At 46.0% G+C, this 143055-nt stretch overlaps 5 protein-coding genes across 5 annotated transcripts in view; 4 read left to right on the top strand and 1 right to left on the bottom strand.

Annotated features, from left to right (window-relative positions):
- Positions 1-5677, bottom strand: part of LOC133359462 (AT-rich interactive domain-containing protein 1B-like) — a 26698-nt gene extending 21021 nt beyond the window's left edge. The window contains exons 1-3 of the mRNA XM_061577878.1: positions 5610-5677; positions 4962-5025; positions 2749-2805 (exon numbers count right to left, since the gene is read on the bottom strand). Coding sequence (XP_061433862.1) covers positions 2749-2805; positions 4962-5025; positions 5610-5677 — 189 coding nt within the window. The remainder of the gene's footprint in view (positions 1-2748; positions 2806-4961; positions 5026-5609) is intronic.
- On the top strand, positions 5676-37727 carry LOC133359461 (butyrophilin subfamily 2 member A2-like). Its single transcript, XM_061577877.1, has 6 exons — positions 5676-5819; positions 13461-13589; positions 15030-15052; positions 15437-15540; positions 20994-21208; positions 37716-37727. Exons 1-6 carry the CDS (start codon positions 5676-5678, stop codon positions 37725-37727), a joined length of 627 nt encoding a protein of 208 aa, XP_061433861.1.
- On the top strand, positions 37528-53944 carry LOC133359572 (E3 ubiquitin/ISG15 ligase TRIM25-like). Its single transcript, XM_061578017.1, has 6 exons — positions 37528-38335; positions 41940-42035; positions 47044-47277; positions 49714-49736; positions 49994-50076; positions 53340-53944. The coding sequence occupies exons 1-6, from the start codon at positions 37778-37780 to the stop codon at positions 53885-53887; spliced, it is 1542 nt and encodes a 513-aa protein (XP_061434001.1). The 5' UTR covers positions 37528-37777; the 3' UTR covers positions 53888-53944.
- A 14249-nt stretch (positions 53945-68193) lies between these two features.
- Positions 68194-89625, top strand: LOC133359575 (E3 ubiquitin/ISG15 ligase TRIM25-like). The gene is made up of 7 exons (XM_061578020.1): positions 68194-68738; positions 71557-71629; positions 71926-72021; positions 78035-78268; positions 80354-80376; positions 80736-80839; positions 88820-89625. The coding sequence occupies exons 1-7, from the start codon at positions 68251-68253 to the stop codon at positions 89368-89370; spliced, it is 1569 nt and encodes a 522-aa protein (XP_061434004.1). The 5' UTR covers positions 68194-68250; the 3' UTR covers positions 89371-89625.
- A 9260-nt stretch (positions 89626-98885) lies between these two features.
- LOC133359542 (tripartite motif-containing protein 14-like) lies at positions 98886-127820 on the top strand. The gene is made up of 6 exons (XM_061577982.1): positions 98886-99572; positions 100762-100857; positions 112744-112977; positions 119512-119534; positions 122368-122471; positions 126889-127820. Exons 1-6 carry the CDS (start codon positions 98943-98945, stop codon positions 127440-127442), a joined length of 1641 nt encoding a protein of 546 aa, XP_061433966.1. The 5' UTR covers positions 98886-98942; the 3' UTR covers positions 127443-127820.
- The last annotated feature ends 15235 nt before the right edge of the window (positions 127821-143055 follow it).

Here is a 143055-nt window from a genome sequence, read left to right as displayed (position 1 = left end):
GGAGTCTGTGACTCTCCCTTAGGTTAACTCCTGAGATTCAAGTGAACTCTGTTAGGCTTGAGTCATGTGTAATAACTGTGCAGGACATTGCTTATTATAGTTACGGGTGATTGAAACGTAATTTTGTTAATGCAACGTTTTACACAAAAGTTTTATCTCCCGTGAGACTTCAAAACACGTCGCAAGATAACTCGAATGATTTGCAATGGATTAGATCAAATAAAGCAGAATGGAGCAACGATTGTATTGATTATAAGTTAGACATTAAACGAGTGAAGATGACGATAAATACGACAGGAAATCGGCTGTTGAATGCTAGATTAACACAAGAGATGCGGCTATAAAGAGAGTGCAATGGACACGCACCTACCTCTAAAGCAGCACAACGTAGAGCCAATTATTTTTTAAAACATTTTAACTTAAATATACACGAATCATGATGTATTAGTGATTAACTCTTTGATGTAGTACATTTTAATGATTCAGATAATTACGTAATTGAATCTACTTTTGATATATCTTAAACGATATTGCTAGGAGCCTGTTTGCATGAGTTTGCTCATCATTCGTTTCTCAATCCACTTGTCTTGGTGAAGGTCGCAGCGGCAGAATGTTGAGTAGGGCGGTCCAGACCTCCCTTTCCCTAGTGACAGACTCTAGCATTTTCTGGGGAATTTCCAGGTGTTCCCAGGCCAGCCGAGTGACATAGTCCCACAAACATGTCCTGGGGTCAGCCCAAGTATTTAACCAGTGAAACATTCCCAGGAGAGTTCCAGGGGGAGTCTACTGAGGGGCATCCTTACCACGTGCCCAAACTACCTCAACTGGCTCCTCTCGATCCGGAGGAGCAGCAGCCCCATTCTGAGGCTTTCCAAGATTATCGAGCTCCTCACCCACGGAGAGGGCCCGGCAACCCTGCGGAGAAACCTCATTTTGGTCCCTTGTACCCGCGATCTCATCCTTTCGGTCATCACCCAAAGCTCATGACAATAGGTGAGGGTGGGAACGTAGATTGACCTGTAAAGCAACAGCTTTGTTCTAGAACTCACCTCCCGCTTCACTACCATGGAACGATACAGTGCCTGCAACACTGCGGATGCCGCACCGATCCACCTTCCAATCTCCTGCTCCCAATGGCCATCACTTGGGATAGAAACCCCGAGTTATTTTAACTTAGTTTAACACGTAGGCTTTCGCAACCAATATTATTCATAATAAAGGTTTTTGGGTTAGATCGCGTTATTTATAAATGTGTCGTAATCCTCCACCACCCGACATGGCCAAACAGTAAAAAAAAGTCACATTTACAAAGGACAAATATTCATTACTTTAGCCCACTGGTGTGTTGAAGAGTGAATCAACATAATAAAAAATTTGAGTACGACGCTGGTAATTCCATCCAGCTTCATCCGGCAATTTGCCAGAATGGTGAGGCTCTCTTGCTCCCGGTCTTAAATAGAGCAGCAGCAGGGTGACGTCATCATTTAATTCATTCAGGTGCAGTGATTTGAGGTGGGGAGGGGGAGGGTATTGTAATAATATAATATATGGTAATCATTCAATTGTTATTCATTGATATTTGTTTCCCTTATAAGGAATTTTAATTGTATTATATATTTTATTCATTTAATAATACGCTTCCAGGCCGCACTAAGCCTGTAGCTGTCTGAGCGATTAAAGTTATTTGTATTTCTCTCAATTTCAATGGATTCTCGAATTAGTCTTGGCCAGTAATAATTAGTTTTACACAACACTTCAACGTTATCAAAATCAATTGAGTGTCCTTGTTGACAAGCATGCTCTGCCACTGCCGACAGTTGTGTTTGAGATCATTTCATATTTTATTGGTGTTCTTTTAGTCTTACGTTGATGTTACGTCCCGTCTGTCCAATATAGCATCTGCCACACAAACAATTAATCCGATATACACCTTCTGTTGATAATTTAGGCAATTCGTCTGTAGTGCCAGATACCAGTTTTTGAATTGTGTACTGTACAAAATCTTACTTTAATGTTTTGCGTTTGCTAAACACGGGCTAATTTGTCAGTTACTCCTGAGATATATGCTATTATAATTGTTTGAACAATCTTATCGCTTTCAGCAGTGTTGCTTTGCGTTTGTGATTTGGCATTCAGTGTTCTGTTAATTTGAGCATTATTGTAGCCATTCTGTCTTAGTACGTCTTTAACATGTTTAATTTCTCCCACTAGACTTTCACCATCTAACACTGTTTTAGCCCAATGTATGCGTGCCTTGATAAGAGATGATTTCTGAGCTGGGTGATGATGTGAATCTGCATTCAGATAGGCATCAGTGTGCGTTTGCTTTTGGTAAATGCTGTGTGTTATTTTGCCATTTAGACCATGTCCCAGTAAAATATCTAGGAACGGGAGTCTGTCCTTTGTAAACGTGACACATTTTTACTGTTTGGTCGTGTCGGGTGGTGGAGGGTTATGACACATTTATAACTAACGTGATCTAACCCAAAAACCTTTATTATGAATAACTTTAACTTCTTCACAAAGGGCAGCTTTTCCTCCCTCACAGGGAGAGATAACCCAACGTCTCCCGAGAGTGAACCATGACTTCAGATTTGGAAGTGCTGATCCTCATCCCAGCCACTTCACACTCAGCATCAAACTGTTCCAGTGCACGCTGGAGATCACAGACTGACGAGGCAAAGAGGACGTCATCTGCAAAAAACAGCGATGCCACTTCCATGCCCCCGTACTAAATACTCTCCATACCTGGACTGTGCCTTGATATCCTGTCCACTCTCCATACCTGAACTGTGCCTTGATATCCTGTCCATGAAAATCACAAAAAGGAGCAGAGACAAGTCGCACCCTTGGCAGAGTCCAACACCCACAGTGAATGACATTGATTTAACACCAATAATACAGACACAGCTCTCACTCTGGGAATAGAGGGACTGGATACCACACAAAAGCGGCACCGGTACATCAATCTCTCGCATCACCTCCCACAAGATATTACAGGGAACACGGTCATATGCTTTCTCCAAGTCTACAAAGCAAGATAGACTGGAGCAGTATGCCCCCATGACCCCTCAAATATCTGTAAGAAGGAAAAAAGCTGGTCCATTGTTCCACAACCCTGACGGAATCCGCATTGTTCCTCCTGAATCTAAGGATCAACCAACCGGCAAGAAACTCCCCTCCAGCACTCTAGCACTGGCTTTACCTGGGACACTGAGAGTGTGATCCCTCTGTAGTTGGAGCAGATCCTCTAGTCCCCTTCCTTAAAAATGGGCAACATGACTCCAGTTTTCCAATCCAGAGGTATTGTACCGACCTTCCATGCAACATTGAAAAGGCACTCCTACACTGTCAAGTGCTTAAAACAACTCTGGATGAACCTCATACACTCTAGTAGCTTTGCTGCTATGAAGGCCCTCGACCGCCAGAGTGACTTCAGCAACTGTGATGGATCCGATCCCCCCAGCTGTTCCAGGCCTGCCATTTGAGATTAGGGCATGTCCACTGGGTTGAGGAGCTCCTCAAATTGTTCCTTCCACCTCTCGACTATTTCCTTCGTTGTGTTCAATGTTACTGAGAACAGATGGGACCACATCCCATATACCCTTCCTAATGCGTCGGATGGTTTGACAAAGATATTTGAGGCTGCACTGTAGTCTCTCTCCATGGCCTCTCCAAGTGCCTCCCTGCTCGGGCTTTTGCTTCAGCAATTGGTACCGCTCTCTCGGCAAGCTGGTACCTCTCAATCGAGTCGAGAGACCTTTTTTTCCAAGCATAGCTAGGAAAAATTCTCCTTATTCAACTTGTCAGCATCCCTCAGCACTGGTGTCCACCAGCGGGACCTAGGTTTGCCACTTTCACAGGCACTAACTGCCTCCCGACAATAGCTTTTGCAGTCGCATCCACAATAGAGGTCCTGAACATCGTCCACTCGGACTCAATGTCCATGACCTTCTCTGGAGTGCAGGATAAGTTTTCCCAGAGGTGGAAGTTGAAATATTTCTGCACTGGGTCTTCCGCCAGACGTTTCCAGAAAAGCTGCACTATTCGTTTGGGCCTTCCACATCTATCTGGTCGGTGCCCCAACATCAGATGTAACTTACTACCAGGCGGTGATTAGTTGACAGCTCTGCCCATTTCTTCACCCGAGTGTCCTTAGGTCTGATAATACAACTGTAGGGTGTTAGAGAGAGAGCCCGTTATGCATGGCAGCCTATGGCAAACAACAACAGTGGGCGGGGCTACGTAAGTGCACGGGGAGGTGCCCTCTACGACGTCCGAGCCAGGCACCCTGGGGGGGGCTGATTCAGGCGTTACGATCCCCGGAGCCCCACCCTCAGCGAGGGGTTGGGTATAAAAGGGGATGTATCAATGGGCTCGGCAGTTATGTTAAAGCTAACCAGAGAAGACTGAAGACGTCTTAGATAGAGCCCTGGACTCCCCTGGTTCGCTGTCCTATCAGGGCCGAACAGGACCGAGCCAGCGGCGTGGTCCCGAGAGCCAAAGCCGGTGCTCTTGTAAGAGCTGGTCTGGGACTCCGGGTACCGGGCCCGACTTACCAGTGTCGGGCCAGATAGCCTCCCCTAGCCCATTAGTGGAGGACTAGGAGGCAGGCTAGGAGTAGCTAGGACGTGTATCCTCAGCTAGTCGGGTGAGGGGGCCGATAGCCCCTCCAGTGCTGTATGCCACGAACGTGCTGTGTTAAATAAACCCGTGTGCCTCCAACTCCGGTGTCCAAGAGTCGTGAACGCTACTACATCTGGTGTCGGCAAGTGAAACAACTACGAACATGGACACACGCCGGACGACTCGAGTCAGGGTACCAGAGGCGGAGGACACCACTGCAGTCGGGGAGCCCGAGACGGCTGAAGATGTCATCGAGCAGCCGGGGCCGGAGGCATCCAACACCACAGCAGCAGGAGGAAGGGGAACCGTCGACAGAGGGGCTGAGGCAGGCGCACGCGAAGCTGGCCGAGCTTGCTGTATGCCGCTGCCACCATGCTCGACCACATCACACAGCTGGGGCTGCGGACCGCCACGGGGCGACGGCAGCCGACGACCACAGCGCCTTCCCGCCATTTCGACGGAGCACCGTTTTGAAAATCCCGCCATCGCCGCAGCTGCTGTTGAGGGCGTGGCTGGCCTGAGCATCGCGTCCAACGGCGGGAGTACAGTACCTGCCGCGTCATCACCAACGGGCGGAAAGTCACCACGGGTGCGACCGGCGATCCCATCGCTTGTTCGCGCCGACGCAGAGCCGAGTGAGGGGGACGGGGGAATGCGATCTTCCGCGGCAGCCGCTGCCTTACATCAGCGACTACCTCCACTCAAAGAATTTGTGGGCGAGGAAGGCGACTGGGGCGGCTTCCAGCGGCGCTTCCTCGCTCACCAGGAGATGGCACAGTGGACGGACGCCGAGGCTCTCCGCGCGCTGCCGGCACTCCTCGACAGCGACGCCCTCGCCACTCTAACATCGGCACCGAAGGAGAGGCGGCTCCACGCTGCAGAAGGCAATGCAGGTGCTGTCTGCAGTATACGGTCCACCGTCGGACTGTCGCCAACTCTTTTACGATTGCCAGCGGGGGGCAAAGGAGTCGCCCCTGGCATACCGCACAAGCTTCCTGGCACTGGCAAAGGCGGCCTTTCCACGGATGGACAACGAAGGTGTCGACGCCATGGTTACGGAGAAGATACTCCTGCTGGCGGACGACTTAGATATCGTCATCGTCGCACAGGACGATGCAGAGATGTGCTCCCTCCAAGCGGCCCGACTCCTCCACGCAAACCTGTGCTCACAACGACGGAAGGCCAGCAAGGCGGCGAGCGGGCGTGCCGTCGCTGCAGCCACCCTCCCGGCGGAAGAGGTTTGCGCCATCGAACATCAACGGCAGCATGGTGCGGGAGTACGGGCGGACCGGGGCGGTTCAAGCCATCTCCAACATCCATCGACGTCGCCAGCGCTCCCGCGCTGTTACAACCTGCGGCATCCGGGGCCATGTCGCCTCGGGGTGCCGCTCTCCTCGGCAGCGCGGGACGACACCTCAACGGGACGACGGCCCTCGTCACAAGCTCCACCATCATAATCCGGCAAGTCGCGGCACCCCTCATGTTGGCCCACGCACACGCCCATCACGCACTCAAACAACGCAACGAATGGGGGGCCGATATCGCGCACCATCGCACCAACACGCACCACTCTGGGTACTCATATCGAACCCGGCCAGTGGTCCGTGTTGGCCGATCGTGTTGTAGCCGCATCGTCAGGGTCGTCTGCCATTGTGGGGCACATCGACGGGGTTGAGGTGCGCATCCTGGTCGATACGGGAGCATCGGCGACCATTATTTCGGAGTTAATTTACAATATTCTCCCTGCCCAGAGCCGTCCTTTGATGCCTGTTAACGTGCCATTCTATGCTGCTAACGGGGGCTCACTTGGCATCATCGGACAGATTCGTGCCCAAATTTGTATTGGGGAAATTAAATTGTCTGGGCCGATTTTTGTTTCCTCCTCGCTGGCGGTTCCGTGCCTGCTGGGGACGGACTTCCTGGCCAAAATGCCGATTAGGATATTAATCGACCAGGGATGCATTGAGCTCCCGTCGGGCCGACGCATGGCGTTTCTGCCATCCCCCGTTACGAGTCGGACGGCGTTCGCGACGGTGCCGGCGTTCGTAGATAGAACGGTGCGCGTCCCTCCGGGGGCACAAATGTTGATTCCTTTGAAACTTCGGCGGCCCTTCGCTAAGGGCATTGGGGCCCGAAGGGTTCTGCTGGGGCCGTCTAGGGCCGGGGTTAGTGGACCTCATTTACTTCCGGCCCAGACCATAGTAAGAGGGGACGGAGACCCCTTCATCGCGGTCCTCAATGTGGGCTCGCAGACGGTGGTGGTCCCACAGGGAACCGTGCTTGCTCACGCAACGCCGGTGCCCTGTGAGGAACCCGTCGCGAATCATGTCAGCGTTGTCCCTGCGCCGCGACCACATTCGGACAGCGATGAGGGTGGCTCGAGGCGCTTTGTGCGGGATCGACGGACCTGTCAAATTCAGAGCGTCAACAACTTAAAACACTACTGCGGGAATTTTCCGACGTTTTCAGTCGAGATAAATACGATTTGGGTTGCACTCATCTGCTGCGTCACCATATTGATACGGGTGACAGCGCGCCAATACGCCAGAATCCCTTTCGGTTGAGTCCCGCCGAAAAGGACCATGTCAAATCGGCTATTGATGACATGTTGGCCGCCGACATCATTTCTCCTTCCACCAGCCCTTGGGGAGCGCCGATCGTCCTGGTTAAAAAGCAGGACGGCTCGTTGCGGTTTTGCGTTGATTTTCGGCGCCTTAACAAAATTTCGGTTGCCGACGCATACCCGCTCCCACGGATGGATGAATCGCTGGACGCCTTGGCGGGAGCGCGATTCTTCTCCACACTGGATTTACTTTCGGGATTCTGGCAGCTTCCTCTGGACGATGATTCAAAGCCTAAAACTGCTTTCCGTACACCGCACGGCCTGTTCCAATTCAACCGGTTGCCGATGGGCTTACACTCAGCGCCGGCAACTTTCCAGCGTTTGATGGAATTGGTTTTGGCTGGATTGCAATGGGAGTCGTGCCTCATTTATTTGGATGACGTTATCGTCTTTGGTAAAACTTTTGACGAACATCTCCAGAGGTTGCGGGCGGTTTTCCTAAAGATGCGGGCTGCTAATTTGAAATTCAAGCCCCAAAATGCCATTTGTTACGCGATTCGGTGCGTTATTTGGGGCACATCGTGGGGCGCTCAGGTATTGCTACCGATCCCGCCAAAACGCAGTGTGTCAGCTCCTGGCCGACTCCCACCTCGGTGGGAGGGGTCAGGAGTTTCATTGGCTTCGCGTCGTATTACCGACGGTTCGTCGCTGATTTTGCGACGATTGCCAAACCCTTGCACGCTTTAACATCAAAAGGGGTTCGGTTCCACTGGGGTCAAGAGGAGGAGGCTGCTTTCTGCTCCCTTCGGGAACGCCCTGGTAAAAGCTCCTCCCTTGGTTACCCCGATTTTCTAAGCCCTTTTTGCTCGACACCGATGCGAGCAACACGGGTATTGGGGGTGTGCTTTCCCAGGTGGTTGACGGCGTGGAACGGGTGGTAGCGTACGGTAGTCGGGTGTTGTCTCCTGCGGAGCAAAGATATTGTGTCACCCGTCGGGAACTGTTGGCAATTGTCTATTTCATCCAACAGTATCGTCCATATCTGTACGGTCGGCATTTCACCGTCCGCACAGATCATGCGGCACTACAGTATGCCCTGCGAGTTCAACAACCATCGGGACAATTGTCTCGATGGTTGGAGATTCTCCAGGACTTTGATTTTGAAACCACCTACCGTAAGGGCGTTCGCCACACCAATGCGGACGCTCTGTCGCGCATGCCAACCACCTCCGAATGTGCATGTCTCCTGGGGTCTGGACGTTGCAGGCCTTCAGGAGACGTATCGGTTCCAATCTTGGCGGCCGCCGACGACGACGAAACATTGATTACTAATTCGATCGAACAACAGGGAAGAGATTCCCTGTTGGGGTTGCCCGTCACTGAATGGGGGCGCCTCCAGATGGAGGATACCTCCCTCCTCGGGTGGCATCGTCGCGTCGGCGGTGCTGGGCGGGCGAGGGGTGATTCTGATGCATGGGAAATGGTGCAAGGTCTGCTGATGCATTGGGACGGGAAATCCCATCGACATCGGCTGGTGGTCCCTTCTGGGTTGCAGGGCAAGGTGGTGTGGGCCGCTCATGAGCGCCTTCTACACCTGGGGACCCAAAAGACTCTCGCCTTGCTACAACTTGATTTTTTTTGGCCTGGCATGACGAGGGATGTTGGGGATTTATTGGGATCATGCCCTCGGTGTGCGCAACGAAAACCGCCGGCACGGGAGTCTAACCCACCCTTGCAATCGATCAAAGTGTCCAGAAGAAACGAGCTTGTCGCGCTGGATATTTTGGGTCCATTCCCCGCCACCCCCAGGGGCAATAGATATTTGTTGACTGGTGTGGAGTATTTTACACGCTGGCCTATGGCCTGGCCCCTTGCCAACCAGTCGGCAGCAGCCATCGTGGAGGCCTTTGTTCAGGGATACGTCCTGGACAAAGGTGCCCCGGAGCGGCTGCTAACCGACCAGGTCAGAATTTTTTCCGGTAAACTACTCAAACAAGTCTGTGAGCTCCTGGGCACGAAGAAAATTCGTACCTCCCCGTATCACCCGCAAACTGACGGGATGGTCGAGCGTCTGCATCGCACCATCACGTCAATGTTGTCACAGCAGGTTTTGGACTCACAGACCGATTGGGACCTGCAAATTCAAGGGGTCTTGGCGGCGTACCGGATGGCACCCCACGCAGCTACGGGATTTTCCCCCTTTGACCTCATGTACGGCCGCGAACCCGACCCGCCTGTCCGTGCCCAACTGCAGATCCCCGAGCCGCAGGGAAAAAACTAAATTGGCTGACCATGTAAAATTTAATCTGGCCAAATTGACAGAGGCGCGGGATAATTATAACCAGCCTCGTCAAAAAGCGAATGAGCGCCTCAGACTGGGTCGGGCGCACATGATGCAGTGGAAGCCGGGGGACAAGGCATGGCTGCACTGTCCCCAGGTGCCACTGGCAACCTCCTCTAAGCTGGTGCGGCCGTGGCGGGGCCCTGTGGAGGTGGTCGAGGTTTTGCGACCGCAGTGCGTGCGCATCAAATGGGGGAAGCGGCGGTGGTTCGTGCACCCCTCTAGGTTAAAACCCTTCGTTGCGGTACACAACCCCACTTCACACACGCGTGGCCAAACATGTGGGGGGTCGACCGACTCACTGGGTCCGTCTCCGTCGCCCTCACCTAATGCCTTGCCGGCCGTGCCACCTCCAGGTGCATCAGGAGTGACGGGCTCACGCCCGACCACCCCTCCTGGGGATGCCAAAGGTCGCGCGGCGTCGGATGAGGACTCACTCCGAGACGGACAGTTGCCACCTGACGGTCCGCCACCCGGGGTTACCCCATGTGAGGGGCCCGCTGCAAGGACACGCGCTAAAATGCGCAGACTGTTGTGAGGCCGGAAGATGTGTACATAGGTTGTGTTCATTGTGTGTTGTGTGGGTGGTGTGTTCCCTGCTCATTGAATGTACATATGTTGGGTTCACCATGTGTTGTGTGTGTGGTGGGTTCCCTGCAAATTGTATATAGGCTGTGTTTTTTTTACGGAATTCGTATTTATTCAGGGGGGGTGCGTCGGGTTGTTTTCTCTTCTTGCTGTGGCGTTTTGTTGTGTTCTTGTTGTTGTTCCTGTTATTGTTGAAAAATAGTGAGGCACACGCGCGGTCAGGGGGTAAATGCACCTTTATTGTCATTTTTTTTGTATGTTGGCAGCCGGGACGGCTGCAAGCTATGCAAGGGGGGGGGGGGTGATGTAGGGGTGTTAGAGAGAGAGCCCGTTATGCATGGCAGCCTATGGCAAACAAACACAGTGGGCGGGGCTACGTAAGTGCACGGGGAGGTGCCCTCTACGACGTCCGAGCCAGGCACCCTGGGGGGGGCTGATTCAGGCGTTACGATCCCCCGGGGCCCCACCCCTCAGCGAGGGGTTGGGTATAAAAGGGGATGTATCAATGGGCTCGGCAGTAATGTTAAAGCTAACCAGAGAAGACTGAAGATGTCTTAGATAGAGCCCTGGACTCCCCTGGTTCGCTGTCCTTATCAGGGCCGAACAGGACCGAGCCAGTGGCGTGGTCCCGAGAGCCAGAGCCGGTGCTCTTGTAAGAGCTGGTCTGGGACTCCGGGTACCGGGCCCGACTTACCAGTGTCGGGCCAGATAGCCTCCCCTAGCCCATTAGTGGAGGACTAGGAGGCAGGCTAGGAGTAGCTAGGACGTGTATCCTCAGCTAGTCGGGTGAGGGGGCCGATACCCCCTCCAGTGCTGTATACCACGAACGTGCTGTGTTATATAAATCCGTGTGCCTCCAACTCCGGTGTCCAAGAGTCGTGAACGCTACTACACAACTATGAAGTAAATTATTGTCTTTCGGCCCAAGGTGCGCTGGTACCACATACACATATCAGCATCCTCGTGTTCGAACATGGTGTTTGTTTTTGACATTCCGTTACTATCGCAGAATTCCAGTTAAATCCAGTTAATCCTCACCGTTCGGTTTCAGATCAGGGGGGACATTCCCCCTAATCATGCCTCTCCAGGTTTCTCCATATTTTCCCACGTGAGCATTGACATCGCCCAATAAGACTATGGAGTCGGTAGGCGGCACGATTGAGCATTGCACCCACCATCTCCAAGAGGGCCGAAAATTCTGAACTGCTGTTGGTACATATGCACAGACAACAGTCAGAGTTGTCCTTTCTGAGACCCGATGTCTCATTGAGGCGACCCTCTCATCCACTGGGACAAACTACAACTGAACAGCACCCAGCCAGGCTTGTGAATATCCCCACACTCGCCCGGGGCCACTCACCAGGGGTTTCTCCAGAATAGAAGAGACCACCCCCAATCAAGAAGTTAGCGTTCATTGCCAATGCTGTGAGTGGAGGTGAGACCGACTATATTTAGTCGGTACCTTTTCACCTTCTCCACTAGTGCCGACTCCCCCCCCCCCCCCCCAGTGAAGTGACATTCCATGTCCTAATAGCTAGTACCCATTTTCAATGTTCAGTCCTTCTGACACCATCCCACTCCCTGCAATACTGGCATCGCACCCGCCCCTCACCCTTCATCCTGCAGATGGTGGGCCCAGAGGACGGCGTCACTTAGCCATTTCGGGCAGGGCTCAACCGAATTACGTGGGTCTCCCACCCACCAGGTGCTTCTTGGCAAATACCACCCTCAGGCCTGGCTCCAGGGGGGCTCCCGGTATATCTTGTCTGGGTCAGGTTCTCTGATTTTAGTACTTTTCAACCATTCATAAAGTGATGCTTTTTTGGACCATTATTTGTCTGGAAGCTCTGCCCAGACCTGTTAACCAAAGCAGATCCTACCAGGAGTACAAGACTCCAAGCGACATAGCTCTGAGGGTCATTGGAACACAGAAACCCCACCACCACGAAAAATGTTACGAGTATCCAATGTCATGCAAATCCTGATGTAAAAGTGGGCATCAAGTCAGCTGGTGATAATAATTCACACAACATCTCCATGTTGTGGAGAATATTAGTAATACAACCAGAAAAGCAGATCATTGATCTCCATCAAATATCTGAGCTCAGAGTGATTTGAAACGGTGGAGGGAGGGGAGAGAGCCCAGCATATGTGTAGTGGGTTCCGAACTGACAGAGACGGTGAAGTGGAGGCAGCACTATTTATTGTAACTCAACACTTAGACAGGCAAGGTATACAACACTGGAAGGGGTAACGACCCCTTCACCCGTACGACACTGGGATACACCCCTAGGCTCCCAGGTCCTCCCCTAAGGGCTCTAGGGGAGGCTAACTGGCCTGGCCCAGCCAAGGCTCAGGACCTGACCACCAGCCACACAGATCCGGCCTTTAGAAGGACATCGGCTCTGAGGCTCTGGGGTCACACCGCTGGCTTGCTCTGCCCGGCCCTGAGAAGGACAGCGGGTCAGAGGAGTTCCAGTGTCTATCTAGCCGGTCTTCAGTCTTCAACTGGGTCTTCTGACTATAGCTTGCGAACACTGCCCCTATCTCTCTGGCTCCCCGTCTGTTATACAAATTCCTCACCGAGGGGCGGGGTTCTGAGGGATCACAGCACACCCCGCAGCCCCCACCCGTTGGTAGGGGCACGGGGGATCCAAAGCCCACAGCCCTCTTCGAGTAAGCCCAGGGTGCTAGCTGTAACTGATGTGTGTTTGTCCCATAACACTGTAACAGCTGTAACTGGTGTTTGTCCCATAACACCACTACATATGTTTAGAGAAATGGACATTCCAATAACGTAAGGGAGTTTTAATAACAGATACTTTTAGTAAGTTATTAGTCGTTATTTTTCTCCATATATGTGAATAAAATATCTCAGTTGTATTGAAAGATATTTTTTAGTATGTATTGGGTAGGTACATTTGTTTTAGGAATGCATTGTAGGTCATATAATGGCACCGTATGGATAATTATATTTTGATTGACAATTTAATGTTTCTCTTTATGATGTGTTTATTTCCACTGAGGAATACAATTTTGCTTTTTATCTTACTAACCATATTATAGATGTGAACGTCCTAGATTCTTCAACAGTTATTGACCTGTTCACTGAGATGTGAGTGCAGAGACATAATGTAAGAGGCAGGGCAAACTAGGTTTAGAGTAGCCAGAAAAAATGTGACTTTGGTATTTATAGCATTAAATATTAAATGATATCAGTCATCGCACACCCTTGCAGGATTGCATGGTCCAGACCAAGGCTCGCATCTCAGGCAAGTTCACCCGCATGAGGGTGATGCTGGATGAGGACGAGAGGGCAATTTGGATCGCGTGGACGTGAAGGGGCTCGAGCTGCTGTCCCAGATCGAGGAGAACATCGCTCATTACGAGCACGAGATCAACGAGCTCCATGCAGCAGCCACGCGCCTGCACGCTCTGCAGGAGGAGAGGGACTCGCTCACGTTCCTGCAGGTAGAGTGAGAAGGCATCACCCCACCTGGCCACCATTGACCACTGTTGCCTCTGCAGTGGCGATGTTTACGCACACAACCAGGTACTCCTTTGAGGCTGAGTCGACCTTGGGGAGGCCCAGGACCCATTCAGATAATCGTCACTGGTGTTGGTCGTGAGCAGGAATCGAACTCGTGTCGTGGGTTGGTAACGCAGTGCGCTTACCATTGCACTACCACTCCCCCCACACTAACTTGTACACGCACGCACATACGAGCACGGGCGCACACATGCACAAACACTCACTGCCAGCACGAGGCTGACTCATTACATCTCACGAAGGATCGCTCCACTGAAAAAACATTGTTCCGTGATTAAGTTCGCGTTTCACGTCGAAAACTGACTGTACATTTAGAAAGGCGGCACATGCAAGGTATCACAAAGAACATAATAACGCAACTTGCATTGTCAATACAATCTATGGGCCGTAGATTGTTTTGAAAGAAGTCCACCAACGTGAATTTGTATGTTCTAGTAAAAATATAACTTACCACTGAATTTCCAAATAATAAATAAACGATTAACATTTTGCCTTTAAACTTTCGTGACTGCAGGAATTCATATTCTTTGAGTTCTGTCGGTAAAGTCACGTAGATAGAAAAATAATAATAAAAAGAAAGTAAATACAAATAATACAAAATAAAATACATTAGTGTTTTTTGTTTTATATTATTATTGATTTAAATTTTATTATTTGTATTTTAATTCACTTTATTTTTATCATAATATTTCTATCTACGAAACGAGTACAACGTTTTGCCAGTAATTATAACCAGCCTCATCAGGTGACCGTCAAAATTGTGGAGAAATTCTCCTGTTTTGGTCTTAGAGGAATAAATGTGATGTCATCACTGTGAGCCAATCAGGTGCGAAGCCCAGAGTGGGAAAGGTGAGTTAATGTTTGCATATAAATGACAATGTATCTCTCTTATTAGTTGGGTTATTCACAGTTAATCAAGACACAATGCACGTACGTTATGTATGTACATTAACGACTTTTGGGCACAAAATCGTATCAAAGGTGAGCTTCTCTTGAGGTTTTTGAGCCTGAAAATTGTCCCAAAAATTCTAAACTTCTGACAAAGGTAACGCGATGCTCTGGGTGTAAGTCACCCTCGCAGTGGATAATTATTTCCAATGTTGGTTCACAATCACTGCCACTCGATGTCGAGTGCCACGTACGTCTATTGCCCGTGGCAAGGGTTTGAGAGGCCACACCTTGCTGATGAGAACCATCGAGTCCAAACGAGTTCACGGCTTTGTCTTGATTGCAACCAACAACACTGGGATACGCAAATGGCTGAGTGCAGCTCAGCTCATCGCATCTACCAATCACCGTGTGGTTAATATGGCTGAAGGTGAACTGATTCGCGTCCCCTGTCCTGTGTCTGACTCCTGCAGGTTCACCTGAAGGAGACAAACCGGTAGGGATACATGAACTCCCACAGATTAATACACGGGGTGACGCCTTGTGTGGGACATGGGCTGCGTGATGATGAGTGTAATATCGCTGTGTGTAATGATGCTGTGTAAGGCACTGGCTGTGATGATGTTGTGTGTGATGCTTCGTAAGACACTCGCTGTGTGTGATGCTGCACGTGATGATGCGATGTGTGATGATTGTGAGCGATGAAGCTGTGTGTGATGATGATGCTGTGAGTGGTGATGCTGTGTGTGATGATGCAGTGTAAGACACGGGCTATGTGTGATGGTGCTGTGTGTGATGGTGATGTGTGTGTTGGTGCTGTGTGTGTTGGTGCTGTATAAGACACGGGCTGTGTGAGTCACTGCTGGTTCTGGTGTCATAGGAGAGACGCTCAGAAGGAAGCTCCACACTCATCTTTCAGCAAAAAAGACATCGCCGTGATCAGCGCCCTGCAGGGAGCTGGGGTCAACCTGCTGGCATTCATGTGTGAGTTCCACGGACTCTTACCACCTGTGCGTGTGTGTTATTGTGCGTGTAATTGTGCTTGTACAAGTATGTTGTGGAGCGGTAGTGTAGTGGTTAGCGCACTGCGCTATGAACCTGGCGTCCCGAGTGTGATTCCTGCTCAAGGCCAACACCAGTGATGGATTATCTGAACCGGTCCTGGATCTCCCCTAGGTCGACTCAGCCTCAATTGAGTACCTGGTGCGGTGTGTAAACATCACCACTGGGGAGACAAAGGCGGCCTGACATGGTGCTGGTCACTCACCCCCTGGTGTGCCGTGCAGGCCTTCATAGGTGCTTGCTAACAGCACTTGCCCCAAAAGTTTGTTGAGGATATACGGGGGCATCTTTGTCTTTGTAAAAGTGTATAGATCTATATTGAACCAACCGTGCAAATCGGAGGTGTATGGGTGTATGGATGAGCGAGAGTGAGTGCGGATGTCCAGTGAAGATGGGATGTATTGTGCACTGAGCTACAAACATCGTCACCAACAGGCTATTCATGGCTAACATCAGTGGTGAGTGGATTCAGAACCAATTTTGGAGCTCTCCTAGGTCAAATCGTCCTAGGTACTCATTAAGGCTGTATTGTAAACATCACCACTGCAGATACAAAGGCTGCCTGGAGGATTTGTATGGTTGAATGATAAAGACTATAGATTTTAAAACAAGATCAAGGTACGCTTAGGAATCTTATGGTTGATTGTTAATACCCAAGGATCATACATCCAAACTAAGACATAGGAGTCTTAGGCTTCATGTTAACAGTTTGATGCACATAGAGTCAAACTAAGGCACCTTTACAATGTTAGCTTCCCCAGTTAATGGCTGAGGCTCACAGAGCCAGACTAAGGCATTGCCTTGATTAATCTTGCCTATCACCGCACTGCACGTGCAAAGATAAACATTACGACTGTAATATATTCATTGGACACTAATATTTAGCACAAACACGAGCATATTTCACTACTACTTGAGCTTCATTGATATTACACGTGTGTATTATCCAGTGAGGATGCTGTTGGCCAAAGTAACCATTGTAGCAGATGAATCTATGACTATAAGTCTTTTCTGTAATGGATGTCATCATCAGACTCGAGAGACTCCATCACCGTTGTGATGCACAGGGTTCTTTGATAATGCCGGAGGCTCATAACCAGACCAAGGCAGCCTTAGGATTCTCAAGATTCATTCATATTTCTTGAGGCTGCTATATCCCTACTTAGGCACAGTAAAGATTATTGGGGTTCAAGGTTAATACCTGAGGCTCACAGAGCCTTCTGGGTTATCACTGTGGCTCACCATGTGTATCACTGTGCAAACAGATACATTACTTTTGCCCATGTGTAGAGAAGTTCCGACGGACGTACTCGGAGACGGAGGTAAGTTAGGGGCTTCCGCCAGGGTTTATTAACACTTATCAATATTACACAGGGTACACAACTCCCAGGGGCTAGGGGTCCTACTCTGAGTCCGGGTCCCTGCCGGCTAGCTCCGGTCTCTCTCTCTTGTGTCGGATCGTGGACTCTGCCGACTCCACCGACCGGAGAGAGAAGCACCTCTACGGCTACCACTGGCTTCTCCCCAGACTCCCTATTCGATCCCTCTCACTATCCCTGGTTCCCTCTTCACCCTGTTTACTATCCCCGTTCCTATAGTGACCCCGCTTACGTCACGGGGTATCCCTTAAAAACCCTAGGAAACGTGACGTCATCGCACTGAACGGCACACCTGACGTCACGTCCCCATTTTACTCCTCTACATTACCCCCCCCTGTGAAAAAAATTCAGCCGACTCGGCTGTAAACAATATAAAAGTAGAGGAGTCCCAGAACCACAAACCAACATATTGCAATACCTCTACATTAATATACAGCACACACACGAGTGTAAAGGAGTATTACATGAACTATATTAACCCTACACGTGTGTATTATTGAATGAGGATGCTCTTGCTATGCTGTGTTTGTGTGATTGTTTTACACAGAGACGCTATGGCTGAGATTCTGAGGATTCATTATTAGTAATTGAGGCAGCGTGATACAGACTCAGACACAGTTAGAATTCATAGGGCTCTGTGTTAATGCCTAAAGCTCTAAGAATCAAAGGCACCTTTAGGATTCTGTGTTAATATTCAGAGGTTAATCAGACAGCCAGCCATGGGCTTGACCTTGGTTGACCGTGTAAATCACTACCTAGACAAAAAGGTTAATTACTATAAAACATATATACGTACACATTAAAATATAGCACATACACACAGATGACTGCAAATCACTATTACATGAGCTCCATTAACACTGCACGTGTGTATAATTGAGTGAGGATGCTATTGCTATCCTGCGTGTGAGTCTGACACACACACTCACACACGCTAGGGCTAAGATGTTTAGGATTCATTATTAGTGCTTGAGGCAGCGAGATCCAGACACTTTGAGGATTATTAAGGTTCAGTGTTACAGCCTGATGCTCTCAGAATCAAAGGCAACTTTAGGTTTTAGTAGACAGCCAGACCAAGGCATAAGCTGAGTTGTCCGTGCAAATCACTACACAGGCAACAACAAGTTAATTACAAAAGAACACGTATCAACATATACCAATACGTTGATATAGACAGAGATCCCTCGTATGGCCTTAACAGACTGTTGGGGCAAGTGCTGTTAGCGAGCTCCTATGAGGGGGTGGGTGGCCAGCACCACGCCCGACCGCCTTTGTCTCCCCAGTGGCGATGTTTACACACCGCAGTCATCACTACACTCTCACACACACACACACGAGTGTACATCACTACACTATCACACAGACATGAGTGTACATCACTACACTATCACACATACACACACGAGTGTACATCACTACACTATCACACAAACAAGTGTACATCACTACACTATCACACACACACACACGAGTGTACATCACTACACTATCACACACACGAGTGTACACCACTACACTATCACACACACGAGTGTACACCACTACACTATCACACACACATAGTGTACATCACTACACTATCACACACACACAGAGTGTGCATCACTACACTATCACACACACACAGTGTACATCACTACACAATCACACACACACACGAGTGTACATCACAAAACTATCACACACTAACACGAGTGTACATCACTACACTATCACACACACAGAGTGTACATCATTATACTACCACACACACACACACACACGAGTGTACATCACTACACTATCACACACACAGAGTGTACATCACTACACTATCACACACACGAGTGTACATCACTACACTATCACACACACACACGAGTGTACATCACTACACTATCACACACACACACGAGTGTACATCACTACACTATCACACACACACAGTGTACATCACTACACTATCACACACACACACGAGTGTACATCACTACACTATCACACACACACACACGAGTGTACATCACTATACTATAACACACACACACACACACGAGTGTATATCACTACACTATCACACACACACACGAGTGTACATCACTACACTATCACACACACACACACGAGTGTACATCACTACACTATCACACACACGAGTGTACATCACTACACTAGCACACACACACACACACACAGTGTACATCACTACACTATCACACACACACACGAGTGTACATCACTACACTATCACACACACACACAGTGTACATTACTACACTATCACACACACACGAGTGTACATCACTACACTATCACACACACACACACGAGTGTACATCAATATACTATCATACACACACACACACGCGTGTACATCACTACACTATCACACACACGGGTGTACATCACTACACTATCACACACACACGAGTGTACATCACTACACTATCACACACACGGGTGTACATCACTACACTATCACACACACGAGTGTACATCACTACACTATCACACACACACCAGTGTACATCACTACACTATCACACACACGAGTGTACATCACTACACTATCACACACACACACACACGAGTGTACATCACTACACTATCACACACACACGAGTGTACATCACTACACTATCACACACACACACGAGTGTGCATCACTACACTACCACACACACACACACGAGTGTACATCACGACACGATCACACCCACCTCGTGTGCCGTGTCGGCCTTCACAGGTGCTCACCAACACCACTTGCCCCTACAGTCTGTGAAAGGTGACACACGGGAGACGTTTGTGTTTGTTGTACACACAGAGACGCTACGGCAGTGTTGATATCCACGCCGCCGCTGCTGCTGCGATCCACTGCCTCCCACGGTCGCTACCGCCACAGGAGGGCTGAACGATTAATCGATTTCAAATCGAAATCGCAATTTGAAACAATGCGATTAGGAAATCGCAAAGGCTGCGATTTTTCTGCGATTTGAAAAGTCCTATTACTTTCTTAATGGAATTGTTTGTCTATTATTATTTTTATAACTTTATTTATTTAACCTGAAATATTTGTTCTATATTTAATTGTTCTTTTTCAAAAATTATTTTTTATTAAATACATGTTGGAAGGAATTCATATATTTTAAGTTCTCATCCTTGCATTATAATATATAGAGCAGTTAATATTTGGATTGTATCATGTTTTCATGCTCCATTACATGTTTTAAATATATTACACAGTGACTATTGAACTGAAGCTTGACTTTTAAAAAATGTAATCGCAAATCAAATCGCAATCTCTGTCAGAAAAATCGCTATTAGAGATTATCCCCAAATCGTGCACAGAGTGCCCGACCTCCTGGCACCTCGCAAAGCCCCGCAGGGGCTGGGCCTGGGCAGGGCTCGCACGGGCGGCCACCACCACCCTGCCTAGCAGGTGCTACAGGGTCCGGGGCCACGTGGCGGGGCAGTCACCACCCTGCCTAGCAGGTGCTACAGGCTGCGGGGCCACGTGGCGGGGCAGTCACCACCCTGCCTAGCAGGTGCTACAGGCTGCGGGGCCACGTGGCGGGGCAGTCACCACCCTGCCTAGCAGGTGCTACAGGCTGCGTGGCCACATGGCGGGGCAGCCACCACCCTGCCTAGCAGGTGCTACAGGCTGCGGGGCTACGTGGCGTGGCAGCAGGTGGCGGGACGGACAAACGCACGCTGTACTGTACTTCTGTGCTCTCGCCAGCCGCGCCGCCTGCCTTCGCCAACGCGCGGTGACCGGCGTGGTGAAGGATGGTCAAATGTCCCCCGAGACCCGCACGGTGTAGGGAGGCCTTCATCCAATTGCGGATTGACAAAGTACCCGTTACATGTCATCACACCGATAGCTACGCATTACAACGTTGTGTAACAATGATCATTATGAATTGCTCTATTGTAGTGTACGTGCGTGTTAGTGGACGAGTGCTATTGTTATATAGTGGTGCTGTTGTTACACGGCTACTGTGATTATCGTTACTGCAGATGGACGCTCACCGACTGTGGACCTCAACTCGGCCTGCAACAAACTCCAGATTTCCTCGGACCTCAGGACAGTGACGTGGACCGCTGTCTCCCAGGGTCGCCCCGATCACCCATACCGCTTTGATTACTGGGACCAAGCCCTGTGCTCCGAGAGCTTCTCGTCGGGTCAGCACTACTGGGAGGTGGACGTGGAGAATGTGGCGGATTTCTGTCAGGTTGGAGTCGCGTATGGGACGATCGCACGGAAACGGAAAGGGAGTGGTGACGAGTGTAGCCTGGGAAAGAACGACTCATCCTGGGTTTTATATAAAGATTACAACAGCTGCTCAGTGCTTCATGGTGGTGTAGAGACCTCAGTGCCGGTGACGGATCCTCCCCAGAGAGTCGGGTGTCACCTGCACTGGGAGGCGGGGCTACTGTCGTTTTACCACGCCGACTCCATGGAGCTGCTGCACTCCATCCACCACTCGTTTAGTCAACCGCTCTACCCCGCACTGAGTGTGGGTGGTGGTGACTCAGTGAGGATTCTGGATCTGAGTCGTGCGTCTTGAGAGCACCGAGAGTGAGCAGCGCAGAGAAACGGGCACAACGCACAGACTCACGCACACAAAGACACATTTACCCCGTGTAGCCTTAACAAACTGTTGGGGCAAGCGCTGTTAGCAAACGCCTAAGAAGGCTGGCACGTCATTCGAGGGAGTGGGTGACCAACACGACGACTGACCCGACTTTGTCTCCCCAGTGGTAACGTTGACACACCGCACCAGGAACACATTTGAGGCTGAGTCGACCTAGGGGAGGCCCATGACCCGTTCACCAACACTATTGACGATTATCCGATTCGGTCCTGTGTCTCCCCTAGGGTCGACTCAGCCTCAAATGAGTTTCTGGTGCGGTGTGTCAACGTTACCACTGGGGAGACAAAGGCGGGTCAGTCGTGGTGTTGGCCATCCACCCCCTTGTGTGCTGTGCCAGCCTTCATAGGTGGTCGCTAACAGCACTTTCTCCTAAAGTCTGTGAAGGATATACGGGGGATATTTGTGTGGGTGAGTGGGTTGGTGTGTTTATGCCTTTCTGTGTCTTTGTTATTGTGCCTTTGTCGTCTTGTCTGTGTGTGTCTTTGTTATTGTCTCTGTGTCTTCGTGTCTGTGTTATTGTGGCTGTGTTATTGTATCTGTGTCATTGTGTCTGTGTCTTTGTGTGTCTGTCTGTCTTTGTGTGTGTCTAGACATGGTGCTTGCCACCCACCCCCTCGTGTGTAACAGTGCCGGCCTTCATAGTTGTTACTCGCTATTTACAGAACTTTCCCTAACAGTCTGTTAAGGCTACGCGGGGGATTTTTGTCTTTTTATAGAGGTGCATGTGCGTAGTGTGGGGTGGAGTGGTGGTGCAGTGGTTAGCGCACTGGTGGGGGAGGGCGGGGGGAGCCAAGCTTCTCTCTGACGTCATCGTCCCTCGCACCTCGCGCCGCGTGGCGCTCAACGCCGAGAGGGCGGAGCTCCACCGCGGGCGTGCTGGGAACACGCGTCACGTGACGCTGCGGGGTGACGCGCGCCGTCCCCCTCGCGGTCACTCACTCGTTGGGCGATAAACCCGGGGTGGGAATGGGATGGCATCACTAGGGGGGGGGAACTACTCGTGGTGTGTGCTGAGCGTCGCTGGGATAAAACATTTTTGTTATAACCAGGGGTCGAATGACCCCCCCCCCCCCACTCAAACTAGTTTTATTTTACAGGGCATAGAGAGAGAAGCCATTTAACACATAGTAGTAGTAGGACGTCTTTCGTCACTAATATTATTCGTAAAGGTTTGTTTTGATTAATATTTTCATTATCTGCTGTCAGACTTTTGGACCTGAAGCCACAACCTTCGATTTATGGGATAACGCTTCTGCTGACAACAATGGGAACTGTGTTTTGACTTTGAAGTGGGTTAAAGTTATTAAGCGCCTGATATATATCTAGAGTGAGGATCTACCTTACAATACGACACGACTAACATTGTCTCAACACGCATTAATAACACAAAGACACTTTGTGTTATTACAGAGATAGAGACAACACAAACTCCAAATTTCCAGCAACTGTCAGGGTCGGAATCCAACCAATGACCTCTTGCATACCAGGCGAGGGAGTTTACATCTCCGAGCCACCGCAGCGCCCCTCTTGAACATGAGACACAAATCCGGTGTGAACCCAACCTCGAGTCTCAGGCTGTTTAGCAACGCGTAGAAGATTTGAGACGCGTTGATTATATCGTACCAGTTGTGTAATTATGTGAACGCGAATCGCATTGTGCTCTGGGATGTGGGTGAGATTTCTACTTGCTTCATTGCTGGCATGGGTTTGACTTTTTTTTTGTTTTTGTGACCCAGGTCACTCTTGTCAATGAGACTCATCCTGATCTCCTGAGTTCTCACCTCGTTAAATTTAACTCGACTCAATCATCAGCAGAAGTATCATCAGCAGCAGAATTAATAACAGGAGCAACAGCATCAACAGCAGTAGCTCCATCATAATCATCATCAGCATCAGGAGTAGAACCAGTAACATCAATAATAATGGAATCATTATCAGCAGTAACAGAATCATCATCAGCAGCAGAACCAGCATCATTATCATCACTTTTGCAACCGAGACTCATCCTGGTTTCTTGAGTTCTCACCTGGTTAAACAAATCGACTTTAACACGTAGGCTTTCGCGACCAATATTATCAATGATAAAGGTTTATTGGGTTAGATCGTGTAAATATACATAGACTTGATTGTGTTCTGGGTTACCTGTGAATTGTAATCACATTGTATTGTGGGTCAAGGGTCAATGTGTTCTAGGTGAATAAAAAATAAAATCTGAAATTCTATTGTCAAGATTGTCATCCAGGCTGTGAATGTGACTCTCTCATAGGTGAGACTGACTTGTGTAAACATGTATTTTTGGGATGGTTACTGTTGTTTTGTTTTATGGATGTTATATTATCCGAGATTAAACCCGGGCACGGTTAGTAAATCTTCAGCTTACGCCTTCACAGGTAAGTGCTGTCTGTAGCCTTGGGCCACATTCCATGGCGCATCTCGTGTTATTTTTTGCTGCACTGTCAGTTTGCTTGTTCCTCGTCATCATGAGCTATGATGATGAATGGATCCTGACTGATGGATGATGATGAAGAGCAAGATGATGATAATGACTACACTTGGTAATGATGACCACCACCCACTCACCTGCACCCAACACACTCCGACCTGACACCTGCCACTCCCTAGCCTACAACCCCTCAGCCGTCTACAGAGACCCTCCCTCCCACCTGCCCACACTCACACCTGCTCGGCCATATACCTGCCAATCCTGCCACCCTCCCACCTGCCCACCTCATGCATTTTCAAGCGCCCATTCCCGTCTGATCTCTCTCCCACCTGACCACCTGCAACCCCGTTCACTCACCCACCCGCACAAAGACAAAGATCCCCCATATAGCCTGAACAGACTGTTGGGCAAGTGCTGTTAGCGAGCATCTATGAATGCCAGCATGGCACACGAGTGGGTGGGTGGCCAGCACCAAGCCTGGCCGCCTTTGTCTCCCGAGTGGTGATATTTATACTCCACACCAGGTACTCATTTGAGGCTGAATCGACCTCAGGGAGGCTCATGACCAGTTCAGACAATGGTCATTGGTGTTGGTGGCCATGAGTGGGAATTGAACTTGGATCGGCAGGTTCATAGCACAGCGCACTAACCACTGCAACACCAATCTCCACCTACATACACACACCTGCTCAACCACCCACACGATCACCCTCCTATCCTCCCACCTGATCCCCCACTCATTTACACTTGAAGTTGGGAGAAAATTTGTCAAACAATTAACAATATGAAGTTTAATATTTTAAAAGACAATTTTAACTATCATACTTAAATAAATCATGAACAAATAAATGGCAATCTTGATTTGAAATAAATGGCAATGATAGAGACGACATACTTTTAAAAAATAACCTTTAATAGGAATGTTACAAGATACAGTTTGGTGCAGAAACCCACAGCCTCACCATAGCCGACGAAATCAGTCCAAGGGACAAACCACCGTTTGCCTGGCCACTCTGGGTTTTGTAAAAATCGCGACCCGTTAACTCCAACACCGCGGTGTGAATGCAACGCTCCTGTCTACGCAGGTGAGAGTCGATTCGTGTCTTGGTTCGTCGCCGCCGTGTGCGCTCCTGGGACAGCGTCTCTCAGCCACAGCGAGCTGCTATTGGTGAGAAGCCACTGAGAGTCGTGGCGAGCGCAGCTCCCACTGAGAGCGTAGCGAGTGGACCTGGCTCCCGTCTGGAAGTGGTCAAAGCCGACCGTGTAACGTGTCTCACGTTGCGTCTAGACAGCTGCGTGATACGAAGCTCGTGTCTGTGACCTTGACCACTTCACGGAGTGTCTCGTGAGGTTTGTAACCTCGTGCTAAGTAATGTTGGCTTCCTTGTTCATCTCCGATATTGTGAACCCCCAGGATGTTGATGGTTAAAATATTTTACCTGGAAAGTCGCTCGATTGAACTTCTCATTCGCAAGGGTGTCCAAGGTGTCAAGTGACACATGCGTAAAAACATCAATAAGTTTACTGTGGACTATATTTTGTTATATTTCACCAGGTAAGGCACACTGAACAATGTAGCTCTTTTTCAGAAACGATCTGGCCATCACAGATGATAGCTCAACGAAGTGGCTTATCATCATGTGGAAATGTATAGCAGTAGCTTAATACTCTAAACGCGTGATGTTGATTGTAAATGTGGAGGGAATAAACGACCCCAGTGAGAAAGAGAGACACGCAAACTCCTAATATGCAGCAGGCGTCGAGGTCGGGATCGAATCCACGACCTCCTGCAGACCAGGCGAGGGAGTTAACATCTAATCACTCCAAATAAAAACGTTACAATCTACATCTTACACGGTTTACGTTTAAATACAATGTGAAACACATTGATACAGAGCCAAGAACAGAGGCAAGGCAAAACACCCACGAGCATCAAAGGGCAATCAAACGCACGAATGCGCGGTGCGCACTGACGGTTCATGTGGGACGTTCTCTCGCTGTCACAAAGTAACTCAACGCGTTCGTCAAACACTGCGTGGAGCTTAAAAGTAACATTAAACGACGTTTCAGGCAACGGACCTATTCATAGGACATCATTGAAAGTTAAAGGAGAAGGGCGATTCTGAATGAGTGCGTGCGTGTTTGGGTTTATACTCTGATGATCATTGCTTGAGTAAATGTAAGGGGTTGGAATTGGTTCCCACGCGTTTCTCTCTGTGTGCACGTGGCAGAGTTTAGCGGATCAACAACGAATTCATTAATAAATAACAACGCCAGCTTCTGCAGCGTGGCGAGCCGTTCTCAAATCACCGATTTTTTTTTAGCGACGCTGCGTTTGGCAGTGGCGCACAAATAACCACGAAGAAACAATATCAGCACATTCGTAGAGTCGCTCTACACTTTTCCGGGCTCGGAATGTGGTGTGAAGAGGGGCCGTTGCTCGAAACGTCACCTGTTGTATACAGTACTACCGTCTAAGGCCATACATTGTCATGAATAAACGTGAGTTTTCTCCAATGTTAAAAATACGTGTGAATTTGCACAGATATATATTTGTGTGCATTTACGTTTCTCCATGTGTCTATAACAGTGTAACTCACACCACTGAGTAGCTATGCGAGTGTGTGTTTATATTTATGAATGAGTTGTAAATGCGTCTGTATTTGTATCTAAATGAGAGTGTAACACACCACTGAGTAGCTATGTGAGTGTATGTTTATATTTACTATCAGGGGGGCCGTTACCCAGACCCAAGCAATGATGTTTTCCATAACATGACACATCACACTATCTGCTGTGTACAGTTCAGATATAGTACACGTGTGTGTGTAATGCTGTTACATACCTTCACCATGTCCTATAGCTGAGTTATAGACAGTGCATAGTGTGCTGTATAGTGTGATGTGTGATGTTGTTACATACCCTCACCATGTACTATAGCTGAGTTATAGACAGTGCATAGTGTGCTGTATAGTGTGATGTGTGATGCTGTTACATACCCTCACCATGTACTATAGCTGAGTTATAAACAGTGCATAGTGCACTGTATAGTGTGATGTGTGATGCTGTTACATAACCTCACCATGTACTACAGCTGAGTTATAGACAGTGCATAGTGTGCTGTATAGTGTGTTGTGTAATGTTGTTAATACCCTCACCATGTACTATAGCTGAGTTATAGACAGTGCATAGTGCGCTGTATAGTGTGATGTGTTATGCTGTTACATACCCTCACCATGTACTATAGCTGAGTTATAGACAGTGCATAGTGTGCTGTATAGTGTGTTGTGTAATGCTGTTACATACCCTCACCATGTACTATAACTGAGTTATAGACATTGCATAGTGTGCTGTATAGTGTGATGTGTAATGCTGTTACATACCCTCACCATGTACTATAGCTGAGTTATAGACAGTGCATAGTGTGCTGTATAGTGTAATGTGTAATGTTGTTACATACCCATACCTGTCAACCCATACGGGTTTACCCGTATTCTTGTACAGGGAAATTGAGTAAAAACATTTTGTTTGTCTATTGGTTTGTGTTTCTCCCTTGTGATGGGACTTTGTAGGATGAACGCTGAGATTTATAAGGGACACGGGGTGACCGATCACGTCTGGATTGGTCCGTAACAAAGAAGGGCACTGATAAGGGGTTGACAGCTCTGCATACCCACACCATGTGCTAGATCTGAGCTGTTAACAGTCAACGGCGAGGTTATTCTTCTTGGTTCTTTCGGTTAAAGTCACGTAGAATGGAAATAATAAAATAATAAAACATAATAAAATAATTATCACGACGTTTCGGCCACAACGCAAGCAGCCGTCCTCAGGTGGAGAACAGGTCTGTCGAGGAAACAGACCTGACCAAGAAGATGAATCCCTGCAGTCACGAAAGCTTTAAGGCGAGGTTATTGTGAGAAAATTATGAGAAGTAAACTCTTTGGTTATTTCGGTAAAGTCACGTAGAATGGAAATAATAAAACATAATAAAATAATTCTCACGACGTTTCGGCCACAACGCAAGCAGCCGTCCTCAGGTGGAGAACAGGTCTGTCGAGGAGACAGACCTGACCAAGAAGTCACGAAAGCTTTAAGGCGAGGTTATTGTGAGAAAATTATGATAAGTAAACTCCTTGCTTCTTTCGGTAAAGTCACGTAGATATTTTTTTTACCGAAACAACCAAAGAGTATGGATGCTTGCAGTCACGAAAGCTTCAAATCATGAGTGATATCGTCAAAGTAAAAAGTCACATCGGTGATTAAATCGCGCGTAGTGAATTGAAAGAGACATTGATGAGGCGTCAACCATTAATGTTGTACAACAACAACAGCAGCAGCAGCAGCTGCTGTGCGTCAACGAGTTGCACCACCCACACGCCGTTCGCCACAACGCGCTACAGACGCAGTCCATGGCGACACGGAGCCAAGGCGAATTCGTCGCTGCACTCCGACAACAAAGAAAGCGGTGGATAAAGCAAAGCACTTTCTGGCAATCACCCGAATGTCAACAAGACGCAGGGAACTACTAACTTTTATATTTATATATATACTGTAGATGTCCATAATGCAGGTTGATTGGGTTAGATGGTTAACCCCCGATAAAACCGTGTAATGCATATTGGTCGCGAAGGCTTTACGTGTTAAACTACTGTGGATGTGTTATGGTGATGTGTTAACTTTTCTTGTACTTGTGCTACTATCATGTTTGTGTACTGTTTGTTGTAACGTTCTTACCCCGTGCCCCGACTGGACGTCTGTTAAAAAGAGCTTTACAGGTCATCGGATTCCTCCTGCAGTATAAATATTCCGATTCTGATGTACGTCAGTCCAAAGATGCTAAATTAACATCTGTGATAATAACAAATCGCATTATCGGTATCTGCTTTGATCCACATTGCTCACCGTAGCTGTTGGGCTGTTCGGAATGTACCAGTCACTCAGCGGGAGCGGGGGGATAGCAAAAATTTCGCATCAACTTTTACTTTAAAACATAAATACACGAAGCAAGTCAAAGCATTATAAAATCACTGTAACCGTTATTATACAATGATTAACAAATTACAATTTGAATCGACGGAATATGGTAAAGTTTTAGTCGTAACACTGTGAAATAATGGTATAGAATCACCCCTGTGGTTGGTAATGGTTTCTCTCTCCGTGGTTCATCGCAAGACAAATTATTTTTTTCAATTGTAATCAAACTTTCAAGTATGTTTTAAACATGTTATTGTATTTAAACTTTTAAATACAGAAACACTTTTTTTCGTGTAAACATCCCCGATTGTAAATGTTGTTTTGGCCAATCAATAGGCGGGAATAAAGAGCGTTAGCGTGACACACGCTGGTGCTTGTTAAAGCCAACGGCGTGAATCTACAGGTACAACTAGACATGTTTGTGTGATGCGGGGCTTGTTTTTAAATCCTTTATATTAAGTTCACTCGCTTGCTTGCGCGCTTACGACCGTGCAAATCTTTCGGTCGTTTTTTAACCCACTTCCCGTGATCCAATCGAGCTGACATTTTTCACACAGACTCGTTGTGCGTGACAATTTATTTTCGTGAAAATTTTTTTCCAAAATTTTACACTTTTTAGGAAAAAATAAATTATATTTAATTACCAATTGCTTAATGGTGGCAGGCAATCATCTTACGCATAGGTGGCAGCCATCTCAAGCCAGAGGACGAGAGAACTCTAGCCGCCACGCATATAAAGGATTTAGAGTGAAAAACTTTGTTTTTACGGGTAAATTTTTTACATCCTTGTTTCTTGTCTGTCTGCAAGCCCTGATACAAATACTCATCACTCACCATCTACACACGACAAACCAGCCGATACCCACAAACATTACTCACCATCTCGTATGCACGCACACACTACTCACCACTCACCATACACACACATTACTCACCAATCACCATCCACACACACTACTCACCACTCACCATCCACACACACTACTCACCACTCAACATCCACACACTACTCACCATCCACACACTACTCACCACTCACCATCCACACACATGACTCACCACTCACCATACACACACTACTCACCATCCACACACATGACTCACCACTCACCATACACACACATTACTCACCACTCAACATTCACACACTACTCACCATCCACACAAACTACTCGCCACACACACACTACTCACCACTCACCACCCACACACATTACTCACCACTCACCATCCACACACACTAGTCACCACTCACCATACAGACACTACTCACCACTCACCATGCACACCCACTCACCACTCAACATCCACACACCACTCACCATCCACACACTACTCACCATCCACACACTACTCACCATCCACACACACTACTCGCCACTCAACATCCACACACTACTCACCATCCACACACTAACCATCCACACATTACTCACCACTCACCATCCACACACACTACTCACCACTCAACATCCACACACATTACTCACCACTCACCATCCACACACACTAGTCACCAGTCACCATAAACACACATTACTCACCACTCACCATACACACACACTACTCACCACTCAACATCCACACACACTACTCACCACTCACCATACAGACACTACTCACCACTCACCATGCACACCCACTACTCACCACTCAACATCCACACACCACTCGCCATCCACACACTACTCACCATCCACACACTACTCACCATCCACACACTACTCACCATCCACACACATTACTCACCATCCACACACACTACTCACCACTCAACATCCACACACTACTCACCATCCACACATTACTCACCACTCACCATCCACACACACTACTCACCACTCAACATCCACACAAACTACTCACCACTCACCATCCACACACACTACTCACCATCCACACAAACTACTCGCCACACACACACACACTACTCACCAGCCGCCATTAACCAGAGAGAACATCTCCCCCAGGAATAAACCCGTTTCGCAGATATTCTGATGGAGATAATGAGACCAAGTAAGAACTGCAAAGTGTAAAAACAAATCCTTGCAGAAGGAAGAGGCAATGACAGAAACGAGAAAAAGGCAGCTCCAACCAACCTTCGCCTTCGCCTTAAATGGACTTTTTCGATTTAAAGCTTTCGTGACTGCAGGGATTCATCTTCTTGGTTCTTTCGGTAAAGTCACGTAGAAGGGAAGTAATAAAATAATAAAAATAAAACATAATTATTTTATTATGTTTTATTATTTTTTGGTTATTTCGGTAAAGTCACGTAGAAGGGAAGTAATAAAATAATAAAAATAAAACAATAAAATAATTATGTTTTTTTTATTATTTTATTACTTCCCTTCTGTCAAGAAATTAAATGGACTTGCTCCTCGCTACATTCATGACCTCCTTCAGCCACGAATATTCCATCAAGATCGTCAAGATCCTCAGCTTGTGCATTGCTCACCGTTCCACCGTCTCCAGGCTACACACGTGGAGGTGCGTTGCAATTATGGCACCTACACTCTGCAACTCGTTGCCCTTCGAGGTCAAGGGGACTTCCGAGACACTGCTCATCTTCACATCTCCACTGCTCATCTTCACATCTCCACTAAAGCCTTATCTGTTTAAAATGGCTTTCTCCCTTTAGTGATGTTCAAATGTCCTTCTCACTTCTTTCATTGGGTGATGTTCACTATTTTCTGACTTACCACGCATAGCACCCCGAGAGCGATTGTTTACGGGCGCTTAGTAAATGTTAATTATGATATTACCATTCCTGAATGATTATGTAATCAGTAGAAACGTATTATTTTATTATAAAAATACTATTGTTGCATTATTAGCGACAAAGTATTATAGCACAAACATTCATTCAGTTGTTATTTAATTATTATTTAGGTGTCAGTATTAAACAGTTATTTAATTATAATTAAGTTATTAATACATAAATAATCGCTCGATCATTGTTTTATTATTATTATTATTATTATCCATTTCCAATTACATATTAATTAAATTAATATAATACCATTATAATAAAATTATACTAAATTTCGATTTAAAGCTTTCGTGACTGCAGGGATTCATCTTCTTGGTTCTTTCGGTAAAGTCACGTAGAAGGGAAATAATAAAATAATACAAATAAAACATAATAAAATAATTCTCACGACGTTTCGGCCACAACGCAAGCAGCCGTCCTCAGGTGAAGAACAGGTCTGTCATTCAGTAATGTCTTTCCAACAGCTACGCCAGTTGTTTCAGGGCACAGGGTCGGCAACCTGTGGCTCCAGAGCGGCGTGTGGCTCTTTGAGGGACCGCTGCTTCGTGAGACATTTTATTTATCAAGGACCACCACCACCACCGTCTCTCGTACTCACATCACGTTCTTATTTATCAAGGACCACCACCACCGTGTCTCGTACTCACACCACGTTTTTATTTATCAAGAACCACCACCACCGTCTCTCGTACTCACACCACGTTGCATTGCGCCTCTTGAAATATTGAGTTGTTTGGTTTCTGTTTTACTTCCGGTTTAGGGGAATAGTTTTTTTTGTAAACCTTGAATACTAACTAATAGCTGTGTGGTTTGCTGGGCAAAACGCACAGCCTCACTCTACCGGAATTTTTTTTGTTTACGTGACAAACCTTACTCATTGGTTGTCGGGTGGTGACGAGTTTAACGACACTTTTATATTTATGCGATCTCACCCAAAAACATGTTTAATGAATAATATTGGTCGCGAAAGCCTACTTATAATTTTAAAGCTTAAATAAAAATTTACACGGTACGGTTTACAGTGGGAAACAGCCTCAGCCAAGCGGGTGTAACCAGTCTATAGGACAAACCATTACAGTTTTCATGGTTACCGTGGGGTTTTTGTAAAAATATTTAAATTGCGACTCTTTAACCTTGACACTGTGTGTGTGAATGTGACGCCACGTCTACACAGGTGAGTACGGGCTGCCGCGTGCAACATTCCAGGGCGCGTCTCGTGGTGTCTATATATTTTTACTGCAGGTTAATAAGTCAGCTCGTTTCCTTGTTCGTTGTCGCTGCTCTGTGATTTTTTTACATCTCGCTGCGGTGGCTGGAATATGTTAACTACCTCGCCTGGTATACAGGAGGTCGTGGGGTCGATCCGAACCCTGACGCCTGTATATGTACTTGGAGTTTGCTTGTCTCTCTCCCCGTAGTCGCGTGAATTTGTCTCCGGGTTCTCCAATGTTTCCCTCCACACTTAGAAACATGCACTAAGAGTGTTTGACTGCGAAAAATATCCACGTAATGAGCCACGTTGTTGAGCTATCAATTGTGGCCAGGTCGCTTCTGAAAAGAGCTATATACCTCAGTCGGCCTTACCTGGTACAATAAAAATAGGTTTTATAAAATCGTCCAAACTCAGCGATTCCAGGATGTAAAATCTTAACATTAACAATAGGTGATGAATATATATTGTTTAGGTTATGAAGATTTAAATCCTTTAATTTGTGTTACGCATAATAGGAAAATGGACGGTTAAAGTCATATAGTTAATAAGCTTAAATGAACCACGATGTTTGTTTAGCCAGGGGCTGTTCGCTGTGGTAATGCGTGAGGCCACCCAACCAGTGACCCAACCACTAAACCGCACGCCCTCCCAGCCACCCTTCCTCAAGCCCTCTCTCACGATTGTGATCATGTTCTTACAAAGTCCATTGTTGGCACTGGTTAAAGCCAACGGCGCGAATCTCCAGGTACATCTAGACAGGTTTGTGTGATGCGGGGCTTGTTTTTATATTCTTTAAACATCTGAGCACATTCCATGGGGGTACCTCGTGAGGTTGGTAACCCCGTGTAATGTAATTTTACATCCTTGTTTCTCGTCTGTCTGCGAGCACTGATACAAATACTCACCACTCACCATCTACACACGACAAACCAGCAGATATCCACAAACATTACTCACCATCTCATATGCGCACACACTACTCAGTACTCACCACTCACCATACACACATTACTAACCACTCACCATACACACACATTACTCACCACTCACCATCCACACACACTACTCACCACTCACCATCCACACACACTACTCACCATCTCATAAGCACACACACTACTCACCACTCAACATCCACACACTACTCACCACTCAACATCCACACACTACTCACCATCCACACACCATACTCACCAGCCGCCATTAACCAGGAAGAATATCTCCCCCAGGAATAAACCCGTTTCGCAGATATTCTAATGGAGATAATGAGACCAAGAAAAACTGCAAAGCGTTAACAGATCCTCGCAGAAGGAAGAGGCAATGACACAAACGAGAAAAAGGCAGTTCCAACCAACTCGCCTTCGCCTTAAATGGACTTGCTCCTTCCTACATTGATGATCTCCTTCAGCCACAAATATTCCATCAAGATCGTCAAGATGTTCAGCTTGTGCTTTGCTCACCGTCCTACTGTCTCCAGGCTACACACGTGGAGGTGAGTTGGCAATCGCGGCACCTAAACTCTGGAACTCGTTGCCCTTCGAGGTCAAGGGGACATCCGAGACACTGCTATCTTCACATCTCCACTAAAGCCGTCTTTGTTTATAATGGCTTTCTCCCTTTAGTGATGTTCAAATATCCTTCTCACTTCTTTCCTTAAGTGATGTTCACTATTTTCTGACTTACCATGCATAGCACCCCGAGAGCGATTGTTTAATGGCGCTTTGTACATGTTAATTATAATATTATCATTACTGAATGATTATGTACTCAGTAGAAATGTATTATTTAATTATAAAATAATATTGCATTAGCGTCAGAGTGTTATAGCACGAGTATTTATTGTTATTTAATTATTGTTTAGGTGTCAGTATTTCACAGTTATTTAATTATAATTTCGTTAATAATACATACAAATAGCTAAATCATTATAATGTTATCCGTTTCCAATTAAGTAAAAATTTAATTATTATAATAACATTATACTAATGAAATTATTATTACTTGACGCTGACGCCAGTTGGTTCAGGGCACGGGGTCGGCAACCTGCAGCTATGTAGCGGCGTGCGTCTCTTTGAGGGACGGCTGCTTAGTGAGACGTTTTTATTTATCACGGACCAACACCACCACGGTCTCACGTACTCACACCACGTTCTTATTTACCAAGGACCACCACCAGCACCGTGTCTCGTACTCACACCACGTTCTTATTTATCAAGGACCACCACCGTCTCTCGTACCCACACCACGTTTTTATTTATCAAGGACCACCACCACCGTCTCTCGTACTCACACCACGTTGCATTGCGGCTCTTGAAATAATAACTTACCGAATTGTAAAAAATAAGAATAAATGTCTCTCCTTGTTGTTTTGGTTTCTGAACCCCTTGGTTTAGGGGAATCTTTTTTTGTTAAACCTTGAATACGAACTGACAGCTGTGTGGTTTGCTGGGAAAAACGCACAGTCTCACCCTAGCGGGAATGTTTTTATTATTATTACACGCTTTTATTGAACCGACTGTATGTTGTTGTCATATCCTCAAATCTTTTAACTCAATTTTAACCCACTTCCCAATGTGATATCGACTGCAAACTTGGTATACTTACGTCATACTGATGACAATACTATACTCTATAAAAAAAGTATTTTTAAACATAATTTTTTACATGTTATGTTTCGGCTTGGGTCTTATTGTCCACGCTCAACTGACGTTGGCTGTAAATCACCACAGGTCCCTTACGTTATGGCAAGCTTCGGGGCCACTTCCTGGAGTCGTCGAGTTCCGCCATTCAGAGTACGGTGGTTGTTTGGTTGCTGCAGCTACATACTATTAACATTCCTTCCCTTTATTGGTGCTGCCCCTACCCCCTCCCTTTGATGCTGCTAATCCTGCATAATGCATGGCTTTACCGAAAGAACCAAGACTTTCATATTTACGCGATCTAATCCAAAAACACGTTTTATGGATAATATTTGTCGCAATAGCCTACTTATAATTTTTAATCTTTAATACAAATTTACACGGTGAGGTTTAGTGGAAAAACACAGCCTCACCCAAGCGAGTGTAACCAGTCTATAGGACAAACCATCACTGTTTTCATGGTTACCGTGGGGTTTATGTTCAATATATAAATTGCGACTCTTTAACCCTGACACTGTGTGTGTGAATGTAACGCCACGTCTACACAGGTGAGTACAGGCTGCCGCGTGCAACATTCCAGGGCGCGTCTCGTGGTGTTTATATTTTTACTGCAGGTTAAGTCAGCTCGTTTCCTTGTTCGTTGTTCTGCTGTGATTTTTTTTTTTACATCTCGCCGCAGTGGCTACGAGATGTTAACTACCTCGCCCGGTATACAGGAGGTCGTCGGTTCGATCCCGACCCTGACGCCTGTACATGCACTTGGAGTTTGCGTGTCTCTCTCCCCATAGTCGCGTAAATTTGTCTTCGGGTTCTCCAATTTTTCCCTCCACACTTAGAAACATGCGTTTAGAGTGTTTGACTGCGAAAAATGTCCACGTAATAAGCCACGTCTGTGAGTTATCAATTGTGGCCAGATCGCTTCTGAAAAGAGCTATAAACCTCAGTGGGCCTTACCTGGTCAAATAAAATAGTTTTTTATAGAATCGTCTAAACTCAGCGATTCCAGGATGTAAAATATTCACATTAACAATAGGTGATGAATATATATTTTTTTAGGTTATTAAGATTTAAATCCTCGATTTTTTACGCATAATAGGAAAATTGACGGTGAAAGTCATGTAGATAATGAGCTTAAATGAACCACGTTGTTTGTTTAACCAGGGGCTGTTCGCTGTGGTAATGCATGAGGCCACTCACCGAGGGACCCAACCACTCAACCGCACGCCCTCCCAGCCACCCTCCCTCCCAGCCCTCTCTCACCACCTGCTCGCCCACCCTCACGCCATCCTCCTGCCCATCTGTCTCCCCTCTCACCAAATAACCCCCCCACTTACTCACTCAAACACCGCCACCCACCCACTCGCATACCTCCAATTAGCAAGGTTGACTACGTATGGTGTGAAAGAAGTTCAACATACATACAACCACCATCCACCCAGAATAAAATGGTGTCGTAGGAATAAAAAACAAAAACATATTTGACACATGAACAGGGGACGCACAAAGCCAGTTGTTAAAATATTAGCTGATAAAGATGTTAGACGATTACAGACTGCAAAGCTTAAACAAACAGGCCTTGCAAGAAAAAAATGGATAAAGACACAGATGGAAAAAAACAAGTTAACCTTTACATCAGAATGTTTCCACAAGGTGCGGTTCCATTGTGCAATACACACAGCCTGACCCTACCCGGTCAATCATCTTGTGGGATAAATCATTATCGCTGTGTCTCGGGTTGCTGCTGCTGGGTTTTGTTTGTACAAATAGTATATCACTTGAGACCGGTCAAAGCTATGTATGTATGTTGAACTTCTTGCACACCGTACGTAGAAAACCGTGCTAATCGGAAGTCCAGGGGAAGGACAACAAACTAAACACAAAAATCAGTTTTAGCTATTACACAGTGCGTGACTGTACCGCCACGTCTATACAGGTGAGCCCAGCCGCCGTGTGGAACATTCCAGGGCGTGTCTCGAGGTATTTATAACTTAACTGCAGATGAAGTCCGTTCATTTCCTTGTTCGTCTCCGCTGTGTGAGCAGCTGCTGCGATAGCTCCTCCGTAAGCCGCGGCGAGCGACTGAGTCCGAGTGAAGCCATGGGCCATGGCGAGCGCGTCTCCCAGTGATTGTGTCGACAGTGAGCTGAGCTGCCCCATCTGTCTGGGCACGTTTGACTGCCCCTCCACGCTGAGCTGCGGACACTCGTTCTGCCTCCGGTGTCTGGATGGTACCTGGGAGACAGCGAGCAGCTTCAGCTGCCCGCAGTGCCGAGCGGCCTTCCCTGAGCGGCCCCAGCTGAAGAGGAACGTGGCACTCGCCAACCTGGTGGAGCAGCTCAGAGTTGCAGAGAAGATGGCTGCAGTTGTCTTCTGTGACACCTGTGGTGATGGGGAGACTCCTGCAGTGAAGACCTGCCTGAGGTGTGAAATGTCCCTGTGTGAGTCCCACCTGAAGCCTCACATCAATAACCCCAAGTTGAAGGACCACGTCCTGGTAGCTCCCATTGTCAGCCTGGAGGAAAGAAGATGCAAGAAGCACAAAGAGGAGCTCAAATTCTACTGCAAGCAGGACGCGAGCCTGGTGTGCATGGCCTGTACCATTACCGGAGAACATAGAGGGCATGATGTCGACACACTGGAGGATGAGCATGATACGCGGAAGGTGAGCACCTCAGTGTGTGAGAATGGGATCGCTTCAGTTCAAGGTAGCCATTCGGTTTTGGCAGGGAAAGGAAGGGACGAGAGTTTGAGTGTAAGGAGGAGGAGGGTGAATTTAAATTTCGATTTAAAGCTTTCGTGACTGCAGAGATTCATCTTCTTGGTTCTTTCGGTAAAGTCACGTAGAAGGGAAGTAATAAAATAATAAAATAAAACATGATAAAATAATTCTCACGACGTTTCGGCCACAACACAAGCAGCCGTCCTCAGGTGAAGACCAGGTCTGTCGAGGCGACAGCGTCTAAATGAAACACCACTACGCTTGGAGCGTCTATTTAAGCTGGGCCGGAAGGGGGGGAAAAATGCGCCTTGACAAAATAATTTGCATATCAAGAGGAATTTAGCATATTTATGGGAAATGCAGGAATGCGACCAGTTCTACTTGTGAAATGCGCAGGAGGTGGGCGGGGGGTTTTCAAAGTCATATTATGACCATGCATTACGCAGGACCAGCAGCATCAAAGGGAGGGGTAGCATTAACAAAGGGAAGGAATGTTAATAGTATGTAGCTGCAGTAACTAAACAACCACGTAAAAAGCTAAAGTATAAACTACATAGTATCATCAGTATGCTAAATATACTCTTAATAAGCTGAGCTACTAACCGTAAGTAATACATTACAATTCTAGGTCGCAAAAATTATATGCTTCAAGCTAAACTTTTTCCTTACATCACACGTGTCTATCCCGTACTATATGCTGCCATAGACAAACACAACATTAAATTGTATACTGTATTACTATACACTACCCTATGTCTTAGAATAATACATAGTGCAATATTACACTATTCTACCCACCCAACTTGATACCACACTGCTGTATATTCACTATACAATTACGATACTATATATTACCTTATACACTGCATTAAACATTACACTTTAATACTATTATTATTTAATATGCCATACACTACACCATTGACCGTCGCGTGAAAGATACTAAGAGGAAGCAACGAAATATGTCAATGGGAGAGTGGTGAATGGAAGCCTGCAGCGGAGCAAAGAATCCATTCCCCGCGGAGAATGCAAGATATATAGTCAATGTCAGTGAGTGGAACGCGGTCTGAAAGTCACCGTAAACGTGGACACAATCAGTTAAGATCCGAAATGGTTTATTACGTCCTTCCAATGATTGCTAAGCTGGAATCCATCTTCTCGGTTGAAATTGTCTCTGTGTTTGTATTTGTGGATCGCCTCATGAACGAATCTCTCATGGTAGCCAGATGGCTTGCAGAGAACCTCTGTCTTGGAGAAGTCAATATCATGTGAACCCACTAGACCAATTTCTCGACCACATCAATTCCATACACCCAGCCATCAGATTCACCATGGAAGTCGAAAAAGATGGCAAGCTACCCTTTTTGGATGTCCTAATTAAAAGGAGACCTGATGGTTCAATGAGCCACTCTGTCTACAGGAAAGCCACCCATACGGATGCTTACCTAAAACCGGATTCCCACCACCATCCATCCCAGAAGAATTCCCTCATCAAGACTCTATACCATAGAGCCCAATGCATTTCCGACCAGGAACACATTGCCAGTGAACTCAAACACGTACGCCAAGCTCTTAAGGCTATTGGTTACTCCGACTACACAATCCGCAAAGCCATCACTCCAACCATCAAGAAGGATCCTGTTGAGGAGCCTCTCAAGACCATCACCTTACCCTACATTGCTGGGGTCAGAACAAAGATCTCCAAAATCCTGATTAAACACAAGATCCAGGTCCGATTCAACACAGTACATAAAATCCATGATCTGGTCCCGTCTGTAAAAGATGTGGTTCCAGACATACAGTACCCTGGCATCTACAAACTAAGTTTCCTCTGTGGTAGCAGTTACATTGGAGAAACCAAACGACATGTCTCGGACCGCATCCGTGAACTCAAAGCGGACTTGAAACACGGTAGGACAAACACCTCAGCCATGGCAGATCACTGTTACAATTCAGTGGGTTCACATGACATTGACTTCTCCAAGACAGAGGTTCTCTGCAAGCCATCTGGCTACCATGAGAGATTTGTTCATGAGGCGATCCACATATACAAACACAGAGACAATTTCAACCGAGAAGATGGATTCCGGCTTAGCAATCATTGGAAGGACGTAATAAACCATTTCGGATCTTAACTGATTGTGTCCACGTTTACGGTGACTTTCAGACCGCGTTCCACTCACTGACATTGACTATATATCTTGTTTTTTCCGCAGGGAATGGATTCTTTGCTCCGCTGCAGGCTTCCTACCACCACTCTCCCATTGACATATTTCGTTGCTTCCTCTTAGTGCCTTTCACACGACGGTCAATGGTGTAGTGTATGGCATATTATATAATAATAATAATAAATAGTATGTAAAGTGTAATGTTTAATGCAGTGTATAAGGTAATATATAGTATCGTCATTGTATAGTGAATATACAGCAGTGTGGTATACAGTTGGGTGGGTAGAATAATACATAGTGTAATATTGCACTATGTATTATTCTAAGACATAGGATAGTGTATAGTAATACAGTATACAATTTAATGTTGGGTTTGTCTATGGCAGCATATAGTACGGGATAGTCCCCTGTGATGTAAGGAAAAAGTTTAAAAAGTTTAGCTGGAAGCATATTATATTTTTTGCGACCGAGAATTGTAATGTATTACTTACGGTTAGTAGCTCAGCTTATTGAGAGTATATTTAGCATACTGATGATACTATGTAGTTTATACTTTAGCTTTTAACGTGGTTGTTTAGTTACTGCAGCTACATACTATTAACATTCCTTCCCTTTGTTAATGCTACCCCTCCTTTTGATGCTGCTGGTCCTGCATAATGCATGGGCATAATATGACTTTGAAAACCCCCCCGCCCACCTCCTGCGCATTTCACAAGTAGCACTGGTCGCATTCCTGCATTTCCCATAAATATGCTAAATTCCTCTTGATATGCATATTCTTTTGTCAAGGCGCATTTTCCCCCCCCCCTTCCGACCCAGCTTAAATAGACGCTCCAAGCGTGGTGGTGTTTCATATAGACGCTGTCGCCTCGACAGACCTGGTCTTCACCTGAGGACGGCTGCTTGTGTTGTGGCCGAAACGTCGTGAGAATTATTTTATTATTTTTTATTATTTTATTACTTCCCTTCTACGTGACTTTACCGAAAGAACCAAGAAGAGGCGGAGGGTGGTTCGACGCATTTTGGGTGAGGCGTGCTGGAGGAAGGTCATATTTGGATGTTGCTCATGAAGTGAAGAGCTGTTGTGTTGAACGATCATGTCCCTGTCCCCTGATGTGGCCTTTACAAAACCAGGAGTGGAGCTGACAAATTCGCAACGTCTACATCTCATTCAATCAAAAATACCAGGAAGTTGTTATTCTCATCACTGCGCCTTGCCTACTTGCTTACAGAATGCTAAGTCAGTCCAGCATGACAAACTGAGCACTCTTTTGGTGGACAATTATAGAGCCATCACTGTGGAGTGCTCCCTATGGAGCGTGGCTGAGAGGGGGCCGCTCAGGGAGTGGAGTCTCTTATGGTGACTTTGTCTCTTGCAGAGTGGAGTCGGAGAGGAGACGCGAGTGGTGGAGGAGAAAAGGAAGAAGGCGGAGGCGTCCGTGGGACGGATGAAGGCCGCTCGCAAGGACGTGCAGGTACCACGCGTGGGCTCTGTTATCTTGTGACCTTCACCCTCCGTGGAATCTGTGACTTCCTGTGAGGACAACTCCGTAGATTCAAGCGAACGTCGTGAGGCGTCAGTGTAATAGGAAAGAGCAATACATTATTTAAATTGCTGCTGGAATGTGGATATTAAAATGCAACGTTTATGACAAAGTTAATTTCTAGTACCACTGCAAAGCCGTATACGGGATAACTCGAAATACTTTTTACAGGTTTGATAAAATAAGTGCATGGAGCAACGATTATATTGGATTAAAATCTAACACTTAAAACAAGTAAAGATTGTGATAAAATATAATATAAAATCTTAGCGCTTTAATTCTAGAACACAAGAGATGACTTGAAGAGATATTACAGGTAATGCAGGGAAAACGTTTCGTCACGCATCCAAAAGTAGAGACAGTGCGTGGACTAGCGACCACGAATGGTTAACTTCAGGTGTGGAGACATTATAGGAGACGAGTGGTAACAACAGAGACAGTATATACGACTAGTAACCACACCAGGCCAGGAAACAAAGAGGGGAACGATTGAGTATTCAGGAACCTGCATGGGCAGGAGTGGTGGCATGTGCCACGCTGGAGGATAAAAGGGGGCGAGAAGCGGGGTTCCAGGCTGCCATGGAGATCGGGGTCGACTCTGTCATCATTGTCATCGCTGCTGTCACTTCGTCGTCAGTCATCGCTATATAGTCCGTCGTTGATGTATAGTCAGTCGTCGTTATGTTTTCAAGTGGTGACTGTGTCATCGAGCCAACGCTGTGAAAAGGTCAAGAAATAAATAAACCCTCTAAAATCAGTGTCTCCAACATCATAACACAAGTATAAAGTAGACAATGCATAAATAATGAAGTGTTAAAACTGGTTTCACTTGCATTACAGTTTGCGTTCATTGTGATGTATTAACTGCTTCATCTTGGTGTCGTGCGCATAAGGCAACCGATAATAATGCAATTGCGTATACTTTTAATATTTCTGCAAGGAAATGGGTCTGAGCCTCGTTGCTATCAACCGCATTGATTTTATATTCTAACCAAATATATGACATTCAAGAGAGCATTTCATCATATAGAGAACTTGACGCCTTTGACCAGTGTAGCTTGCGACGGAGACTTCACATTAAACTCTGCGAGCTTTTCTCAAATACCAGAGTCCATCGGTGAACAGCACGACAGCCACTGTTTGAAGCAGTCACAGCCAGGAGGATTTGGCTCTGGATACATTACATAAGCTGACATGTTGGCTCATCACACCAGAGCTCTGTGTGGAATCATTGACGGCCTTCCTCGCTATTGGAGGTGGCCCAGGGGCAGGCAGAGGCTGACCTGGACGCACAATTGAGGCCGATCTCAGGCATTCTCATGTAGGTGGCCTGCTCTTGACATGGAGTGGAACCCAGGACAGGATTGCCTGGCGATGTATCATGAGTATCGCTACACACCGGCCTGCTAATGATTGATTTGTATCCTCCATCAAGTCACCTTGTGATGGTAATAATAATTTACACCAGTTTAACACTTTTGCGACCAATATTATCCAAGAGGTTTTTTTGGGGTTAGTTCGTGAAAATATAAATGTGTCATTAAACCTGCCACCACTCAACACAGCCAATAAGTAAAGTTTGTTACATAAACAAAACATGCCAATTAGTTACTAGTTCAGCACACCGGTGTATTGGAGAGTAAACCCACAACATTTACAATTCGAGTATGACGTTTCACCGGTAATTTCAACCAACTTCATCAGGCCACAGCCAAAATTGTGGAGAAATCCTCTGGTTTCGGTGTTAAATAGAGAGATAAATGCGATGTCATTATTTGTGAGCTAATCAGTTGCGTAGACCTGGGGATGGAGGAAGGGTTCATGTATTTATACAAATTACAATTTATATATATTATTGGTTGGGTTATTCACAGTTAATCAGCATACATAATTTACATGTATGTACGTTATGTTTGTACACAAAAAACTCTTATGGATAATTTATACCCTTTGTGAAACGAGTGTAACATTGAGACCTTTCCACAACCGACAAGCATACAGATTGCTTAACCATATTTTACCAAGTTGGCCAATGTGGGTTGTTGAAGACAGCCCAGCACCCATTCATAAATTACTCACCAAACAGTTTGATGACCACCACACCACCACTGCCCTACCTGGTGATCACCATCATGACGATCCATGGGCAGATAGCCCGTAGTGTCTACTGCCCATGTCGTCATTGGTTTCCACTTCCCTCTCTCTGTCTTGTGCCAATATGCTCTAGTAGTGCCACATCTTTCTGGCACCAATCTTTAATATCATCAATCCATACTTCTGAACAACAAGACACTTTTCATTTGCCTGTTGTTTTCCTTACTGCATGTGTTCATCTAGTGCCAGTTTCCTTCTCATCACTGCTGCATTATGAGATCTTCTTCTGTGTGCCATTATTTTTTTACTTCTACGTTGGTCACTCTTTGCTATCTGTTTTACCCCATTTCCACCTGATGATGAGCGCTTGTGTTGCGTTCGAAACGTCGTGATTTATTTTTATCTTATTTTATTTATTTAAATTTTATTTTATTTCCACATACGTGACTTTACCGAAAAAAACAATGAGTATGGATGGCATCTGTTCAAATTTCTCCATGAAAACATTTGCTATCACTGGTGATAAGGGGGAACCCATGGGAGTACCTTCATTTTGTTTGTAGAAAGTACCATTCCAGGTGAAGTGAGTGTTGGTTAGGCACTGCCTAACCAGAGTAGGAACATCAGGATTCAGTCTATGTTGGACTAAATCTTCAATTATTGCTAAGGTGTCAGGAACAGGAACCTTGGTGAACAGAGAAACTACATTAAAGCTGACGAGAAAATCATCTGAGGACAGTGAGATGCCCCTTGATAAGAGAGTCCAAGTGAGCTTAGTTACGTACTGCTGAGGTAGTCTTGGCAGTGAATGGAAGCAAGGTATCGGACAGAAAACGGGCCAGTTTGTAGGTAGGTGAATTGATAGTGGAAACGATGGGCCGAAGTGGAGTGCCTTCTTTATGGATTGTAAGAAGACCATAGAATCTGGGTGGTCTAGTAGCAAGTTTTAGGGAGAGCCATTTGAATGGTTCGATTAGAGAAGTCGAACTGGTAATGATATTGTTGGTTTTTGTAGCCAGGCGGTTAGTAGGATCTTTGTTGATTTTGGTGTAACTGCCATCATTAAGAAGGTCCTGGATTTTGTTGTTATATGTGGTGTTATGCATGATGACAGCATTGCCCTTGTCGGCCGAGAGGATGACTATGTCATCTCTTTTTTTCAATTTTGCGAGTTCAGAGCACTCGTCTTTGCTGATATTGTTATTTCCGAGACCAAGGTACTCTGCAAACCTTCGGGCTACTATCAAAGGTTTGTTCATGAAGCCATCCAGATATATAAACATAGACATAACTTCAACCGAGAAGATGGTTACAAATTGAGCAATCATTGGAAGGATGTTATTAATCAGGTAAAACCTTAACTTCTTTATGGTTGTTGCCTTTATATCCGCATCTCCAGTTTCTTCAGCCTCCCACTCCCAGCCCCGCCCACTTCCCCCCACTGGCATCACGTCTGCTCGTCCCCTAACGCTCTCGCAGCGCTCCCCCCCCTCTCTATCTCTCCCCCCTTGCTCCTCCCCCTTCTCTTACCTATATATCCTCTTGTCATGGCAGCCCTCTCACCTGCTGCAGCAAATGTTTCTTGCTCTGGTTGTCGCACCTGATGACGGATGCTTGTGTTGCGCCTGAAACGTCGTGATTTATTTTATTTTATAACTACGTGACTTTACCAAAAGAACCAAAGAGTATGGATCCCTGCAGTCATGAAAACTTAAAATCTAGATTGGTGCTTTTACCGATACCCAAATGAAGCCCTCATATATTGGTCATCCGAAATAAATAACGCTGACAGAAACGCATCCCCATATATACAATAGCATAATGACCCCCTTTAGCGCTGATTCAATAAGCGCTCACTTCTTCAGGAAGCATATTGAGCATTTAGCGAGGTCTGCCTGTACTGATAAAATAACGCAGTCCAAAAAGGCCGTGGGGCCAATAGATTGTGTACAAAATAATTTTATTGGTGATGTGCACAGATAAATCTATGAAGAAGGTGAATCGTGTGCTCATCTGTTTTTGTAAATAATTGACAGATCCTCACCAATACACTTCTGGACGAAGGTTCCGCAACATCGCGTTGATCATTGAGGCTAGTTGGCCATAATTAGTTACGTGGGTCAGTGCAGGTTGGTGAAGGTAGAGTCAAGCACTGGTTCATGTCTCATCACGCAGCCCTCTAGTCGTGTTGGAGGCTGGGGTGGGAGCCCAGCCTAGGCTGAGAGGCAAGGACACTCCAGTAATGTGGGGTAGTGTCAGCAGCATGGAAGGATGCGTCGCCAAACCTAGTTTTAATATATGGTAATTTTAGCGAGAACAGATTGCGTCAAGGAATTTGCGGAGTTAGGTGGTCCTTACATATTTGGCGGATTTGTTTTAAAGGAATATTAAAATGAAGACAGCCTATTGGTCGTCTATAAATTTATCCAGAGGGGACAAATTGGAGGCGATACAGAGGTTGGCATAATGTGCTGATATGGAGGCATCAAGGTCAAAGTGGGCGGCCAGGTGGTATAATGGAACAAGATGCTCGGCAGTCGATGTCACAGGAGTCAAAGGTGGGGAGGATGGCAGCTTGGACTACATGAAGATCGAGCCGAGGTGAGACAATGTGTTTATTTAAATAGAGGATTTCGTTTATGCTTTTTTATCTTACTGGCGATATGATCAATGTTAAGGGTAAGATAGCACCTAGATACCTCTAAAGTTATCGACCTGTTCAATGGGATGAGTCCACAGAGAAGAAGGTAGGGAAAAAACGGTTTGGAGTAACTGGAAAACAAGGTGACTTTGGTCTTAAAGCATGGAATACGAATTGATAGAATCCATCGCACACTCCTTGCAGGATTCCATGGCCCAGACTAAGGCTTGCATCTCAAAGGAGTTCACCCGCATGAGAGCGACGCTGGATGAGGACGAGAGGGCGACGCTGGAACACGTGGACATGAAGGGGAGCGAGCTGCTGTCCCAGATCGAGGAGAACATCGCTCATTACGAGCGCGAGATCAGCGAGCTGCAGGCAGCAGCCACGCGCCTGCGAACTCTGCAGGAGGAGAGGGATTCGCTCAATTTCCTGCAGGTAGAGTGCTTGCGGAACAAGGGCGAGTGTTCCAGTTCACTTGTTTATTATGGACAGTCCACAACTTACCAACACAACTCGTTCATCAGCCCAGTTCGTAAGTCAGAACACAACAATGTCCTCTATTTAAATGTCGATACAGTCGGTGTTATGAAATGTCTTATAGCTCAACAAAAAATGGAAGTACTGTTAAACTAATAAATAAGAATAAATATTGCACATTATCACGTAACACTGTCAAATAATTGTATGGTATATAACACGTAAGATAAAGTGATATTAATTGAAAAAAAAAATTGGTTTTATTTTTAAGTCCTGATCCTGTCTTGCTTGTTAGAAGGGGCGCAATGAGTCACTACAATTGAACACACGCACACATGGGTCACGCGCAAACTCACACACAAGACAAATATACACTGACAGACACAACAAAGACACACACACGGGGCATGCGTACACACACAGACACACTCCAATGACAACAATGTGCCATATAGCCTGAACAGACTGTTGTAGAGGAGCAACTAAGAAGGCCGGCACGGCACACAAACCAGGTACTCATTTGAGGCTGAGTCAACGTAGGGGAGGCCCAGCGCCCATTCAGATAATTGCCACTGGTGTTGGTTGTGAGGCTGAATCGAACTCGTGTTACCGGGTTGATAGTGCAGCGCGCTAACCAATGCACTACCACTCCCCACACAATAACAACAACCGCCATTCGCCACTATGTGGCTGTAACATCACCACGGCGCTTGTGCCAGGTTATGTCCACTTTGAGGCCACGTGAAGTGTTGAACGTCCACCGGCAGGAGGTCACGGGGCAAACCCAGGTGCCACGGGTCAACTAACTGAGATGACTGGCCGATGCACCACCTGTGCCCCCTACTGTGCCAACTTGCTGGGCATTAGCCACCCGGCACTTCGCTGGTTATTGTGAGTGTCGTTTCTCTGCCGTCCATTGTTTTTGGAGGGCGACTGCCTCCAACTGCCCAGTAGCGTCCTTCATGAGCCTCTTCCACAGAGGCCGATCTTGACAGCGCTGGTACCAGTCAGCAGGTCCACTCAGCTCCACATCCTCTTGTACCACATCACTCCATCTCTTCTCCAGCTCGTGCCGCACCCATTTAACCCCCTCTATCCGGCCAAACAAAAGCTGTTTAGGCATGCGGTCGCTGAGCATATGGTCTCCATGACCCAGCCTTGCCTGCCAGAGGAACTCACCGATGGGACTTTGTCCAGATTTTTCAAGGATTTGTGAGCTCACACAATCCAGCCTGGTTAAACCCAGGCTGGATCGTAGGCAGGCCAGCCTAAATGTTTCTAACCAGCGAAGATGTTCCATTAGGGGGGTCCACGTTTCGCGAGTGTAGAGAAGGGAGGGCATGACTGTGGCCAAGAAGACCTGAAGCTTCGTGTGGAGCGACAGACCAGGTAGCTTCCACACAGCGTTACGCAACCGATGTAAAGATAATACCGCTCGACATGTTTGCCCGCGGGGCGCACACACATGAGCACACACTCACTCCGAGCGTGCAGCTGACTCATTACATCTCGAGGAGGATCGCTCCGCTGAAAAAATAGTTCTGGAGTTTAGTTTGCAAGTGTGAGTTTGCGTTTTAAGTCAATGTAAAATATATATATTTCAAGGAAGCTGTTTCGTAAGTGCCGGTGTTCGTAAATCGAGGACTGTATGTGAATTTTATAAATGTGCCACATGCGATGTATCACAAAGCACAGGATAACACAACTTGTACCTTCAACACAACTTATAGCCTATGCGTTTTGAAATTAAACGTAGAGTCAAGTTCACCAACGTGGATTTGTTTATTCTGATAAAAATTTAAATTACCACTGAATTTCCAAAGAATAAATAAACGATTAACACACAAATCCCACGAGTTAATAACTGGTTGGTAATGTATGCAGATGTTGGCATTAAAAACTAACAGCATGGTCCTGTAATGTAACACAGATTGAGGCTACTTGATGCTAAATTTTGATTATTCATGTAACCAAATATAGACCAACATTTAGTAAAACTGAAAACAGAAGGACCTTTAACATCAGTAAAGTTAGAAGCATTCGTAGTTTAGCACTGACTGCTGATGAGTCTCAAACATGTGAAACCAACCCAGAGATTGATCATTATTTTGAATGTTGGGTCACAATCACCGTGGCTCGATGTCGAGTGCTATGGACGCCTCTTGCCCATGACATCGGGTACCATATGCTCACGGTTTTAGAGGCCACACTTTGCTGATGAGAACCATCGAGTCCGAACGAGTCCACCGCTTTGCTTTGTTTACAACCAACAACACTGGAATACGCGAAAGGCTGAGCGCAGCCCAGCTCATCGTGTCTACCAATCACCATGTGGTTAATGTGGCTGGAGGTGAACTGACTCGCGCCCCCCTGCCCTGTGTCTGACTCCTGCAGGTTCACCTGAAGGAGACAAACCGGTATGGACTCATGAACTTCCACAGATTCACACACTGGGTGACGCCTTGTGTGTGATGTGTGTGTGAGTGGATGATGCTGTGTGATGATGCTGTGATCGATTATACTGTATGTGATAATGCTGTGTAAGGCACTTGCTCTGTGATGGTGTGATGATGCTGTGAATGATGCTTTGATTATGATACTGTGATGGTGCTGTGTGTGTTGGTGGTGTGTAAGACACGAGCTGTATGAGTCACTGCTGGTTCTGGTCTCACAGGAGAGACGCTCAGAAGGAAACTCCACCTCCATCTCCCAAGGAAGAAGACATCGCCTCGATAAGGAACCAGCTGGCATTCATGTGTGAGTTCTACGAACTCTCGTCACGTGTGCGTGTGTATTATTGCGCGTATAATTGTGCTCGTACATGTTGCAGAGCGGTGGTGTAGTGGTTAGCATGCTCCGCTATGAATCCGGCTACCCGAGTTCGATTCTCACTCACAGAAAACACCAGCGATGCATTATCTGAACCCGTCCTTGGCCTTCCCTAGATCGATGCAGCATCAAACGAGTACCTGGTGCGGTGTGTAGTAAACATAACCACTGGGGAGACAAAGGCGGACGGGCGTGGTACTGGCCACCAACCCCCTCGTGTGCAGATACAGAATCGAAGACCTTGAGGATTCTCAGGATTCAGTGTTACAGCCTGAAGCTCTCAGAATCAAAGGCAACTTTAGGTTCTATTAGACAGCCAGACCAAGGCATAAGCTGAGTTGCCCGTGCAAATCACTACACAGGCAACAACAAGTTAATTACAAAAGAACACAAATCAATAAATATCAATACGTTGATGGACAAAGACCCCCCATATAGCCTTTCCAGAGTTTTGGGGCAAGTGCTGTTAGCGAGCTCCTATGAAGGCCGGCACGGCACACGAGGGGTGGGTGGCCAGCACCACGCCCGACCGAATTTGTCTCCCAAGTGGCGATGTTTACACACCGCAGTATGCACTCCGAGTGCGATAATCGTCACTGGTGTTGGCCGTGAGCAAGACTCAATCGGGTCCCTGCGCTAAGCACTGTGCTACCGCTCCCCACGATCATTTATCAATGTTCAAGTATAGCGCATACACACAGAGTGGACATCACTACACTATCACACACACACACACACAAGTGTACATCACTCCACTATAACACACGAGTGTACATCCCTACACTATCACACACACACTCACAGTGTACATCCCTACACTATCACACACACACACGAGTGTACATCACTACACTATCACACACACACACGAGTGTACATCACTACACTATCACACACACACGCGTGTACATCACTACACTATCACACACACACACGAGTGTACATCACTACACTATCACACACACACACGAGTGTACATCACTACACTATCACACACACACACGAGTGTACATCACTACACTATCACACACACACACACGAGTGTACATCACTACACTATCACACACACACACACGAGTGTACATTACTACACTATCACACACACACACACGAGTGTACATCACTACACTATCACACACACACACACGAGTGTACATCACTACACTATCACACACACACACACGAGTGTACATCACTACACTATCACACACACACACACACGAGTGTACATCACTACACTATCACACAAACACACACACGAGTGTACATCACTACACTATCACACACACACACGTACATCACTACACTATCACACACATGAATGTACATCACTACACTATCACACACACACGAGTGTACATCACTACACTATCACACACACACGAGTGTACATCACTACACTATCACACACACACACACACGAGTGTACATCACTACACTATCACACACACACACACGAGTGTACATCACTACACTATCACACACACACACACGAGTGTACATCACTACACTATCACACACATGAATGTACATCACTACACTATCACACACACACGAGTGTACATCACTACACTATCACACACACACGAGTGTACATCACTACACTATCACACACACACACGAGTGTACATCACTACACTATCACACACACACGAGTGTACATCACTACACTATCACACAAACACACACACGAGTGTACATCACTATACTATCACACACACACACAAGCGTACATCACTACACTATCACACACACACACACGAGTGTACATCACTACACTATCACACACACACACACGAGTGTACATCACTATACTATCACACACACACACACACGAGTGTACATCACTACACTATCACACACACACACACACGAGTGTACATCACTACACTATCGCACACACACACACACACGAGTGTGCATCACTACACTATCGCACACACACACACACACACGAGTGTACATCACTACACTATCACACACACACACACACACGAGTGTACATCACTACACTATCACACACACACACACACGAGTGTACATCACTACACTATCGCACACACACACACACGAGTGTACATCACTACACTATCACACTCACCTCGTGTGCCGTGCCGGCCTTCACAGGTGCTCACCAACACCGCTTGCCCCTACAGCCTGTTGAAAGGTGACACACGGGAGATGTTTGTGTTTGTTGTACACACACGGGAGAGACGCTATGGCGGTGTTGATATACACGCTGCTGCTGATGCGATCCACTGCCTCCCACGGGCACTACCGCACAGTAGAGCTGAACGATGAATCGATTTCAAATCGAAATCGCAATTTGAAACAATGCGATTAGCAAATCGCAATGGCTGCGATTTTTTTTTGCGATTTGAAAAGTCCTATTACTTTCCTATTGGAATTGTTTAATTTTGTATTATTACTTTATTTATTTAACTTAGCAATTGATCTATGTTTGAACGTTCTATTTCAATTAAAACATTTTAATAAATACTTGTTTGAAGCAATTCATTTTTTTTAAGTTCTCATCCTTGCATTATAATATATAGAGCATTTAACATTTTGATGGTATCATGTGGTAATGCTCCATCACATGTTTAAAATCTATTACACTGAATATTGAACTGAAGCTCGACTTTAAAAAAATATAATCGCAAATCAAATCGCAATATCGGTCAGAAAAATCGCAATTAGAGATTCAACCCAAATTGTGCAGCCCCAGCGCACAGAGCGCCCCACCTCCTGGCACCTCGCAAAGCCCCGCAGGGGCTGGGCCTGGGCAGGGCTCGCACGGGCGGCCACCACCACCCTGCCAAGCAGGTGCTCCAGGCTGCGGGGCCACGTGGCGGGGCAGCAGGTGGCGGGGCAGACAAACGCACCGCTGTACTGTACTTCTGTGCTCTCGCCAGCTGCGCCGGATGCCTTCGCCAACACGCGGTGACCGGCGTGGTGAAGTATGGTCAAATATCCCCCGTGACCCGCACGGCGTAGGGAGGCCCTCATCCATCAGTGGATTGACAAAGTGCCCGTTACATGTCATCACACCGATAGCTACGCATTACAACGTTGTATAACAATGCTCATTATGAATTGCTCTATTGTAGTGTACGTGCGTGTTAGTGCACGAGTGCTGTTGTTATAGTGGTGCTGTTGTTACACGGCTACTGTGATTATCGTTACTGCAGACGGACGCTCACCGACTGTGGACCCAAACTCGGCCCACAACGTCCTCCAGATTTCCTCGGACCTTAGGACGGTGACGGTGACCGCTGTCTCCCAGGGTCACCCCGATCACCCACACCGCTTTAATAGCTTGCCACAAGCCCTGTGCTCCGAGAGCTTCTCGTCGGGTCAGCACTACTGGGAGGTGGACGTGGGGGGTGTCGCGGGGTTCTGTCAGGTTGGAGTCGCGTACGGGACGATCGCACGGAATGGGAGTGTTGAAGAGTGCTTGCTGGGACACAACGACTCATCCTGGGTTTTATATAAAGACAACAACAGCTGCTACGTGCGTCATGGTGGTGTCTGGACCTCGGTGCCGGTGAGGAATCCTCCCCGGAGAGTCGGGTGTCATCTGCAGTGGGAGGCGGGGCTGCTGTCGTTTTACCGAGCCGACTCCATGGAGCTGCTGCACTCCGTCCACCACTCGTTTAGTCAACCGCTCTACCCCGCACTGAGTGTGTATGGTGGTGGTAGCTCAGTGAGGATTTTGGATCTGAGTCGTGCATCTTGAGAGCACGGAGTGTGAGCAGTGCAGAGAAACGGGCACAATGCACAGACTCACGCACACAAAGACACAGATCCCCCGTGTAGCCTTAACAGACTGGGGCAAGTGCTGTTAGCGAGCACCTATGGGGCCGTCCGTAAATGACGTCACGCACCTAGGGGAGGGGCAGACATTTGTGACGATGGGGGGGGGGGGGTTGAGAAATGTGACGTCACGTCAAAATGAGTAATTTTAAATAAATATATACAACACGTTCTACTTAATAAAATAGACTTTTTAATAAATGTTTTCTCCTACAACATGAGAGTGCAACGCCGCATTAAATACAAACTACAATGACAATAGCTTAAAGCGATTTGACGCATGTTTTTTTTTTGGGGTGGGGGCAGAGCTTTGTGACGTAATATTTGAGGGGGGGGTCTGACTTTTTGTGACGCCGTGTGACGAAGGGGGGGGGGGGTCAAAAATCGCGTGACGTCATTTATGGATGGCTCCTATGAAGGCCGGCACAGCACACTAGGGGATAGGTGGCCAACACCACGCCCGGCCGCCTTTGTCTCCCCAGTGGTGATGTTTACACACTGTACCAGAAGCTCTTCAGGCTGAGTCGACCTAGGGGAGGCCCATGCCCGGTTCACCAACACCAGTGACGTTTATCGGAATCGGTCCAGGCTCTCCCCTAGGTCGACTGAGCCTCAAATGAGTACCTGCTGCGACGTGCAAACATCGCCACTGGGGAGACAAAGGCGGGTCGGGCGTGGTGCTGGTCACCGACCCCCTCGTGTGCCACAGTGCCGGACTTCATAGGTGCTACTAGCAAACACCACTTGCCCCTACAGTCTGTTAAGGCTACACGGGGGATCTTTCTCTTTAGTGTATAGAGAGCCATGTGCGTCGTGTGGGGTGGAGCGGTGGTGCAGTGGTTAGCGCACTGGTGGGGGAGGGCGGGGGGAGCCAAGCTTCTCTCTGACGTCATCGTCCCTCGCACCGCGCGCCGCGTGGCGCTCAACGCCGAGAGGGCGGAGCTCCACCGCGGGCGTGCTGGGAACACGCGTCACGTGACGCTACGGGGTGACGCGCGCCGTCCCCCTCGCGGTCACTCGCTCGTTGGGCGATAAACCCGGGGTGGGAATGGGATGGCATCACTAGGGGGGGGGGGGACTGCTCGTGGTGTGTGCCGAGCGTCGCTGGGATAAAGCATTTTTGTTTTAACCAGGGGTCGAATGACCCCCCTCCTCCCCCCCCACCCAAACTAGTTTTATTTTACAGGGCATAGAGAGAGAAGCCATTTTAATACCTAGTAGTAGTAGGAGGTCTTTTGCCACCAATATTATTCGTAAAGGTTTGTTTTGATTAATATTTTCATTATCTGCTGTCAGACTTTTGGACCTGAAGCCACAACCTTCGATTTATGGGATAACGCTTCTGCTGACAACAATGGGAACTGTGTTTTGACTTTGAAGTGGGTTAAAGTTATTAAGCACCTGATATATATCTAGAGCAGGGGTCCTCAAACTTTTTAAACAGGGGGCCAGTTCACTGTCCCTCAGACCGTTGGAGGGCCGGACTATAGTTAAAAAGAACTATGAACAAATTCCTGTGCACACTGCATATATCTTATTTTGAAGTGAAGAAACAAAACGGGAACAAATACAATATTTAAAATGAAGAACAAGTAAAGTTAAATCAACAAACTTGCCAGTATTTCAATGGGAACTATGGGCCTGCTTTTGGCTAATGAGATGGTCAATGTCCGGTTCCATATTTGTCACTGCTAGTCGTAACAAGTGATGCAAGTGTGCATCCGTTAGTCTAGATCTGGTTGGAGATTTCAAATGTTTCATTCTGGAAAAAGTTTGTTCACAGACATAAGCGCTGCCAAAGATGGTTGCCATTTTGAGTGCATGGTTCCTGAGATGAGGATATGTCTCAGAGGGGAGAAATGCATAGAAATTATGAAGGCTGCTTGACTTGAATGCGTCTTTCAGAGTCACAATTCTGCAGTTCAGCCAGTTCCATTTGGTAAATTGTATCCACATTTTCAATGTAAATAGAAAATGGGTTACGGAAAAGCTGTATGTCCTGTTCATGGAGATGAAGCTCTTTAAATCGAAATTGGAACTCCTTTTGCAATTTTTCCAGTGAATCCACACATGTTTTGTTTGGGAATGCAACCAATGGTTTTTCCGCTAACAGATTTTGAGTTGTGGGGAGATGGCAGAAGTTTTCCTCCTTCACTTGTTTGATGAGGAGGCCTAATTGTACTTCAAATGCTTTGACATGTGATTGCATATCACAGATGAGCTCCCCTTTCCTTGAAGTTGCACATTGAAACTGTTGAGTAGCTCTGTTACATCTGTCAGAAAGGCAAGGTGCCATTTCCATTCTGCATCATTGAGCTCTGGTACTTCTTTGTTTTTTGAAAATAGAAAAGCTGTAATCTGTGGAAGTAAGTCATAGAAACGTTTCAAAACTCTCCCTCGACTCAGCCAACGGACTTCTGTGTGGTACAGAACATCTTCATAGTCAACATTTAGCTCAGACAGAAATTCCTGAAATTGTCTGTGGTTTAGTGCATGAGCTCTAATGAAGTTAACAGTCCCACTTCAGTGATTTACTACACAGCGCTTGAGGCAGTGTATGGCTATTGGATGAGAATGGTTATGCTTGTCCATCTCTTGGGTAATGCGAGCAATTACTCCTTTCTTAGACCCCACCATGCTAGGGGCACCATCAGTTGTCACACTGGCTAGTTTAGCCCAGTTCAGCTCCAAACCATTCACAGTTTGGCAAACCTTTTCATAGATATCCTCTCCTGCAGTTGTTCCTTTGATGCTTTGCAGTGCAGCAAGCTCTTCTGTGACTTTGAAATAGTCATTCGTCCCACGAATAAAAATTTAAAGTTGTGCAGAATCACGAACATCATTGCTTTCGTCGAGTGCCAAGGAAAAATAGGAAAGTTTTTTTGTGGAGTTTTGCAAATGCTGATGGAAATTGTCTCCCATTTCTTCAATCCTCCGTGTAATTGTAGGTCCTGAAAGACTCACTGTACTAAATAAATCGGCCTTCTCTGGACACATCTCTTTGGCAACAGAAAGAAGGCATTCTTTAACAAATTCTCCCTCAACGAATGGTCTGCCAGAGCACACTATTAGCTTGGCTTCTTGAAAACTTGCTCGCAGTGATGAAATATTTAGCTGCTTCTGCTTCACAAACGTATTTTGTTGAGTTGTTAATGTATTTTTCAGTTTTTATATTTTATCTTTTCTCACTTCTCCGACCAAACAATCATATTTATCTTTATGTTGAGTTTCATAGTGTCGACGTAAATTGTATTCTTTGAACACAGACACTATATTCTGGCATATCAGACACACAGCTCTTTCCTTGTACTGCATGAAAAAGTAATCATAAGTCCACTGTTTTTTGAATATCCTACACTCCGAGTAAATTTTTCTCTTTCTTGACATCATTGTTTCCTAGGGAGTCAAAATTGCTATTAGTAAATACCAATATATATACAGCGCTACAAAAACAATATACCAGCAATAACTTTGCCCACACAGAGACATACAGACTGCACTGCCCATCAATGCAGTCTGATTGGGGGAACTCCGCTTTTACCCTAGGCTCACACTGGTGCGGGTGCCATTAAAAAGTTAATTACACCTGCAGTTTTGTTCACAGATCGCAGCCCAAATGAGTGCTCACCAGCGCAGCCCAATTAGTGCTCACCAGCGCAGCCCAATTAGTGCTCACAAGCGCAGCCCAATTAGTGACCATGGGCCGGATAAATGCCCTCGGTGGGCCGCATGTGGCCCGCGGGCCGTAGTTTGAGGACCCCTGATCTAGAGTGAAGATTTACCTTACACTACAACACGACTAATATTGTCTCAACACGCATTAATAATCTACACTATGGCGTCATCTGGTCCAACCCATATGAGACTAGGCTCGAAGGAAAGCTGTCTCGGGTGTGGACCAATCAACTTCAAGGACAGTGCACATTATCAGAGTTATGTTCTTTTGTTTGTATTATGACTGCAGGTATTGCAGTCTATGCAAACATGACTCCTTGCAAAAAGGTGTCAGTTTTGTTGCCAGATAGAAGGGTAAAGAACCAAGTATCACGCATTAATAACACAAAGACACTGTGTGTTATTACAGGGATAGAGACAACACAAACTCCAAATTTCCAGAAACTGTCAGGGTCGGAATCCAACCAATGACCTCCTGCATACCAGGCGAGGGAGTTTACATCTCCGAGCCACAACGGCGTCCCTCTTTAACGTGAGACACCAATCCGGTGTGAACCCAACCTCGAGTCTCAGGGTGTTTAGCAACACGAATATGATTTGAGACGCGTTGATTATATCGTACCAGTTGTGTAATTGTGTGAACGCTAATCGCATTGTGCTCTGGGTTGGGGGTGAGATTTCTACTTGCTTCATTACTGGCATGGGTTTGACTTGTTTTGCTATTTTTTGTAATTTTTGTGACCCAGGTAACTCTTGTCAATGAAACTTATCTTGATCTCCTGAGTGCTCACCTCGTTGAACTCAAATTCAACTCGAATCGATCATCATCAGCAGCAGAATTAGTACAACAGCAGGAGCAACAGCATTAGCAGTGGTAGCTCCATCGTTAGCATCATGATCAGTATCAGAAGTAGGACCATAATCAATAATAATACAATCATTATCAGCAGTAACATAATCAATAGCATAAGCAGCAGCATCATCGCTAGCATCATCAATATTATCAGGAGTAGGACCAGCAGCATTAATAATAATATAATCAGTAGTAGTAACAGAATCATCAGTAGCAGCAGAAGCAGCAGCATCATCATTCTTGCAACCAACACTCATCCTGGTCTCTTGAGTTCTCACCTGGTTTAACAAATCGACTTTAACACGTAGGCTTTCGCGACCAATATTATCAATAATAAAGGTTTCTTGGGTTAGATCGCGTGAATATAAATAGACTTGATTGTGTTCTGGGTTACCTGTGAATTGTAATCACATTGTATTGTGGGTCAAGGGTCAATATTCTGGGTGAATAAAAAAAAATAGAAAATTATTTTCAAGATTGTCATCCAGGCTTGAATGTTTCTCTCTCAGAGCTGAGCCTGATTGCCGTGTGTTATATTACGCGAGATTAAACCCGGTACGATTTGGAAATCTACAGCATATGCCTTCACAGGTAAGTGTTGTCTGTAGCATTGGGCCAAATTCTATGGCGTGTCTCGTGGTATTTATAACTGCACACTCGGTCAGTTTGCTTGTTCGTATTCACGATGAGCTATGATGAATTGATCCCGACTGATGGATGATGATGAAGAGTATGATGCTGATGATGATAAAAATAACAATGACTATGCTTGGTAATGATGACCACAACCCACTCACCTGCACCCAGTACTCTCCTACCCGATACCTGTCACTCCTTAACCCACGACCCACTCAGCCATCTACAGAGACCCTCCCTCCCACCTGCCCACACTCACACCTGCTCGGCCATACACCTGCCCATCCTGCCACCCGTTCCTCCTACCCTCCCACCTGCCCACCCACTCGCCCACCTACTCGCCTGCCTACCCTCTCACCCGTCCACCTCATGCATATTCAGGAGTCCATTACCGGCTGATCTCCCTCCCACCTGATTGCCTGCAAACCTGCTCACTCACACACCCACACAAAGATTCCCCGTATAGCCTGAACAGACTGTTGGGCAAGTCCTGTTAGCGAGCACATATGACGGCTGGCATGGCACACGAGTGGGTGGGTGGCCAGCAAGTTCGTAGCACAGCGCACTCACCACTACAACACCAATCTCCACCCACCCACACACACCTGCTAAAGTTTAATATTTTTAAACACAATTTTAATATATCATGCTCAAATAAATCCTGAACAAATAAATGTCAATGATAGAGACGACATACTTAAAAAAAAAATAATAAGAATGTTTTACAAGGTACGGTTTGGTGCAGAAACCCACAAAGCCTCACCATAGCCGACGACATCAGTCCAAGGGACAAACCATCACAGTTTTCCTGGCCACTGGGTTTTGTAGAAATCGCGACCTGTAAACCCCAACACCGCGGCGTGAATGCAACGCTCCTGTCTAAGCAGGTGAGCGTCGATTCGTGTCTTGGTTCGTCGCCGCCGTGTGCGCTCCAGGGACAGCGTCTCTCAGCCACAGCGAGCAGCTATCGGTGAGAAGCCACTGAGAGTCGTGGCGAGCGCAGCTCCCACTGAGAGCGTAGCGAGTGGACCTGGCTCCCGTCTGGAAGTGGTCAAAGCCGACCGTGTAACGTGTCTCACGGTGCGTCTGGACAGCTGCGTGCGATACGAAGTTCGTGTCTGTGACCTTGACCACCTGAGCACATTTCCACGGAGTGTCTCGTGAGGTTTGTAACCTCGTGCTAAGTAATGTTCGCTTCCTTGTTCATCTCCGATGTTGTGAGCCCCCAGGATGTTGATGGTTAAATATTATGATGGGAAAGTCGCTCGATTGAACTTATCATTAGCAAGGGTGTCCTCGGTATCAAGTGACACATGCCTGTTAACTTCGACAAAACGATTTACTACGTGTGAATTTGCACGTAAAATTTTTTGTGTGCATTTCGGTTTCTTCGTGTGTCTATGAGAGTGTAACTCACACCACTGAGTAGCTATGTGATTGTGTGTTTATATTAATATTTTTGAATGAGCTGTAAATGCGTCAGTATTGTATCTAAATGAAAGAGAGTGACTCACACCAATGAGTAGCTATGTCAGGGTGTATTTATATTCATATTTACTATCTGGGGGGCCGTTATCTAGACCCAAGCAATTATGTTTTCCATAACATGACACATCACACTTTCTAATGTGTACAGCTCAGATACAGTACACGTGTGTGTAATGATGATACATACCCTCACCATGTACTATAGCTGAGTTACATACAGTGCATAGTGTGCTGTATAGCGTGATGTGTAATGTTACATACCCTCACCGCATGTACTATATCTGAGTAATAGACAGTGCATAGTGTGCTGTATAGTGTGATGTGTGATGTTGTTACATACCCTCACCATGTACCAGAGGTGGGACAAAGTCATTGTTATGCAAGTCCAAGTCGAGTCTGAAGTCATCAAATTCATGACTCGAGTCTGACTCGAGTCCAAGTCACATGACTCGAGTCCACACCTCAGAGGTGGGACAAAGTCATTGTTATGCAAGTCCAAGTCGAGTCTGAAGTCATCAAATTCATGACTCGAGTCTGACTCGAGTCCAAGTCACATGACTCGAGTCCACACCTCTGCCATGTACTATAGCTGAGTTATAGACAGTGCATAGTGTGATGTGTAGTGTGATGTGTATAGTGGTTACATACCCATACCTGTCAACCCATATGGGTTTACCCGTATTGTTTCTTGCCGTGGTTGTCCCACCTGATGACGGACGCTTGTGTTGCGCCCGAAACGTCGTGATTTAATTTATTTTATACCTACGTGACTTTACCAAAAGAGCCAAAGAGTATTAAATAATTATTACTTGACGGTCACGCCAGTTGGTTCAAGGCACGGGGTCTGCAACCTGCAGCTCCGTAGCGGCGTGCGGCTCTTTGAGGGACGGCTGCTTCGTGAGACGTTTTTATTTATCAAGGACCAACACCAGCACGGTCTCTCGTACTCACACCACGTTATTATTTATCACGCACCACCACCACCACCGTCTCTCGTACTCACACCACATTCTTATTTATCAAGGACCACCACCACCACCGTCTCTCGTACTCACACCACGTTTTTATATATCATGCACCACCACCACCACCGTCTCCCGTAGTCACACCACGTTCTTATTTATCAAGGACCATCACCAGCACGGTCTCTCGTACTCACACCACGTTTTTATATATCACGCACCACCACCACCACGGTCTCTCGTACTCACACCACGTTCTTATTTATCACGCACCACCACCGTCTCTCGTACTCACACCACGTTTTTATTTATCACGCACCACCACCACCACGGTCTCTCGTACTCACACCACGTTCTTATTTATCAAGGACCACCACCACCACCGTCTCTCGTACTCACACCCAGTGGCGGCTCCTGCAAAATCTCTCAGGGGGGGCAAATGTCTGGATGATTGATAAGGATAAGGTCCACCCATGCAAAGGATAAATTAACAGCTTAAGCATGTAAAGGCAACTTCACTTCTTTAATATTAATGAAAAATAAAGTGACTCTTACAATACATCTTGTTTGTTTCTATACTCACTATTAATACAATCCACTCATGTTTCTTTTATTAAAGATTCCACTAGGTGGCGACAAATAATTTTGTTGGATGAAACGTGCTTACGTATGATGACGTAAGCACGTTAGTGCGAGCCCTCCCGGAAGCCATAGAGAATGCATTGCAGCGCCCCCCGTTAGAAAAAAAACATCTTTGAATGTAAGTCTATGGGACCACTCGGGGCGATTCTCAGCCGGAGGGAAATCGCCCAAATAAAGGCGGTACTCCACAGAACGTAGCATGATGCTGATTGGACTATGTCCAGAGGCATAGTGACGGCTAGCGTGACTCTGTGGTTGAATGACATTGGTGGTGCGTCGCCCAATCGCCCTAATTAAGAAACCGCCCCTGCTCACACCACGTTCTTATTTATCAAGGACCACCACCACCACCGTCTCTCGTACTCACACCACGTTCTTATTTATCAAGGACCACCACCACCGTCTCTCGTACTCACACCACGTTCTTATTTATCAAGGACCACCACCACCGTCTAGTACCCACACCACGTTGCATTGCGGCTCTTGAAATAACGTGTTGGGTTTTTTTACTTACCGAATTGTAACAAAGAAAAAATGTCTCGTTATTTTGGTTTCTGAACCCCCTGGTTTAGGGGAATCGATTTTTTAAACCCTGAATACGATCTGACAGCGGTGTGGTTTGCTGGGCAAAACGCACAGCCTCACCCTAGCCAGTGTTTTGTTTACGTGACAAACCTTTCTCATTGATTGTGTCGGGTGGTGGCGGGTTCAACGACACGTTACATACTTACGCGATCTAACCCAAAAACACGTTTAATGAATATTGGTCGCGATTAGCCTACTTATATTTTTAAATCTGAAAAGACAGTACGAAGCGATAGAGGGACAGTACAGCTCCCCGGGACCATGGTTACTAATTGGAGTGCTAATGATGATTGATGGGACGAGCGTTGACAGGATCACGTGAGGGGAAGCACGTGACCCAATGGTCGTGAAGTGTAACAAGGGCGTAGATTGAATAAGAGCCGGCGCGAACCGGACCTGGGAGCTGTTGTTGTTGTGGGGAATGGCCGTCGTCTCCATCGTCTCTGAGTAGTCTTGAGGCTAGAATTACATTGTCTCAGAATAGAGTCGTCTAATTACCCAAGTGTATATCGTCACTTGCGGTTACTCGTTAAGTTGTCATCAGACTTTATTCATAATAAATATACATGAAGAATAAGACGGTGTCTCTGAGAGCTACATTACAAATGTAACGCCACGTCTACACAGGTGAGCACGGGCTGCCGCGGGGAACATTCCAGGGCGAGTCTAGTGGTGTTCATATTTTAACTGCAGGTGAAGTCAGATCGTTTCCTTGTTCGTCGTGGCTGCTCCGTGCTTTTTACATATCGCTTCTTTGGCTAGGAGATGTTAACTACCTTGCCTGGTATACAGGAGGTCGTGGGTTCCATTCCAACCCTGACGCCTGCTGCTGTATATTTGTAGTTTGCGTGTCTCTCTCGCCGTGGTCCCGTGGATTTTTTTCTGCTTCCTCTGGTTTCCCCTCGACATTTAGAATCAACGTCACGCGTTTAAAGTTTTTGGCTGAAAAAATATCCACGCGAAAAGCCACTTTTTGAGCTTTCAATCGTGGCTAGGTCGCTTAAAGAAAGAGCTACATAGCTCATTGGATCTTACCTGGTAAAATATAAAGAAATATTTTAAATAGAATTTGCCAATCAGCCAGAGTAAAGGATGTAAAATGTTGACATTGACAAGAATAGGTAATGAAGACTTCTTTTGTTTAGGTATTGACGATTTTAAACATTGAACAATATATTTTATATTCCTGGTTCTTTTGGTAAAGTCACGTAGATATTTTTTTTACCGAAACAATCAAAGAGTATGGATTCCTGCAGTCACGAAGGCTTCAAATCAAGAACGATGAGAAGCGTCTGTCGTCAAAGTAAAAAGTCACATCGGTGATAAATCGCGCGTAGTGAATTTAAAGAGACATTGATGAGGCGTCAACCATTAATGTTGTACAACAACAACAGCAGCAGCAGTAGCTATGCGTCAACGAGCTGCACCACCCGCACGCCGTTCGGCACAACGCGCTACAGACGCAGTCCATGGCGACACGGAGCCAAGGCGAAGTTGTCGCTGCACTCCGACAACAAAGAAAGCGGTGGATAAAGCAAAACACTTTTTGGCAATCGCCCGAATGTCAACAAGACGCAGGGAACTACTAACTTTTATATTTATATATACTGTAGATGTCCAGAATGGAGGTTGTTTGGGTTAGATGGTTAACCACCAATAAAACTGTGTAATGGATATTGGTCGCGAAAGCTTTACGTGTTAAACTACTGTTAGGTGTTCTAGATTTGAAGCTTTCGTGACTGCAAGGATTCGTATTCTTAGGTTTTTTCGGTAAAGTCACGTAGGTAAAAAATTAAAGTTAATAAAAGTGAAATAAAATAAAAATCACGACGTTTCGGAGGCAACACAAGCTTCCGTCTTCAGGTGGAACCGTCACAGCACGACTGCTGCATCAAGTAAGAAATCCGAATAAAACTGTATATAATGGATATTGGTCGCGAAGGCTTTACGTGTTAAACTACTGTGGATGTGTTATGGTGATGTGTTAACTTTCCTTGTACTTGCGCTACTATTATGTTTGTGTACTGTTTGTTGTTGTAACGTTCTTACCCCGTGCTCCTACTGGACATCTGTTACAAAGAGCTTTGCAGGTCATCGGATTCCTCCTGCAGTATAAATATTCCGATTCTGATGTACGTCAGTCCAAAGATGCCAAATTAATATCTGTGATAATAACAAATCGCGTTACCGGCATCTGCTTTGATCCACATTGCTCACCGTAGCTGTTGGGCTGTTCGGAATGTACCACTCACTCAGCGGGGGGGGGGGGATACCAACAATATCGCATTGAATTTTACTTTAAAACATAAAAAACAAGACACGTAATTATAAAATAACTTCAACTGTTATTCTACAATGATTAACAAATTACAAATTGAATCGACGGAATATGGTAAAATTTTAGTCGTAACATTGTTAAATAATGGAATAGAATCACCCCTGTGGTTGGTAATGGTTTCTCTCTCCGTGGGTCATCGTGGACAAATTATTATTTTATTCAATTGTAATTAAACTTTAAAGTATAGTTTAAACATGTTATTGTATTTTGACTTTCTTTCGTGCAAACATCCCCGATTGTAAATGTTGTTTTGGCCAATCAATAGGCGGGAACAAGTGATCGTTACCGTGACACACGCACACACGAACTCCGCACTTGTATTATAATAGATGGATGAGTTATCAATGCGTCTGTGTTTGTATCTAAATGAGAGAGTGGAACTCACACCGCTGAGTAGCTAAGCGAGTGCGTGTTCACACATTCGCGTATTATCACTGCGGGGCAGCTACAGCACGAAGTGGATATTGCACGGAAACGTGACAATCGCAGTTGACCGAGGATATAAAATAGAAACTTTAACAAAATAAAAAAAATCCTTATCGTCTAAAACCTTATAGCCGTATCGACACTTAACGTGGATGCAGAAATAAAAAAACGGGGGCGGGGGGGGGTGACGGGTACCACGGTGGCTGAGAGCACGGAGTGTGAACAGCGCAGAGAAAGGGCACAAAGCACAGACTCACGCACACAAAGACACAGATCTCCCGTGTAGCTTTAACAGGCTGTAGGGGCAAGTGCTGTTAGCGAACGAGGGGTTCTCTCGCAACAACACGCCCGGCCGCCTTTGTCTTCCCAGTGGTGACGTTTACACACCGAACCAGAAACTAATTTGAGGCTGAGTCGACCTAGGGGAGGTCCATGACCGGTTTACAAACACCATTGAATGCGATTATTTGAATCGGTCTTGGGTCTCCCCTAGGTCGACTCATCTTCAAATGGGAACCTGCTGCGGTGTGTGAACATCGCCACTGGGGCGACAAAGGCGGTTGGTCGTGGTGCTGGCCACTAACCCCCTCGTGTGCTGTGGCGGCCTTCATAGGTGGTAGCTAACAGCACTTGCCCCAACAGAATTTTAAGGCGATACAGGGGATCTTTGTCGTTTGGTGAGTGGGTTTGTGTGTGTGTTTTTGTGTGTGTCTTTGTTATTGTGTCTGCGTTTTTGTGTCTGTGCGTGTTTTTGTCTGGGTATGGTGCTGGCCACCCATCCCCTCGTGTATAACAGTGCCGGCCTTCATAGTTGCTACTCGCTCCTAACAGCACTTGCCCCAACAGTCTGTTAAGGCTACACGGGGTATCTTTGTCTTTAGTGTATAGAGAGCCATGTGCCTAGTGTGGGGTGGAGCGGTGGTGCAGTGGTTAGCGCACTGGTGGGGGAGGGCGGGGGGAGCCAAGCTTCTCTCTGACGTCACCGTCCCTCGCGCCGCGCCGCGTGGCGCTCAACGCCGAGAGGGCGGAGCTCCACCGCGGGCGTGCTGGGAACACGCGTCACGTGACGCTACGGGGTGACGCGCGCCGTCCCCTCGTGGTCACTCGCTCGTTGGATAATAAACCAGGGGTGGGGATGGGATGGCCTATTATAATAAACGTGTTTCATCCAAGTTCTAGTGTGTGTCTACGTCGAACCCACTACACTTGTACAAAAAAGTAAAATAAGTAATATTTAAAATACTTTTTTTAAAACACGCTTTAATGAAATGTACCGTACGAGTAATGACAAAACTCCACGACTCCAGGAAGTGGCCCTGAAGCTTGCCATAATGTAAGGTGATTTACAGCCAACGTCAGTAGAGCGTGGACAATTACACCCGAGCCGAATCATAATATATAAAAAATATAGTTAAATATTTTTTTTTATGATAGAATATAGTATTGTCATCAGTATGACATAAGTATACAAAGTTTGCAGTCTATACCACATTGGGAAGTGGGTTAAAATTGAGTTACAATATTTGAGGATACGACAACAACAACAGAGTGATTTAAATAAAAGCGTGTAAAATACATTGAAACAAGCAACATTTAGTTTAAGCTTGAAAGTATATGTCTTAGCAGATGCTTTTTGCTGTATAAACAGCCTCACAGTCGCCGGTGAAACCAGCTTGTGGGAAAAACCATCACTGTTTCCCTGGTTACCGTGGGGTTTTGAATAAATATTATCAACTGCGATTATTAAACCCTAAAACGGTGTGTGGATGTAACGCCACGTCTACACAGGTAAATACGCGCCACCGTGTGGAACATTCCAGGGCACGTCTCTTGGTGTTAATAATTTAACTGTGGATGAAGTCAGTTCCTTTCCTTGTTCATCGTTCCTGCTCTGGGAGATTTTTTTAACACGATCAGTGACACGCATGTACAGTAAAAAAATAAACTTTAATAAATTAGCACGGTTGGAGTGAGGCCAACCACCGGATCCAATTGCCCACCCACGCGCCCTCCTACCCACACGACCTGCCACCCTCCCAACCACACGCCCTCCCACCCACTCACTCAACCAGCATCCATTCGAAATAAAACTGTCCCAGGATGAACATAGGATGCATTAAGCCAAAAGTTAAAATATAACTTCATAAGCATTGAAAATACGATTAAAAAGTAAAATGGATAAAGACACATGTAAAAAAACAAGTTATCCTCTGAGTTAGAATGTATGCACAAGGTGCGGTTCAACTATGGCAATGCATATATCCTTACCCGAGCCTGTCAAACCAGTCTGTGGAACAAACCATCGCTGTGTCCCTGGCTGCTGCTCGGTTTATTTATCCAAATATTATATCACTTGAGACCAGTCAAAACAATGTATGTATGTTGAACTTCTTCCACACCGTACGTAGCCAACCGTGCTAATTCGAAGTGCTAGAAGACAACAAACTAAACACAAAAAGCAGGTTTAGCTAACACAGTGTGTGACTGTAACTCCACGTCTATACAAGTGAACCCGGCCGCCTTGTGGAACATTCCAGGGAGTGTCTCGGGGTATTTATAACTTAACTGCAGGTCAAGTCAAGTTCATTTCTTTATTTGACTCCGCTGTGTGAGCAGCTGCTGCTGCGATAGCTCCTCTGTGAGCCGCGGCGAGCGACTGAGTCCGAGTGAAGCCATGGGCCATGGCGAGCGCGTCTCCCAGTGATTGTGTAGACAGTGAGCTGAGCTGCCCCATCTGCCTGGGCACGTTTGACTGCCCCTCCACGCTGAGCTGCGGACACTCGTTCTGCATCCGGTGTCTGGACGGTTCCTGGGAGAGAGCGAGCAGCTTCAGCTGCCCGCAGTGCCAAGCGGCCTTCTCTGAGCGGCCTCAGCTGAAGAGGAACGTGGCGCTTGCCAACCTGGTGGAGCAGCTCAAAGTTGGAGAGAGGATGGCCGGAGTTGTCTTCTGTGGTGGCTGTGATGATGGGGAGACTCCTGCAGTTAAGACCTGCCTCAGGTGTGAGATGTCCCTGTGTGAGTCCCACCTGAAGCCTCACCTGAAAAACCCCAAGTTGATGGACCACGTCCTGGTGGCTCCCATTGTCAGCCTGGAGGAGCGAAGCTGCCAACAGCATGGAGACCCTTACAGGTTCTTCTGTAAGCAGGACGAGAGCCTCGTGTGCAGGGTGTTGGATCTATGCCCTGTTTTCCGTTATTAATATTAAGAATAATTAAGAAAATTTTGTTTTTTGTTTTTATTATATCTATATATATATTTTTTTTAATAATGAGGACGGCTCACTTCTCCTCACGGGCACACCGGGAGTCCATGAGACATGGAGGGCGGTTGAAATGATAGGAATTCGGTCACGAAGAGGTCATAGACATCCAGACGGACAAAAAGATGTATGGACTAAACCTCCCAAGACATCTGGAGATGTACAGATAAGGTGCACAGTAAATAACGGTTGAAACTTCGCATTTTCTTAACGTTTTCCTAACCGAAAAGTAGAAACTTAACAGAAAGAATGAACCAACAAACAATAGGGGCTTTTTTTATTAGTAATTCCCTTGTATTCCTCGTATTCACCGTATATATATATTATTTTTGTATTGTATGTTTCTATCTACCTGACCAAAAAAAAAAATAATAATTACGAATTCCAACAGTCAAGAAAGCATAAGTGGAAACTTAGTTGCACTTAACCTCAGGACATTAAAATATAACTCAAGAATAAATGTAACACACAGGACCACATAATGTATCGCATACATCTCCTCGACCACCTTTGTCTTCCAGCAGTGTCTGACCTCAGAATGACCCACGCAGGGCAAGCAAGGAGGGAGCAAAAAGGTCACAGGGGGGAATCGGTGCCTGACATTCCAAAGACATCTGTTTTGTTGTTTGTTTTCTCTCGCAAGAGACGCGGAGAGAGAGAAAGGAGTCACGTTTTAGTTAGGCACACACACAGCGAACGGGCAGTCTGGTCCGAGTCGAGCTCAGCGTTGCGACGGGGCACGCAAGGGAGCTGTGGCAGTCGTGCCTCGAGAAGAGATGGGACGACGAGACATCGTTAAAGTGGCAGCCTGAGAGCAGTCTAGTCCGAGTCGAGCTCAGCGTTGCGACGGGGCACGCAAGGGAGCTGTGGCAGTCGTGCCTCGAGAAGAGATGGGACGACGAGACATCGTTAAAGTGGCAGCCTGAGAGCAGTCTGGGTTGAGTCGTGCTCAGTCTCGCAACTCGGCTTGCGACGCGGTGTTGCGACGGGGCTCGCAAGAGAGGTGTGGCAGTCGTGCCTCCAGGAGAGATGGGACGACGAGACGTCGTTAAAGTGACAGTCTGAGAGCAGTCTGTCCGAGGGGCGCTCGGTCTCGCAACTCGGCCTGCGACGCAGCGTTGCGACGGGGGGCTCGCAAGAGAGCTGGGGCGGTTGTGCCTCGAAAAGTGATGGAACGAGGAGGGGTCGTTCGAGTCGCAGAAGTCTGAGTTCAACCTGGGTCAGGGCTGGGTTTCAGCCGTGCTCCGGCTGGCGGAGCGTCGTGAGGACACGAAACACCGATGCCGATAACAGGTCGCTTCTCGCAGAACGAAGTTAAGTGCGAGTGAAGCTGGCAGCTGCCCGAACAAAGGAAGCACGGAGCAGAGAGAGTGACGAGTGACGACAAGCAATCAACCTGTAAAAGGGCGGAGATCGCCAAGCGTCGACCAAGCGTGCAAAGCAGAGAGCGCGAAGCAGTGGAGGAAGCCTGGTCAAACGGCTGTGAGGGAGAGGACAGCGCCATCGAATGCACCGTGTGCCTGAGGGCACACCGACCAACGACCAGTGTGAACACACAAGACGTCCAGAGCGGCGGCGAGCATCGTGCCGACTCAACAATCAATCGAGCAGTGGAGAAGCCGGGGGCTGCCACCAAGAAAGCGCGAGCGCCACCCAGCGCCACCGAGCGACACGAGCGACCGAGCATCTTCAAGGACAGCATTGTGCCAACTCGTCAATCTAGCAGTAGAGAGAGAGAGCGCACGAGCAGCACCAAGCCCCCGGAACCATCAAGCGCCAAGCAAGCAAGTTTCTTCAAGGAACATCGTGCCAACGCCGCTCAATCCAGCAGTGGAGAGAGAGAGAGAGCAAAAGCCGAGCGACACGCCGAGCGAGGGAGCAGCACGACTCGATGCGGCCACGCCCCACCCAGAGGAAGCTGGCCGCTGTTCGTATCCTCCCACACCACACAAGCTAACGACACAACTCCCGACTCTAAGAATTAATTAATATTACAAGGGAACAACGCACACACAGCACGCACACGAATAAGACTTTAAAAGAAAAACTGTCTTTGCGTTTCAAAAAGGGTTGCCATTTCGAGGTGGTGCGTTCAATATCAACTGATCGTGCAAAGCAGTTGCTGCCGTCGAGTTACATGAATAAGAAATGTTTTAGTCATTCATTTTCGTTAACTGCATAATTTCGCCAATGAAGAAGTATTTTTAGTCATTCAGTTTCGTTAATTGCATAAGATTGCCCAGGAATTTATTGACGTATACTCGCTTTCGCATACTAGAGTGTCATGTGCTTGTTTAGAATTAAAATTGCTTAACACCAACTGTTCGAGTGCTTCTTTCCAAGTCCATGCAAAACTGCCTTATTCTTGACAACTGTATCCTGTGATGAGATCTGAACCTGGAGACCTAAAAATAATAAACACACTAAGATAATCAGCAAATGTTTAATCGATGATAATCGTGTTATCCTGATTGATATAACCCTGGATAAACGAAACCGAGCCTAATTATCACAACTGCACACATTAACATAACCGCAAGCATCCGCATAAATTACTACGATTATCTCTACGATTATCATAATTTATGCATATAATTACATGCATTATCATAATGTATGCATGTTAATACACACACTATCATAATTAATGCGATTTGCGCATTTTTCGGAAAATTATTAATTTTTATTATTTTTATCAAAATTTCATAACCCAACACATACAACAAGGGACTGCACCATCGCAGGAGACCACATAGGACATCGGGTCATCACGCTCAAGGATGAGCACGAGACACGTAAGGTGAGGCCCTCAAGGAGTGAGAGCTACTCAGGTACAGAAAAAAACTATACCTCAACTCACTGGCCATAACAACATGGGAAGTAAATAATCAGTGTCACTGGGATTATTAGAAACATCTCATGCAACGAACATCACCATGAGTTGATTCTCTCTCCACCGTCCCTTGCCCTTTTAGACTTTTTCAATCAGTCTGGGATGACTTCCTGGCCATCAATGTGGGGGGCTCCGTGTGTGGTGGGGCTGAGAGGGAGTCGCTCAGGGAGTGGAGTCTCCTCTAGTGACTTCGTCTCTCACAGAATGGAGTCGGAGAGGAGACGCGAGCGGTGGAGGAGAAGAGGAAGAAGGCGGAGGCGTCCGTGGGACAGATGAAGGCCGCTCGCAAGGACGTGCAGGTACGACGCGTGGACTTTGTTACCCTGTGACCTCCACCCTGCTTGGAGTCTGTGACTCTCCCTGTGAGGACAACTTCATAGACTCAAGTAAACTTTTTTACTTTTGAATCAATGTGTAGTAACTTTGCAGGATATTGAACTATTATTATTATCGTTATGGGTGCTTGAAATGTAAACAAATGCAACGTTTATGGAAAAAAGGTTAATATTTGTTGAGACTGCAAAGCATTTCGCAGGATAACTCGAATGACTTGCAATAGGTGAGATAAAATAACACAGTATGGAGCAACAACTGTATTGAATTAGAAACTAGACATTAAACATGTGAAGATGGTAAAATGCGACAGGAAATCGTCTAATAAATGCTACAATAAACACTAGAGATGCGGCTTCAAGAGCGTGTAGGGAATGCAAGAAAACACTTGTGCGCTCATGACACGCATACAACTGTCAAGCAGACTCAACACAACGTAGAGTCAATGACTATTTCAAACATTTTTACGTGAACGAATCGTGATGTATTAGTGAATCACTCTTTTGGTGTCGTACATTTTAATGGAAAGGATAATTACGTGATTGCGTCTACTTTTGATATGTCTTCAACGGTATTGCTCTGAGCCTGTTTGCATTATCGCATTCATGAGTTTGTTCATTCATTCGTTTCTCAATCCACTTGTCCTGGTGAGGGTCGTGGAAGCAGAATGTTGAGTAGAACGATCTAGACATCTCTTTCCCTGGTGACAGGCTCTAGCACTTCCTGGGGAATTCCCAGGCGTTCCCAGGCCAGCCGAGTGACATAGTCCCGCCAGCGTGTCCTGGGTCGGCCCCGGGGTCTTCGCCCAGTGAAACATTCCCAGGAGAGTTCCAGGGGGAGTCTACCGGGGGGCATCCTTACCAGGTGCCCAAACCACCTCAAATGGCTCCTTTCGATCCAGAGGAACAGCAGCCCCACTCTGAGGCTTTCCTGGATTACTGAGCTCCTCACCCAATCATGGAGAGTAAGCCCAGCAACCATGCAGAGAAACCCCATTTCGGTCCCTTGTACCCGCGATTTCATCCTTTCAGATATTATCCAAAGCTCATGACAATAGGTGAATGTGGGAACGTAGATCGACCTGTAAAGCAAAAGATTTGTTCGATAACTCACCTCCCACTTCACGACCATGGAACGGTACAATGCCTGCAACACTTGGAACGCCGCACTGATCCACCGGCCGATCTCCCGCTCCCACTTACCATCACTCAGGAAAGAAACCCCGAGGTACTTAAACTCAAACTTGATTTGGAGCTTTCGTGACTGCAAGAATTACTCTTTGGTTCTTTCGGTAAAGTCACGTAGAAAGAAAAATAAATTAAATAATAGCATACGACGTTTCGATTGCAACACAAGCAATCATCATCAGGTACGAATGAAAGAGAAAATAAAGCTAGTAGACTTAGAAATATAATGCAATACAACACATAACGTAACAGTCAACACCCTACCTGGTTGATTACGTTCTTCCAAAGGTTGCAAAATTTGATAGAGAGATAAAACACAGACACGGAGACATATAGACAGACATAAGCAGAGATAACACAGAGACACACAGAGAGAGACACACGCATAGGCACACAGAGAAACAACGCCTCTGTGTCGAGGCCTTAAATAGAGCGAGAGGGAGGCAGAGAAAGAGAGGGGGGGTAGAGAAATTAGCATGTCAATGAGAGATTTGGAGCTGTCGTGACTGCTGGAAAACTAGAGCAACAACACAAAGACACACACAGAGAGAGAAAACACACTTAATTAAACAAAACTTAGTAAAATTTGGAAATGCAATGCAATGAAACACAGAAAGTCGGTCAACACACAATTAATGCATAGCCTGGTTGATTACGTTCTTTCAAAGATTGCTAAATTAGAAGTTAAGTGTTAAATTTGAGAGAGAGACAAAACACAGACATGGAGACAAAGACAGACACACAAGCAGAGAGAGACAACACAGAGACACAGAGAGAGAGAGAAAAAAAACTTGAATCCTCCCCGTAGAGGTGGTTCAAACTTGATTTGGAGCTTTCGTAATTCCTGCAGTCACGAAAGCATTACAGGGAACTTGGTCATATGCCTTCTCCAAGTTTACAAAGCAAAGGTAGACTGGAGAAGCATACCCTCATGACCCCTCAAATATCTGTAAGAAGGAAAAGAGCTGGTCTATTGTTCCACGACCCTGACGGAATCCTTTGAGGATCAACCAACCGGCAGGAGCCTCCACTCCAGCACTCTAGCCTTGGCTTTACCTGGGACGCTAAGGAGTGTGAACTGTCTTTAGTTGGAGCACACCCTCTAGTCCCCTTTCTTAAAAATGGGAACCACGGCTCCAGTTTGCCAATCCAGAGGTACTGTACCCATCGCCTTCCATGCAACATTGAAGAGGCCTGTTAACGACGACACACCAACACTGTCCAGTGCTTTCAAGAACTCTGGGTGAATCTCGTCCACTCTAGCAGCTTTGCCGCTATGAAGACCCTCAACCGCCGCAGAGACTTCAGCAGCCATGATGGATCTGATCCCCCCCAGCTGTTTCTAGAGCTGGCTTCTGAGAGGAGGGCTTGTCCACCGGGTTGAGGAGCTCACCAAAATGTTTCTTCCAGCTGTCAGCTATCTCCTTAGTTGAGTTCAATGTTACGCCACCCTTACTAGGAACAGCCTGGGCCACGCCCCGTCGACCCTTCCCAATGCGTCGGATGGTTTGCCAGAATATCTTTGAGGCTGACAGCAAGTCTCTCTCCATGGCCTCTCCAAGTTCCTCCCATGCCCGGGCTTTCGCATCAGTGATTGCTACCGCTGCCACCCTCTTGGCAAGCAGGTACCTCTCAATCGAGCAAGGAGACCTTTTTCCGAGCATAGCTAGGAAAAAGCCTCCTTATTCAACTTGACAGCGTCCCTCAGCATTGGTGTCCACTAACGGGACCTAGGTTTGCCACTTTCAAAGGCACTAACTGTCTTCCAACAACAGCTTTTCACAGTCGCATCCACAATCGAGGTCCTGAACATTGTCCACTCGGACTCAATGTCCATCACCTTTTCTGGAGAGCAAGATAAGTTTTTCCAGAGGTGGAATTTAAAATCTTTCTGCACTGGGTCTTCTGCCAGACGTCCCAGAAAAGCTGCACTATTCGTTTGGGCCTTCCACGTCTATCTGGTCAGTGCTCCAAGCATTGCATCTAACTTTCCACCAGGTGGTGATCAGTTGACAGCTCTGCCCCTTTCTTCACCTGAGTGTCCACAACATATGTCCTTAGTTCTGATAATACCAATATAAAGTCAATCATTGACCTTCGGCCCAAGGTGCCCTGTTGCCAAGTACACACATGAGCATCCTTTTGTTCAAACATGGTGTTTGTTATTGACATTCTGTTACTATCACAGAATTCCAGTAACATCTCAACATTCGGAGTCGGATCAAGGGTGGCATTCCCCCTTATCACGCCTCTCCAGGTATCTACATCATTTCCCACTGGGACAAACTCCAACTGAACAGCACCCAGCCGGGGGCTTGTGAGTATCCCCCATTCACCCGGGGCCTCTCACCAGGGGTTATGCCAGAACAGGAGAGAGACCACCCCCGATTGAGAAGTTTACTTCCAGTGCCAATGCTGTGTGTGTAGGTGAGACCAACTACATCTAGTCGGTACCTTTCCACCTCCTCCACCAATGCCGGCTCCTTCCCCCCCCGCCCCCCCAGTGATGTGACATTCCAGGTCCCAATAGCTAGTGCCCATTGCCAAGGTCCAGTCCGTCTGAGACCATCCCACTCCCTGCAATACTGGCATTGCATCCGCCCCTCACTCTTCCTCCTGCGGATGGTGGGGCCACAGGACGGTGCCACGTAGCCATTTCGGGCAGGGCTCAACCGAATTACGTGGGTCTCCTGCCCACCAGGCTCTTCTCGGCAAACACCACCCCCAGGCCTGGCTCCAGGGGGGGTGTCCCGGTATACCTTGTCTGGGTCAAGTTGTCTGATTTTGGTATTTTTTAACCATTCATAAAGGGATGGTTTTTTGGGACCATTATTTGTCTGGAACGTCCGCCCAGACCTGTTCACTAAGGGAGATCCTACCAGGAGTACAAGACTCCAGGCGACATAGCTCTGAGGGTCATTAGAACACACAAACATCACCTCCACGATAAGGTTACGAGTATCCAATGCCATGGAAATCCTGCTGTAAAAGAGGGAATTAAGTCAGCTGGTGATAATAATTACGCAAAACCTCAATGTTGTGGAAAACATTAGTAATAAAAACCGATAAGCAGATAATGCCTCTGTATAAAAATTATGAGAAAAATGTACACATCATATCAGCCTCACGACGTGGGAGTGCATCGTTTCAAAAGTATTGATTCAGTACAAGAAAGCTCTGGACTGGTTTCCATATCCAGTGTCTCAGTATCAGCCAGGCTTGCTGTAGTCAATGCTGGTGTACTTCCCTATGTTCATAGGTAAGGACCTTCTCATAAAGATATAGTTCGTAGTGCGATGCCAAATCATAATACACAACACAAACATAATTATTAGATTTGTGGTGGAGAATATAACTATGAAAATAGATAAATGAACGATATTTTTGCCGTATAGATTTGTCTCTCCACCTAAAATACATATTTCTAAACATCCACGGTCTTCTGGGAGTGCATAATTATAGCTGCATTGATTCAGCATATATACATATCCCACTCACCACGCAACTCACTACTCTTTACACCTCCACTTAAAGTTGACTTGGACAGCCCGGTAATTTGCATCTGTGTTCAGGTGACAGGAATTTATTTGGAACAGAATCTTGTGGTATTGTGTTTAAGTGTATTACAATAAACTGCACAGCTTTGATTAATCTACACTGACTGACCTATGTCTAGGTTTGGTCTGCGTAGGATTTAGCTATCCTGCCTTTACTGCCCTGCATAGTGATAGGGCCCTGAATATTAATTGTTACACAGAAAATCCCATTAAGCCATGAACCCAGTTAATTTGCAAGGGAAATCCTGATGCATCAGCATAGAACAAAAACAATATAAAGTTGATAGTTGGGGAGGGATATGCAACATGAAAAGAGTGCTTCAGAGCTACCGGAATTTTTTTTTACAAACAACCATAACAATATTAACAAAATTAACAACAGGTGTATTGCACCAAAAAAGGACTAATGTATGGTTAGTACACAGATGAGCTTGAGGTGAAGTGAACATGATTTTACGTAAGCCAATCGTGCTAATCGGAGGTACGGCGGAAGGACAACAAACTGAACACAAAGACAGTTCTCAATCGAGACGATGTAAAAGTACATAGCTCCAATGGCTTCCTAATATTTGAAGGAAGAACGTTCCAGATGGCCACAGAAGCGCACCTGAAAGCATGCGATGCAGCGGCCGTCTTTGTTCGATCGAGTGAATAAAAAGACCATAATGGCAATACAAAAATTAACAACAAAGGGTTGGGTCCATGCAGTTACAGCAGCTGAAGTGTGTAGTCTGAGCTAATAGTGAATTGAAACGGTGGAGGGAGGGGAGAGAGCCCAGCCTATGTTGAGAGGCATGGACATTCCAGCAATGTGAGCTAGTTTTAATAACAGGTAATTATAGTAAGTTATTAGTCGTTATTGTTTTCCATATTTGTGCGTAAAATATCTCAGTTGTTTTGAACTATGTTTTTTAGTACGTTTTGGTTCAGTAATGCATCTTAGGTCATATAATGGGACCGTATGGAAAATTATGTTTCGATTTACAATTTAATGTTTCACTTTATGTTGTGATTATTTCCAGAGGAATCCAATTTTACTTTTCATTTTACTAACCATATTATGGATATGAAGGAACTAGATACTTAAAAGTTATCGACCTGTTCAATGAGATGTAAGTGCAGACACATAATGTGGAGGCAGGGCAAACTAGGTTTGGAGTAACCAGAAAACAACGTGATTTTGGTGTTTATAGCATTGAATATTAATTGATAGCATCCATCGCACACCCCTGCAGGATTGCATGGTCCAGACCAAGGCTCATATCTCAGGCGAGTTCGCCCACATGAGGGCGATGCTGGGTGACGATGAGAAGACGGCTCTGGATCGCGTGGATGTGAAGGGGGGCAAGCTGCTGTCCCGGATCGAGGAGAACATCGCTCATTACGAGCACGAGATCAGCGACCTCAAGGCAGGAGCCACGCGCCTGCGCGCTCTGCAGGAGGAGAGGGACTCGCTCACGTTCCTGCAGGTAGAGCATTTTCATAGCTAGGATAGTACTCGACTTACGAACACAACTCGTTCCCAGGCCTGTTCGCAAAGACGAACAGTTCATAAGTCGGAACACAACAATGTGCCCTATTTGAATTCCATTACAATTGCTGTCATGAAATGTGTTCTGGTTCAAGAAAAAACTGAAGCATTGTTAAACTCATAAATAAGAAGAAATACTGTACATTTCCATGTAACACTGTAAAATAACTGTATAGTAAATAAAACATGAGATAAAGTAACATGAATAGAAAAAAATCCGTTGCATTTTCACTTACCTTGAGTCCCGATCCCGTCTTGCTTATTGAAAGAGGCGCAATGAGTCACTACAATTGAACACACAAACTCACACACGGGGGAGGCACACACAAATGAAAGATACACAAACAGACACGCACACAGACACTACAAAGAAACACACACACGGGCCATTTGTGCACACACAGACACAACAACCGCCATTCGCCACTAAGTGGCGGTGATGTCAACACGACGCTTGTGCCAGGCTATGTGCACGTTGAGGCCACGTGAAATGTCGAATACCCGCTAGCAGGAGGTCACGGGGCAGACCCAGGTGCCACGGGTCGACTGACTGAGATAACTGGCTGATGCACCACGTGTACCCCCTACTGTACCAACTTTCTGTGCTTTAGCCACCCGGCGCTCCGCTCGTTGTTGTGAGCGTCGCTCCTCCGCCCTCCGTTGTTGTTGGAGGGTGACTGCCTCCAACTGCCCAGTAGCGTCCTTCATGAACCTCCTCCACAGAGGCCGATCTTGACACCGCTGGTACCAGTCATCGGCAAGTCCACTCAGCTCCACGTCCTCCTGTACTACATCACTCAATCTCTTCTCTAGCCCATACCGCGCCCGTTTAGCCCTCTCGATCCGGCCGAACAAAAGCTATTTAGGCATGCGGTGGCTGGGCATGCGGGCTACATGACCCAGCCAATGCAGCCTTGCCTGCCAGAGGAGCTCACCGATGGGACTTTATCCACATCTTTCAAGGATTTGTGAGCTCACACAATCCAGCCTGGTTAAACCCAGGATGGATCGTAGGCAGGCCAGCCTAAATGTTTCTAACCGGCGAAGATGTTCCATTATGGGGGTGCACTTTTCGCAAGCATAGAGAAGGGAGGGAATGACTGTGGCCGAGAAGACCTGAAGCTTCGTGCGGAGCGACAGACCAGGTAGCTTCCACACAGCGTTACGCAACCGATGAAAAGATAATGCCGCATGACTGGTTCGGAGTGAGACCTCTGCTGTTAAACCGGAGCCGGTCATGAGCACACTACCCAGGTATGGAAAACTCTACACTCTCTCCACACCTGTCCTATCACTAATTGCGAGTTGTGGGAGTGGAGTGTCCGATGGTACAAAATACCCAGGCAGGTGCTTAGTTTTGGTGGGGCTGATGGTAAGGCCCCACCTCTTAGTTGCAAGCTCCAGGTTCACCAGCAGCACCTCCAACTCCTCCTCTGAGTGAGCAGCAATTACCAGATCATCGGCATACATAACGTGGTTTAGCAATAGGGAGCCATCCCTTGACCACACCCGGGCATCGATCAGCCTCCCATTGTATCTGTACCAGATGGAAATTCCCCTGGTACAGCTGTTGAAGGCTTCACGAACTACGTGGTCGAAATAGATGTTAAATCATGTGGGAGCCAGAGGACATCCCTGTCGCACACAAAGGTGTACTGGGAATGGCTCCGACTCCAGGCCACAGTTTTACCCGGACCCAAAAATCGTCCCAAAATTTCTAAACTACTGACAAAGGTAACGCAATGCTCTGGGTGGACGATTATTTCGAATGTTGGTTCACAATCACTGCCGCTCGATGTTGAGTGCCACGTATGCCTATTGCCTGTGGCAATGGTTTGAGAGGTGACACCTTGCTGATGATAATCATCGAGTGCAAACGAGTCCACGGCTTTGTCTTGATTACAACCAACAACACTGGGATACGCGAATGGCTGAGCGCACCCTCATCGCGTCTACCAATAACCGTGTTGTTAACGTGGCTCAAAATGAACGGACTCGTGCCCCTTGTGTCTGACTCCTGCAGGTTCACCTGAAGGAGACAAACCGGTATGGACTCATGAACTCACACAGATTCACACACTGGGTGACTGTGTGTGAGACATGATGCTGTGTGTCATGATGCTGTCTGTGAAGATGATGCTGTGTGAGGATGCTGTGTGATGATGCTGTGAGTGATAATGTTTTGTGTTATGATGCTGTATGGAGTGTATGTGATGATGCTGGTCGGGCGTGATGATGCTGCGTTTGATGATGCTTTGTAGGATACTGGCTGTGTGTGATGATGCTGCATGTGATGATTATATGTGCGATGATGCTGTGTGATGATGCTGTGTGATGATTGCTGTGCGTCATTATGCTGTGTAAGACACGGGCTGTGTGAGTCACTGCTGGTTGTGGTGTCATAGGAGAGACGCTCAGAAGGAAGCTCCACACTCATCTCCCAGCAAAGAAGATATTGCCACGATAAGCGCACAGCAGGGAGCTCTGATCAAACTGCTGCCGTTCATGTGTGAGTAACACGGACTCTTGCCACGTGTGCATGTATGTTATTGCATATGTAATCGTGGCTGTGTGTAGGTCGCGATGAAATGGAGTGTGTGGAAAGGGGTCGTCTAGCAGTTAGCATGCTGCGCTACAAATCCAGTGCTACAAATCCAGCCACTGGAGTTCGATTTCTGCTCACGGCCAACACCAGTGATGATTATCTGAACAGGTCCTGAACCCCCCTAGGAAGACTCAGCCGTAAATACATGGTCGGCTATGTGCGGTGCGAAAGAGGTTAAACATACAAACAAATTAGTATCTGGTGCAGTGTGTAGACATAGACACGAGAGATACAAAAGCGGTCGGGCGTGGTACTGGCCACCCACCCCCTCGTGTGCCATGCTGGTCTCCATAGGTGCTCGCTAACAGCATTTGCCCCAACAGTCTGTTAAAGATATACGGGTATATCTTTGCCTTTGTAATGGTGTATGTGTAGTGCTGAACTTTACGCGGACAACTTTTTCCTTTTCTGTCGTCACTTTATTTTATCCAACACAGCACATTTCGCCACCATTCTCCAGCGCGTTCTCCACCCGCTCGCCATGCTCTGCCGGCCTCGCTCGCCCCGTTCGCCCCGGTCCTCCCTCTCTCTCTCCGTCTCTCCCGACTCCCATCTCTGCTTCTGCGTCCCACTCCAGCCGTCGCTCTCTCTCGGCTTCTGCGTCTCACTCCGACTGTCGCTCTCTCTCGGCTTCTCCGTCTCACTCCGACTGTCGCTCTGTCTCGGCTTCTCCGTCTCACTTCGACTATCTCTCTCGTTCAGCTTCTCTGTCGGTACTGCTACTCTGCACTTCTACTCCACTGCTACTCTACACTTCTCTTCTACTCCACTGCTACTCTACACTTCTTCTTCTACTCCACTGCTACCCTACACTTCTTCTTCTACTCCACTGCTACCCTACACTTCTTCTTCTGCTTCGAACGACTCCATCCAGCTCCTATCACAACTTCTCGTCTCACTCTCCCGTATTTATACCGTCCCTATTAATTTCCAATTAATTGGTTGGCGTCCCCCCTAACGCCCCGCGCCCCCAGCCCCCGGCGCCACTTGTCCTCATTTCCAGACTTAGCGGTGCCACCCTGTCCCTGACAACAACAACCGGCCAATCACTGCCCTGCATCCATAATTGCCTAACGGGTTGTCTCTCTCTCCTCCATTGTCCCACAGCAACACCAGCCTGTCCCGGTACGACCCCACTGTTCCCAGCCCACACGTGTTTGCAATTACCTCCCTTGGTGCGCGTTAAACCACTACATATGTATCCATGTTTCTTTAACTTCTTTCACACTGTACGTAACCAACCGTGCTAATCGGAGGTGTATGGGTGTATGGATGAGCGAGAGTGAATGTTTAATGAAGATGGGGTGGTTTGTGCACCGAGCTACAAACATGGTCACCGACACGTGATTCACGGCCATGGCTGGATTCAGAACCAATGTTGGACCTCTCCTAGATCGACTCAGCCTTAATGAGTACCTAGTACACCTGGCAAACATCAGCACTGTGGGAACAAAGGCAGCCTGCGGGATTTGTATGATTCAATGAAAAAGGCTATGGTTTTAAAAACGAGATCAAAGTAATTATAGGAATCTTATGGATGATTGGTAATGCCCAAGGATCATACATCCAGACCAAGACACATTTCAGATTATTAGGCTTCATATTAACAGACTGATGTTCAGAGAGTCAAACTAAGGCACTTTAAGAATTCTTAGGTTCCCCCAGTTAATGGCTGAGGATCACAGAATCAGACTAAGGCATAACCTTGGTTAATCTTGGAACGCACTGCACGTGCAAAGATCAACATTACGAATGTAATGTATTCATTGGACAATACTATATAGCACAACCACGAGTGTATTTCACTATTACATGAGCTCCATTGATATTACATGTTTGTATAGTCCAGTGAGGATGCTGTTGGACAAAGTAACTATTGTAGCAGATTAATCTATGACTATGAGTCTTCTCTGTGATCGAAATCATCATCAGACTAAAGCCAGACTACATCACCGTTGTGATGCATAGGGTTCATTGTTAATGCTGTAGGCTCATATCCAGACTAAGGCAGCCTAATGAGTCTCAATATTCATTAATGATGCTTGAGGCTACTATATCCCTACTAAGGCACCTTAAGGATTATTGGGGTCAAGGTTAATACCCGAGGCTCACAAAGCCAGACTGGGCTATCACTGTGGCTGACCATGTGTATCACTGTACATACTTACAGATGCATTACTATTGCCCAGGATGCTGTTGCTATGCTGTCACTGTGGGTGTTTTACACAGAGACGCTGTGGCTGAGATTCTGAGGATTCATAATTCGTACTTGAGGCAGCGTGATACAGATTCAGACACAGTTAGGATTCTTAGGGTTCAGTGTTAATGTGTAAAGCTCTCAGAATCAAAGGCACCTTGAGAATTATTTGTGAATATTCAGAGGTTTATCGGACAGCCAGACAGCTAAGGGCTTCACCCTGGTTGACCGTGTAAATCACTAAATAGTGACTAGACTACACTATCACACACACGAGTGTACATCACTACACTATCACACACACGAGTGTACATCACTACACTATCACACACACGCACACGAGTGTACATCACTACACTATCACACGCACACGAGTGTACATCACTACACTATCACACACACACGAGTGTACATCACTACACTATCACACACACACGAGTGTACATCACTACACTATCACACACACGAGTGTACATCACTACACTATCACACACACGCACACGAGTGTACATCACTACACTATCACACACACACGAGTGTACATCACTACACTATCACACACACACACACGTGGGTACATCACTACACTATCACACACACACACACACGAGTGTACATCACTACACTATCACACATACGAGTGTACATCACTACACTATCACACACACACACATACGAGTGTACATCACTACACTATCACACACACACATACGAGTGTACATCACTACACTATCACACACACGGGTGTAAATCACTACACTATCACACACACACATACAAGTGTACATCACTACACTATCACACACACACATACGAGTGTACATCACTACACTATCACACACACACATACGAGTGTACATCACTACACTATCACAAACACACGAGTGTACATCACTACACTATCACACACAGTGTACATCACTACACTATCACACACACGAGTGTACATCACTACACTATCACACACACGAGTGTACATCACTACACTATCACACACACGAGTGTACATCACTACACTATCACACACACGAGTGTACATCACTACACTATCACTCACACACGAATGTACATCACTACACTATCACACACATACGAGTGTACATCACTACACTACCACACACACACACACGAGTGTACATCACTACACTATCACACACACACGAGTGTACATCACTACACTATCACACACACACGAGTGTACATCACTACACTATCACACACACACACGAGTGTATATCACTACACTATCACACACACACACGAGTGTACATCACTACACTATCACACACACACGAGTGTACATCACTACACTATCACACACACACAGTGTACATCACTACACTATCACACACAACGAGTGTACATCACTACACTATCACACACACACGGTGTACATCACTACACTATCACACACACACACGATATACATCACTACACTATCACACACACACACACGAGTGTACATCACTACACTATCACACACACACACACGAGTGTACATCACTACACTATCACACACACACACACACGAGTGTACATCACTACACTATCACACACACACACGAGTGTACATCACTACACTATCACACACACACACGAGTGTACATCACTACACTATCACACACACACACGAGTGTACATCACTACACTATCACACACACACACGAGTGTACATCACTACACTATCACACACACACACGAGTGTACATCACTACACTATCACACACACACACGAGTGTACATCACTACACTATCACACACACACACGAGTGTACATCACTACACTATCACACACACGCACACGAGTGTACATCACTACACTATCACACACACACGAGTGTACATCACTACACTATCACACACACACACGTGGGTACATCACTACACTATCACACACACACACGAGTGTACATCACTACACTATCACACACACACATACGAGTGTACATCACTACACTATCACACACACACACATACGAGTGTACATCACTACACTATCACACACACACATACGAGTGTACATCACTACACTATCACACACATACGAGTGTACATCACTACACTATCACACACACACGAGTGTACATCACTACACTATCACACACACACATACGAGTGTACATCACTACACTATCACAAACACACGAGTGTACATCACTACACTATCACACACACGAGTGTACATCACTACACTATCACAAACACACGAGTGTACATCACTACACTATCACACACACGAGTGTACATCACTACACTATCACACACACGAGTGTACATTACTACACTATCACTCACACACGAATGTACATCACTACATTATCACACACATACGAGTGTACATCACTACACTACCACACACACACACACGAGTGTACATCACTACACTATCACACACACACGAGTGTACATCACTACACTAACACACACACACACACGAGTGTACATCACTACACTATCACACACACACGAGTGTACATCACTACACTATCACACACACACGAGTGTACATCACTACACTATCACACACACACACGAGTGTACATCACTACACTATCACACACACACAGTGTACATCACTACACTATCACACACACGAGTGTACATCACTACACTATCACACACACACGGTGTACATCACTACACTATCACACACACACACGAATATACATCACTACACTATCACACACACACACACACGAGTGTACATCACTACACGATCACACACACACACGAGTGTACATCACTACACTATCACACACACACACACACGAGTGTACATCACTACACTATCACACACACACACGAGTGTACATCACTACACTATCACACACACACACGAGTGTACATCACTACACTATCACACACACACACGAGTGTACATCACTACACTATCACACACACACACGAGTGTACATCACTACACTATCACACACACACACGAGTGTACATCACTACACTATCACACACACACACGAGTGTACATCACTACACTATCACACACACACACGAGTGTACATCAATACACTATCACACACACACACGAGTGTACATCAATACACTATCACACACACACACGAGTGTACATCAATACACTATCACACACACACACGAGTGTACATCAATACACTATCACACGCACACAGTGTACATCACTACACTATCACACGCACACAGTGTACATCACTACACTATCACACACACACGAGTGTACATCACTACACTATCACACACACACGAGTGTACATCACTACACTATCACACACACACGAGTGTACATCACTACACTATCACACACACACGAGTGTACATCACTATACACTATCACACACACACGAGTGTACATCACTATACACTATCACACACACACGAGTGTACATCACTATACACTATCACACACACACGAGTGTACATCACTATACACTATCACACACGAGTGTACATCACTATACACTATCACACACGAGTGTACATCACTATACACTATCACACACACAGAGTGTACATCACTACACTATCACACACACACGAGTGTTCATCACTACACTATCACACACACGAGTGTACATCACTACACTATCACACACACACACTAGTGTACATCACTACATCATCACACACACACACGAGTGTACATCACTATACACTATCACACACGAGTGTACATCACTACACTATCACACACACGAATGTACATCACTACACTATCACACACACGAATGTACATCACTACACTATCACACACACACACACACGAGTGTACATCACAACATTATCACACACACACACACGAGTGTACATCACTACACTATCACACACACACGAGTGTACATCACTACAATATCACACACACACGAGTGTACATCACTACAATATCACACACACACGAGTGTACATCACTACAATATCACACACACACGAGTGTACATCACTACACTATCACACACACGAGTGTACATCACTACACCATCACACACACACGAGTGTACATCACTGCACTAACACACACACGAGTGTACATCACTACACTATCACACACACACACGAGTGTACATCACTACACTATCACACACACACACGAGTGTACATCACTACACTATCACACACACACACGAGTGTACATCACTACACTATCACACACACACACGAGTGTACATCACTACACTATCACACACACACACACACGAGTGTACACCACTACACTATCACACACACACACACACGAGTGTACACCACTACACTATCACACACACACGAGTGTACATCACTACACTATCACACACACACACGAGTGTACATCACTACACTATCACACACACACACGAGTGTACATCACTACACTATCACACCACCTCGTGTGCCGTGCCGGCCTTCACAGGTGCTCACCAGCACCACTTGCCCCTACAGCCTGTGAAAGGTGACACACGGGAGATGTTTGTGTTTGTTGTACACACACAGAGACGCTGCGGCGGTGTTGATATCCACGCTGCTGCTGCTGCTGTGATCCACTGCCTCCCACGGGCACCACCGCACAGTGGGGCTGAACGATGAATCGATTTCAAATCGAAGTCGCAATTTGAAACAATGCGATTAGCAAATCGCAAAGGCTGCGATTTTTAGCGATTTGAAAAGTCCTATTACTTTCTTATTGGAATTGTTTCATTTTTTATTATTAGAACTTTATTGATTTAACTTAACAATTAATTCTAGATTTGAAGCTTTCGTGACTGCAAGGATTCATACTCTTAGGTTGTTTCGGTAAAGTCACGTAGGTAAAAATAAATAAATAAAATAATAAATGAAAATAACTCAATTAAATCACGACGTTTCGGAGGCAACACAAACCTCCGTCTTCACGTGGGACCGTCACAGCTAGATTTACTGTATCACTTTATATTATTATATTATTATTTAATTTAATATTTTTTTTATCATTATTAGTTAATACTATGTTATTTTATGACTATTTTGTTATTATTTTATCATTAAAATATCTTATTAGTATTTTATTATTACTTTATCAATATTAATTTATTAATATTTTATTTTATTATTATTTTATTTTATTATTTTATTAGTATTAATATTTTATTACTATTTTATTATTATTATTATTATTTTATATTATTATTATTTTACCTACGTCACTTTACCGACAAAACGTAATAATTGTTCTATGTTTGATCGTTCTATTTCAATTAAAACATTTTAATAAATACATGTTGGAAGCAATTAATATCTTTAAAGTTTTCAGCCTTGCATTAGAATATATAGAGCAGTTCACATTTTGATGGTAACATCACATGTTTTACATCTATTACACAGTGAATATTGAACTGAAGCTCGACTTTTAAAAATGTAGATGGCGGGGCAGACAAACGCACCGCTGTACTGTACTTCTGTGCTCTCGAAAGCCGCGCCGCCTGTCTTCGCCAACGCGCGATGACCGGCGTGGTGAAGTATGGTCAAATATCCCCCGCGACCCACACGGTGTAGGGAGGCCCTCATCCAGCAGTGGATTGACAAAGTGCCCGTTTCATGTCATCACACCGATAGCTACGCATTACAACGTTGTATAACAATGCTCATTATGAATTGCTCTATTGTAGTGTACGTGCGTGTTAGTGCACGAGTGTTGTTGTTATAGTCGTGCTGTTGTTACACGGCTACTGTGATTATCGTTACTGCAGACGGACGCTCACCGACTGTGGACCCAAACTCGGCCTGCAACTACCTCCAGATTTCCTCGGACCTCAGGACGGTGAAGTGGACCGCTGTCTCCCAGGGTCGCCCCGATCACCCACACCGCTTTGATTGGTGGTACCAAGCCCTGTGCTCCGAGAGCTTCTCGTCGGGTCAGCACTACTGGGAGGTGGACGTGGGGGGTGCGGCGGGGAGCTGTGAGGTTGGAGTCGCGTACGGAACGATCGCACGGAAAGGGCGTGGTGACGAGTGCAGGCTGGGAAGGAACGACTCATCCTGGGTGTTATATAAAGATAACAACAGATGCGACGTGCATCATGGTGGTGTCTGGACCTCAGTGCCGGTGAGGAATCCTCCCCGGATAGTCGGGTGTCACCTGCACTGGGAGGCGGGGCTGCTGTCGTTTTACCGCGCCAACTCAATGGAGCTGCTGCACTCCATCCACCACTCGTTTAGTCAACCGCTCTACCCCGCACTGGGTGTGTATGGTGATGTTGGTGACACAGTGAGGATTCTGGATCTGAGTCGTGCGTCCTGAGAGCACGGAGTGTGAGCAGCGCAGAGGAACGGGCACAACGCCCAGACTCGTGCACACAAAGACACAGATCCCCCCGTATAGCGTGAACAGGCTGTAGGGGCAAGTGCTGCCAGCAAGCACCTATAAAGGCCGGCACTTCACACGAGGGTGTGGGTGGCCACCACCACGCCTGGCCGCCTTTGTCTCCCAAGTGGCGATGTTTACTCATCGCACCAGGTACTTATTTGAGGCTGAGACGACCTAGGGGAGACCCATGACCGGTTTACCAACACCAATGATTATTATCTGAATCGGTCTTGGGTCTTCCCTAGGTCGAATCAGCCTAAAATGAGTACCTGGTGCGATGAGTAATTATCGCCCCAGGAGATTCAAAGGCGGGTCTCTGCCAGGCTGGCCTTCATAGGTGCTACTCACTAGCAGCACTTGCCCCAATAGTATGTTACGGCTACACTGGGGAATTTTGTCTTTAGTGTATAGAGAGTCATGTGTGCAGTAAGGGGTGGAGCAGTGGTGCAGTGGTTAGCACACTGGCAGGGAAGGGCGGGGGGAGCCAAGGTTCTCTGACCCCATCGTTCCTCGCACCACACCGCACGCCTCATGGTGCTCAACGCCGAGAGTGCTGAGTTCCACCGCGGGCGTGCTAGGAACATGCGTCACGTGACACTGCAGAGTGACGTGCGCCGTCCCCTCGCGATCACTCACTCGTTGGGCATTAAACCAGGGGTTGAATCGGATGGCATCATTACAGGGAGAACTACTTGTGGTGTGTGCCGAGCGTCGCTGGGCTAAAGCATTTTTATTATAACCTGGGGTCGAGGGACTCCTCCACCCACCGAAGTAGTTGTATTGTACAGGGCATAGAGATAGATAAGCCATTTTAACACAGTAATAGTAGGAGGGCTTTCGCCACCAATATTTTTCGTGATAAAGGTTTGGTTTTGTTTAACGTTATAATTATCTGCTCTCAGACTGAGACTTTGGACCTCGAGCCACACCCTAGGATTCATGGGATAACGCCTTTCTCTGCTGACAAAAATTGGAACTGTCTTTTGACTTTGAAGTCTGTTATGTTATTAAGCCTGATATATATCTAGAGTGAAGATCTACCTTACACTATAACACAACTAATATTGTCTCAACACGCAAACACTATTTGTTATTACAGGGAGAGAGACACCTCAAACTCCAAATATACAGCAGCTGTCATGGTCAGAATCCAACACACGACCTCCTGCATACCAGACGACGGAGTTAACATCTCCTAGCCACCACGGCCCCCCTCCTTGACGTGATACACCAATCTGGTGTGAACCCAACCTCGAGTCTCAGGCTGTTTAGCAATGCGTAGATGATTTGAGACACATTGATTATATCGTACCAGTTGTGTACTTGTGTGAACGCTAATCGCATTGTGCTCTGGGCTGTGGGTGAGATTTCTAATTGCTTCATTGCTGGCATGGGTTTGACTTGTTTTGCTTTTTAATTTTGGTGACCCAGGTCACTCCTGTCAATGAAATTCATCCTGATCTCCTGAGTTCTCACCTCGTTAAATTTATATTCAACTCGACTCGATCATCAGCATCAGCAGAAGTATCATCAGCAGAATATTTAGTAACAGGAGCAACAGCATCAACAGCAGTAGCTCCATCATTAACATCATCAGCATCGGGAGTAGAACCAGCAGCATCAATAATGATAGAATCATTATCAGCAGTAACAGAATCATCAGCAGCAGAAACAGCATCATTATCATCACTCCTGCAACCGAGACTCATCCTGGTCTCTTGAGTTCTCACCTGGTTAAACAAATCGACTTTAACACGTAGGCTTTCGCGACCAATATTATCAATGATAAAGGTTTATTGGGTTAGATCGCGTAAATATACATAGACTTGATTGTGTTCTGGGTTATCTGTGAATGGGAATCACATTGTATTGTGGGTCAAGGGTCCAATGTGTTCTCGGTGAATACAAAATAAATCTGAAAATCTATTGCTAAGATTGTCATGCAGGCTGTGAATGTGACTCTCTCATAGCTGAGACTGACTGACTTGTGTAAACATGTATTTTTTGGGATGGTTCTTTGTTTGTATGGATGTTATGTTTTTGGAGATTAAACCGGGCACAGTTTGTAAATCTACAGCTTACGCCTTCACAGGTAAGTGCTGTCTGTAGCCTTGGGCCACATTCTATGGCGCGTCTCGTGGTATTAATAGCTGCAATCCCAGTCAATTTGCTTGTTCCTCGTAATCATGAGCTATGATGATGAATGGATCCTGAGTGATGGATGATGATTAAGAGCACGATGATAATGACGACGACGCTTGGTAATGATGACCACCACCCACTCACCTGCACCCAACACTCTCCTACCCGACACCTGCCACTCCCTAACCTACTACCACCCCCAAACGTCTACAGAGACCCTCCCTCCCACCTGCCCACACTCAAACCTGCTCGGCCATACACCTGCCCATCCTGCCACCCTCCCACCTGCCCACCTCATGCATATTCAAGTGCCTATTCCCGGCTGATCTCCCTCCCACCTGATCACCTGCAAACCCGCTCACTCACCCACCCGCACAAAGGCAAAGATCCCCCGTATAACCTGAAAAAACTGTTGGACAAGTGCTGTTAGCGAGCATCTATGAAGGCAGGCACGACACACGAATGGGTGGGTGGCCAGCACCAAGCCCTGTCGCCTTTGTCTCCCGAGTGGTGATATTTATACTCTACACCAAGGTACTAATTTAAGGCTGAGTCGAGCTAAGGGAGGGCCATCACCGGTTCAGGCAATGGTCATTGGTGTTGGTGGCCATGAGTGGGAATTGAACTTGAATCAGCAGGTTCATAGCACAGCGCACTAACCACTACAACACCAATCTCCACCCACACACACACACCTGCTCAACCACCTACACGATCACCCTCCTACCCTCCCACCTGGTCCCCCACTCATTTACACGTGAAGTTGGGAGATAATGTGTCAAATAATTAACAATATTAAGTTTAATCTTTTTAAAGACAATTTTAAACTATCATGCTCAAATAAATCACCAACAACTAAATGGCAATCTTGATTTGAAATAAATGGCAATGATAGAGACGACATACTTAAAAAAAAAAACTTTAATGCGAATTTTTTACAAGGTACGGTTTTGATGCAGAAACCCACAAAGCCTCACCATAGCCGACGAATTCAGTCCAAGGGACAAACCATCACCGTTTGCCTGGCCACTGGGTTTTGTAAAAATCGCGAACCGTAAACCCCAACACCGCGGTGTGAATGCAACGCTCCTCTCTACGCAGGTGAGAGTCGATTCGTGTCTTTGTTCGTCGCCGCCGTGTGCGCTCCAGGGACAGCGTTTCTCAGCCACAGCGAGCGACTATCGGTGAGAATCGACGAGTCGTGACGAGCGCAGCTCCCACTGAGAGCGTAGCGAGTGGACCTGGCTCCCGTCTGGAAGTGGTCAAAGACTACCGTGTAACGTGTCTCACGTTGCGTCTCGACAGCTGCGTGCAATACGAAGCTCGTGTCTGTGACCTTCACCACCTGAGCACATCTCCACGGAGTGTCTCGTAAGGTTTGTAACCTCGTGCTAAGTAATGTTGGATTCCTTGTTCATCTCCGATGTTGTGAGCCCCCAGGATGATGGTTAAAATATTTTACCTGGAACGTCGCTCGATTGAACGTCTCATTCGCAAGGGTGTCCAAGGTGTCAAGTGACACATGCGTAAAAACTTCAATAAAACGATTTACTATGGACTATATTTTGTTATATTTTACCAGGTAAGGCACACTGAGCAATGTAGCTCTTTCTCAAAAACGATCTGGCCATCACAAATGATAGCTAAACGAAGTGGCTTATCATGTGGAAATGTATAGCAGTAGCTTAATACTCTAAACGCGTGATGTTGATTGTAAATGTGGAGGGAAAAAACGACCACGGTGAGAAGGAGAGAAACGCAAACTTCTAATATGCAGCAGGCGTCGGGGTCGGGATCGAATCCACGACCTCCTGGAGACCCGGCGAGGGAGTTAACATCTAATCACTCCACATTAAAACGTTAAAATCTACATCTTACACGGTTTACGTTAATATACCACGTAAAACACATTGATACAGAGCCAAGAACAAAAGCAAGGCATCTCACCCACGAGCATCAGAGAGCAGTCAAACGCACGAATGCGTGGTGCGCATTGCCGGTTCATGTGGGACGTTCTCTCGCTGTCACAAAATAACTCAAAGCGTTCATCAAATAGCACTGCGTGCCCCTTTAAGGTAACATATTAAACGACGTTTCAGGCAACGGACCTATTAATAAGACATAATTGAGAGTTAAAGCAGGACTGCGATTCTGAATGAGTGCGTGCGTGTTTGGGTTTTTACTCTGATGATCGTTGCTTGAGTGAATGTAAGGGTTTGGAATTGGTTCCCACGCGCGCGTTTCTCTGTGTGGACGCTGCAGAGTTTAGCGGATCAACAGCGAATTAATAAATAAATAACAACGCGGGCTTCTGTAGCGCTGTAGCATGGTGAGCCGTTCTCAAATCACCGAAATGTTTTGGCGACGCTGCGTTTGGCAGTGGCGCACAAATAACAACAACAAAACAATCTCAACACTTTTGTAGAGTCGCTCTACAATTTCTCCGGGCTCGCGACGTGCTGTGAAGAGGGCCCATTGCTCGAAACGTCGCCTGTTGTATACACTATTACCTTCTAAGGCCACACAGTGTCATGAGTAGACGTGAGTTTGATTAATTGTTAAAAATACGTGTGAATTTGCGCGTGTATATATTTGTGTGCATTTCAGTTTATCCGTTTGTATTTGAGTGTAACTCACTCCACTGAGCAGCTATGTGTGTGTTTATATTTACGAATGAGTTGTAAATGCGTCTGTCTGAATGAGAGAGTGACACACCACTGAGTAGCTATCCCAGTGTGTTTATTTTTTCATGAATGAGTTGTAAATGCGAGAGTGTAACACACAGCACAGAGTAGCTATGCGAGTGTGTTTATGTTTACTACCCAGACACAAGCAATGAGGTTGTCTATAACATGACACATCACATAGTGTGCTGTATAGTGTGATGTGTAATGCTGTTACATACTCTCACCATGTACTCTAGCTGAGTTACATACAGTGCATAGTGTGCTGTATAGTGTGATGTGTAATGCTGTTACATACTCTCACCATGTACTATAGCTGAGTTATAGACAGTGAATAGTGTGTTGTATAGTGTGATGTGTGATGTTGTTACATGCCCTCACCATGTACTATAGCTGAGTTATAGACAGTGCATAGTGTGCTGTATAGTGTGATGTGTAATGTTGTTACATACCCTCACCATGTACTATAGCTGAGTTATAAACAGTGCATAGTGTGCTGTATAGTGTGATGTGTAATGCTGTTACATACCCTCACCATGTACTATAGCTGAGTTATAGACAGTGCATAGTGTGCTGTATAGTGTGATGTGTAATGTTGTTACATACCCATACCTGTCAACCCATACGGGTTTACCCGTATTGTTGTACAGGGAAATTGAGTAAAAACATTGTGTTTGTCTATTTGTTTGTGTTTCTCCCTTGTGATGGGACTTTGTAGGATGAACGCTGAGATTTATAAGGGACACGGGGTGACCAATCACGCCTGGATTGGTCCGTAATAAAGTAGGGCACTGATAAAGGGTTGACGGCTCTGCATACCCACACCATGTGCTAGATATGAGCTGTAAACAGTCAACGGCGAGGTCATTGTGAGAAAATGATGAGAAGTAAATTCCTCGGTTCTTTCGGTAAAGTCACTTAGATATTTTTTACCGATGGATGCCTGCAGTCACGAAAGCTTCAAATCAAGAATGGTGTCGTCAAAGTAAAAAGTCACATCGGTGATACAATCGCGCGTGGTGAATTGAAAGAGACGTTGATGTGGCGTCAACCATTAATGTTGTACAACAACAACAGCAGTAGCTGCTGTGCGTCAACGAGCTGCACCACCCGCACGCCGTTCGCCACAACGCGCTACAGACGCAGTCCACGGCGACACGGAGCCAAGGCGAAGTCGTCGCTGCACTCCGACAACAAAGAAAGCGGTGGATAAAGCAAAGCACTTTCTGGCAATCACCCGAATGTCAACAAGACGCAGGGAACTACTAACTTTTATATTTATATAGATACTGTAGCAGTCTATAATGCAGGTTGATTGGGTTAGATGGTTAACCCCCAATAAAACTGTATAATGGATATTGGTCGCGAAAGCTTTACGTGTTAAACTACTGTAGATGTGTTATGGTGATGTGTCATGTTTGTGTACTGTTTGTTGTTGTTACGTTCTTACCCCGTGCGCCTACTGGACATATGTTACAAAGAGCTTTACAGGTCATCGGATTCCTCCTGCAGTATAAATATTCCGATTCTGATGTACGTCAGTCCAAAAATGACAAATTAACATCTGTGACAATAAAAAAATCGCGTTACCGGTATCTGCTTTGATCCACATTGCTCACCGTAGCTGTTGGGCTGTTTGGAATGTACCACTCACTCAGCGGGGGGGGGGGGGGGGGGGGGGGGGGGGGGTTAGCAACAATTTCCCATTAACTTTAACCTTAAAACATAAAACAAAGTCACAGCATTATAAATTCACTATAACTGTTATAGTACAACTATTAACAAATTCCAATTTGAATCGACGGAATATGGTAAAGTTGTATTCGTAACATTATCCATTTCCAATTACATAATAATTAAATTAATATAATAAAATAATACAAATATAATAATTTAATTACTATTATTACTTGCCGGTCACGCCAGTTGGTTCAGGGCACGGGGTCGGCAACATGCAGCTCCGTAGCGGCGTGCGGCTCTGAGGAACGGCTGCTTCGTGAGACGTTCTTATTTATCAAGGACCACCACCAGCACCGTCTCTCGTACGCACACCACGTTTTTTATTTATCAAGGACCACCACCTTGTCTCGTACCTACACCACGTTGCATTGTGGCTCTTGAAATAATGAGTTGTTTGGTTTCTATTTTACTTACCGAATTGTAAAATATAAGAAAAAATGTCTCTCGTTGTTTTGGTTGGTGACCCTCTGGTTAAGGGAATCGTCTTTTTGAACCTTGAATACGAACTGACAGCTGTGTGGTTTGCTGGGCAAAACGCACAGCCTCACCCTAGCGGGAATGTTTTTATTATTATTACACGCTTTTATTGAACTTACTGTTGTTGTTGTCGTATCCTCAAATCTTGTAACTCAATTTTAACCCACTTCCCAATGTGGTATCGACTGCAAACTTGGTATACTTACGTCATACTGATGACAATACTATACTCTATATAGTATAGTATTGAAAAAATAATTTTTACACAATCTTTTATATATGTTATGTTTCGGCTTGGGTCTAATTGTCCACGCTCAACTGACGTTGGCTGTAAATCACCACGGTCCCTTACGTTATGGCAAGCTTTGCGGCCACTTCCTGGAGTCGTGGAGTTCTGCCCTTACGAGAAGGGTACATTTCATTAAAGCGTGTTTAAAAAAAAAAAGTATTTTTAAATATTACTTATTTTGTTTACGTGACAAACCTTACTCATTGGTTGTGTCGGGTGGTGGCGAGTTTTACGACACTTTCATATTTACGCGATCTAACCCAAAAATACGTTTATGGATAATATTGGTTGCGATAGCCTACTTGTGATTTTAAATCTTTATTAAGAATTTACATGGTGAGGTTTACAGTGAAAAACACAGCCTCACCCAAGTCGGTGTAACCAGTCTATAGGACAAACCATCAATGTTTTCATGGTTACCGTGGGGTTTTTGTTCAATATATCAATTGCGACTCTTTAACCTTGACACTGTGTGTGTGAATGACGCCACGTCTACACAAGTGAGTTCGGGCTGCCGCGTGCAACATTCCAGGGCGCGTCTCGTGGTGTTTATAATTTTGCTGCAGTTGAAGTCAGCTCGTTTCCTTGTTCGTTGTCGCTGCTCTGTGATTTTTGTTTTACATCTCGCTGCGGTGGCTACGAGATGTTAACTACCTCGCCTGGTATACAGGAGGTCGTCGGTTCGATCCCGACCCTGACGCCTGTACATGTACTTGGAGTTTGCTTGTCTTTCCCCGTAGTCGCGTATATTTGTCTCTTGGTTCTCCAATTTTTCCTTCCACACTTAGAAACATGTGTTTAGAGTGTTTGTCTGCAATAAATGTCCACGTAATAAGCCACGTCTGTGAGCTATCATTTGTGGCCAGGTCGCTTCTGAAAAGAGCTATATACCTCAGTGGGCCTTACCTGGTAAAATAAAAATAGTTTTTTTATTTATAGAATCGACCAAACTCAGCGAGTCCAGGATGTAAAATATTAACATTAACAATAGGGGAAGAATATATATTGTTTAGGTTATTAATATTTAAATCCTCGATATTTTTACGCATAATAGGAAAATGGACGGTGAAAGTCATATAATGAGCTTAAATGAACCACGATGTTTGTTTAGCCAGGGGCTGTTCGCTGTGGTAATGTGTGAGGCCACCCACCCAAGTAACCACTAACTCAACCGCACGCCCTCCCAGCCACCCTTCCTCCAGGCCTCTCTCACCGCCTGCTCGCCCACCCTCACGCTATCCTCCTGCCCATCTGTCTCCCCTCTCACCAAATAACCCCCCCCCACTCACTCAACCACCACCCACTCACTCGCACCTTCGATTAGCTCGAGTGGCTACGTACGCTGCGAAATAAGTTCAACATACGTACTCACCCACTCACCCACACACTAAATCACTCACTCAACTACAGACTCACCCACACACCTTCGATTAGCACGGTTGACTACGTACGGTGAAAAAGAAGTTCAACATACATACAACCACCGTCCACTCAGGATAAAACGGTGTCATAGGAATAAAACAAAAAATTGACAGATCAACAGAGGATGCATAAAGCCAGTAGTTAAATATTAGTTGATAAAGGTGAGGACGATTACAAACTGTGAAGCTTAAACAAACAGGCCTTGCAAGAAAAAAAATAGATAAAGACACAGATGGGAAAAAAACAAGTTAACCTTTACATCTGAATGTTTGCACAAGGTGCGGTTCCATAGTGCAATGCACACAGCCTGACCCTTGCCCGTCAATCAGCCTGTGGGACAAACCATTATCGCTGTGTCCCGGGTGGCTGCTGCTGCGTTTTGTTTGTACAAATATTATATCAATTGAGACCAGTTGAAGCTATGAATGTTTGCATGTTGAACTTCTTCCACACCAACCGTGCTAATCAGAAGTGCAGGGGAAGGACAAAAAACTAAACACAAAAGTCAGTTTTAGCTATTACACAGTGCGTGACTGTAACGCCACGTCTACACAGGTGAGCGCGGCCGCCGTGTGGAACATTCCAGGGCGTGTCTCGAGGTATTTATAACTTAACTGCAGGTGAAGTCAAGTTCATTTCCTTGTTCGTCTCCGCTGTGTGAGCTGCGCACACAGTATCTCCTGAACAGAACACACCTCGTCAATGGTAATCAAAATCTCACTTTATTATAAACATAAAGTATTTTTGTTGAAATGTATTCTCTGAGCCACAGTGAGCAACGACGTTATGTGCATCCTCGGGTCATGGCGAGCACAGCTCCCGCTGAGAACGTGGACCGTGAGTTGATCTGCTCCATCTGCCTGGACACGTTTGATTGCCCCTGCACGCTCAGCTGCGGCCACTCGTTCTGCCTCCAGTGCCTGGAGGACACCTGGATGGACACATACTCCTACTGCTGCCCGCAGTGCCGCAAGACTTTCCGTCGACGACCCCAGCTGACCAGGAACGTGACGATCGCCAACCTCGTAGAGCAGCTGCGAGTGACTGAGACCATGGTTGCTGCTGCTGCTGCTGCTGGTGGTGTTGTTTTCTGTGACCACTGTCCAGGAGGCAAGATGCCTGCAGTGAAGACCTGCCTCAGGTGTGAGACATCCTTCTGCAGAGTGCACCTCGCGCCTCACCTGGAGAGGGTGAAGTTGAATGACCACGTCCTGGTTTCACCAGATGTGAACCCTGAAGAACGTAAGTGTAAGAGGCACAAACAAGAGCTCATGTTCTACTGCAAGCAAGATGTGAGCCTCGTGTGCACAGTCTGCGCCTTCACTGGAGAACATAAAGGGCATGATGTCGACACGCTGGAGCGTGAGCATCAGACACGGAAGGTGAGGCCCGCATACCGACAGTGAGAACCACTGAGGTGCAGAAAAAAACATGCATTGAGATCATTTGTCACCTATAGATTTCCACATAATAAACCACTTTGATGAGTTATCATTTGTGGCAAAGTCGCTTCTAAAAAATAAATTAATACCTCGGTGGGCTTTGCCTAGTAGGATGGGGATGGCTTAGTTATTTGTTTGTTATTGGGTGATTTGTTTACCTTTATTCTACTTTGTATTACTGTAGTGCCATCGTTTTATATCACTGTGTGAAGCCGGCCTGGGAGAGGCACGGCGCGAGATGTCTTGACATCGCAGACACCACTGAAGGTGGATGCAGTACCGGCCCTAGCGGGGCTCGGTGAGCACTGACTGACAGCAATGGATGGCACCACGCTCTGCGTGCAGTGCCAGCCCCTACAGGATAGGGTGCGAGGGTGCCGGCCATGGAGGACACGTGACCGGAGGTGTCTACCCGGGGACCCCCAAAGGGGGGCTGGGGAGATCACGTGTCCAGGTGGAGATCCTCCTCGAGGATTCGAGGTCGTGGCTAGGGGCGGAGCGAACCCCGCCACGGAGGATATAAGCTGGGCCCCCAGTGGGACCGGCTGCTATTGTTATCCTGAAGAAACCTACGTTCTACATCCTACGTCGAGAAGAGTCTCCAACACGTGGACCTGGACCCAAGCTGTGGTCCGGTCCATTGTAGCTAGTTATTGTATGATTAGTGTAGCTAGCCTGGTGGTCACCACCATATATGTATAGTGTTAACCAGTGTTGGTGTTAAATAAATGTGTTGCCTCCAAAGAGTACGTCTGAATCTCTGTTTGAGCATACTACACTAATATAATGTTTTTGTATAGTTTGTTGTAACGTTCTTACCCACCCCAACTGGACATTTGTGAAAAAGAGCATTATTGCACATAAGATTCCTCCAGTATAAATACATATACTCGTTCTGATACCTCTACATTAGCTGATAAAAAAACGGTCACCTGGGAATCATAGAAACATCTCATACAACAAACATCACCGTGGGTTGATTCTCTATCCACAGGTCCCTTGCCTATTAGACATTTTCAATCAGTCCAGGCTGAATTCCTCACCACGCTTCTGGTGGGCAATTCAGAGCTGTCACTGTGGAGGGCTCCGGATGGATTGGAGTCTCCTCTGGTGACTTTGTCTCTTGCAGAGTGGAGTCGATGAGGAGATGCGAGTGGTGGAGGAGGAGAGGAAAAAGGCGGAGGCATCCTTGGGACAGATGAAGGCCACTCGCAAGGACGTGCAGGTACCACACGTGGCCTCTGTGGCCCTTTGACCTCCACCCTGAGTGGAGTCTGTGCATTTCTCCTTGAGGATAACTCCATGTCTTCAAGGGAACTTTGTTGGGCTTGAGTCAGTGTGTAATAACTGTGCAGGATATTGCATTATTATAGTTATGGGTGATTGAAATGTAATTTTCTTTTAATGCAACGTTTTATGTATAAATTTTTTTATCTCTCATGAGACTTCAAGGCACTTATCAGGATAACTCGAATGACTTGCAATGGGTTAGATAAAATAAAGCAGTATGGAGCAACGATTGTATTGTATTGAATTATGAACTAGACATTAAACGAGTGAAGATGATGATAAAATACAATAGGAAATCGGCTGTTGAATGCTGGAATTAACACAAGAGATGGGGCTTAAAGAGAGTGCAAGGAATGCCAGAAAACAATTTTGCTCTCATGACACGCACCTACCTCTAAAGCAGACACAACGTAGAGCCAATGATTATATAAAAAAAATGTTTAAATTGAATATGCACGAATCATGATGTATTAGTGATGTAGTAAATTTTAATGGTTCAGATAATTACGTAATTTAATCTACTTTTGATATGTCTTCAACGATATTGCTATGAGCTTGTTTGCATTGTTGCATGCATGAGTTTGTTAATTCTTTCGTTTCTCAATCCACTTGTCCTGGGGAGGGTCGCAACGGCAAAATGCTGAGTAGGGCGGACAAGACCTCCCTTTCCCTGGTGACAGACTCTAGCACTTCCTGGGAAATTTCTAGGCGTTCCCAGGCCAGCCGAGTGATATAGACCCACCAGCGTGTCCTGGGTCGACCCTGGAGTCTTCGCCCAGTGGAACGTTCCCAGGAGAGTTCAAGGAGCAGTCAACCAAGGGGCATCCTTACCAGGTGCCCAAACCACCTCAACTGGCTCCTCTCGATTCGGAGGAGCAGCAGTCCCACTCTGAGGCTTTCTCAGATTACCGAGCTGCTCACGCACGAAGAGAGAGCCCGGCAACCCTGCGGAGAAACTTCATTTTGGTTCCTTGTACCCGCGATCTCATCCTTTCGGTCATCACCCAAAGCTCATGACAATAGGTGAAGGTTGGGAACGTAGATTGACCTGTAAAGCAAGAGCTTTGTTTGAGAACTCACCTCCCACTTCACTACCATGGAACAATATAGTGCCTGCAACACTGCGGTCGCTGCACTGATCCACCGGCCGATCTCCTGCTCCCACTTACCATCACTTGGGAAAGAAACCCCGAGGTACTTAAACTTCTTCACAATGGGCAGCTTTCCCTCCCTCATCAAAAGAAAACAATCCAACATCTCCCGGGAGTGAACCATGACCTCATATTTGGAGGTGCTGATCCTCACCCCAGCTGCTTCACACGCAGCATCAAACCATTCAATTGCATGCTGGAGATCACAGACTGATGAGGCAAAGAGGACAACATCATCTGCAAAAAGCAGCAATGCCACCTCCATGCCCCCATACTGGATATCTCCATACCTCGGCTGTGCCTTGATATCCTGTCCATGAAGATCACAAAAAGGAGTATAGACAAGATGCACCCTTGGCAGAGTCCAACACCCACAGCGAACGACCTTAATTTAACTCCAAGAATACGGATACAGCTCTCACTCCGGGAATAGAGGGACCGGATACTACACAAAAGCAGCACCGCCCACAAGATATTACAGGGAACACGGTCATATGCTTTCTCCAAGTCTACAAAGCAAAGGTAGACTGGAGAAGTATACTCCCATGACCCCTCAAATATCTGTGAAAAGGAGCTGGTCCATTTGTAATAAGTGGCTCCGACATGGTAAGTAACTTCTGTATTCTTTTTTCAAATTTTGGTACAGCCACCTCTTCCTTTCGTTCTCGCGGATGCCAACCCGCTCTTGTGGCTGCGCTGCCCCACACCACGTGGCGCTCAACCCGCTGGCGGCGCGCTGGGGAGCAGCTGAGCGGCTGAGCAGCTGGAGGTCCAGCCGCCACATGGCAGGTGAAGATGGCGGGGAAGCAGCGACAGGGAGCTCCTCTTCAATCTTCAACCACTAACCCGTAACGTTGCTGTACCCCCTGCTTATATTCTCTGTAAACCTGCTGTGAGGACATTTAAACAGTGGACTAGTGAGGCTATAGAGGAATTGCGGGCGTGCTTGGACTGTACTGACTGGGATATGTTCACGACTGCTACCAATAGTCTGAATGAACTCACAGAGGCTGTGACGTCGTACATCAGCTTCTGTGAGGACTGCTGTATTCCAACACGCACCAGGGTGAACTTCAACAACAACAAGCCCTGGTTCTCAGCAAAGCTCAGAAGGTTGAGGTTGGAGAAGGAGGAAGCGTTTAGGAGTGGGGATAGAGACAGATTCAAGGAATTGAAGAACAGGTTTAGCAAGGCGGTGAGAGAGGCTAAACGATTGTACTCAGAGAGACTAAAACACCAGTTCTCTGCTAACGACTCTGCTTCTGTCTGGAGAGGGCTCAGGCAGATCACCAACTACAAGCCCAGAGCCCCCCACACCACTAACGACTCCCGCCTAGCCAACGACCTGAACGAGTTCTACTGCAGATTTGAAAGACAATTGGACTGTCCTGAACTACCCCTTCCCACCCAAGAGGCCCCTATCCCGCCTCCCACTACAGAGACAACTATCTCCATTCAGGAGGGAGAAGTTAAAAAACTTTTCAAGAGGCAGAACCCACACAAAGCAGCTGGGCCGGACTCTGTCTCTCCAGCCACCCTCAGGCACTGCGCAGACCAGCTGTCTCCAGTGTTCACCAACATCTTTACCAACTCCATGGAGACATGTCATGTACCAGCCTGTCTCAAGTCCTCCATCATCATTCCAGTGCCCAAAAAGCCAAGGCCAACATGATTAAATGATTACAGACCCATCGCCCTTACCTCCGTGGTAATGAAGTCTTTTGAGCGCCTGGTCCTGGCACACCTCAAAGCCATCACAGACCCTCCACTGGACCCCCTTCAGTTTGCCTAAAGAGCCAACAGGTCTGTGGATGACGCAGTTAACATGGCCCTCCACTTCACCCTACAGCATCTGGACTCCACAGCATCCTACGCCAGGATCCTGTTTGTGGACTTTAGCTCGGCTTTTAACACCATCATTCCTAGCCTGCTTCAAGACAAGCTCTCCCTGCTGAACGTGCCAGACTCCACCTGCAGATGGATCACAGACTTCCTGTCTGACAGGAAGCAGTGTGTCAAACTGGGATCACAAGTTTCTGCCTCCAGGTCAATCAGCACCGGATCTCCTCAGGGCTGCGTCCTTTCCCCTCTGCTATTCACCCTGTACACCAACAGCTGCACCTCCAGTCACCAGTCCGTCGAACTCTTGAAGTTTTCTGACGACACCACCCTCATTGGGCTAATCTCTAATGGGGATGAGTCTGACTATAGGAGGGAAGCTGACAACCTGGTGACCTGGTGTAGCCAGAACAACCTGGAGCTTAATGCTCTTAAGACTGTGGAGATGGTTGTGGACTTCAGGAAGAATACAGCCCCACTCACCCCATCACCCTGTGCGACTCCCCAGTCACCAATGTTGAGTCCTTCCGCTTCCTGGGCACTATTCTTTCCCAGGACCTCAAGTGGGAACTGAACATCAGCTCCCTTATCAAGAGAGCTCAACAGAGAATGTACTTCCTACGGCAGCTGAAGAAATTTAATCTGCCAAAGACAATGATGGTGTGCTTCTATACAGCCATCATTGAGTCCATCCTCACCTCCTCCATCACCGTCTGGTACGCTGCTGCCACTGCCAAGGACAAGAGCAAACTGCAGCGTATCACCCGCACTGCTGAGAAGGTGATTGGCTGTAATCTACCAACCCTTGAGGACCTGCACACTTTGAGGACCCTGATGCGAGCGAGGAAGATTGCGGACGATTCCTCGCACCCTGGATACTCTCTGTTCCAGCTACTCCCCTCCGGCAGAAGGCTGCGGTCCATCAAGACCAAAACCTCACGTCATAAAAACAGTTTTTTCCCATCCGCTGTTGGCCTCCTCAACAAGGCCAAGGGCTTAAAATGACTTTTACACTTAAAATGACTGTTACACTTACTATAACATTTTATCTACATAATTACACCTTTCCATACTTACAACGTGTAATCTTATTTGTATTTTTGTATTTTAAGATTGTTTAATACGGCTAATTAACATTTTACATTTCGCATTGTATAAGGTCTACTTATTCATAATTTTAAAGATTTTAGCCCTTTAGTATTACTTATACTTTGTAACGTTAGTATAGTTAGAGTGTATACCTTTTATATAAGTTAAGATTCCTACTTGTTCAATGTGTAATAAAGAACTCGGACGCTCTCGCTGTCTCCGTGTCCTTTATTTGGGTTCTTATACTTTTCCCTCACGGCACCTCCCCAGATACTCTTGGTTCGGCAGCCCTAGGCTGCTGTCGCTCACGTAGCCCACTTTCTCCCCTAGCAGACCCGCTGCTGAACGCCTCGTGCAGACCCCCGCTGCCCAACTCCCCTTTTGCAGACCTGCTGCTGACTGCAGCCTCCTCGCTGCTCCTTGGCCCCGGGGTCGGTCACCATTGGCCGACAGTGCCGAACCTCGGAGTCCGTGTATGTGGCGATCTCGCCACTCTCTCTCTCTCACTCTCCGCCCTGCGTGGCCTCACCCTTTCCCAGTCTCCGATCACTCCCCTTCCTCTTCCGGTTTCTCCCCTTATAGACCTGAACCCTCTCCCCCCACGTGACGTAACTCCTCCCCCATGACGTCACTTCCGGGAGGTCGTTTACGCCCGCATTACAAATGTATGCACTGTCCCGCCATAGTGAATTCCTTGTCTGTGCAAACTTACATGGCGATTAAAACCGTTTCTGATTTCTGATTCTGATTCTCATCTCTTCTCTGAGGCTAAGCCCCGCCTCTGGCCACGCCCCTCTAGGAACCTTCGAGAACGTTCCAGAAGCTTCCATACTAGATCCGCCCATTCACCATTCCCCCAGATAGAAACCCTACTAATAGTGCGTGGACTGTATGACGGTATGTAAATTGTAACCCCACAATTATGGCGCTAACTTGTTACACATTGTTCCACAACCCTGACGGAATCCACATTGTTCCTCCTGAATCTGAGGATCAACCAACCGGCAAGAAACTCCTCTCCAGCACTCTAGCATTGGCTTTACCTGGGACGCTGAGAAGTGTGATCCCTCTGTAGTTGGAGCATATCCTCTAGTCTCCTTTCTTAAAAATGGGAACCACGACTCCAGTTTGCCAATCCAAAGGTACTGTACCCACCTTCCATGCAACATTGAAGAGGCCTGTTAACCACGACACTCCTACACTGTCCAGTACTTTCAACAACTCTGGGTGAACCTCGTCTACCCCAGCAACTTTGCCACTACGAAGGCCCTCGACCGCCGGAGTTACTTCAGCAGCCGTGATGGATCTGAACCCCCCAGCTGTTTCCAGGGCTGCCATCTGAGATTAGGGCATGCCCATTGGGTTGAGGAGCTTCTCAAAGTGTTCATTCCACCTCTTCGTCGGACCACGGATAAAGAAGATCCTGGAGTGCAATGAATTCCAAAAGAAGCTCACTAGTTTGGATAAAGTGGCTTGGAACAGCTTTGTCGCAGTGGTTCAGGGCTTCCTGGGCAATCACAAGGCTAAAAACTACGTGGAGCTGGTGAGACTCTGCACAATGGACTGTAGGATGTCCCTCAAAGTCCATATCCTTGATGCTCATCTTGATGAATTCAAGAAGAACATGGGAGCGTACTTGGATGAGCAAGGTGAGCACTTCAACCAAGATATACTGGACTTTGAACGCTGTTACCAAGGACAGTATATTGAGAACATGATGGGAGACTGCATTTGGGGGCTGATTCGTGAAAGTGATTTACAGTATAATCGTAAATCTCGAAAAACTACTCGCTTTTAAATTTTTGTAGACATTTTTTGTATTACTTTTGTATAAATACTTGTGTAGTGATGGGTTTCACGAGGGTGGAGACGAACGTTGGAGGCAACACGTTTATTAACACAAGGCTACGATACAGTGCGTAGCAAACCCTTAAGACTTGAAGGCGTTACGGCCCCTTCAACTGCTGCCTAAGGAGGTACCGCCTCCAGACTGACGTGCTCTACTACTGGAGCCAAGGTCTCTGGGTCCTCCGGCTAAGGGTGACCTAGGGAAGGCTGTTCTGACCCGACTCAGCCAAGGTACAGGTCCCGACCACTGGGCCGCTCGGTCCCGGCCATTACAAGGACGTCGGGCCCCGAGGGTTCTAGGGTCGCACCACTGTCCTACTCAGACCCGTCGTCCCTTACAAGGATGACGGGTCAGGTGAGTCCCAGGGTCCTAGCTAGCTGGGCTTCAGTATTCAACTGGCTAGCTGGTCTTCAGTCTTCAACTCGCCCCGGACCCGTCCAGGTGTGTCAGCCCCTGGCCACACCTCCCTTTCATAGAGTTCCAAGGGGGGTCTCGGGGGATCCTAGAACACCCTGCAGCCCCCCCCCCCTGCTTTGGGCCCGGGGAATGTAGCAACCCTTATGCCGGTCCAAATTACTGCCCCTGGTGGACCCTGTCTGCTACTGCAGGTAAGTATACGTAGCCCATTTACAGCGCTACACATTTTACTTTTGATTGTTTTTTTTACTTTATGTGAACGAAAAGACACAAATTCGTCCGTTTTCTCATTGAAAATAGGTAACTTTCAAAATATCACTGTCCTGGCCACAAAAGGAAAGTTTGTGGGGGGAAACAGAAATTTTATATATTTTTTAGGCATAAACAATCACAAAATAACTCTTCAATTGAATCAGTACAAGCAGGCTCTGGACTGGTTTCCACACCCAGTTTCTCAGTATCAGTCAGGCTTGCTGTACTCAATGCTGGTGTACTTTTCTGTTTATAGGCAATGACCTTCTCTAAAGATAAAGGTTGTAGTTCGATGCCAAATCATAATACACAACACAAACATAATTATTAGATGTTTTGAGGAGAATATAACTCAGACATTAGATAAATAAATGATAATTTTTCAATTATAGATTTGTCTCTCTACCTAAAATACATATTTCTAGACATTCACGGTCTTCTGGAAGTGCAAAATTATAGCAGCATTGATTCAGTATATGTGTAGTGACATTGCGGATGACACTGTATGGTGCAGGCCCTAGAGGGGCACGGCGTCCGATGTACTCACATTGCAGATATCACGTATGTAGCAACATCGTGAATGTCACCAAGCAATGCCGGCTCTAGCAAGGACCAGCATGCGATACATTGTCATCGTGGACACCCCAGAGGTGGGCATAGTACCAGCCCTAGTGAGGGCTTGGTGAGTGCTGGGATAGCTCAGTGCCACCATGCATGGCGTGCAGTGCTGTCTCCTACCAGAGAGAGTGGGAGAGTGTCAGCCAAGGGACAGGGTTACCCTGGGCCATGGCACTCTGGTTGACCCCTAAGGCACGTGACCGGTAAAGTCTACATGGGGCCCCCAAGTGGGGCTAAGGGGTGGTCAAGTGTCTGGGTAAAGCTGTCTCAAGAAGAGTCGAGAGAGACTGAGAGCTCTCTAGAAGGTGGATGGAACCAAGGGCGGAGCCGGCCTCGACCCAGGAGCATATAAAGCGGGTCCCAACAAGGGACCGGGGTTCAGTGTTGCTACCGTCATCTGAAGATCTACGTTCTACGTCGAAGAAGAGTCTCCAACACGTGGACCTGGACCCGAGCTGGGGTCTGGTTAGTTGTAGCTAACTCCCAGTGTGTTAGTGTAGTTTAGCCGTGTGGACCACCACCCTAGGCTGTTATCTGGTAAAGGGGCAGCTACCTCTTTGTGTATTACGTGTTGGTGTAATAAATGTGTTGCTTCTAAGAAGTACATCTGCGACTCAGCTGAATCCACTACGACTGGTGTCAGAAGTAGCAAATACGCTATTTTACTTAGCTTCCCGTAGAATATGTCTACGCGTCGCAGAATACATACCAGGACATCGGATGATGAGGAGGAAGATCTCATCCCGCAAACAGCCCCAGAGGATGGAGGAGAGGTGATGCTGGCAGAGCAGGGCACTGTCCGGGCTCATGACACTTCACCACTGGCAGGAACGGAGCTTAGGGCAGCGCACGGTCGCCTTGCAGAGCATCTCCAAGCCGCGGCGTCCATCCTTGCGAGCGGCAACCAGCAGACTCGGCGGAGATGGAGAGAGCAGCGGAGCCACTCGGACAACAGCACCGCTGCCATTTCACGTCGGGCGGAAACCTCTGTGGTGCAGCCCGCACTCACTGCCGCCATTTTCACACCGGCGCGGAGCTTGCAGCCCACTAAATCCAAAGCTGCGTCGACATCGCCGATGGACATTCCGTCTCTCTGGCGTCGACTTCCCTTCATTAAATAATTTGCAGCCACCAGGGACGACTGGGTGGCCTTCAAGCGGCGATTCCTAACGAACGCCGACTTGGTTGGGTGGACGGAGGCGGAGGCACTGAGAGCGCTGCCCACTGCCCTTGATGATGATGGCCTAGCGGCATTTCTTATCATCCCTCCGTCAGACAGGCCCACGCTGACTTAAGCCTTCGACCAGATGGCGGCAATTTATGAGCTACCGTCGAATGTGCGCCACAAGTTTGCTATGCAAAGGAAAGGGGAAGCCGAGACATAGTGCACTTTTGGCGCTGGTGAAGGCTGCCTTCCCAAGAATGGACCACGATGGAATCAACGTGTTTGTCCTCGAGAGACTGCTGACCTTGACCAAGGACCTCAACATCGTTCTGCCGGCCATAGATGACAACGATCTCTCGTTTCTCAAGGTGGCTAAATACATTCAGGCTCAGAAGCTCTTACAGCGACACAAGGGGTTGGTGGCGTGTACTGCGCCTCGTGAGGAGCCGGTTACACCTGAAGACGTGGAGCCCATTCCAGCCTGCACATCGACCCAAGGTGGAGGCGGGTGAGGGGATGGCGTGGCGTGATGGACGGACGACCAGCAACGGCCAAAGGCATCACTTAGTCCCGGAGGCGGTCGCGTCATGTGCTACAGCTGCTGCCTGCCGGGGCATATCTCGTCGGACTGCCACGTACCACAGCGATGCCTCCCTGGACTATCATCATCATCCACTTCACTGCACCCTAAGGCGAGTCGCGACACACTCTACACTCGGCCCCTGAATCCACCTCACCCGTCTAGTGTGTTCAGATCGCGTTCCAGTCGCACGTCAGTGTGGGGGGTTCCTGATTGTGATCGTGATGTTCAACCGCTCCATCCTGGTCAGTGGTCGGAGCTGGCCCATCGAGTGGTGGCCACGACTGCGGGTTCGTCCGCCGTGGTTGGGTTTATGGAAGGGGTGGAAATTGGGCTGTTCGTTGACACCGGTGCATCACCGACCATCATTTCTGAATTGATTTATAATATTTCCCCCCCTAAATATCGGGTCTTAGGCCCTGTCGAAGCACCATGCTATTCCGCTAACGGCAGCTCGTTGGGCATTATTGGATAAATAACAGCCGAGTTGTGCATCTATGATGTTTAACTGACTGGGCATGTTCTTATTTGCACGTCCCTTGCCATTCCTTGCTTGCTCGGGACCGATTTCCTGGGCAGGATGCCCCTGAAAATTCGGATTGACCAGGGGTGCCTGGAATTACTATCTGGCTATCGAATGGCATTTGTGCCTTCTCCCACCCGCTTATGCATGGCCAACGCTACGATGCAAGCACTTGCCCGTCGGACCATGAAAATTTTCCCCGGTGCACAGATGTTGGTTCCCCTCTGATTGCGGAAGCCGCTTGACCAGGGAGCGACAGCAGGAGGAATCCTTTTGGGGCCTTCTAATAAGGCCAGTCGTGGACTGACGTTAGTAGGAGCTCAGACGTTAGTATCCAACAATCAGGAACCTTTCATTCAAGTTCTTAACACTGGGTTAGACACGTCGGTTATCAAGGAGGGTACTGTGCTAGCTCATGCATCGCCGGTGCTTCCTGAGGGGAGCATCATTGGAAATGTGGGTGCCACGTCTTCACCGGAGTACGTATGAGTAGTGGATGGAATGCTTTGTGCCGAGAGTGTAGATTTGTCCAAGGGTCAGAAGGGAAAGCTACGAGCACTTTTGTGTGACTTTTCGGATGTTTTTAGCAAAGATAAATTTGATATCCACCACACAACGCTCTTGAATCATCATATTGATAGGGCGACACCGCTCCTATCCGGCAGAATCCTGACAGTGAGTGAAAAAAGTATTTGATCTCCTGCTTATTTTGTGCGTTTGCCCACTGACAAAGAAATGATCAGTCTATAATTTTAATGGTAGGTTTATTTGAACAGTGAGAGACAGAATAACAACAACAAAATCCAGAAAAACGCATGTCAAAAATGGTATACATTGATTAGCATTTTAATGAGGGAAATAAGTACGTTCTACATCGAAGAAGAGTCTCCAACACGTGGACCTGGACCCGAGCTGGGGTCCAGTCCGTTGTAGCTAACTCTCAGTGTGTTATTGTAGTTTAGCCGGGTGGTCCACCACCCTAGGCTGTTATCTGGTAAAGGGGCAGCTACCCCTTTGTGTATTACGTGTTGGTATAATAAATGTCTTGCCTCTAAGAAGTACGTCTGCGACTCAGTTGAATCCTCTAAATATGTACCAAATATACACATCTCACTCACCACGCAACTCCCTAATCATTACACTTCCACTTAGAGTTGACAACTACCCAGGTTTGACTTGGACAGCCCGGCAATTGGCATCTGTGTTCAGGTAGCAGGAATAGATTTGTAACGAAATGTTGTGGGATTGTGTTGAAGTATATTACAATATACTGCACAGCTTTGATGAATCGAGGCTGACTGACATATGTCCAGATTTGAAGTGAGGAAAAGGTAGCTATCCTGTCTTTACTGCCCTGCATAGTGATAGGTCTCTGAATATTAATTGTTACACAGAAAATCCATTTAGCCAGTTACCCAGTTAATATACAAGGTAAATCCTTGATGCATCAGCATAGAACAAAAACAATATCAAGTTTATAGTTAGGGAGGGACATACAACATCTGAAAATAATGCATCAGAGCTACAGAAAGAAAAAAAACTAATTAAAAACAAACATTAGTAACCTTAACAAAATAAACAACAGGCGTATTGCACCAAAAAATGGGTAATTAATGGTTAGAGAACAGAGGAGCGCGAGGTGAATCGTACTAATCGGAGGTGCGGGGGAAAGACAACAAACTTAACACAAAAAGCAGTTCTACAGAAATGAGTTTTCAATTTAGATGATGTAAAAGTGCATAGCTCCAGCGGCTTTCTAATATTGGAAGGAAGACCGTTCCAGACGGCCGCAGAAGTCCACCTGAAATTGTGTGATGCAGTGGCCGTTTTTGTTCGATCGAGTGAATAAAAAAACCCATCATGGAAATGCAAAATGTTACAGCAAAGGGTTGGGTCCAGGTACAGCAACTGAAGTGTGCAGTCTGAGCTCGGAGTGATTTTAAATGGTTTTCCATATTTGTGTACAAAATATCTCAGTTCTATTGAAAGATGTTTTTTTATTATGTTTTGGGTCTGTACATTTGTTTTAGGAATGCATCTTAGGTCATATAATGGGACCGTATAGACAATTTGGTTTCGATTTACATTTTAATAGTTTCACTTTATGTTGTGTTTATTTCCGCAGAGGAATCCAATTTTATTTTTTATCTTACTAACCATATTATGGATATGAAGGATCGAGATACTTAAAAGTTTTCGACCTGTTCTATGAGATGTGAGTGCAGAGACATAATGTGGAGGCAGGGCAAACTAGGTTTGGAGTAGCCAGAAAACAATGTGACTTTGGTATTTATAGCATTTAATATGAATTGATAGCATCCGTCGCACACCCTTGCAGGATTGCATGGTCCAGACAAAGGCTCATATCTCAGGCGAGTTCAACCGCATGAGGGCGATGCTGGATGAGGACGAGAGGGCAGCTCTGGATCGCGTGGATGTGAAGGGGCGCGAGCTGCTGTCCCGGATCGAGGAGAACATCGCTCATTACGAGCGCGAGATCAGCGACCTCCAGGCAGCAGCCACGCACCTGCGCACTTTGCAGGAGGAGAGGGACTCGCTCACGTTCCTGCAGGTACAGCGCTCACAGAGCCAGGGTAGTACTCGACTTACAAACACAACTCGTTACCAGGCATGTAAGTCCAACAGTTCATAAGTTTTGCTTGTTGAAAAAGGCACAATGAGTCACTATAATTGAACACACACACATGCCAGGCACACACGCACACAAGACAACGACACGCAAACAGACACCCACACGGAAACTACAGAAACACAATCACATGGGGCACGCGTGCACGCACAGACACACGTCCCATATAGCCTTAACAGACTGTTGGAGAGCACCGTCTATGAAGGCCGTCACCGCACACGAGGGGGTGAGTGGGCATCACCCCACCTGGCCACGATTGACCACTGTTGGCTCGGCAGTGGTGATGTTTATGCACCGAACCAGTTACTCGTTTGAGACTGAGTCGACATAGGGGAGGCCCAGGACCCATTCAGATAATTGTCACTGGTGCTGGTCATGAACGGGAATCGAACTCGTATCGGCGGGTTGGTAACGCAGTGCGCTTACCATTGCACTACTACTCCCTCCACACTAACTTGTACACACGCACACACACTGCAAGCACGAGGCTGACTCATTACATCTCGCGGATGATCGCTCCGCTGAAGAAACATTGTTCCACTATGGGAACCTCATTTGCCAGTAAAAATATGATAATTGGTTGTTTACCCTTGTATCTGGCAACAAAACTGACACCTTTTTACAAGGAGTCATGTTTGCATAGACCGCAATACCTGCAGTCATAATACAAACAAAAGACATAACTCTGATAATATGCACTGTCCTTGAAGTTGATTGGTCCACACCCAAGACAGCTTTCCTTAGAGCCTAGTCTCACATGTGCGCCTTTTGGCGTCATCTGGTCCAACCCATGTGAGACTAGGCTCTAAGGAAAGTTGTCTCGGGTGTGGACCAATAAACTTCAAGGACAGTGCATATTATCAGAGTTATGTCTTTTGTTTGTATTATGACTGCAGGTATTGCGGTCTATGCAAACATGACTCCTTGTAAAAAGGTGTCAGTTTTGTTGCCAGATACAAGGGTAAAAAAACAATTATCAAACATTGTTCCGTGATTAAGTTCGCGTTTGACGTCGATGTAAAAATATATATAATGAATGTAAGCTGGTCCGTATGTCGGGTGTTTGTAAGTCGAGAACTGCCTGTACATTTAGCAAGGTGGCACATTCGAGGTATCACAAAAGCAGAATAACTTGCATTGTCAATACATCTATGGCCCATAAGTTCAAAATTTAAAGGTGGAAACAAGTCCACCAACTTGATTTTGTATATTCTAGTAAAAATATAAATTACCACTGAATTTCCAAAGAATCAATAAACAATTAACACACAAATTTCTCGAGTTAATAATGAGTTGGTAATGTATGCAAACGTTGGCACTACAACATATAACAACATGGTCCTGTAATATACAGATTTAAGCTACTTACCGCTAGATTTTGATTATTCATGTAAACAAACAGAAGGGATTTTAACATCAGGAAAGCCGCGGGCATTTGTTTTTTATCAGTCTCGAAAAGTTTAAACCAATCCGGAGATGGTATGCTTCAACAAGTGTTCACCATTAGTAGAGTGTTTTTTCGGGTTCGATTGCATAAATATAAATGTCGTTAAACCCGCCACCACCCGACACAGCCAATTAGATTTGTCACGTAAAGATAGCATGCCAATTACCAACAAGTTCAGCACACCAGTGTGTTCGAAAGGAAACCCATAACATTTACAATTGGAGTACAACGTTTTGCCGGTAATTACAACCAGCCTCATCAGGTGACAGTCAGAATTGTGGAGAAATTCGCCTGTTTTGGTCTTAGAAGAATAAATGTGAAGTCATCACTGTGAGCCAATCAGGTCCCGGACCACGTGTTGGAGACTCTTCTTGACGTAGGACGTAGATATTCAGATGACGGTAGCAATGCTGAACCCGGTCCCTGTGGGGACCCGATTTATATGCTCCCGGGTCGGGGCCGGCTCTACCCTTGGCCTCGCCCACCTTCGAGAGAGCTCTGTTTCTCTCTCGACTCTTCTTGAAACAACTTTCTCCGGACACGTGACCACCCCTTAGCCCCCGCCATGCGTGGTGCCACTGCGCTATCCCAGCGCTCACCAAGCCGTCACTAGGGCTGGTACTAAACCAAACCTACGGGGTGTTGTTGTATATGCTGGATCTTGAAAAATTAATTGAAAAAAATAAAAATTTAATGAAAATCGATAAATGTGTAATTATCCGAATTTATGCTAATTTATGTGATTATCCAAATACATTTATGTTAATTGGGAAGGTGTAATTGCATTAGGTTATGCAAGTATGCTAATGTGTGCAATTACGATAATTAGGCTTTCCTCGTTGTCTCGGGTTGTATTATCAATCGGGATAATACAATTAATTGTATGAAGTTATGCAAGTGTGATGTAAGTATGCTGATTAAGCTCGGCTTCGTTGTCTAGGGTCGTATTATCAATCGGGATAATACAATTATTCTCACTTTTACTAATTATGTTTTAGTGTTTATGTCAGGTCTCAAAATTCAGATCTCACCGCACGATACAGTTCTTATAATGAACATTATTATGCATGAACTTAGGAAGGCACCACTCAGACTTCTGTGTTAAGGAACTTTAATCTGCTACCAGGAATGTCAACACAGTCCTCTTGGAGATATCCTCCTCATTGATCTGTACATGTAAACCTCAATAATCACGTTTCTTAAACTGGGTAACAGAACAAGCGGTTAATTCCTCAGAGTAAAGCGAGCATGCACGGCGATGGGAAAAAGTCCTTACAAATTAAAATTTTTAAATTAATGTGACAATATTCATACAAACATGTGCCTAAAGCAAGAGTACCATATTTTCCCGCATAACCCGCGGGGTATACCAATTTTTACAAACAAAACAAGACCCTGCGGGTATATGGAGGCTATCTTAAAAATATTTTACACGTGTGACATTTTTTCATGGTAGGACTATCCACTATACAACACTTACCTTTGACTAAAGCACTGCTGAATAAACCACTCACTTCGAATTGTTTGTACAATGAAAGGACAATGTTTGAAGTGGGCGCACTTTGTCTACTGGCGACGGGAGAGCTCGGGGGAGAGAGAGGTGGGGGTTGGGGGGTGGGGCAGAGCAAGGTCTGTGGTGGTGACGGGAGAGCTGGCGGGAGAGCTGGCGGGAGAGAGAGGTGGGGGGTTAGGGCAGCTGGGGGGAGAGAGAGATGTGGGGTTGGGGGCGAGGCAACTGTGTTACTGTAGTGCCGCTATTGTCTGCGCAGTGCGCAATCTACCAGTGCTAAAACTGTACTTACTTATCTACCAGTTATGTGTTATTTATTGGATATGTATTTTTATTACTTATTTAATGTTTTAAGTTCACTCGTTTCCGGTTAGTTTGTTTTCTATGTGCACGTTATGATTTTAATGTTAACAATTGATAGTGGAATGCATTGCAAATGTAAACTTTGTATTAACATGATGGAATTAAGCTGTGGTAACGACGTTAAAGTTATGAATGCATGCGGGGTATATGGAGGTGCGAGCTGTCTGAAATTTAACGCTATTTTTGGAAGGTATATGCGTCTGCGGGTTACATGCGTATGCGGGCTGTATGCGGGCTATATGCGGAAAAATAGGTAGTTATCAATTAATTCATTAGTAAGATTATGCAATTAACGAAATGTCTTGGAACAATGTTGTGCGGAAGTGTGCCTGTCTGTCTAGCAAATGCTTATCAATTGGCTACGGCTTCAATACATTTGCTACCCTTTTTGAAACACGAGTAGAACTTTAGAGTACTCTTATTAGTCCCAATATGTGCGTTATGTGTGTGTGGGTTGTCTCCTTGCTCATCTCTTTGCGTTAAGCAGACGTCGAGGTTGGGCGTTACTTGTACCCAAAATTACTTTGTTCCCTGCTGTGCGATGAGTCGTGTGTGTGTGTGGGAGTGTCATACACGCAGCGCTCCCTTTCGGCGGCAGCTGCAGCTGCTTGTCCACTGCTGAATGAGCTCAGTCGGCACGACGCTTGTCTTTGAAGGTGCTTGATCGCGCTCGCCACTCGTCCGCAGGTCGCCGGGGCTGGCATACTTGCTCAGTGCTCTCTGGCAATGCACAATTGCACTCGCAGCTCGTCGACGGGGCCGACACTCTTGCATGGTTGCGCTGGTTGCGCGCTCTCTCCTGCTCCGTGCTCTCTGGCGGTGCACGATTGCACTCGCAACTCGTCCGCTGCTGCTAGTCCTCTGATGCTCGCTTGGTCGATTCTTGGCGCTTTCCGTCCTTTCTCCAGGTTGATTGCTTGTCGTTGCTCGTCACTCTTTCTCTCTCTTTTTTTCTTGCTCTCTCCTTGATCGTGCCGCTGCTGGGTGGGAGCTGGCACTCAATGTAGAATAAACTTTGAGCGATACTTCATCTGTCAGTGCTGACCTCGTACTCGGTGACACTTCGCTACTCGGCAAGCCTCGCCATCCTTGGTCGATTGCAGGGCCCAGCCCCGGAGCTTTCTGCAGCAAGACTCAACTCTTTGCGTTGACTTCATAGACTTGTGGCTTTTGCTGATGCAGCTCCCTCCTGATGTGCCTATCACGGAGGCAGATTCCCAGAGCCTGCCACTCGCAGCAACTAAGTTTCATGATCTGTTTACATGTGAAATTCTCTCCCCTCTCTGCGCGTCTCTTGCGAGAGAAAAATAAACAGATGCTCTGTCTCGTTCTACTCCCGTGGCCGTAGTCGCCTGGTTGCCCTCCCCCACCTTTTGACCTTTGACTGGCTGCTTTCCATACTATGTTCATGTTTTGGTTTGCATTCCGCCCCCCCCTGCCTTCGTGGCGTTTGTTATCTCAAAGGGGAGGCACCCTCCCTTCATATGTATATTATTGCTACCATGTGTTGTAACCATGTGTTGGAGATATAGCTAAGTTTGGACTTAAGCTTTCGTGATTGCAGGAACTCATGTACTTTGGTTAATTTGGTAAAGTTACATATAAAGAGGCAAAACAAAAACAAGGGGCATCTGTTTGGTCCCCCCCTCTCCCCTTGGTGACCCCTGACTTGCTGCATTCCATCACAGTTTATGTTTTGGTTTGCAACTCCCCCCCCCTTTCAGCCTTCGTGGTGTCCGCTATCTCAGGAGAGGCCCTCCCTTCATACGTAATTGATTGCACCCTGTGTTGTGTCAAATTGTTGGAAGACAAAGGCGGCCGGGGAGGCTCTGATTCCGTGGAATACATATTATCTGGTCTTGTGTGTTTGACCTATTTCCTTGTATCTCTTTTGGGTTACTCTAGGTCTAATTCCTCCTAATTATTATTTGTTGTATGTTTAACCAAGATTTGTAATGTGCCATCGTTGTTACCACCGCGATTCCGAGGGTTTTGCTAAGCTTTGTTCTCAGTCCGTGTCACCAGGGAGAGATCGGTGTTTTATTCCCGAGTTATATTTTGATATCCTGATATCCTGAGGTTGGAGATATAACTACATTTTAACTACATTTTCACTTATGCTATCTATAATGTCGACTTATTATTATAGCCAAGCTTTGAACTTTTACCGTATTAAAAAAAATTCCAGTTGTAATGTCCGTTTGCCCCTGCTCTGTGTCTGGAGATGTTTGTAAAACGTCCAAAACGTCCGTCGGTCGTGTCATGCGGTCCTTTGACAATCTGGAGATTTCCCAGATCGTCGTTAAGACCTCTTTGCCCCGGAGTTTATTATTTAATGGCTCTTTATGACCTCCAGATGCTTGGTGTGGCTTGTGGGAGGTAGCGAGGTTGAGGCTGTTTCATTTTTTTATCGATTATTATTACAAAAAAATATTTTGGCAGAATTATTCTTAATATCATTTTTTGGAAAAAGGCCTACATATACGACAGTGTCCGCAATGACGGTGCATCGCACGCTGTCCCTTGCTAGAGCTGGCATTGCTCAGTGACATGCACGATGCTGCTACATACGTGATGTTTGCGATGTGAGTACATCACACGCCGTGCCCCTCTAGGGCCAAGACCATACAGTGACATCCGCGATGTCACTACACATACATATAAATTACAATGTATCTTTATTATTCGTTGGGTTATTCACAGTTAACCAAGTACGTTATGTATGTACATTATACATGTATATTACCGACTATTGGGCTCAAATATCTTATGAAAGTCGGGCCTCGTTTTCCGTTTTTGGGCCCAAAAATCGTCCCAAAATTTCTAAACTAATGAAAAAGGTAACGCAATGCTTTGGGTGGATAATTATTTGGAATGTTGGTTCACAATCACTACCACTCGATTTCGAGTGCAATTTATGCCTATTGCCCATGGCAACGGTTCGAGGCCACAACTTGCTGATGAGAACCATCAAGTCCTAATGACTCAACGGCTTTGTCTTGATTACAACCAACAACACTGGGATATGTGAATGGATGAGCGCAGCCCAGCTCATCGCGTCTACCAATCACCGTGTGGTTAACGTGGCTGGAGGGGAACTGACTCGCGCCCACTGTCCTGTGTCTGACTCCTGCAGGTTCACCTGAAGGAGAAAAACCGGTATGGACTCATGAACTCAGAATAACACACGGGGTGACGCCATGTGTGGGACATCGGCTGTGTGATGATGATGAGTGTAATAATGCTGTGTGTAATGATGCTGTGTAAGGCATTGGCTGTGATGATGCTGTGTGTGATGATGCTTTGTGTGATTATGCTGTGTGTAATGATGCTGCGTGTGATGATGCTTTGTGTTATGATGCTGTCTGTGATGATGCTGTGTGATTATTATTTTTGATGATGCTGTGTGCGATGATGATGTGTGCGATTATTCTGTGTGTGATGATGCCGTGTGTGATGATGATGCTGTGTGTGATGATGCTTTATAGCAGGGGTCCCCAACCCTCGAGCCACGGACCGGTACAGGCCACGGACCGGTAGCGGTCCGTGGCCTGTTAGGAACCAGGCCGCACAGCAGGAGGTGAGCGGTGGGTGAGCGAATGAAACTTCATCTATATTTACAGCCGCTCCCCATTGCTCACATTACCGTCTGAGCTCCACCTCCTGTCAGATCAACGGTGGCATTAGATTCTCATAGGAGCGCGAACCCTACTGTCAACTGCGCATGCGAGGGATCTAGGTTGTGCGCTCCTTATGAGAAGTCAAAATCCGACACTTATTTTAGTCCACGCCTGGCCCGCCCATTATTTTATTTACCACTTCCGTCCGCGCCTCTTTCCCGCACTGCGCACTTGTCTCAGTCACAGTGTTTGGTAAGCACACAAGCTAACCCTAGGCAAAATGAGTAAAAAACAAATGTCGTGGGAGATAATCTTTGAAAAGGGATAAAGACCCAATAATGAGACAGGAGAAGACTCTAAGACCGCCAACAAAAAAGAAAGCTGCCAAAAAAAAAGAAAGCTGCATTTAAAAGAAAATAGCAAGAGTCCTACTTAAATTACGGGTTCATTGCAACAGGTGATTCACATTCTTCAAGCCTGCTTTGTATAATATGTGGTGACCGGCTATCCCACAAAGCCATGAAACCTTCAAAACTGCTTCGCCACATGGAGACCAAGCACCCTGCATTAAAAGATAAGCCTTTAGAGTTTTTCAAAAGAAAAAAACGTGAACACGAGGAACAGAAGCAATTATTGAAGGCCACCACTTCATCAATGTGTCTGCACTGAGAGCATCATTCTTTGTGGCTAACCGCATTGCTAAAGCCAAGAAGTCCTTACTATTGGTGAAGAGTTGATCCTGCCTGCTGCTAAGGATATTTGCCATGAACTGCAGTTCAAAAGGTGGTACGTGTTCCTCTTTCGGCTAGCACCATAACTAGACGAATTGATGAATTAGCAGAGGGTATTGAGGCACAATTGTTAGAGAGGATTAATGAGTCACCGTGGTACGCAATCCAGGTTGACGAGTCTACCGATGTTGACAACAAGGCAACAATGCTTGTTTTTGTGCGATATATTTTTCAGGAGGATGTGCATGAGGATATGTTATGTGCACTTTTGTTGCCAACCAACACCACAGCTGCAGAACTATTCAAGTCTTTGAATGATTACAAATCAGGAAAACTGAATTGGTCATTTTGTGTCGGTATATGCACGGATGGAGCAGCTGCCATGACTGGACGGCTTTCTGGTTTCACTACTCGAGTCAAGGAGGTCGCTTCTGAATGTCAGTCTACGCACTGTGTCATCCATAGAGAAATTCTGGCTAGCCGAAAAATGTCACCTGAACTTAACAACATTTTGCAGGATGTGATTAAAATTATCAACCACATTAAAGTGCATGCCCTTAACTTACGTCTGTTCGCGCAGCTCTGTGAGGAGATGGACTCAGAGCACACACGTCTTTTCTTATACACAGAAGTGAGATGGCTTTCTAAAGGTAAATCACTGGCCAGAGTTTTTGAGTTATGAGAGCTGCTCCAGAGATTTATTTTAGAAAAACAGTCACCACTGGTAGCACATTTCAGTGACACAAAATGGGTTGCAAAACTTACTTACGTGACATTCAACCTGCTCAACGAAGTCAATCTGTCACTTCATGGGAGAATGACAACTGTGTTCAAGTCGGCAGATAAACTGGCTGCATTCAAAGCCAAACTGGAATTATGGGGGCAACGAATGAACATTGGGACTTTTGACATGTTTCAAACATTAGCAGAGATTTTGAAAGAGACTGAACCAGGACATTTTTTCTCCCAGCTGGTGCATGATCACCTATCTCAGCTTTCAAAAGAATTTGAGCATTACTTCCCAACCACAAAAAACCCCCAAACTGGGAAGGAATGGATCTGCGACCCATTTGTGAATAAGCCAGGTGAATCGACTTTGTCCGTGCTAGAAGAGGATCAACTGCTTTCGATCGCAAATGACGGTGACCTTAAAAGTATGTTAGAGACAACTTCAAATCTCCATACATTCTGGATTAAAGACAAGGCGGAAAATCCTGAGATTACCACAAAAGCACTGAAAAGCCTGCTTCCATTTCCAACATCCTATCTTTTTGAAGCAGGGTTTTCTGCATTGACAGCAACCAAAACGAGATTATGGAGTGGACTGGACATAAGCAACACACTTCGTGTGTCACTGTCTAGAAATAAAGTGCACAATAAATGCAATGCGCTCGAATCATCCCGAAACCCCCCCCCAACCCCCACCCCCCCCCCCCCCCGATCCGTGAAAAAATTGTCTTTCACGAAACCGGTCCCTGGTGCCAAAAAGGTTGGGGACCGCTGATTTATAGGGCACTGGCTGTGTGTGGTGATGCTGCATGTGATGATGCTATGTGCGATAATGCTTTGTGATTATGCTATGCATCATGATGATGTGTAAAACACGGGCTGTGTGAGTCACTTCTGGTTGTGGTGTCATAGGAGAGGCACTCAGAAGGAAGCTCCACACTCATCTCCCAGCAAAGAAGACATTGCCACGATCAGCGCACAGCAGCGAGCTCTGATCAACTTGCTGCCGTTAATGTGTGAGTAACACGGACTCTTCCCACGTGTGCATGTATGTTATTGCGTATGTAATTGTGTCTGTGTGTATGTATCGATGAAATGGAGTGTATGGAAAGTGGTAGTCTAGCAGTTGGCATGCTGTGCTACAAATCCAGCCACTGGAGTTCGATTACTGCTCACGACCAACACAAGTCACGATTATCTCAACAGTTCCTGGGCCACCCCTAGGTAAACTCAGCCGTAAATACACGGTTGGCTATGTGCAGTGCGAAAGAGGTTCAACATACATACAAATGAGTATCTGGTGCAGTATTTAAACATAGACATGAGGGAGACAAAAGGGGCCAGGCGTGGTGCTGGCCATCCACCCCCTCGTCCGCCGTGCCATTCTTCAAAGGTGCTCGCTAACAGCACTTCCCCAAAGGTCTGTTAAGGATATACGGGGTATCTTTGCCTTTGTAATAGTGTATTTATGCATGTATCTTGAACTTCTTTCACACCATACGTAGCCAACCATGCTAATCGGAGGTATATGGGTGTATGGGTGAGCGAGAGTGAATGTTCAATGAAGATGGGATGGTTTGTGCACTGAGCTACACACATGGTCATCTACATGTGATTCACGGCCATGGCTGGATTCAGAACCAATGTTGGACGTCTCCTAGGTCGACTCAGCCTTAATGAGTACCTAGTACGTCTTGCAGACATCAGCACTGTGGGCAAAAATGCAGCCTGTGGGATTTTTACGGTGGAATGATAATGCCTATGGCTTTTTAAACGAGATCAATGTAATTTTAGGAAGTTTATGGTTGATTGTCAATACCCAAGGATCATACATCCAGACTAATACACATTTGAGATTATTGGGCTTCATATTAACAGCCTGATGCTCAGATAGCTAAACTATAGCACTTTTATAATTCTTAGTTTCCCCAGTTAATGGCTGAAGCTCACAGAGCCAGATTAAGGCATAACCTTGGTGAATCTTGTCTATCACTACACCGGCCATGCACAGATAAATATTACGACTGTAATGTATTAATTCGACAATAATATATAGAACACACACACACGAGTGTATTTAACTATTACATGAGCTCCATTGATATTACACGTCTGTATTATCCAGTGAGGAATGATGTTGGCCAAAGTAACCATTGTAGCAGATTAATCTATGAGTATAAGTCTTCTCTGTGATCGATGTCATCAATAGACTCTAGAAATACTACATCACCATTGTGATGGATAGGGTCCATTGTTGATGCTGTAGGCTTATAACCAGACTAAGGCAGCCTACGGATTCTGATTATTCATTCATAACGCTTGGGGCTGCTATATCCCTACTAAGGCACAGTAAGGATTATTGGGGTTCAATATTAATACCCGAGACTCACAGATACAGACTGGGCTATTACTGTGGCTGACCATGTGCATCACTGTGCATACATACAGATACATTCCTATTGCCCATGTATTGCAATACCTCTACGTTAACGAACAACACACACACGAGTGTAAAGGAGTATAACATGAGCTCTATTAACGCTACACTTATGTATTATTGAATGAGGATGCTGTTGCTATGCTGTGTGTGTGAGTGTTTTACACATAGACACTGTTGCTGAGATTCTGATGATTCATTATTAGTACTTGAGGCTGCGATATCCAGACTCAGCCATAGTTAGGATTCGTAGAGTCCAGTGTTAATGCCTAAAGCTCCTAGAATCAAAGGCACCTTTAGGATTATGCGTTAACATTCAGATGTATACGAGACAGCCAGACCAATGTTTAACCTTGGTTGACCGTGTAAATCACTTTGTAGGAAAAAAGGTAAATTGCTATAAAACATATATCAATATATCTACACATTAATATATAGAACACACACAGAACACTATTACATGAGCTCTATTAACACTACACGTGTGTATAATTGAGTGAGGATGCTATTGGAATTCTGTTTGCGAGCCTTTGACACACAGACAAACTAATGGCTGATATTCTTAGGATTAATTACACTATGTAACACAATTTTTGTTCCTGGGTAGTAAGTGTTATTTCGTATTTACTTATAAGTATAAACATGTTTATTATTCCAGGACAGTGATATTTAGAAATTTACCTATTTTCAATGAGGAAACGGGCGAATTTGTGTCTTTACGGTCACATAAAGTCAGAAATAAACAACGTATGAATCAAAATTAACATGTATTTATTGGAAAGTAATAAAAAAATTACTACAATAGATTTAGAAGTGAGACTTTTTTCGAGATTTACGATTATACTGTAAATCACATTCATGAATCAGCCCCCAAATGTAGTCATCGGCAAGTCCACTCAGCTCCACGTCCTCCTGTACCACGTCACTCCATCTCTTCTCGAGCCCGTACCGCGCCCGTTTAGCCCCCTCGATCAGGCCGAACAAAACCTGTTTGGGCATGCGGTGATTGGGAATGCTGGCTACATGGCCCAGCCAACGCAGCCTTGCATGCCGGAGGTGCTCACCGATGGGACTTTGTCCAGATCTTTCGAGGATTTGCGAGCTCACGCAATCCAGCCTGGTTAAACCCAGGATTGATCGTAGGCAGGCCAGCCTAAATGTTTCTAACCGGCGAAAGTGTTCAATTAGGGGGGTCGACGTTTCGCAAGCGTAGAGAAGGGAGGGAATGACTATTGCCAAGAAGACCCGAAGCTTCGTGCGGAGCGACAGACCAGATAGCTTCCACACAGCGTTGCGCAACCGATGAAAAGATAATGCCGCTCGACTGATTCCGAGTGAGACCTCTGCTGTTAAACCAGAGCCGGACATGAGTACACTGCCCAGGTATGGGAAACTCTCCACTCTCTCCACAACTGCCCATCACCGAATGGGAGTTGTGGGGGTGGAGTGCCCGATGGTTGAAAATACAAAGGCAGGTGCTACGTTGTTGTGGGGCTGATGGTAAGGCCCCACCTCTTAGTGGCACACTCCAGTTTCAGCAGCAGCGCCTCTAACTCCTCCTCTGAATGAGCTGCAATTACCAGATCGTCGGCATACATAACGTGGTTGACTAATAGGGAGCCATCCCTTGACCGCACCGAGGCATTAACTAGATCGAAATTCCTCCGGTACTGCGACTGAAGGCTTCACAAACTACGTGGTCGAAATAGATGTTAAATAGTGTTGGAGCCAGAGGACATCCCTGTCGCACCCCAAGGTGTACAGTGAATGGCTCAGACCCCCGGCCACGTAGTTTTACCCGGGCCTGCTCATCATCATGAAGGTCCTTAATGAGCGTCAGCAGAGGGTCAGGGACTCCGAAAGCATGAAAAACAACCCAGAGCCCAGGCCTACTGATGTTATCATAGGCCTTGACCAGGTCAATGAAGCAGAGATGTAGGTCTTGTTGGAATTCCCTATACCTCTGCTGTCGCAGACGGAGAAAAAATATGGCATCTGTGCAGGACCGCCCTTTCCTGAAACCGCATTGGGGCTCCGCAAGCCTTTCCTCAGCGTACCTAGCAAGGCGATGTTGAATAATCCTTTGAATATGAATAATCCTTTCCAGGACTTTTCCCGGCACACTGAGGAGTGAGATGCCCCTGTAGTTGTTACAGTCTGTGCGGTCCCCCTTCTTAAAGAGGGGGACCACCAGGGCATCCTTCCAATCCTTTCAGAACCCATCCAGTGGCCCAGACTTTTGTTATGATGTCATGTAGGGCAGTCTTCGCACAAACACCACCCTCCCTCAGCATTTCGCTTGGAAGATCATCTCTGCCTGGTGCCTTTCCTGGTCTCAGACTCTGGATCGCCTTCAGTATATCCTCAACAGATGGCACCTCAGCCAGCCACTCACAGGGGGTGACTTCCTCCTCCAATATTTGAGGCACCGCAGCCTCAGAAGGGTCATCCCCACTTTGTCCCATAATGTTTTCCAGGCTGAGGGATTCCCATTACACTATCACACACACACGAGTGTACATAACTACACTATCACACACACACGGGTGTACATCACTACACTATCACACAAAGCCCAGCAGGAGTTGGGCCTTGGTAGGGCTCGCATGGGCGGCCACCACTATGCATAGCAGGTGCTATAGGCTGTGGGGCTCCATGGCGGACAGCAGATGGCCGGTCAGACAAACACACATCTGTACTGTACTTCTGTGCTCTCGCCAACTACGCCACCTGCCTTCGCCAACACGCGGTGACCGGCGTGGTGAAGTATGGTCAAATATCCCCCCACGACCCGCATGGTATAGGGAGGGCCTCATCCAGCAGTGGATTGAAAAAGTGTCCATTACATGTTATCACACCGATAGCTTCGCATTATAACATTGTATAGTAATTCTCATTATGAATTGTTCTATTGTATTGTACGTGTGGTAGTGCACGAATGCTATTGTTATAGTTGTGCTGTTGTTACACGGCTACTGTGATTGTCGTTACTGCAGATGGACGCTCACCAACTCTGGACCCAAACTCGGCCCACAACAACCTCCAGATTTCTTTGGATCTCAGGATGGTGACGCGAACCACTGTCTCCCGGGGTCGCCCCGATCGCCACCCATGCCGGTTTGATGTCTATTACCAAGCCCTGTGCTCCAAAAGCTTTTCGTCCGGTCAGCACTACTGGGAGGTAGACGTGGGGGGAGCGGCGGGGGGCTGTATGGTTGGAGTCGCATACGAGACGATCGCACGGAAAGGGAGTGGTGACAAGTGTAGGCTGGGAGAGAACGACTCATCCTGGGTTTTATGTAAAAATAACAACAGCTGCTGCATTATTCATGGTGGTGTCTGGACTTCAGTGCCGGTGAGGGATCCTCCCCGGAGAGTCGGGTGTCACCTGCACTGGGAGGCGGGGCTGCTGTCATTTTACTGCGCCGACTCCATGGAGCTGTTGCACTCCATCCACCACTCGTTTAGTCAACCGCTCTACCCCGCACTGTGGGTGGGTGATGTTGTTGGTAGCTCAGTGAGGATTCTGGATTTGAGTCGTGCGTCCTGAGAGCACGGAGTGTGAGCAGCGCAGAGGAGCAGCGCAGAGAAACGGGCACAACGCACAGACTCACGCACACAAAGACACAGACCCCCGTGTAGCCTTAACAGGCTGTTGGGGCAAGTGCTGTTAGCAAGCACCTATGAAGGCTGGCACGGCACTCGAGGGGGTAGGTGGCCAACACCACGCCCGGCCGCCTTTGTCTTCCCAGTGGTGACGTTTACACACTGCACCAGGGACTCATTTGAGGCTGAGTCGACCTAGGGGAGGCCCATGACCGGTTTACGAACAACATTGATAGCGATTATTTGAATCGGTTTTGGGTCTCCCCTAGGTCGATTCAGCTTCAAATGAGAACCTGCTACGGTGTGTAAACATTGCCACTGGGGAGACAAAGACGGTCGGGCGTGGTTCTGGCCACCCACCCCCTCGTGTGCTGTGGCGGCCTTCATAGGTGGTGGCTAACAGCACTTGCCCCAACAGTATTTTAAGGCTATATGGGGATCTTTGTCTTTGGGTGAGTGGGTTGGTGTGTGTTTTCCTTTCTGTGTGTCGTTGCTATTGTGTCTTTGTATTTGTGTGTGTCTGGGCGTGGTGCTGGCCACCCACTCCCTCGTTTGCCACAGTGCCGGCCTTCATAGGTGCTCCTCGCAAACTGCACTTGCCCCTACAGTCTGTTAAGGCTATACGGAGGATAATTTTCTTTGGGTTCGTGGGTTGGTCTGTATGCCTTTGTCTGTGTGTGTGTGTTTGTTACTGTGTCTTTGTGTCTGTGTCTTTGTTTTGGTGCTGGCCACCCACCCCCCTCGTGTGCTGCTACTTGCTACGAACAGCCCTTTCCCCAACAGTCTGTTAAGGCTACATAGACACACACAGATAGACACACACTCACATACACACAGACACACTCACATACACACAGATGCACACATACACACAGACTCACACAGATACACACACACATATACACACAGATACAAAAAGTGTTTGTGTCTTTGTCTTTAGTGTATAGAGAGCCATGTGCGAGTGTGGGGTGGAGCGGTGGTGCAGTGGTTAGCTCACTGGTGGGGGAGGGCAGGGGGAGCCAAGCTTCTCTCTGACGTCATCATCCCTCGCACCGCGCGCCGCGTGGCGCTCAACGCCGAGAGGGCGGAGCTCCACCGCGGGCGTGCTGGGAACACGCGTCACGTGACGCTACGGAGTGACGCGCGCCGTCCCCTCGCGGTCACTCGCTCGTTGGGCGATAAACCCGCGGTGGGAATGGGATGGCATCACTAGGGGGGACTACTCGTGGTGTGTGCTGAGCGTCGCTTGGCTAAAACATTTTTGTTATAACCAGGGGTCGAGTGACCCCCTCCTCCCCCTCCTCCCCCCACCCAAACTAGTTTTATTTTACAGGGCATAGAGAGAGAGAGTAGCCATTTAACACATAATAGTAGTAGGAGGTCTTTCGCCACCAATATTATTCGTAAAGTTTTGTTTCGATTAATATTTTAATTATCTGCTGTCAGACTTATGGACCTGAAGCCACAACCTTCAATGTATGGGATAACGCTTCTGCTGACAACAATGGGAACTGTGTTTTGACTTTGAAGTGGGTTAAAGTTATTAAGCGCCTGATATATATCTAGAGTGAGGATCTACCTTACAATACGACACGACTAATATTGTCTCAACACGCATTAATAACATAAAGACACTGTGTGTTATTACAGGGATAGAGAAAATGTAAACTCAAAATATACAGCAGCTTTCAGGGTCGTAATCCAACCCACGACCTTCTTCATACCAAGCGAGGGAGTTAACATATCCGAGCCACAACGGCGTCCCTCCTTAACGTGAGACACCAATCCGGTGTGAACCCAACCTCGAGTCTCAAACTGTTTAGCATCGCTTAGATGATTTGAGACATTGATTATATTGTACCAGTTGAAATAATTGTGTAAACGCTAATTGCATTGTGCTTTGGGCTGTGTGTGAGCTTTCTGATTGCTGCATTGCTAGCGTCGGTTTGACTTGTTTTGCTTTTTTCATTTTTGTGACCCAGGTCAATTTTGTCAATGAGACTCATCCTGATCTCCTGAGTTCTCACCTCGTTGAACTCAAATTCAACTCGATCATCATCAGCATCAGCAGAAGTGTCATCTGCAGCAGAATTAGTAACAGCAACAGGACCTACAGCATCAGCAGCGGTAGCTCCATCATTAGCATCATCATCGTAAGCGTCAGGAGTAGTACCAACAGCATAAAAAATAATGTAAGCATTTCCAGCAGCAACAGAATCATCACCATCAGCAGTAGAAGCAGCGAATGCAGCAACAATCACTCTTACAACCGACACTCATCCTGGTCTCTTGAGTTCTCACCTGGTTAAACAAATCGACTTTAACACGTAGGCTTCCGCGACCAATATTTTCAATAATAAAGGTTTCTTGGTTAGATCGCGAAAATATACATAGACTTGATTGTGTTCTGGGTTACCTGTGATTTGGAATCACATTTTATTGTGGGTCAAGGGTCAATGTGTGTGTGGTGATGAATAAAAACGTTAAATCTGAACATCAGTTTACTGTACTGGGATGTATGGGCTCATGTGGTGGGTGAGTTTCCTAGTCTCTATGTGGCTGGGCGGTGGCAGTTTGACATCGTGATATCAGTAGTGACTATGCACGTGGCCTGTAATCCCGCACTGTGGAGCCGAGGGTTGGTGGGACCCCTCGAATGTTGTGAAGCCCACTTCCCGAAGGAGCCGAGGAGGTGCCTTACTCAGGTTGCATCGTAACAATAGCCTGATTACTAATCTAGTATATAATTACAATCACTCCCCCCTTGAATCTTTGCACCTGATGAGTTAATGAGTTAATGATGACGTCACTCTGCTGCTGCCATATATAAGAACGGGAGACACAGCAGAGCCTCACCATTCTGGCGAATTGCCCGATGATGCTGGATGCAATTACCAGCGAAACGTCGTACTCAAATTGTAAATGTTGTGGCTTCAACACACCGGTGGGCTAAAGCAGTGAACTATTTGTCTTTGTCAACGTGACACATTTTTACTGATTGGCCGTGTCGGGTGGTGGAGGGTTACGACACATTTATAAATAACGCGATCTAAACCCAAAAACGTTGATTATGAATAACATTGGTCGCGAAAGCCTGCCACGTGTTAAACAGGTTGGCTCTGCCAGGAGAACCCCGTACAGCAAAGAGTGGACTAAAATCTTCTGTCCCTTCTGTATGGCGTAGAGTGTAGCGCCGTTTCAGGCGCAGGTTTTCTCCGGGTCCTCCAATTTATTCCCACATTCACACAGGCAAACATTCATTGACTAAAGACATCTTCTTCTTGGTTCTTTCGGTAAAGTTACGTAGAATGGAAATAATAAAATAATTAACATAATAAAATAATACTTTATTATATTATTTAATATTATTATTTTATTATGTTATTTTATTTTTAAATGTTTTATTATTATTTTATTATTTCCATTCTACGTGACTTTACCGAAAGAACCAAGAAGATGAATCCCTGCAGTCACGAAAGCTTTAAATCGAAATGTTATTATGTTGTATTTTTATTATTTTATTATTTCCATTCTACGTGACTTTACCAAAAGAACCAAGAAAATGAATCCCTGCAGTCACGAAAGCTTTAAATCAAATAGTTATTATGTAGTATTTTTATTATTTTATTATTTCCATTCTACGTGACTTTACCGAAAGAACCAAGAAGATAAATCCCTGCAGTTACGAAAGCTTTAACTCGAAATTTAAAGACATCTTAATATATATAGAGGAGCGCAGAGATTTGGTAATAAGTTTAACACGTAGGCTTTCACGACCAATATCATCCATAACACATGTATGGGGGGTTAGAACACGTAAATATATAAATGATGAAGCTAGTTGTAATTACTGGTGATACGTCGTACTCAGATTGTAAATGTTGTGGCTTGGCTTTGCTTTTCAACACACAGGTGTGCTGTACTATTAACAAATTAGCATGTTCTATTCACGTGACAAACCTTACTAATTGGCTGTGTCAGGTGGTGGCAGGTTTATTGACACATTTATATATTTACGCGATATAACCCAAAGAAAACCTATATTATAGATTTGGTAATCGTTGGTGAAGCCAGCTAATCACCACCTGACTGATGCTTTCCCGCTTGCCTCTGGTTCCTCGACGATCTTGAGATATGTGCTTTGTACACGTAATGTCATCAGAATGGAATCTCACGAAAAACCGATGACATACGCATACGTCATCGAAATAGGTTAATATATACATCAGCTGAACGATCGCAATCATATGCATGACTCAATATGTACCAAACATATTCAAGCTATATGTACTATACTCTTTGGATCTTTCGGTAAAGTCACGTATGTATAAAAATAATAGATCACCACGTTTCGATCACAACACAAACAATCGTCATCAGGTGGGACAGCCACGGCAAGAAAAAACTGCTAAAGTAGGCGAGAGATCTGCCGTGGCACGAGGTCATATAGGCCTCAGCAGTAGGGGGGTAGTGTATAGTGTAGTGTATAGTGTAGTGTACAGTAGTGGTGTATAGTGTAGTGTATAGTGTAGTTTATAGTGTAGTGTATAGCAGTGTAGTGTATAGTGTAGTGTGTAGTGTAGTGTATAGTGTAGTGTATAGTGTAGTGTATAGTGTAGTGTATAGTGTAGTGTATAGTTTAGTTTATAGTGTAGTGTATAGTAGTGGTGTATAGTGTAGTGTATAGTGTAGTGTATAGTGTAGTGTATAGTGTAGTGTATAGTAGTGGTGTATAGTGTAGTGTATAGTGTAGTGTATAGTAGTGGTGTGTAGTGTATAGTGTAGTGTATAGTGTAGTGTATAGTGTATAGTGTAGTGTATAGTAATGTAGTGTATAGTAGTGTAGTGTATAGTAGTGTAGTGTATAGTGTAGTGTATAGTGTAGTGTGTAGTGTACTGTATAGTGTAGTGTATAGTGAAGTAGGCGAGAGACCTGCCATGGCACGAGGTTATATAGGCCTCGGCAGTAAGGGGGGAGAGAGAAGTGGGGGGGGGGGGGGGGGGGGGAAGGAGGCGGGGCAGAAAGTCGACCCCGCAGCAGCACCCGGGTCACTGGAGTAGAGAACGGAGAGAGATGCACAGAGAGAGAGAGAGAGAGAGCGAGAGAAAGACACACAGAGAGTCGGAAATAACAGCTGACATAGGCAGGCAGGATGGAAACATCACTGTCAGTTAAGACTTTACCTGGTTAATAACGTCCTTCCAATGATTGCTCAGTTTGTGCCCATCTTCTCGGTTGAAGTTGTGTCCGTGTTTATATATCGGGATGGCTTCATGAACAAATCTCTGAAAATAGCCGGTGGGTTTGCAGAGTACCTTCGTCTTGGAAAAGTCAATTTCGTGTGAGCCCACTGCGTTAAAACAATGATCAGCAACAGCAGAGGTATTGGTCCTACCATGTATCAGATCTGCTTTGTGTTCGCGAACACGGTCCGAGACATGTCGTTTTATTTCCCCAATGTAACTGATGCCGCAGCCACAACTCAGTTTGTAGACAACCTGGCATTGCATATCAGGAATCACATCCTTTACAGTTTGGATCAAATCACGATTTTTGCGTACTGTTGTGAAACGAACCTGGATCTTGTGTTTGTTTAAGATTTTGGAAATATTTTTGGTAACCCCTGCTAGGTATGCCAAAAGAACATGCGTTTTCAGCACAGCTTTGTATTCCTGCGAGACTTTAAGATTGAAAAAGACTGAAAAAGATAAGGTATTGACACCCGAAATGTATTGCAACAGAATGATACTGCATCTAAGCTGGACTCAAAGACTAAACAACATAGACGCAAGAAACAAGGTTGCACAGAAGAAGACCTATTGCAGGCAGCTATGAGAAGGAAACTGTCACTATTTGTACATTGTGGGATAGACAACAGCAGGAAAATGTAACGTCTGTTGTTCAGATAAATGGAAGGAACAGGAAAGAGAGGAAGACCTAACAGAGAATGACTTGACGACGACATCATAAAGAGGTTGGTGCCGGAAAGATCTGGCACTACTTGAGGATATTAGCACAAGACTTAAGAAAGGGGAAACAAATGACGAAATGTGCAGTTGAAACCTACGGGCTATCTGCCCATGGATAGTGATGGAGATCTTCAAGGGAGCTTTGCACTTTCACACAAACAACACAGAAAATAAAGTGGACAGCTACACAGGTGGAGGCGACTGGCGAAATCTATCAAACAAGTGCAAAATTAAATCGTCCAACACAAACCGGGAGTGCCGCTCGCCCTGTAACCATGAAGACCGCCCCCAGCACCTCTCCCCAAATCTCAAGGGAGTTCAGGTGTTTGAGAATTATAATGTTTGAATTAAGTACAGTACACAGTAGAGGTTCAGGCTTTTCAGAGTTTTAATATGTGAATTAAGTATAGTACATAGTAGAGGTTCAGGTGTTTCAGATTTAATGTTTGAAGTACTGTACAAGTCTTGATTTGAAGCTTTCGTGACTGCAGGAATCTATACTCTTTGGTTCTTTCGGTAAAGTCACGCAGTTAGAAACTAACTACGTGATTTTACAGTAGAGTACAAGTGTTGTGTTGTTACGGTATATCTGTCAACCCCTTATCAGTGGCTACTTTATTACAGACCAATTCAGACCTTATTGGTAATCCCGTGCCCCTTATAAATCTCAACGTTCTTCCTACAAAGTCCCATCCCAAGGGACAAAACACAAACAAATAGACACAAAAAAATGTTGCCCATATTGAAACGGCTGTACACCGTATGGACCTGAAAACTCAATTTCCCTGTACAAGAATACGGGTAAGCCGTATGGGTTGACGGGTATGTTACGCGTGTAGACAAACTTAGCTTTGATGTAGTGGTAAACAAGGGGGGCGCTCCAGAGCTATGGTTCGAGTTGAAGTGAGTCGCGCTTTGTGGTTGTTCCCCATTTTGTGATTATTATAAAATAGTTTTTATGACTGGACCATTTTTGAGTGTGATAATATTACACTACACAAATTGATAAGGGGCCGAATTTAGGAAATCGACTACACGGGTTAAACAGCGAAGTACAATACAGGAGTACATTAGGTTTCCTGCACAGTAAATCACATCGCAGGAGCACTCCCCTATCAGAATTCACAGCAACAGGAGCCCCACTTCTGAGCAGGAGGTTCGATGACTATCCCGTGTTAATTTACTTATTTTTCTTGCAGATCTTGTGCTCTAACTGTATGACAGTCCCGTGTACTGTAGAATCATTAGCTAAGTAAATACACCCCTTTTGACACAGTTCCCCTCAGCCCTTTCCCCTCAGGAGAGATCCTTCCTCCACCTCAGGCAGGAGAGGCTGACTAAATGAGTGGTGAATCACGTGCAGCAGCTCAATAGAGTCAGCATGATAGCTGTATCACTTGATACAGCTATCGTGCTGTGACGGTTCCTCCTGAAGACGGAAGCTTGTGTTGCCTCCGAAACGTCGTAATTTTTATTTTATTTTTTATTTTACTTTTATAAATTTTAATTTTTTTACCTAGCCGTCTTCAGGTGAAGAACAGGTGTGTCAAGGAGACAGAATCTAAATGTCTCCTTGACACACCTGTTCTTCACCTGAAGACGGATACTTGCGTTGTGGCCGATACGTCGTGAGAATTATTTTATTTTTATTATTTTATTAATTTCTTTCTACGTGACTTTACCAAAAGAACCAAGAAGACCATGTTTGAACACAAGGATGCTCAGAGAGCAATGGTGGCACAGCGCCCCCTACTGGACGATCTGCGTGAAGTGCAACAAAGGCACAGACTGCCGCCACCTGCTGGCTTGCTGGGGAGTGGCATCCACGAGGTATTGTGGAATGTCCTCGTCTGTCTCTCTCTACAGAGACGCAGAGCTTTGAGTCGAGTGAAATCCGGTGACTCGCGTGAAAAAAAAAACCGACAGGGACTTTCCCATATTCTTAGGTTTTTTCGGTAAAGTCACGTAGATAAAAAATTAAAATGAATAAAAGTAAAAGAAAAATAAAAGAAAAATCACGACGTTTCGGAGGCAACACAAGCTTCCGTCTTCAGGTGGAACCGTCACAGCACGATAGCTGTATCACTTGATATCACTTGATACAGCAATCGTGCTGTGACGGTTCCACCTGAAGACAGAAGCTTGTGTTGCCTCCGAAACGTCGTGAGTTTTATTTTATTTTGATTAATTTTACATTTTTACCTTCGTGACTTTACCGAAAAAACCTAAGAATATGAATCCTTGCAGTCACGAAAGCTTCAAATCTAGAAGGGACTTTCCCAGCCACGTGCACCGTGACACTGACCCAACCGGCGTCTCTTCCTCTGCAGTCGATCTCTCTCCCCTCCACCGTTACAGCGCACTCCTTGAGGCCGCGTAGATGAAAGGATCCTCACCCCGTGTGTCCCATCCTCCCAGCGATGTTCATACGCGAGCCCTCACCCCATGGCACGTGCAGGTATTGTGTGTCTTTCCCTCGATCGATGCGGGGTTTGGTTTGTGCGATTTAGCGTGCAGTAATACCACCGTGGCAAGATGTTAACTACCTCGCCTGGTATGCCTGCTGCTGTATAGTTGGAGTCTGCGTGTCTCTTTCATCATCATCACGGTGGCTAGATGTTACCTCGCCTGGTATACAGGAGCTCGTGGTTTCGATCCCGACCCTGACGCCTGCTGCTGTATATTTGGAGTGTGCGTGTCTCTCTCTCATCATTATCACGGTGGCTAGGAGATGCTAACTATCTCACCTGGTATACAGGAGGTCTTGGGATCGATCCAGACCCTGACGTCTGCTACTGTATATTTGGAGTCTGCGTCTCTCTCTCATCATCATCACAGTGGCTCGGAGATGTTAACTATCTCACCTGGTATACAGGAGGTCTTGGGATCGATCCAGACCCTGACGCCTGCTGCTGTATATTTGAAATCTGCATGTTTCTCTCATCATCATCACGGTGGCTAGGAGACGTTAACTACCTCGCCTGGTATACAGGAGGTCGTGGGTTCGATCCCGACCCTGACGTCTGCTGCTGTATATTTGGAGACTGCGTCTCTCTCTCATCATCATCGCGGTGGCTAGGAGATGTTAACTACCTCGCCTGGTATGCAGGTCGTGGGTTCGATTCCGACCCTGATGCCTGCTGATGTATATTTGGAGTCTGCGTGTCTCTCTCTCATCATCATCATCACGGTGGCTAGGAAATGTTAACTACCTCGCCCGGTATGCAGGAGGTCGTGGGTTCGATCCCGACCCTGACGTCTGCTGCTGTATATTTGGAGACTGCGTCTGTCTCTCATCATCATCGCGGTGGCTAGGAGATGTTAACTACCTCGCCTGGTATGCAGGTCGTGGGTTTGATTCCGACCCTGATGCCTGCTGCTGTATATTTGGAGTCTGCGTGTCTCTCTCTCATCATTATCACTGTAGCTAGATGTTAACTACCTCGCCTGGTATGCAGGAGGTCGTGGATTCGATCCCGACCCTGACGGCTGCTGCTGCTGTATATTTGGAGTTTGCGTGTCTTTTTCACCGTGGTCACGTGACAATGCAGCCTTTAGAGAGGTGCTCCGGAACGCTAAATTAGACGAAACCTTTCGCCAGGATGGCGCCGTGCATATTAATGTTTTTATATTGCTGTTGTTATAAAGTCACGAAAAATACCATGCAGCATTTTCATTAAGTAGTTGTATATAGCGAAACGTCGCACTCAAATTGTAAATGTTGTGGATTTACTCTCCAACACACCGGTGGGCTGAAGTAGTAACTAATTGGCGTTTTGTTTACATGACAAATCCCTTACTAATTGGCTGTGTCGGGTGGTGGGGGGTTACAACGCAACATTTATACTTACGCGATCTAACCCAAAAAGCTTTATCATGAATATTGGTCGCGAAAGCCTACGTGTTAAACTGTATGTATAGTAATAGGTTTTTACCCTTTCAACTGTTCCAAAAACTGACACCTTTATACAAGGGATCATGTTTGCAATAACCACAACACAAGCAGTCGAAATGCAAACAAATCTGATAATGATATGCACTGTCCTTGAAGTTGATTGGTCCACACCCGAGACAGCTTTTCTTAGAGCCTAGTCTCCATTGGTGTTGGACCAGATAACGCCAAAAGGCGTACAACTCAACAACAGCGCACTATCAGAGTATTGAGAGCTCGGGGTAAACCTTTACACTATGAGACCTCCTTTACCAGTGGCAAAATATATTAATAGGTTTTTTTTGTACCAGTTGCAAGGGTAAAAACCTATTACTATATTTTGCCACTGGCAAAAGAGGTCTCATAGTATGAACTGTATGTAGTGTATAATGTACTGCATATATTTGACATTTGATTCAAGCGTAGCGACTTTGTGTTGTCACGCAAACGATGCCGACCGCCGGACTGGGTTACAGTCATTTGGAGCAGCTTTTGCCGATTAGCCTTCGACTGCCGGATAAATGTTGGAAGCCGGATAATCGCGCCACAGATAATCGATGATAAACTGTAAAAACGATTTAACTATACATTTGGATCATCTTATTTGACAGGCACTATTCTTCAGTTACCATATAGTTTCTTCTTTTTTCACACACTGGTTTTCCTACTTTAAGTTTTACCACACATATTTGGCAAATCTAGAATTAATCCCAGCAACGTACCAAAAGTGCTGTTTCATCTACATAACAAAGGCTCAGTCCCATTCACAGCAGCCGCACCTTTACATCAGCCGCACCTTAACAACTCTTGGAACCTCCGAGTTCAACCAGTCTACACAACAAAGACTCATTCCTGGCAGCGTGCTTCAGCCGCACCGAACCTCCTCCCACCCTCAACCAGTATATATACAAGGATTGTTTTCTTGGAATTTCTCTTACTTGATACAGCTATCGTGCTGTGACGGTTTCACCTGAAGACGGAAGCTTGTGTTGCCTACGAAACGTCGTGATTTTTATTTATTTTACTTTTATTGATTGAAAATGTTTACCTACGTGACTTTACCGAAAAAACTAAGAATATGTATATCTCAGTTTAATTTGCATGGGGACGCTGGTGCTGAGACCCGCAGCATCCCTTCCGCCTGTTCCACAGCCGTTGAGGACCTCTTCGATCGCTTTCAGTCTGGAACCTCCCCCGTTGACCTTGCCGCCCATGGGTGGCGACCCTACCAGGAGCACGAGGCTCCTAATATCTATATTCTAGGGTTTTTTCGGTAAAGTCACGTACACTGTAAAAACCGAGACTGGGGTTAATTAATGTTTAGTAAATATATAGGAGTAGCCTATACATAAAAATAATGACTATGTGTAGTTTAGAATCACATTGAGCTGAATTCAACACCTTTCTATTAGTTATTAATTGTATTTTACTCAGTTTTGTTCAAATAAAATCAGCCATCAATAACTCAGTAGAATTTAATTGTATTTTATCAGGAAAGTCAAAAATGCCAAAAATTGATTAATTTTACTAACCGGGAGGTTTTTGAATTTAATAACGTTACACTCCCGCCTAAACTCGAGGCATTTTTTCGCGCCACGTGCATGTCAACCATCTTCTTCAACAGACACGTTTCAGGGACCGCCGTTCTCCCAAAGGTAAGACATGTTTTGTTATTTTAGCGAACAATTTTTTAACAAAGGTGTGGTAGCCGTTGAACATTGTTTTATGTTACTGCATGTTACCAGCATGCCAATTTAACTGGCTGTAACGTATATCAGAATTAACTAGCACAACGTTAGGCCTTTGGAAGTCGGGCTGATTCGACTAAAAGCACGAGACTATAATTTTTGTTCCGCACACGAAAAAGTAACGTGCGTGATTAAAACTAGACTATATTCATTCGGATCACAGCGTGTACCGAACCAAAAGTCCTGTACCTGCCGTTACACCTCCAGTATATTATATCTTGGTGTTGATGTACGTAAAGTATGCTAACGTTAGCTAGCTTGCCACCAGTCAGTTAGCGTCACCCTTACGTTGTGGCTAGCTTGTTATGTGGTTGCTAGCTAGCTAGATGATGTGAGTGACAAGAAGTTGATGTGCTAAATTTGAGCATGAGAATTTGAATATTAAAAATAATAAAGAATTATCTTGTAAATGCGATTCTATTGTCCTCATGTGATTAGAGACCTGGTCGCCTTGCATCTGATACATGGACCTTTTTCTGCCTCAGGTTTTTGCTTATGGAATGGAAGTGTAAGATCTGCAAGTTTTTGTCTGCCACAAAAGGAAATCTACTAAAGCATTACAGACAACACGCAATATTTGGTCGTGGCCAATCCCAGCCATGCCTATATGACAGTTGCCCTTGCACATTTAAAACGCAGAGTGCCCTTCGTTACACATTTGTCCAGATACCATTCAGATGAAGAAAGTCTACGGTCAGGAAACATCTCTGTTTTTAAGTGTTTAGTTTGCAATGCTTGTTGTTCTATAGAGAATGACTACTTTCAGCATATTGGAAATCATCTGAAGAGCCACGAAACTGTCTTTTGTGTATTTGAAGGATGCAGCTTTCAGACAAATATATACAATACATTTCTAAAACACAAAAGCAAAAGACACAAATCCTATTCTTTGAGTGATTTTAAGAAAGATGTGTATGAGAGTCGCCATAATCAGACTGTTGACCATTCTGATTTACCAGAGGCCAATGATGGTGAGGGCACTAGTTTAGATTGTGATCAGGAAAGTGCATCATACTTAGTTCTTCAAAGAATTTGCTTACTTCTGCTGAAGCTAGAAACCATCTATAATGCCTCAGTAAAGTGCATTGATGCCTTGGTTGAAGATCTTCAGTTCATTTCATCTTCAGTATCAGTTGCAGTTGTTAGGAACATACTAGATTCAACATTGAAGGTGAATAAATGTATTGTTGACCAGGCCATCGTAACTGAATTGTCAGCAGTTGTGCAACTTCCATCCCATTAGTACAGCACTTGGAGCAGGTGGTCCACTTGGTTCGGCTTTTAAGAGAAGAAAGTATTTTAAGGTGCATTTCCAGTGTGTTGATAGCATTGAATATATTATTGATACTGAAAAGAACAAGACCTTTCAATATGTGCCTATTCTCCAGACTTTGCAGGAAGTCTTGAAGAATGAAGACATTGCAGAAATAATTTTATCCAGAAAATCAAATAGTACTGGATATATTACGTCAATTTTTGATGGAAAATCCTTCAAGCAAAATGTATTTTATGCTGGGGAAGAAACAAGACTGTCTATAATCCTTTACGTTGACGACTTTGAAGTGTGTAACCCACTAGGAACTTGGAGGAAAAAAACACAAAATAACAGCTGTTTATTGGGTTTTGGCAAATGTTCCAACAAAGTTGCAATCTGCATTAACGTCAATACACCTAGCTTTACTTTGCAAAGCTGTTGATGTCAAACAGTTTGAATACAGAGCAGTTTTGGAACCACTCTTGAAGGATCTTGTCATTCTAGAACAGGAAGGGATTTTCATTTCCAGTGTTGGAAAAAACATTAAAGGGACAGTACATTGTGTTGTAGCTGACAATCTCGATGCACATTCTATCAGTGGACTAGTTGAATGTTTCACGGGGCCGTACATCTGTAGATTTTGTCTTGGACATTCTTCAGAGTACCAGACACACGAAGTGCGGACCGGAGTGTTTCCACCTCGGACAAAGAAGGAACATAGTTTGCATGTGCAAACTGAGAGAAAATCTAAATGTTACTCATTGCTTTGGCGTAAAGCAGGGGTCCTCAAACTTTTTAAACAGGGGGCCAGTTCACTGTCCCTCAGACCGTTGGAGGGCCGGAATATAGTTTAAAAAAAAACTATGAACAAATTCCTATGCACACTGCATATATCTTATTTTGAAGTGAAGAAACAAAACGGGAATAAATACAATATTTAAAATGAAGAACAAGTAAATTTAAATCAACAAACTTGCCAGTATTTCAATGGGAACTATGGGCCTGCTTTTGGCTAATGAGATGGTCAATGTCCGGTTCCATATTTGTCACTGCTCGTCGTAACAAGTGATGCAAGTGTGCATCCATTAGTCTAGATCTGGTTGGAGATTTCAAATGTTTCATTCTGGAAAAAGTCTGTTCACAGACATAAGTGCTGCCAAAGATGGTTGCCATTTTGAGTGCATGGTTCTTGAGATGAGGATATGTCTCAGAGGGGAGAGATGCATAGAAATTATGAAGGCTGCTTGACTTAAATGCGTCTTTCAGAGAGTCACAATTCTGCAGTTCAGCCAGTTCCATTTGGTAAATTGTATCCACATTTTCAATGTCAATAGAAAATGGGTTACGGAAAAGCTGTATGTCCTGTTCATGGAGATGAAGCTCTTTAAATCCAAATTGGAACTTCTTTTGCAATTTTTCCAGTGAATCCACACGTTTTGTTTGGGAATGCAACCAATGGTTTTTCCGCTAACAGATTTTGAGTTGTGGGGAGATGGCAGAAGTTTTCCTCCTTCACTTGTTTGATGAGGAGGCCTAATATTACTTCAAATGCTTTGACATGTGATTGCATATCACAGATGAGCTTCCCCTTTCCTTGAAGTTGCACATTGAAACTGTTGAGTAGCTCTGTTACATCTGTCAGAAAGGCAAGGTGCCATTTCCATTCTGCATCATTGAGCTCTGGTACTTCTTAGTTTTTTTAAAGCAGAAAAGCTGTAATCTGTGGAAGTAAGTCATAGAAACGTTTCAAAACTCTCCCTCGACTCAGCCAACGGACTTCTGTGTGATACAGAACATCTTCATAGTCAACATTTAGCTCAGACAGAAATGCTTGAAATTGTCTGTGGTTTAGTGCATGAGCTCTAATGAAGTTAACACAAGATACCACAAATTTCATAACCGAGTCCCACTTCAGTGATTTACTACACAGCGCTTGTTGGTGGATGAGGCAGTGTATGGCTATTGGATGAGAATGGTTATGTTTGTCCATCTCTTGGTTAATGCGAGCAATTACTCCTTTCTTAGACTCCACCATGCTAGGAGCACCATCAGTTGTCACACTGGCTAGTTTAGCCCAGTTCAGCTCCAAACCATTCACAGTTTGGCAAACCTTTTCATAGATATCCTCTCTTCCTGGTTCTTTCGGTAAAGTCACGTAGAAGGGAAGTAATAAAATAATAAAAATAAAACATAATAAAATAATTCTCACGACGTTTCGGCCACAACGCAAGCAGCCGTTCTCAGGTGAAAGCCAGGTCTGTCGGGGAGACAGCGTCTGAATGAAACCACACGAGCTTGGAGCATATATAAGCTGGGTTGGAAACGGGGGAAAGAGCGCCTTGACAAATAATTTGCATATCAAGAGGAATTTAGCATATTTATGGGACATGCAGGAATGTTATTAGTACTACATATGCAGCACGGGCATATGTAGTACTAATCACATTCCTGCATTTCCCATAAATATGCTAAATTCCTCTTGATATTGAAATTATTTTGTCAAGGCGCTCTTTCCCCCGCTTCCAACCCAGCTTATATATGCTCCAAGCTCGTGTGCTGTTTCATTCAGACGCTGTCTCCCCAACAGACCTGGTTTTCACTTGAGGACGGCTGCTTGCGTTGTGGCCGAAACGTCGTGAGAATTATTTTATTA

Source organism: Lethenteron reissneri, chromosome 65, assembly GCF_015708825.2.
Source record: "Lethenteron reissneri isolate LAM-NWPU_2019-01 chromosome 65, ASM1570882v1, whole genome shotgun sequence".
In the NCBI taxonomy this organism is placed as follows: domain Eukaryota; kingdom Metazoa; phylum Chordata; class Hyperoartia; order Petromyzontiformes; family Petromyzontidae; genus Lethenteron; species Lethenteron reissneri.
The sequence above is the reverse complement of the archived record's forward strand: the minus strand, read 5'-3'. Positions and strand labels throughout refer to the sequence as shown.

What these genes read in the sequence shown, in the direction of transcription:
- LOC133359575 (XM_061578020.1), top strand. Translation starts at nt 68,251, where the DNA reads ATGGCGAGCGCGTCTCCCAGTGATTGTGTAGACAGTGAGCTGAGCTGC. An exon ending in ACTCGCTCACGTTCCTGCAG is followed by an intron (nt 78,269 to 80,353) that starts GTAGAGCATTTT and finishes TGACTCCTGCAG; the next exon opens with GTTCACCTGAAGGAGACAAA. An exon ending in CACCTGAAGGAGACAAACCG is followed by an intron (nt 80,377 to 80,735) that starts GTATGGACTCAT and finishes GTGGTGTCATAG; the next exon opens with GAGAGACGCTCAGAAGGAAG.
- LOC133359542 (XM_061577982.1), top strand. Translation starts at nt 98,943, where the DNA reads ATGTATTCTCTGAGCCACAGTGAGCAACGACGTTATGTGCATCCTCGG. An exon ending in CCACTCGCAAGGACGTGCAG is followed by an intron (nt 100,858 to 112,743) that starts GTACCACACGTG and finishes ACACCCTTGCAG; the next exon opens with GATTGCATGGTCCAGACAAA. An exon ending in ACTCGCTCACGTTCCTGCAG is followed by an intron (nt 112,978 to 119,511) that starts GTACAGCGCTCA and finishes TGACTCCTGCAG; the next exon opens with GTTCACCTGAAGGAGAAAAA.
- LOC133359461 (XM_061577877.1), top strand. Translation starts at nt 5,676, where the DNA reads ATGGTTACGGAGAAGATACTCCTGCTGGCGGACGACTTAGATATCGTC. An exon ending in GACGGAAGGCCAGCAAGGCG is followed by an intron (nt 5,820 to 13,460) that starts GCGAGCGGGCGT and finishes GTGGACGTGAAG; the next exon opens with GGGCTCGAGCTGCTGTCCCA. An exon ending in CAACCTGCTGGCATTCATGT is followed by an intron (nt 15,541 to 20,993) that starts GTGAGTTCCACG and finishes TCGTTACTGCAG; the next exon opens with ATGGACGCTCACCGACTGTG.
- LOC133359572 (XM_061578017.1), top strand. Translation starts at nt 37,778, where the DNA reads ATGGCGAGCGCGTCTCCCAGTGATTGTGTCGACAGTGAGCTGAGCTGC. An exon ending in ATGAGCATGATACGCGGAAG is followed by an intron (nt 38,336 to 41,939) that starts GTGAGCACCTCA and finishes TGTCTCTTGCAG; the next exon opens with AGTGGAGTCGGAGAGGAGAC. An exon ending in ATTCGCTCAATTTCCTGCAG is followed by an intron (nt 47,278 to 49,713) that starts GTAGAGTGCTTG and finishes TGACTCCTGCAG; the next exon opens with GTTCACCTGAAGGAGACAAA.